This window comes from Schistocerca cancellata, chromosome 1, assembly GCF_023864275.1.
Source record: "Schistocerca cancellata isolate TAMUIC-IGC-003103 chromosome 1, iqSchCanc2.1, whole genome shotgun sequence".
Lineage (NCBI taxonomy): Eukaryota > Metazoa > Arthropoda > Insecta > Orthoptera > Acrididae > Schistocerca > Schistocerca cancellata.
The window spans coordinates 294,987,773-295,131,951 of record NC_064626.1 but is presented as its reverse complement, the minus strand read 5'-3'; positions in this window follow the sequence as shown (position 1 = coordinate 295,131,951).

The following is a 144,179-nucleotide window of genomic DNA, read 5'->3' as shown; positions in this document are numbered from 1 at the left end:
TCGCCCACTTCTCTTCGGCTTAAAACCCTTCTAAATCTTGCCATTTGCTCCTAAATTACTTCTTCAATCATTTGGAATTCTGTGATATTCGACTCCTCTAAAACTTTCCTAACGTCTTTAATACAAGTTGTACTTTGTTTTCCTCACTTACAGAGGGAGTAGAATATCTGCTTGGTTGATCTATTATCGTTCAGTCGGTATAGGTGTCCAACAACCGTCAATTCCACACTCCAAGTTATTTCAGAAAATCTGTTCTTGTTCTGTAGTTTGTATCCGTCTCCAGTCCGAACTGCGCTCTCTTAAAACTCTTCTTTCCAGAATCTCTAGCTTCTCCACGCTGTAGTTCATCGTGAGGCACCCACTGGTGTAGTGACATTCTGTTTTGACGACAATGTTGCAGTGCCTTATTTTGGCATTCCAGGACATGCTCTTCTTTCTGCACGTTGTTTTTATTATTATGCTCTTTCCAATTTTAGGATTCTAGGTCAATAGTTGCTTTTTCTAATCCGTTCTCTTGTACATTCTCGCCAATGTGCACCGACGTCATGAACTTTTCAATCCGTCCTATCTCTTTTCAGGGGACTTTGTCCCTGTTTGTCGTTTATGACAAAGTCAGTCTTTTCAACTGAGATCTCAAGTCCCGTTTGGCTGGTGATCATTTTGAAAAGGTTGAATTGTATGACTGCTTCTTCTCAGCTTCCTGATAGCTTCTGAAAGTCGGCTGCAAACCCGAAGCAGCTGACTTTCATTGCTCCTGACTCTTTTCCTAGACACGTGGGGTTTATTTCCAGACTCTCAATTTATTCTGGCGTAAAAGAGGAAGATAAAGTACGTTAACGACATTACTGATTTATGGAGGATATTTTGTAGTACTGAAACTGTGTTTTTGCGGTGTCTAATTCATACTTTATGCGCACATAGGTACGGAGTCTTACCGTCGCGAGATTGTCTTTCTTGCATAGACAGACTAACTTATTTTCACTTGTACCGGAATACTCTTTAAGCTTAAGCTCAAATTACTTCCAATATACACTCCTGGAAATGGAAAAAAGAACACAATGACACCGGTGTGTCAGACCCACCATACTTGCTCCGGACACTGGGAGAGGGCTGTACAAGCAATGATCACACGCACGGCACAGCGGACACACCAGGAACCGCGGTGTTGGCCGTCGAATGGCGCTAGCTGCGCAGCATTTGTGCACCGCCGCCGTCAGTGTCAGCCAGTTTGCCGTGGCATACGGTGCTCCATCGCAATCTTTAACACTGGTAGCATGCCGCGACAGCGTGGACGTGAACCGTATGTGCAGTTGACGGACTTTGAGCGAGGGCGTATAGTGGGCATGCGGGAGGCCGGGTGGACGTACCACCGAATTGCTCAACACGTGGGACGTGAGGTCTCCACAGTACATCGATGTTGTCGCCAGTGGTCGGCGGAAGGTGCACGTGCCCGTCGACCTGGGACCGGACCGCAGCGACGCACGGATGCACGCCAAGACCGTAGGATCCTACGCAGTGCCGTAGGGGACCGCACCGCCACTTCCCAGCAAATTAGGGACACTGTTGCTCCTGGGGTATCGGCGAGGACCATTCGCAACCGTCTCCATGAAGCTGGGCTACGGTCCCGCACACCGTTAGGCCGTCTTCCGCTCACGCCCCAACATCGTGCAGCCCGCCTCCAGTGGTGTCGCGACAGGCGTGAATGGAGGGACGAATGGAGACGTGTCGTCTTCAGCGATGAGAGTTGCTTCTGCCTTGGTGCCAATGATGGTCGTATGCGTGTTTGGCGCCGTGCAGGTGAGCGCCACAATCAGGACTGCATACGACCGAGGCACACAGGGCCAACACCCGGCATCATGGTGTGGGGAGCGATCTCCTACACTGGCCGTACACCACTGGTGATCGTCGAGGGGACACTGAATAGTGCACGGTACATCCAAACCGTCATCGAACCCATCGTTCTACCATTCCTAGACCGGCAAGGGAACTTGCTGTTCCAACAGGACAATGCACGTCCGCATGTATCCCGTGCCACCCAACGTGCTCTAGAAGGTGTAAGTCAACTACCCTGGCCAGCAAGATCTCCGGATCTGTCCCCCATTGAGCATGTTTGGGACTGGATGAAGCGTCGTCTCACACGGTCTGCACGTCCAGCACGAACGCTGGTCCAACTGAGGCGCCAGGTGGAAATGGCATGGCAAGCCGTTCCACAGGACTACATCCAGCATCTCTACGATGGTCTCCATGGGAGAATAGCAGCCTGCATGGCTGCGAAAGGTGGATAAACACTGTACTAGTGCCGACATTGTGCATGCTCTGTTGCCTGTGTCTATGTGCCTGTGGTTCTGTCAGTGTGATCATGTGATGTATCTGACCCCAGGAATGTGTCAATAAAGTTTCCCCTTCCTGGGACAATGAATTCACGGTGTTCTTATTTCAATTTCCAGGAGTGTATAAAGTGCTTAGTACAAAAGTGGGTAAATATTATTTCTGTGGCCTACGCGTAATGCAAAAGTGTACCATCAAGAACTCACGCAATTAATTTCACGTTTATACACGGACTATTAAACTTCCTGATCTTTAAGAATGTACAACCTGTACACATTTATGATACACACCACTCGCGAAAACATTTTGCGTCCATAACAATAATAATTTCTCCTTCCAAAAGACTAAATAAGTAACAAAAAATACTAATAGTTTCTACTAACACACTATACAGTATGGACCTGTTCGAGCAATCACGTGCTACTTGACTCGGGCGACGCAAGTGCCACGAGATAATGAGCAACTAAGAACTACACTACTGGCCATTAAAATTGCTACAGCACGAAGATGACGTGCTACAGACGCGAAATTTAACCGACAAGAAGAAGATGCTGTGATATGCAGATGATTAGCTTTTCTGAGCATTCACACAAGGTTCTACATCTACATCTACATCCATACTTCGCAAGCCACCTGACGGTGTGTGGCGGAGGGTACCTTGAGTACTTCTATCGGTTCTCCCTTTTATTCCAGTCTCGTATTGTTCGTGGAAAGAAGGATTGTCGGTATGCCTCTGTGTGGGCTCTAATCTCTCTGATTTTATCCTCATGGTCTCTTCGCGAGATATACGTAGGAGGGAGCAATATACTGCTTGACTCTTCGGTGAAGAAACTTTGACAAAAGCCCGTAGCGAGCTACTGAGCGTCTCTCCTGCAGAGTCTTCCACTGGAGTTTATCTATCATCTCCGTAACGCTTTCGCGATTACTAAATGATCCTGTAACAAAGCGCGCTGCTCTCCGTTGGATCTTCTCTATATCTTCTATCAACCCTATCTGGTACGGATCCCACACTACTGAGCAGTATTCAAGCAGTGGGCGAAGAAGCGTACTGTAACCTACTTCCTTTGTTTTCGGATTGCATTTCCTTAGGATTCTTCCAATGAATCTCAGTCTGGCATCTGCTTTACCGACGATCAACATTATATGATCATTCTATTTTAAATCACTCCTAATGCGTACTCCCAGATAATTTATATTATTAACTGCTTCCAGTTGCTGACCTGCTATTTTGTAGCTAAACGATAAAGGCTCTATCTTTCTGTGTATTCGCAGCACATTACACTTGTCTACATTGAGATTCAATTGCCATTCCCTGCACCATGCGTCAATTCGCTGCAGATCCTCCTGCATTTCAATACAATTTTCCGTTGTTACAACCTCTCGATACACCACAGCATCATCTGCAAAAAGCCCCAGTGAACTTCCAATGTCATCCACCAGGTCATTTATGTATATTGTGAATAGCAACGGTCCTATGACACTCCCCTGCGGCACACCTGAAATCACTCTTACTTCGGAGGACTTCTCTCCATTGAGAATGACATGCTGCGTCCTGTTATCTAGGAACTCCTCAATCCAATCACACAATTGGTCTGATAGTCCATATGCTCTTACTTTGTTCATTAAACGACTGTGGGGAACTGTATCGAACGCCTTGCGGAAGTCAAGAAACACGGCATCTACCTGTGAACCCGTGTCTATGGCCCTCTGAGTCTCGTGGACGAATAGCGTGAGCTGGGTTTCACATGACCGTCTTTTTCGAAACCCATGCTGATTCCTACAGAGTAGATTTCTAGTCTCCAGAAAAGTCATTATAATCGAACACAACACAGGTTGGCGCCGGTGGCGACACCTACAACGTGCTGACATGAGGAAAGTTTCCAACCGATTTCTCACACAAAAACAGCCGTTGACCAGCGTTACCTGGTGAAACGTTGTTGTGATGCCTCGTGTAAGGAGGAGAAATGCGTACCATCACGCTTCTGACTTTTATAAAGGTCGGATTGTAGCCTATCGCGATTGCGGTTTATCGTATCGCGACATTGCTGCTCGCGTTGGTCGAGATCCAATGACTGTTAGCAGAATATGGAATCGGTGGGTTCAGGATGGTAATACGGAACGCCGTGCTGGTTCCCAACGGCCTCGTATCACTAGCAGTCGAGATGACTGGCATCTTATCCGCATGGCTGTAACGGATCGTGCAGCCACGTCTCGATCGCTGAGTCAACAGATTGGGACGTTTGCAAGACAAAAACCATCTGCACGAACAGTTCGACGATGTTTGCAGCAGCATGGACTATCACCTCGGAGACCAACTCTGCGGTTACCCTTGTCGCTGCATCACAGACAGGAGCACCTGCGATGGTGTACTGAACGACGAACCTGGGTGCATTAATGGCAAAACGTCATTTTTTCGGATGAATCCAGGTTCTGTTTACAGCATCATGATGGTCGCATCCGTGTTTGGCGACATCGCGGTGAACGCACATTGAAAGCGTGTATTCGTCACCGCCGTACTGGCACATCACGCGGCGTGATGGTATGGGGTGCCACTGGTTACACGTCTCAGTCACCTCTTGTTCGCATTGACGGCACTTTGAACAGTGGACGTTACATTTCAGATGTGTTACGACCCGTGGCTCTACCCTTCATTCGATCCCTGCGAAACCCTGCGTTTCAGTAGGAAAATGCACGACCGCATGTTGCAGGTCCTGTACGGGCCTTTCTGGATACAGAAAATGTTCGACTGCTACCCTGGCCAGCACATTCTGCAGATCTTTCACCAATTGAAAACGTCTGGTTATTGGTGGCCGAGCAACTGGCTCGTCACAATACGCCAGTCACTACTCTTGATGAACTGTGGTATCGTGTTGAAGCTGCAGGGGGAGCTGTATCTGTACACGCCATCCAAGCTCTGTTTGACTCAATGCCTAGGCGTATCAAGGCCGTTATTACAGTCAGAGGTGGTTGTTCAGGGTACTGATTTCTCAGGATCTATGCACCCAAATTGCGTGAAAATGTATTCACATGTCAGTTCTAGTATAGTATATTTGTCCAATGAATACCAGTTTATCATCTGCATTTCTTCTTGGTGTAGCAATTTCAATGGTGTAGCTACAACAAGCTATAGCTCAACTAAAAATTTGACAATTCCATGAAATACAAGAGGAAATAACATTCAATCCTAGTATCATACAAGCACTTACAGTATTTAAAACAGTTTGTTATTACAGCTCTCATATTGTACCACTATGTATGAATATACACTAACTGCAAAAAATAAAATAAAAATGTAAGAAAAATTAAGCACCCAGAAGGGAAGGAGGAAAAGAACTGAAACTTTTGGGGGGTTGAGAGAGTACGCGATCTTATTTCAGTGGTTAAAAATTCGATTCGACATTACAAAGAACTTGGCAGTACAAATTCAGTTATCAGTATGATGTTTCATCCTCTCTCGGCTGGATGACTGGGCTGATTCTGTTGAGGAGGATGTCATAAGCCCTTGTATCATCTCCTGAGGCATGCTGGCCCACAGCTGGTCCTTGATCTCCTCGATACTGCCACTGGCACGGTCATCCAAAGTAGTTCATCCTACTGGTGACAGGTCTGGGGATCTAGTTGTTCATGAGAATACCTCAGTATCACACTAACTAGAGTCTTCCGTCTGTGGACGAGCATTGTCCTGTTGGGTAACGGCATCACGATACTGTCGCACCATAGCCACTATAGGATGACTCCGGATTTCCGTGAGTTACTGTTGTACTGTCAGAGCTCCCTCAATCATTATCAGCCGTGACCTGAAGCCGTATTCGACGGCTCCCCACACCATGAGGGCGGGAGTAACACCACTATGCCTCTCCAAATATCGAAAGAATAGAACCTCCTCAGGTAGCCAGCACACTTTCTGATGATGCGCACCTGGGGTAATGCTGAACCGTGTAATGGTCGCCTGGTCGTAGATATAGCTAATTGCTATAATCGCACTATTTCACTCCCATTTACGGAGCTTGTTAGCACTTGATGTTAGGTTGGCGCCATTAAAATGCATTCTGTTGTGGTAATCGCTGCTACTTGCTGGATCGCTGCTGTCTCTCGATGCTGATGCTGGCTCTACATCTGGTTGTCTAGGGTTAAAACATGAGGTCCCGTGTTTTTTATGTGCTTTTGATGATAAAGAACGAGCGAAACCAACAAATATGTAAACTTCAAATATTTATTACTCTGGTGGCCATCTTAATTCCACTGTCCACCAAAGACCATGACTCAACACAAAGTAGTACTTCCGTTACATGTTCTTTGCAGTGTTTATCCACCTCAAACAATAACACACAAACACACTTTACCAAAGTGACATTCCGACTGCCTCTCGACCGTTCTTGCTGCTTGTATTTATAACATTGTCAAAGAACTACTAAAAAGAGATATAGTTTACAACTCACATGTACATCTGTTATCATAATTTGTGCAGAAAAGTTATTAATTTGCATCGAGTGACATAATTTAACATGTTATTAAAATGACAGACAGATTTGTTGACTTGACACAATAATTCTTTGTTACAAAAAGGCCGTTTTTTAGAAGTTTGTCAATTGACTTCTCTAATTTGCATAAATAAGTAAATAACATGAATTATTAAGAATTACATTGGTTTTCGTCTAAAATAGGATTGCTTACGTGAATACTGAGTGAAAACGCTCCTAGTGAACAAATAGGTTTCACTGGGTGATTTTTATTTAAGGAGATCCAAAATACCTAAGTTGGCCACTATTTTTCGTACTTCATATTAATTATTTAAGATGAACTTAGTGTTTTTACATGATGACATTTGCTGTATCAGTGATCAAGTGATATAAACTTTTGTGTGGGTCAGTTACTCAGTATAATTTAATGGGTTGACTGTTTATGCAGACATGTTATACAATCATTGTTAACATACACAATAACTTTTCTATAATCATAGAAACTCGTTAAACTAGTTGAATTTGGAGGGTATCGCATACTTCGGTACAGTAAAGCCTTTAATATGTTCCGTTACAACCGCGATTCATCGATGAACGCAATGCGACGCCATCCATCAGCTGTCCATACTTCCCAATCATGGCACCAATCGAAACGCAGCCGTTGGAGTCAATGATAGCCTATGCATAGGAGGGTAATTCACTACTCTGACTGCTGCTATTCTCCGACCAATGGTGCGGTGTTCTTTCCTTTGTGGTGGCCAGACGTGGTGGCCAAAAGTGGTCGATCGGAAACTTGACAACTAGTATGCTTGCCTTCACGTTCGAATGCCGTCCAACATCTGGAAAATGTATATCCGAATTCCGCTCGAATCTGGACACCACGCGGTTCGACCAAGTGGCCAAACTGAGCACAATAGGACACCTTTCAAAGTTTGTCAGGTACCTATAACGCACAAGAATGCATCACCTCCGTCTCTTTTACAGTGATGACTCAGAATCTGACGCTGTTCTTGTTCCTTGTATTTCCTACCAGGTCTGGCAAGAATACTAACCCACACCTGTCGCCGTTTTACGTGTTACAGAGAAACTACGTCTACATCTACCAATCTGCAATTCACAATTAAGTGCGTTGCACCTGGTTCATCGAACCACCTTGAAGCTATTTCTCTACGGCTCCGTTCTCTCACAGGAGGGAGTTCATGACTGAAATTTCACGAGAAGATTCTATCGCAACGAAAAACGCCTTTGCTTTAATGACTGATACCCCAATTCACGCATCACGTCCGTTCCACTCTCTCCCCTATTTCGCTATAAGAAAAAACGAGCTGCCTTTCTTTAACTTTTTCGATGTCCTCCGCCAATTCCATCTGATGCGGATCCCACACCGCATAGCAATATTCCGGAAGGGGGCATTTTCCGAAAGGTGTACCAATAAATCGCAGTCTTTGGTTTGCTATCGTTCAAATTGATGTTATTTGTAATTGTAATCCTTAAGTAGTTAGTTAAATTTTACAGCCTTTAGGCTTGTCTGGTTTATCGTATAATCGAAATTTAGCGGATTTCTTTTAGTACTCACGTGGATAACTTCACACTTTTCGTTATTTAGAATCAATTGCTACTTTAGCACCGTACATATACCTTGTCTAAAACGTTTTGCAGTTGGTTTCGAGCATCTGATGACTTTACAAGACGGTAAATGACAGCATTATCAGCAAACAATCTAATAGGGCTGCTCAGGTTGTGTCCTATGTCGTTTATGTAGATCAGGAACAACAGAGGGCCTATAAAACTTTCTTCGGGAACGCGAGATGTTATTTCTGTTTTACTCGACGGCTTTCCGTCAGTTACTACTAACTGACCTAGTTCACGAATTCAGTCGTACAACTGAGACGATACTCCATAGGCACGCAATTTGATCAGAAAACGCTTGTGACGAACGGTGTCAAAGTCATGAAGGAAATCTAAAAATACGGAATCAATTTGACAACCCCTGTCGATAACCTTCATTACTTCGTGAGAATAGAGAGCTAGTTCTGTTTTACAAGAACGATTTTTCATGATTCCGTCTCACTATTAGTCAAGAAATAGCAAAGTGTACAAAGTTACACCGACATGAAACTATGTATTTTGAGTGATTCACTTTGTTTGCTAGGCACTAAATATATATTTATGATAATGTTAATTAAAACTGAGAGACAAATGTGAAAATGTTGTCCTTCAAAAAATATTATTTGACTGTGAAGTGTAAGGTATTCTTTCCCTCCAGTGTGGATTTCTGTTCACATGACTATAGGGTAAGTTCAACAGCAGCAGAAAGTGGTATGAGGGGAGTAGGATGAATGGAAGGTAGGTCAGAGAGTGTGTTACTGTGAACATTTCAATGATAGAGTTGTCCTCATCAGAAACGACAGCATACCAACACCGACAGCGATAGTTCAGATATATGTGACGACGTCACAAGCTGAAGGTGAACAGATAGCGAAAGAATATGAGGATATTGAACGGGTAATTCAGTACGTAAAGGTCAATATAATAGTCACGGGGGACTGGAATGTGGTTGTAGGGAAAGAGTAGAAGAAAGGCTTACGGGAACATTTGGGCTTGGTAGTAGGAATGAGAGAGTAGAAAGGCTAATTGAGTTCTGCAATAAATTTCAGCTAGTAATAGCGAATAATCTGTTCAATAATCACAACAGGAGGCGTTATACTTAGAAAACGCTGGGATATACTGGAAGATTTCGGTTAGATTACATCACAATCAGGGAGAGGTTTCGAAGTCAGATACCTGATTGTAGGGCGTACCCAGGAGAAGATATAGACTCAGATCACAATGTAGTAGTGATAAAGAGTAGGCTCAAGTTTAAGAAATTACTCAGGTAGAATCAATACGCAACGTATTGGGATACACAAAAGTGCTAACGAGAGAAGAGATATGCTTGAAGTTCTCTAAGGCTATAATTACTGCGATAAGGAATAGCCAAGTAGGCAGTTCAGTTAAAGGGGAATATAAATCTGTAAAAAGGACAATCACAGAAGTTAGAAAGAGAAACGTACATATAAAGAATGGAACTGCGTAGAAACCATGGTTAACAGAAGAAATACTTCAGTTGATCGGTGAAAGAAGGAAGTAGAAAAATGTTCAGGGAAATATAGGATGCAGAAATAAAAGCCGCGTAAGAATGAAATAAACAGGAAATGCAGGGAAGTTAAAGCGAAATGGCTCCATGAAAAATGTGAGGACATCGAAAAAGAAATGGTTGTCGGATGGACTGACTCAGCATATAGAAAAGTCAAAACAACCTTCCGCTCAATTAATAGCAAGTGGGATAACATTAAGAGTGCAATGGGAATTCCACTGCTAAATGCAGAGCAGAGAGTTGGTGGGTGGAAAGGGTACACTTAAGGCCTCTATGAGGGTGAAGACTTGTCCAGTGACGTAATATAAGAAGAAACAGGAGTCGATGTAGAAGATACAGGGTATCCAATGTTAGAATCAGAATTTAAAAGGGCTTTAGAAGACTTAAGATCAAATAAGGCAGAAGAGACATAACATTCCATCAGACTTCTAAAATCATCGGGGAATTGGCAACCAAACGACTATTCATGTTGGTATGTCGAATGTATGACGCTGGCAATACACCATCTGACTTTCGGAAAAGTATCATCTACACAATTCCACAAATTACAAGAGTTGGCAAGTACAAGAATTATCGCACAGTCAGCTTAACAACTCATGCATCCAAGTTGTTGACAAGAATAATATACAGAAAAATGGAAGAGGTAATTGAGGATGTGTTAGATGACGATCGTTTTAGCTTTAGGTAAGATTAAGGCACCAGAGAGACAGTCCTGACGTTGCGCTTGATAATGGAGGCAGACTACAGAAAAAGCAAGACATGTTCATAGGTTTTATCGACCTGGAAAAAATGTTTTATAATGTGAAATGGTGGAAGATGTTCGAAAGTCTGAGAAAAACAGGAGTAAACTATAAGGAGAGACGTGTAATTTGCAACATATACAACAGCCAAAAGGAAATAGTAAGATCGAAGTGTGTAAGAAAGAGGTGTAGTCTTTCGCCCCTGCTGTTCAACCTATAGCTCAAAGAAGCAATGACGGAAGTTACGGAAAGGTGCAAGAGTAGAATCAAAATCCAAGGTAAAAGTATATCAATCATAAGAGTCATTGATGAATTGCTATCCTTGAGTGAAAGTGAAGAAGAATTACATGATCTGCTGAATGGAATGAACAATCTAATGACTATAAAGTATGTATTGAGAATAAATCGAAGACAGCCGAAAGTAATGAGAAGCAGTAGGAATGAAAACATCGAGGAGCTTAAAGTCATGATTGGTGATGACGAAGCAGATGAAGTTAAGGAATTCTGCTACCAGGCCGTAAAATAACCTATGAGGGACGGAGCAAAAAGGACATCAAAAACAGACCAGCAATGGCAAAAATGGCATTCTTGGCCAAGAGAAGTCTACTAGTGTCAAACATAGACCTTAATTTAAGAAAGAAATTTCTGAGAATGTACGCTTTTAGCACAGAATTGTATGCTAGTTCTCATGGACTGTGGAAAAACCGGAACGGAAGAGAATCGAAGCATTTGAGGTGTGCTACAGGCGAATTTTGAAAATCATGTGGACAGATAAGGTAAGGATTGTGGAGGATCTGCATAGATTAGGAAAGGAATATACATTAAACACTGAGAAGAAAAAAATACAGCATGGCAGGGCATTTGTTGAGACATCAGGGGGTAAAGTCGGGGATACTAGAGGGAGCTGTGGAGGGTAAAAACTGTAGAGGAAGACAGGAACTGGAATGCATCCAGTAAATAATTGAAGACGCAGGTTGCAAGCGCTACTCTGATATGAAGAGGTTGACATAGGAGAGAAATCCGTGGCAGGTCGCATCAAACCATTGAGAATACTGATGACTCAATTTTTAAAAAAATATCGAAGAAAGGACACGACGTAGTGCCAGTTAGATAAGGAAACATAAAGAACATAGGTTAAGGAAAGGAAAACCTACGTTTATAGCATTTGTAGACATTAGAGAAAGCTTTTGAGAATGCTGACTGGAGTAAACTCTTTCAAATTCTAAAGGTGGCAGGGGTAAAATACAGGGAGCGAAAGGCTATTTACCATTTGTACAGAAACCAGCCGCAGTTATAGGAGTCGTGGGTCTCTAAAGGCAGGCAGTGGTTGAGATGGGAGTGGGACAGGGCTGTAGCCTATCCCCGATGTTGAAGCAGTAAAGGAAACAAAACAAAAATTTGGAGCAGGAATTAAAGTACAGGAAGAAGAAATAAAAGCTTTGAGGTTTGCCGATAACGTTGTAATTCTGTCGGAGACAGGAAAGGACTGGGAAGAGTTGTTGAATAGAATCGACGGTGTCTTGTAAGGAGGATATAAGACGAACATCAACAAAAGCAAAACAAGGATAATGGAATGCAGTCGAACTAAATCAGGTGAAGTTCAGGGAAATAGATTAGGAAATGAGACACTTAACGTAGTAAACGAGTTTTGCTATTTGGGCAGCAAAATAACTGATTATGGCCGAAACAGGGACGGTATAAAATGTAGACGTAATGGGAAGAAAAGCGTTTCTGAAGAAGAGAAATTTGTTAACATCGAGTATAGACTTAAGTTTCAGGAAGTCCTTTCTGAAAGTATTTGTATGGAGTGTAACCATGTATGGAAGTGCAATATGGAAGATAATAGTTTAGACAAGAAGAGAATAGAAGCTTTTTAAATATGGTGCTACAGAAAAATGCTGAAGATTAGATGGGTAGATCATGTAACTAATGAGGAGGTAGTGATTTCAATTGGGGGGAAGAGAAGTTTGTGGCACACCTTGACTAGAAGAAGGGGTCGGTTTGTAGGACATTTTCTGAGGCATCAAGGGATCACCAACTTGGTAGTGTAGGGGGTAAAAATCGTAGAGGGAGACCAAGAGATGAATGCAGTGAGCAGATTCAGAGGGATGTAGGTTGTAGTAGTGGTCACTCGGAGACGAAGAAGGTTGCACAGGACAGAGTAGCATGGAGAGCTGCATCAGACCAGTCTTTGGACTGAAGACCACAACAACAACAACTACATAGCTATAAAATATGGAAGAAGGTACTAGATCTTTCATTCTGTTGTTACAGCACAAAATGATTCTATAAGAGGTTATTTCTTTACTCATGTGAATTTGATTTCGTTCTTATAGGATAGTTAGGTGCAGGCCTGGATGTCGTCGTTGGAAAGCCGAGAGCGAGCTTGGTGTCGCAGGACCGTGTTAATTGTCAGTACAAAGAAATAGTTTGCATAATAATAATAATAATAACAGCTGAACGTCGTTAAAACCATAGACTGCTGGTTCGACTTACAAATAATGAAATGGGGGAAACTATAGCGCGCTTATGCAGCGCGGTATTGCGTCACGAACAGATTACTTCCAACTAATTTAGATCCAAGAATTAAACAAAGTAAATTTAATTAGTGCAGGAATGTAGGGTTTCGTACTGTGCTGTCAAAATATAAAGGATATAGTTCAAATAATAACATTATGTAACTCAAAATGCAAGTTACAGGAATAATATAACGTTGCCTTACCAAGACTCGAAGAATAAGACGGAATGATTCACAGTTTTATTATTTTAACAATAGAGGATGCCAAACGTCTCTTTCAGAGGCATTTAAGATACAAAGATGAACTTGATTTTTTACTTAAAATAAAATGTTTTGCTACAGAACCCGACACAATATTTTATTCCGTTACGAGATATTCTAAACAATCTCCCAAGTGAGTTGCAATGAACGTTTCGAACCCTGTTGACGTATCAGAATGACTGGTACATATATACAAAGTTTCAATCAGCTTGAAAGGAAACTGACAGCATCCAGATGAAACAGAGAAAAGGTTAGTCAAGAATTTAATGCCTAATAAACGAAATAGGTCGTATTAAAATGACTACAATTGCAATCGCGCTGGAGGATAAATTACTGTGGCAACCCCTTGTGAAGGCAGTACCTCCAGATGTCACGGGACGAGTGAAAGCTCGAGCTGTGACGTGAACTGCTCCAGCAGCTCGATTCGTGCTGAAGCACAGCTGCAGGATTTAAGGGCTCTTTACGACGATGTCGTTAGTGACACAGTTCCGTTTAGAATGGACAAGGAAGGATAGAATCAATCGCTCTTAACCATAACGAAGGAGTCGCGTCGAAATTCTCCTGGAGTTACTCAGAAAAACGACAGGTAACGATGATCATTTCCAATAGGAGCCAATATATTGAACACCATGCTGAATGCTGAGAATAGCTTTGGTGTACAATTAATGACTTCTTGACACCTGTGTAAAATAAGACACATTTTTGTGATGTGGTGGAGATATTGCCATTCATATCCCACAGCATCTATCATACAATTAACTTGAAATGCCACTAAAACCAAACTGTTAATGCCGCAAGTAGGAATCCTGCATCGAGTCGCAACTGGCATTATACATTAGTTGTCACTACTGGTTCACTGAAATGCCGATTCAGCGTATCTGACGGCTTGCCCTGATATAACTTCACGTCATTGTACCATCACTGATTTAATACCTATAGATCCGTGATTTCATTTCATTCGTCCTCTTGTTATTGCATCAATCATTAAACTTTACGTCTGGGCTGACGATGGAAACGTCGCCTCGAAACGCGTAGTTAAAAGTAAAGTTATTGTAATTGTGTGTTTTCCTTCATACAAGACCGCAAATTATCGTATGCTATTTATTTTGCTGTCGTAAAATTTAGCGTGATTCTATACGTTTCTCGCGTCATTTATTTTTTATACTTCCTTTAGGTCACCCTCTGGCTGCAAAATATTGGAAAATCCATGTTCACGTGCTGAAGGATGACACGTGCTGTTACAAAAGAGTGAGAGTACATGCAGTAGTCCGAACAATCCTAGCAGATTGTACTAATAAAACCAAAAACGGATACAGTGCAGAGTACCGCAGATGTCACAGTCGACCGCGGAATATTATTGTTGAAATAATAAATTAAACATAGGGAAACGATTTTTCAAATACTTGCTTGCAACTTAAAAACGGAGACTTAAGCCAACACCAAGATGAAAAAAAATCTGAAATGTTCAAATTACGATTTTCGTTGTACAGTAGACAAATTAAATATGTCCATAACCCGAAAACTGCTTTTAACGTCGCACTATTTTACTAGGCACGGGTCTACTGAAGGTAATATGCTCTAACAATCGCCAGATATTTGAACTGTCTTAGCCAATCAGTTGTTTTGTTAAAATATGAAATAAGGACTTCACACAATAGGAAAACCACAAATGATCAAAAGTTGTGAAATCTAGCAACACACCGGCCATTGATTTCGCACAGTTACCTTCACCTTGTAGCCGGTCTGCCGCTAACTGGGCTATATTTTCTAGTCCATAGGAAAGAAAGAATCGTTAGGAATCCTACTATGCACGGCACCAGTATGTTCCAAAAAAAACCGCGCGCGAAAATGTGATTTTTCAGAGTATCATACCTCGTTTTCTACTGATCGCAGAGATAAAGGGTGACGTGTTCTGAGTAACCCTTGACATAGTGACCATTTGTATACCTATCCGTAGAACGGGTATAGGCTGCTGGAAATATTTTACAGTCCACGCTCAAAATTGAGTAAATCGATTGGTTCGTTTGGATTAGGTGGGGTCTTGGGTGGACCTTAGGTGCCTCATAAAAGCACCATTTGTTCATGGACGGTTCCTGAGAAAACCCCGAAAAGCCGTGATTTTTGGAAGCGAAAACTACCAGTTATAATTTCTAGTCATGGCAGAGCTTCAAATTTTTTACCATTTGTTCTTAAGATGATGTTCTCGGGGTACTTTCAAATTTTTTTCGCTATCATTATCCGTTATCGAGATCCAGAGGCTCAAAATTGCAGTACTCATGAACGTAGCGTATGCATGTTGTAACCGGTCTGAGGCGTAAATGTATTTTAACTGAAGTAGTGAACACATGGCAAGTGTTCTAGGGTTTTCACAAGAATTCTGAGGTCATTAACTACATTTTCGGACAGCATTTTTTTCATCGATAGAACTTTATGGCGCGCTGGGCACTTCACGCCTTCTCAAATATGACCAAAGTGGTACTCCAGTGACAAAAAATGGCCTAGAAAGGGTCTTAAGAAGCCAGAAGAAACTTACAATGACTGTAAAAAGTTTGAAAAACTGGAAAGACTGATAATTCAGTAAAATGTTTCTCATAACATTTTTACTATTTTAGATACAAATCAAATTTTCGATGAATCGCGATCAATGAGGAAATTATCCAGATAAAACGTAAAGCAAATGATTTGTGTTAATCTTTTTGAAATGCGGTACGGATCTGGTTTTGAATGGTGGGATACCGGTCCAAAATTTTACTAATAAATTTAATAAAAATTAACAACTTTATTGTACAGCAAAGAGGTCTAACATTCTACCATCAGAATTTGGTTTATTAGTGACTTTTTTTTTAAAGCAAAGCAGCTGGTGGTAGATTTAAGAAAATCTATAAAACAACATTAAAAAAGGTGACTTTTTCTTTTGGAAGTAAGGCAATTGGTGGCAGAATTCATAAAACCTCTAAAACAGCATTTAAGAAAAAATTGTAAGAGAAGTATCTTAAGAAAATATTTCTGACATTTTGACGTTAGATCCAAGCTTTAACACAGATGTTTAATGAGATAAACAATGTGGATCAGTTTGGATTCCGTAGAAATGTTGGAACACGTGAGGCAATACTGACCTTACGACTTATCTTAGAAGAAAGATTAAGGAAAGACAAACCTATGTTTGTAGCATTTGTATACTTAGAGAAAGCTTTTGACAATGTTGACTGGAATACTCTCTTTCAAATTCTGAAGGTGGCAGGGGTAAAATACAGGGAGCGAAAGGCTATTTACAATTTGTACAGAAACCAGATGGCAGTTATAAGAGTCGAGGGACATGAAAGGAAAGCAGTGGTTGGGAAGGGAGTGAGACGGGGTTATAGCCTCTCCCCGATGTTATTCAATCTGTATATTGAGCAAACAGTAAAGGAAACAAAAGAAAAATTCGGAGCAGGTATTAAAATCCATGGAGACGAAATAAAAACTTTGAGGTTCGCCGATGACATTGTAATTCTGTCAGAGACAGCAAAGGACTTGGAACAGCAGTTGAACGGAATGTACAGTGTCTTGAAAGGAGGACATAAGATGAACATCAACAAAAGCAAAACGAGGATAATGGAATGTAGTCGAATTAAGTCGGGTGATGCTGAGGGAATTAGATTAGGAAATGATACACTTCAAGTAGTAAAGGAGTTTTGCTATTTGGGGAGCAAAATAACTGATGATGGTCGAAGTAGAGAAGATATAAAATGTAGACTGGCAATGGCAAGAAAAGCGTTTCTGAAGAAGAGAAATTTGTTAACATTGAGTATAGATTTAAGTGTCAGGAAGTCGTTTCTGAAAGTATCTGTATGGAGTGTAGCCATGTATGGAAGTGAAATATGGACGATAAATAGTTTGGACATGAAGAGAATAGAATAGAAGCTTTCGAAATGTGGTGCTACAGAAGAATGCTGAAGATTAGATGGGTAGATCACATAACTAATGGGGAGGTATTGAATAGAATTGGGGAGAAGAGGAGTTTGTGGCACAACTTGACAAGAAGAAGGGACCGGATGGTAGGACATGTTCTGAGGCATCAAGGGATCACAAATTTAGCATTGGAGGGCAGCGTGGAGGGTAAAAATCGTTGAGGGAGACCAATAGATGAATACACTAAGCAGATTCAGAAGGATGTATGTTGAAGTAAGTACTGGGAGATGAAGAAGCTTGCACAGGATAGAGTAGCATGGAGAGCTGCATCAAATCAGTCTCAGGACTGAAGACCACAACAACAACACATGCGGATTTTAACAATGAAGTCCAAATTTAAGCTCTAGAAAACTATACAAATAATTAACAGGGCAATAACATTCAGTATCCACTGGCAAGTAAAATAGATCGCACGCAATTACGAAAAACAAGCAATCCGTAACATACAATTAATTGGTCGTGCAGAAAAGGTGCCCGTGTGAGTCCAAGAGAACTTCTTTTTGCTTATTAACAACACTCAGCATGGGTGGCCAGGTGAAATTTTAGGCTCTCGCTTAAAAGAGAGAGCAACCACTTTAGGATCGACCGTTACTTTTACTCCAGACCCTTTTAGCGCAACTTACAATCTAAACCACATATGTGCTTAAGCTGTCCTGCCACACATAAATTGCTAGTCACTATTCTAGAAAAAAATTACAACTAAAGATACTAGAGAATGGAGAAAGCGAGCAGTAAGCAGAGACCATATTTTGTATTGCTTAATTCAGATAACGCCACTTCGTGTGCCCGGACCCAGGTAAAAGGCTTTCACACCGAAAATTTAATAGTAAAAAGAAGTGGGGATCCAACTGTGTCAATCCCCTTTACGCCTTTCTCATAAAAATTTTTGCCGTGTGAACATATTTGCCCTCTTGTCACGCAGAAGGCTCTGCATACCTTTATCGTGTCCCTCTTGGCAGTTAAGTCTTCGTACTCAGAATCTCCCTCTCACTGCCACTTACTATATATGTCTCTATCCTGTCTCTTTTTTCTGCCACTGATTTACAGTAGATCCCACTGCTACTTTTTCCTCTCTTAATTACACTGTGTCCTTATGCCTCCCTTTCTGCCACTGACTCCATCATACTTCAGAAGCTGAAAAATTCTTATTTTTCACTTGAAGCTTGCCATGGATACACAAGAGGCAACTATCATATGCTTCTTAGACTTCAGCAAAGCCCTTGACACCGTCAACTATGACAGCCTACTTTCCAAACTTGGCACCCTAAATTTCTCGTCAAGTGCAGTGCAGTGGTTTCGATGATACTTGACGACTCGCCAGCAAAGTGTCATGTCCGGCACCATAAAGTCACAATGATGGTAGATAGTATCAGGCATCTCCAAGGGATCGGTATTAGGTTCTATTTTCACTGTACGTAAATGGTGTGGCATCAGTTTTGTCTCTCTGTAAAGATCACAAGTACGTTGATGATCTCCAGTTGTATTTAAGTACAAAAGCTGTAAACCTGAAGGCATCTATTGAGAATTTCAATACCGCTCTGGGTGCACTGTCAACATGGGCTCAGTATGTCGGATTAAAGCTCAGTCCATCTAAACCCAAGCTGATTGGTCATTCTAGACTCATTAGCCCGAAATATCGGGAATCCCTACCATCTTTAACCCCTAATGAGACAAATATTAACTTCTCACCCCCAACGTAGAGTCTAGGAGTAATAATAGACGAAAATTTCAATTGGGACGAGTATGTAACTGTAATGTGCAAGAAGGCATCAACATCTCTCCATGTGCTACAAAAAATATAACAAGCTCTTCTCTCTTGAGCTGAAAAAGAAACATCTACAAGCAGTTTTACTGCCAATTATTGACTGCAGTACTGTTATCCTGCAAGGCCTTTCTCACGAAAGCTCACAGCGCCTAGAACTCGTTATGAATGCCTTTATACATGTTCGGCTCTTTGACCACATCATACGCCCAGCTATCTTGACTGTGAGCCGACAAGTACAGAGATTTCCATACTCTGTCTTCTCTACTGCCTTATCAATGAACATTGTCCCTCCTACCTCTAATTAATCTTAATACTATTTTCTGAACAACATGACAAAATTCTTTCTGGCACACTCCATCGTTTAGCCACCTTCTCTAAACCCTTCCAGTAGCAGGATCAGACTTAGGAATAACATCCTGCATTATATTAGAGCACTAAGTATCATTTCCAGCTTCAGAAGACAGATAATGACATATCTACTAAAGCAACAAAAAGGATTACCACTGTCCCTTTACGTACTCGTTAGCCCTGTACACCCTTCTGTCCAACCTCATCTTCCTCATTTTCCAAAACTCTTAGCCGATGCAGTTTCCTTAAATTTAATTTTCCAAGAACTGGTTGTATCAGAAAACATCTGTTCTTTACAACTAAAACTTCTTTTTATACCTGTCGCTATCACTATTGTTATTAATGTCAGAGTTATTGTCATTATTATTATAACCACTATTAGTGGAATCAGCTGCAGTAATACAACTCATGCCAGTATTAACATTGCTAGTTCATAGTCTGTATAATTTACTCACACTGTCACTTCTGACACTCAAATCATTTTAACACTAATTGTCGTATTAAAATTGTTACTTGTAAGGCAACTGTGATGTAATAGGTACTATATGTGGGAAATTCTGATCCAGCGTAAGAGAGGGCTTCATGGCCGTAATCAGACGGGTTTAAAAAAACAATAAGGAAATATATATATATATGCCCATAACACAAGAAATTTGCATTTCTTATCATTGGTTTCCTGTCACAATACAATCGGTTGTGGACTCACTATCACCAGTTTCAGTCGGTCCCAAAAGGTGTAACAAGTACCACTGCAGCAACAGAACGAGCCGAGCCGAAGTGAGCCAGGTGCACCTCGTATCTGTGTACAAGAAGTGACAAACAGCGCTGTGTTAGTGTACCTAGCAGAGAAATGGACTCTCATGGCGCTCCGCAGCAAAACAAACAGCATACGCACATTAACCGATGTACACCTCGCAGTATATACACTCCTGGAAATGGAAAAAAGAACACATTGACACCGGTGTGCCAGACCCACCATACTTGCTCCGGACACTGCGAGAGGGCTGTACAAGCAATGATCACACGCACGGCACAGCGGACACACCAGGAACCGCGGTGTTGGCCGTCGAATGGCGCTAGCTGCGCAGCATTTGTGCACCGCCGCCGTCAGTGTCAGCCAGTTTGCCATGGCATACGGAGCTCCATCGCAGTCTTTAACACTGGTAGCATGCCGCGACAGCGTGGACGTGAACCGTATGTGCAGCTGACGGACTTTGAGCGAGGGCGTATAGTGGGCATGCGGGAGGCCGGGTGGACGTACCGCCGAATTGCTCAACACGTGGGGCGTGAGGTCTCCACAGTACATCGAAGTTGTCGCCAGTGGTCGGCGGAAGGTGCACGTGCCCGTCGACCTGGGACCGGACCGCAGCGACGCACGGATGCACGCCAAGACCGTAGGATCCTACGCAGTGCCGTAGGGGACCGCACCGCCACTTCCCAGCAAATTAGGGACACTGTTGCTCCTGGGGTATCGGCGAGGACCATTCGCAACCGTCTCCATGAAGCTGGGCTACGGTCCCGCACACCGTTAGGCCGTCTTCCGCTCACGCCCCAACATCGTGCAGCCCGCCTCCAGTGGTGTCGCGACAGGCGTGAATGGAGGGACGAATGGAGACGTGTCGTCTTCAGCGATGAGAGTCGCTTCTGCCTTGGTGCCAATGATGGTCGTATGCGTGTTTGGCGCCGTGCAGGTGAGCGCCACAATCAGGACTGCATACGACCGAGGCACACAGGGCCAACACCCGGCATCATGGTGTGGGGAGCGATCTCCTACACTGGCCGTACACCACCGGTGATCGTCGAGGGGACACTGAATAGTGCACGGTACATCCAAACCGTCATCGAACCCATCGTTCTACCATTCCTAGACCGGCAAGGGAACTTGCTGTTCCAACAGGACAATGCACGTCCGCATGTATCCCGTGCCACCCAACGTGCTCTAGAAGGTGTAAGTCAACTACCCTGGCCAGCAAGATCTCCGGATCTGTCCCCCATTGAGCATGTTTGGGACTGGATGAAGCGTCGTCTCACGCGGTCTGCACGTCCAGCACGAACGCTGGTCCAACTGAGGCGCCAGGTGGAAATGGCATGGCAAGCCGTTCCACAGGACTACACCCAGCATCTCTACGATCGTCTCCATGGGAGAATAGCAGCCTGCATTGCTGCGAAAGGTGGATATACACTGTACTAGTGCCGACATTGTGCATGCTCTGTTGCCTGTGTTTATGTGCCTGTGGTTCTGTCAGTGTGATCATGTGATGTATCTGACCCCAGGAATGTGTCAATAAAGTTTCCCCTTCTTGGGACAATGAATTCACGGTGTTCTTATTTCAATTTCCAAGAGTGTAGATTTTCAAGGACCTACAACCTGCGACAGTACACAGATCGAGAGAGGAAATTGTAATGTTCCTAATACGAAAAAAAATTACTGTACGTACAGAACAGCAAGGGCAATACGCTAGTGCGTTAACGGGGCTTATAAAAACAACGCCATCACTATTAGTAAACATCGAGACGCTGCAAAATAAAGCAAGCTATCTACAGGATTTAAAATAAATATGTTACTGACGAGCATGAAAAAACTCTATGTGACCCAAGGCAGAATATATGAAAACGATCGATACATGAGTCAGTGAAAGAGAGAGAGAGAGAGAGAGACAGAGAGAGAGAGAGACACAGAGAGACAGACAGACAGAGAGAGAGAGAGAGAGATAGAAGAGAGGAGAAATGTTTTGTGAAACGGTTTTTTCTAAACGTAAGACATAAAATATCATAAAGAAACATTTGACGCACCTCTGAACGATGATCTAAATCGTGGACAGCATATCGTGTGGCGACTGAGAATGCGCACTGCCCTATCTGTTGTTTGAAGGATTCTCTACTGAAAACTACCAAAAAATCTTGGAATTTCTTACACCTACTGGCATAAATGATAGAAATATATCAAGGCCACACAACAGCAGAGTGCACGGTCTGCATAATCCCCAGCCAAATAGCCTCTAGCACACTTTAAAATTCCAAGTTAAACATGTCAATTCTTAATGCGCATCTTATTCGCTGTAATTTATTTGCGCGGATGCGGATATCCGCGGATATCCGCGGTATTTGTTACTTGGCGGATAAAATCACGACCGGCGCGGATATCCGCGTGTCATCTGCGGATAATGAGCAAGGTATCTGCCCAGTACGTATGTTGCAATGTTAGTTGAAACCTAAAAGGCTGTTGACATTCTTGGAATCTTGCAGGGCCCGGGTAGAGCGGATGTCTGTTGTCCTCAGCCCCTGGCTACGACCGACGTAGCTGTACCCAAGAGACCTGCGCCTAATCCGTTTCCGCGACCGTGTCTTTTGTGTGGCCTGTGAAGTGCTCTCTGCGTGGCAAACATGCCCACTGTCTACCAGACAGGCGCCCCTTGCAATTTTCCGCTGCCTTCAGTTAGCGCTTTGTAGCAAATACCAGTGAGAGTTCTTTCTTCAAATGAACACCATATCGATGAATAAAATTTCGTGAAAGGTGAAAAAAGGTGATTTTACATTAGTGAAGGAAAACAAATTGAAATCGCCAATTTGGAAAAAAATCGGATACGTATTTGATGGCAACGAAAAGATAAAATATATAGTGGCTTGTTTTGCATGTAAAAAAGTACACTCCTGGAAATTGAAATAAGATCACCGTGAATTCATTGTCCCAGGAAGGGGTACTTCATTGACACATTCCTGGGGTCAGATACATCACATGATCACACTGACAGAACCACAGGCACATAGACACAGGCAACAGAGCATGCACAATGTCGGCACTAGTACAGTGTATATCCACCTTTCGCAGCAATGCAGGCTGCTATTCTCCCATGGAGACGATCGTAGAGATGCTGGATGTAGTCCTGTGGAACGGCTTGCCATGCCATTTCCACCTGGCGCCTCAGTTGGACCAGCGTTCGTGCTGGACGTGCAGACCGCGTGAGACGACGCTTCATCCAGTCCCAAACATGCTCAATGGGGGACAGATCCGGAGATCTTGCTGGCCAGGGTAGTTGACTTACACCTTCTAGAGCACGTTGGGTGGCACGGGATACATGCGGACGTGCATTGTCCTGTTGGAACAGCAAGTTCCCTTGCCGGTCTAGGAATGGTAGAACGATGGGTTCGATGACGGTTTGGATGTACCGTGCACTATTCAGTGTCCCCTCGACGATCACCAGTGGTGTACGGCCAGTGTAGGAGATCGCTCCCCACACCATGATGCCGGGTGTTGGCCTTGTGTGCCTCGGTCGTATGCAGTCCTGATTGTGGCGCTCACCTGCACGGCGCCAAACACGCATACGACCATCATTGGCACCAAGGCAGAAGCGACTCTCATCGCTGAAGACGACACGTCTCCATTCGTCCCTCCATTCACGCCTGTCGCGACACCACTGGAGGCGGGCTGCACGATGTTGGGGCGTGAGCGGAAGACGGCCTAACGGTGTGCGGGACCGTAGCCCAGCTTCATGGAGACGGTTGCGAATGGTCCTCGCCGATACCCCAGGAGCAACAGTGTCCCTAATTTGCTGGGAAGTGGCGGTGCGGTCCCCTACGGCACTGCGTAGGATCCTACGGTCTTGGCGTGCATCCGTGCGTCGCTGCGGTCCGGTCCCAGGTCGACGGGCACGTGCACCTTCCGCCGACCACTGGCGACAACTTCGATGTACTGTGGAGACCTCACGCCCCACGTGTTGAGCAATTCGGCGGTACGTCCACCCGGCCTCCCGCATGCCCACTATACGCCCTCGCTCAAAGTCCGTCAGCTGCACATACGGTTCACGTCCACGCTGTCGCGGCATGCTACCAGTGTTAAAGACTGCGATGGAGCTCCGTATGCCATGGCAAACTGGCTGACACTGACGGCGGCGGTGCACAAATGCTGCGCAGCTAGCGCCATTCGACGGCCAACACCGCGGTTCCTGGTGTGTCCGCTGTGCCGTGCGTGTGATCATTGCTTGTACAGCCCTCTCGCAGTGTCCGGAGCAAGTATGGTGGGTCTGACACACCGGTGTCAATGTGTTCTTTTTTCCATTTCCAGGAGTGTATATTGCTACACTGGACACAAAAGTGGAACTTCAAATTTGCTAAAATATTCGTGTGAGGCTGGACAAAGTAGCATAATTACTTATTTAAATACCAAGAGAGACGTGAAAGTTCCTGAAATTTCGTCAAATTTGAAGACAGCCGCGACAGGAAAACTTAACAAACTTGTCAGCAAAGACATTTTACCATTCGAAGTTCGTGTGGATCTGGGTTTCTCGAGGCGGCACAGTTTCTTATTGATGTGGGGGCCAAGTACGGTGCAGTGAGTGCTAAGGAACTGCTACCTCATCCAGCCACCATATCCAGAAATTTGAAGGAAACGGCCGATCGTCTGCGTGAAACTGTCTTCGCAGAAGTGAAGAATATATTCAGAGATATAGGTGGAGCACTAACTGTCGATTTATGGACTGATTCGTAACGTAAAATAAACTATATGGGAGTGACTGCACATTATGTTTATTATGAAGAAGTGAAACTTGAGGATCGAGTGTTGTGCACCAGAAATTTTGAGAGCGAGATTAAAAAAACAGGAGAAAACATTAAACTTGAATTAATTAAGGTACTACGGTCGTTCGATTTATTCAGTGCTGTGAATAACATCGTGTTCGTTACGGATAGAGGTCCAAATATTGTGGCAGCACTTCGCCAATACAAGAGGCTCTCGTGCTCAGCACACATTCTTAATACTGTGCTGGAGCACACGACTCGAGGAGACGCGAATGATGGGAAGAGTTACGTGCAGTGACTAATAAATTCCTGTCGAGCTATCACAACTTTCTTTAAAAGATCTGGTCATCAGAATCGCCTTCAGAAGTCATTGAAAGGAGATATAGACACACGATGGAACAGTAAATTGGATATGTTTGAGTCTATTAATTCACAATGGTTTGAAGTTCTGTCAATTTTGTCAGAGAAAAATCAAGATAATTTGATTGATTCTATAAACAAGAGGATGTTGGAAGATATAATAACCTTTCTGACACCATTTAAAATAGCTTCTTGTTATCTCGAAGCCTCCAAAACCCCTACGCTTTATTTATGTGTGTTGTGGAAGTTAAAACTTCTCTCCTTCCTTGTAAAAAATGATGGCGACAGCCCATTTCTGATAGATTTAAAGAGTACAGCCAAATCTATTTTAATCGGCAAATGGGACATAAGAGTAACCCATAAACTTGCAACGTTTTTGAATCCCAAGTATAAAAACCTATTATTTCTTAGAAGTGCCGAAAAAGATGAAGTTGTAAAGGAATCGAAAAATTATGTTGCGAGAAACTGTCCACAGTTAAAAGATAAGGAGGAAACAACATCCGGAATTCCTGCAAAAAAACAGAAGTCTGACATACTTTTTCATGAATTTGAAGATTCCTCAGAAGATGAATCGACGAGAGGTCTTGACTTTGCGTCAGATGAAATTCTCAGATATACGAATGATAAAGTCCAATTTTCCGAAGGCATCGACCTGATAGCTTGGTGGCATGGACGTGAAAACGTCTATCCGCGTCTTTCCAAACTCGCATACTTCGTGCACTGCATTCCAGCGTCCAGCGCGCCGTCTGAGAGATGCTTCTCTACTGTGGGACAAATAATGCAGGACCGACGCACGTCTTTGAAGCCACAGACGATTGATGATATCATGTTCCTGCATAGTAATCTTCCAAAGTAAAAATGTACTTGTACAGCTTCTCTTACTTCACTGTACTTTTTGGGCTTATCTGAATTAGTTACAATTTTTTTCATCTGATTCTTTCTTTTGCAGAATTTGAATCAGAAGCAAGCAGAAGATGACAATATTTAATCTGAAGCCTGTGAGTTTTTATTGTAAATTTTATAGTAAAGAATTTCCTCGACATATTGTTAGTATTTTTACTATTCCCAACAAGAACATTTAAGTAGCATTAGGTAAAAGAAGGAAATATTTAACAAGCAATTTGTTTTGTTGTAATTTTTATATTAAAGAGCTCAATTTTAAGTTTTTACTCTTCGCAACAAGAACATTCAACAGCTAACTCGTCAATATTATTAAACTAGGTAATGATGATCTCATAAGTGCCTACCTAAATTTTAGCGTGCACTACAGTAACATTTGCAGCCGCCGAGCATTGTCGCTCTTTGTGAACAGTGAAACAGCCCGGCCGGAGCGGTGGCACGGCGGGCCTTGTAATTAATTACAAGTGGGACTTCAAACTACGGCTCACGACCACCAACAAGCTGTGACTGCGATAGCCCGTGAAAGATTATTCTGATCACATTGAAAACTTACAAAATATTCAAATCACTCAAAATAATAATGTGTCTTTTAATTTACCAGCCAATTAGTAAAGATAAGGGCTGAAATTCGTAACAAAATTGAACATTTTGACAGTAACTCGGTATTGCTTAACAGGGAACAGTGCCCAACATTTGAAGTTATGGGACAGTGGTTTTATATAGACATCTTGAAATCGTTTGCAGTTCCATTAAACTCTGAAAAAAAATTATTTTAACATTGAAAGTATTAACTTAGAAATCTACTGCAAATTTTGTCTTTGTAATTTAGACCAATGCTGAGGATGTTTTAAAGTGTGAAAAACTTTGTTTAGTTGAGAATGAAACAGACATTTCATTTATCGCTAGGTCTTAATTTGATAAATCAGCCAAAAGGTGAGGTTCGAGATTTCAGTCGTATTTTTAGCTAAAGCTAAATGGACTCCTAATTTCTTTAACCACTGATTTTGTTGTCACTCTTCGGAAGACGAGTTAATTCTTCCAGACAACGTCAATTATTGCTGGTAGCTTAACTTTTTCACAGGTGCGCCAGCGTTTTGCAGTGTGGGCCTAATACTGTAAATATTTTCACCTGGAAATGACGAGGACTGTACGCGTAAGCTATAATATAATCATCAGCTGACATGAATGGCTTCAAAACTCGACACATCCAAGCAGTGACTACAAAAAAAACTGTCGGTAAATCATGCAATGTGCTAGTAACAGTTTAAAACCATCGTCATTTTCAGCTGCTTTGGTACAAGAGCACAGAAATATAATTGTTTCTATATACGTATTTTCATCATTTAATACTATTACATTGAATTTTATTTTTTTGAATAGCGTTTCCAATCTCACAAGATCCGAGCCGCTACTGTGTGTGCTCCGGAACGCCAATGCTTTCCTATTTGGAATGGTCTGCTTTAGAGTAGGTATAGAGCATTTCCTGTGATTTAAGAAGTCAAAAGTAGTTAAGTTGTCGCAGAAATGGCACCCGAACAATAACTATGTCATTACATACCATAATTATAAGTACTACTGTCTATTACTATTAATTACTCATTCAAAACTTAAATATATGCGGATGCGGATTAGGACCTTGCGGATGCGGATTAATTGCTGCGGATGCGGATGAGGATTAGGACCTTGCGGAAGCGGCGCGGATGCGGATTGCACTTTTCTTATCCGCGCAGACCTGCCTATAAATGATTTCGAACATCATTCGAGTGGCGTGTGAAATGTTTTTCTAATCAGTTTTATTTCTTACTTTTTGACAAATACTTTCACAAAACATTCGACCATTTTTCAGTTTTCTTTTATTTTCAAGTTTCGTTCGGATAGCATAATCTTTTCCATAACTAATTCGCTTTCCTAGCCGTCATATGTTCTTGAAATGTCCTGAATTTAGTACTTGTCATGAAAGACTCGTTTTCAAACAGTTAAATATCACAGCAACGTAACGTTTGTGTGTGTGTAACAGCCACGTCATGATGAGATGTCCTTTTTGACACCTCATTTGCCTTCCTAGTTTTTTCTGTTCTCGAAATGTCCTAAAATTAGTAGTTTATTCGAAGGACGCCTTTTTGAGGGTTAAATGTCAAATTTTTACACGCAAAATAGCTAGGCATTGAAGAGGTAAACTTCGAATTTTCCTTAAAATCGCCGGCCGCGGTGGTCTAACGGTTCTGGCGCTGCAGTCCGGAACCGCGGGACTGCTACGGTCGCAGGTTCGAATCCTGCCTCGGGCATGGGTGTGTGTGATGTCCTTAGTTAGGTTTAAGTAGTTCTAAGTTCTAGGGGACTTATGACCTAAGATGTTGAGTCCCATAGTGCTCAGAGCCATTTGAACCATTTTTGAACCTTAAAATCACTAATTAAGTTTTCTTTAATTATCTGATTGCTTTCAAACAATTAAATATTTTTCAAAACTAGACCTCACACTGATCAATTAGGTGCCCCATTTGTTCTTTGTCGACTCTTCGTTTGTCTCTTACGAGTAAAATCCGGACAAAAAACCATAATGTAATTTATATGGAATTTTGTTTTCGCTCAGCTCAAATATATGACCCAAAATAAAATACATTACATCGATTTACATGAAAATATACTGTATAAAATTATGAAGTGTTTAAAAAAGCAACGAAAATTCAGACAAAAAAATTCCCTCAAATCGCTAATCAATTTTTTCTTAACAATCCTGATTACTTTTAAGTAAATAAACTTTTCTTTTTTTTTAATTAAACCTCAAGCTGGTCAGTTTGTTACCACATTATCCCATTTCCCATGTTCCGTTTGGCTATGAAAATTCGTACAAAAAGCCATAGTGTAATTTATAGGGAGTCTTTTTTTCATTCGGCTCAGAAGGTGTCCATTTGAATCCTCCCACATTTGGAACGCCCAGGAAAAAAGATCTACAGTACATATGGCATAATAGAGCTCCTCAAAGGATTTATATTTCCGCGACAAACGTGCCAACTGTTGTCACCTAAGTACAGCAAGAATGTCTGAAGCGAAAATGGTGACCCCACAGGAGTGTATGCAAGCAGTAGGATGATTTTCAGAAACAAAATCGCCGATTTCTGTACAAAGAAATTATTGTAGGTTGAATAGATGTGATTCAAATGATTTGAAAACAGTTAAGTAATTGTATCGTAAAATTTTGGCAACTGGAAGTGTTCTGGAACATAATGGCGGTACACGTCATAGTGTTTCAGAAGGGACAATGGAGGGCATGAGACAAGCGTTTCTCAGAAGCCCACGTAAGTCGATTCGGCAGGCATCTAGGCAACTTGGTACCCCGAGCAACATTACATCGTGTACCATACCAGCGTCTTCGTTTGTATTCTTACAAAGTGCAAATTCTCCAACGTCTGACTCCAAACGACAAAGCAAACCGACAACCATTTGCTGCGAATATGCTGCCGCGTATTGACATCAATATTTGTTCTCAAATGAGTAGGCACCATTTCTTGTATCAGGCACGGTTAATAGGCATGATGTTATGATTTGGGGCACACAACATCTGCACAGTATCACTGAACATCTTTGTTGTAGCGCAACTTTACGCTAGCACAGGAAAGGTTCAGTTAATGAAAGGACTAGGCCACAATTCTCAAACATGATTGACTTTATTACAATATTAGCAAGTTTCATTCCTTGGTACTTATTAAAAAAAACACATAGCGTAAAATTTTAAGACAAAGTTTGTCATAAAAACATTACTCTAATTAAATATAGAAATCTCAAAACAAAATTCAAGCTGACAAGTAAATGACTTTAGAGTTAGCTTCTGCAGTAGTTCAACACAGGATCATTAAACAACGTTAAACAAACTCGTGGTTTTAAAATTAAGCTACCACTCACGCAACTACAAATTCATCAAGAGATGGTTATAACTAGAGGCGTATACTTAAAGCAGGATTATGCAGCTTTCCTTTCATCACACATGAACTGCCGCTCTTGGTACGAGCCCTTTGACTCTCCAACAATCAACAGGCTCAGCTCGCCAGTCTCTTCAGGCAGGTCGTTGTACACACGGGAGAGAACACAAAGTAACAAGATAAGCTTCTAAAACACACAGACAAATGGTGTTAATTCAACAAGCCTCGAAAACTTGTTCATACGTTCAGGAAATACGAGCCAGACAATGACAATTTAAACTATGGCCTGAGAAACTTTAAGCAACCAATTAGTCCAGTAAATAAAATAAAAAAAGTTACCACACTTGATAGACCATCCAAACACGGGCATTTCACTACTAAGGAAATCTTTCAGTACTGGCAGTTGGCAGTACCCATAGCACAGATTGAAGTAGCTGACGAGAATTTCGAATGAGGTAACAAGAGGCAATAATACATTAAATCACGTTGTTACCACAGCTCATGGGCTAAAATGCTACTCACAAAAAAAAAAAAAAAGAAAAAAAAAAAAAAAACCGCTATCTATGATTCCAATGCCGTCGTGAGCAGAAACAAGGCTGTCCATTCACAGTCCCGTCATCCAATGAACGTCAGAATCACCAACGCCAGTACCAACAGTCTCAGTTCTACGCGTTGTCAGCTTATACTGCAGCCCAGCGTGCTTCCACACACAGTGCATGCGCGACTCACGCCTCCTAGTGGCTCCGTGTTCACTCTTCACCGGCCTCGCGTCAGGCGCGCGCTGTATAGGCAAACTTTACGCCATACGGGATCGATAACCGCCAGGTCGATGTGCACACATCATTTGTCATAGCCCTGAAATGAACGAATGGTGTGGGCTAATGCACGACTGTATTAGTGGATTGTTTTTCTTTGCAGGAAACACAGTGAATAGGTCAGTGTATCGGGACATGCTGGAGCAGTTTGTGTACCCTTACACGAAACACTTGCAAATCAGTATTATCTTTCAACAAGATGAGCGCCACTGCAATGGTTAACATCTGTTCTTTAGTGTGTGAAGTCTTATGGGACTTAACTGCTAGGGCCATCAGTCCCTAAGCTTACACACTACTTAACCTAAATTATCCTAAGGACAAATACACACACCCATGCCCGAGGGAGGACTTGAACCTCCGCCGGGACCAGCCGCACAGTCCATGACTGCAGCGCCCCTGACCGCTCGGCTAATAACGCCCGACAACATCTGTTCTCTTCTGGGCATCCAGCGGGGTAGCTTTGTAGTATCGTAGTGGCCAATCCAATTCGGACTCGTGAAGGACCGCCCTTGCACGAGCAAAATGTATAATATTCCAATGTTACCACGTCGTATCGCTCATCCCATTGCACCTGTGACAGAGGATATATTACGAAGAACATGGCAAGAAACTGAATAAGGACTCAATTTCATTCGTGTTAAAGATGGTTCAAGTGTACAGGCATTCTGTTGATAACTACATAAGATGCTGTAGCATGTGGTGCAGTTATCATATCTTATATACTTTTCGCGGGATTTTGTGATGTATCTGAAAAGATAAGAAAAAAAAAAGACTTTGCCTGGTTCTACACGAAAATGTAATACTTCATACTACAAAGTGTACATAAAAGCAAATATTTACCAAAATACTAGTCAAAAAACTTCAACCACATACTTCTCACACTGTTTTCGTGTGTATCAAAGCAGTCGGCAAGACCATGCATGCTATGAATGTCGTAATATAACGATTTATTAAGAACTGTGCACCGATATCTATTTTTATAGTATAAGAATCTCTTACACAGAGGTGACAAAATTAATGGGATAGCGATAGGTACATGTGTAGATGGTAGCAGATCGTATACACAATATATAAAAGCGCAGCGCGTTGGCGGAGTTGTCTTTTGTACTCAGGTGATCCATGTGGAAAGCTTCCCGACGTGATTGTGGCCGTGCGACGGCAATTGACAGAATTTGAACGCGGAATGGCAGTTGGAGCTAGACGCATGGGACATTACATTTCGGAATTCAATATGCCGACGTTTTCCGTATCAAGAGTGTGCCGAGAGTACCAAATTTCAGGCATTGCCTCTCACCACAACGTCGTTGCCATCGCCCTTCACTTAGCGACCTAGAGCAGTGGCGTTTGTGTAGAGTTGTTAGTACTAAAACATAAGCTACACAGCGTGAAATAACCGCAGAAAGCAATGTGGGAGGTGGTTGTTGTTGTGGTCTTCAGTCCTGAGACTGGTTTGATGCAGCTCTCCATGCTACTCTATCCTGTGCAAGCTTCTTCATCTACCCGTACCTACTGCAACCTACATCCTTCTGAATCTGCTTAGTGTATTCATTTCTTGGTCTCCCCCTACGATTTTTACCCTCCACGCTGCCCTCCAATACTAAATTGGTGATCCCTTGATGCCTCAGAACAAGTCCTACCAACCGATCCCTTCTTCTGATGAAGTTGTGCCACAAACTTCTCTTCTCCCCAATCCTATTCAATACTTCATTAGTTATGTGATCTACCCATCTAATCTTCAGCATTCTTCTGTTATCACATTTCGAAAGCTTCTATTCTCTTCTTGTCCAAACTATTTACCGTCCATGTTTCACTTCCATACATGGCTACACTCCATACAAATACTTTCAGAAATGACTTCCTGACACTTAAATCTATACTCGATGTTAAATTCCTCTTCTTCAGAATCGCTTTCCTTGTCATTGCCAGTCTACATTTTATATCCTCTCTACTTCGACCATCATCAGTTATTTTGCTCCCCAAATAGCAAAACTCCTTTACTACTTTAAGTGTCTCATTTCCTAATCTAATACCCTCAACATCACCCGACTTAATTCGACTACATTCCATTATCCTCGTTTTGCTTTTGTTAATGTTCATCTTATATCCTCCCTTCAAGACACCATCCATTCCGTTCAACTGCTCTTCTAAGTCCTTTGCTGTCTCTGACAGAATTACAATGTCATCGGCGAACCTCAAAGTTTTTATTTCTTCTCCATGCATTTTAATACCTACTCCGAATTTTTCTTTGGTCTCCTTTACTGCTTGCTCAAAATACAGATTGAATAATGTGGGAGGTACGGCGAACGTATTCGTTAGAACAGTGCGTCGAAATTCAGCGTTAACGGGCTGTGGCAGCGGACGACCGACGCGAGTGCCTTTGCTAACACCTCGTCGCCGCCTGCAGCGCCTCGCCTTCGCTCGTGACCATATCGGTTGGACTGTAGGACCATAGCGCCTACAACCGCTCGGCCACCCCGGCCAGCGTGGCTGGTCAGATGAGTCCCGATTTCAGTTGGTAAGTTTTGTGTTAGCAGAAGAGCCAACGCCGTGTTACGAATGGAGGCTGAGATGCGCTTGTTTTAGCTCACGCAGGCTGGCGTGAGGAGGGAAGAACTATACTGACGTGAAGTCTGGAACAAGACAAGGAATGAGACTCCATTAATGACGAACGTCGCTCTTGACGGTACATGAGTCACAATATTATCTGTTCAGAATACGTTCTTGAAGTAATTATAGTAACTGAATATGGCGCCTTGCTAGGTCGTAACAAATGACGTAGCTGAAGGCTATACTAAACTGTCGTCTCTGCAATTGAGAGCGTCTGTAGACAGTGAACCATCGCTAGCAAAGTCGGCTGTACAACTGGGGCGAGTGCTAGGGAGTCTCTCTAGACTAGACCTGCCGTGTGGCGGCGCTCGGTCTGCAATCACTGATAGTGGCGACACGCGGGTCCGACGTATACTAACGGACCGTGGCCGATTTAAAGGCTATCACCTAGCAAGTGTGGTGTCTGGCGGTAAAATCACAGTAAGAACTGGTAGTACTGCTTGAGTGTGGCGCAGACAGCACTAAGCCGAGTACAAAGTTGTCAATAAGGCACTGTGCAAGCCGGTGCTGACTCCATAATGTTGTGAGCTGCAGGTAAATGGAATGGACTGAGTCCATTTGGTCCAACTGAACCAATAATTGACTTGAAATGGTTATTTTCGACTATTTGGAGACCATTTGCAGTCATTCATGGACTTCATGTTCCTAAACAACGAGAGAATTTTTATGGATGACAATGTGCCATGTGATGGGTTCTCAGTAGTTCCCGATAGGTTTGAAGAACATTACGGACAATTCGAGCGAATAATCTGGCCATCCAGATCTCCCGACATCATCTCGATCGAATATTTATGGGACATGATCGAGAGGTCAGATCCAGCACACAATACTGCATCGGCTCAGTACTCCTGCAGAGGTCTTCCAACGACGTGTTGAGTCCATGACACGTCGAGGTGCTCCATTACTAGGCGCTTCAGTCTGGAACCGCGTGACCGCTACGGTCTCAGGTTCGAATCCTGCCTCGGGCATGGATGTGTGTGATGTCCTTAGGTTAGTTAGGTTTAAGTAGTTCTAAGTTCTAGGGGACTGATGACCACAGACGTTAAGTCCCATAGTGCTCAGAGCCATTTGAACCATTTTTTGCTGCATTACTCCGGCGAAAAGAGGTCCGACAGCACATTAGGAAGGATCCCAGGAGTTTGGTCACCTCAGTCTATGTTATAACGCAGATCACAGGATGATGTTTAATGAACGTAACTAGTAGTGGTAATTAAAATACTTCGTAACTGTAGGTGAAATTCTGGTGTACGTATACCTCAAAGTGTTAACAGCTATGTCAGCATAATGCAAAAAAAAAATGAGTAAACTGTCTCAACGTTGATGCTAAGCAAGGTGCTGCAATGGTGGGTCACTGGAATCCCATTCAGAAGATGGCAAGTCTCATCCCTTGTAGCCATCCATATTTAAGTTTTTCACGTTGTACCTTAATCACTGGTTCGTTGAAAAAGACACAGCTTATTTCCTCTCACAATCAGATCTCTTGCTCCACCTCTAATAATCTATTCGCCTAAGGGACGATAAACCTTGACCTTCCTTCTTTCCTTTTATTTCCGAAGTTCAGCAACCGTCGAATCCGACTGGAGCGTCTCCCTCACAAGTCAACTGAACTGAATGTACCAGAATCCCAAGGAGACGCCCATAGTAGAGGCCACTCCTGTACAAAACGTTGATCGAACTTCTTCCTGATTTATTTTCACAGGCCGGCTTGTGGTTTTCTTTCCGCCAATCCAAACATCCGTCATAAAATGTCACTGCGTCAGGAGACTATCGATATGAACTACAAAAATATGTTTTCAGCGCCTCAGGAAACGTTTCATTCAGCGGAATTCTGTCTACTTTCATACGTTTTTCTTCTTGCACTTCCCACATTTCCGCTCGTTGATGAACTTTAAAGTTCACAAACTTGGCGATCACCCCTTTACAGAAAAGTTAGTTTCACCTGTCCGTCTACCGTCCGGAGTGGTTTTGAATCATCACGGGAAATTATCCTTCATTGTCTTTGTTTCCTGTTAAAAACTACTGGCCCGCGCCAGAGAGAAGTTTTTTCAAGTAAAACGGAAATCAACTGCGCTCTAACGTAGAAAATAATTGTGTGTCTTCTCCCAGACCTCCCTTAATGCGAAATCATTACACAGCTATTGTTACTGAAACGAGTGATGGAAGTTAAAAGAAGGTGCAGGGAAAGACTTGAAATGCACAATTTATTGGAATAGCTAGGATACCTTTTGATAAATAAAACTTCTCTTTGTATGCTTATTGTTCCACAAGTAATTTTGTTAAATAATTTTTGTGTATTTATCTTCACCACATATCAAGATTTTCCTCGTAGTAGCGGCGTTAAATCTTCCGAAGCAGTGTATTTTCGATTTATCATTCAAAATGTCGAAGGTACCTTTCCCTAGTTCACAATACTTCGAATTTTAGTTGCCACTATGCGACATACGAGAACTGTTATACCGTTTCAATTGTCTTTTTGTGGCTAACCGCACATTTTATGTTTCTGCTGTAAGCATGAATACTAAGTAACCTGTTATGTTGCAGATATCAAAATTTAATGTTATTATAGAATTAACATTAACGTTTTGATTATTATTCATTTATTCAGTTGCATACAGTGCTTTCGGGAAGTCGCTGTGCATCTGACTACGGACTACCGACGTGGGTTACACTGCAAGTACGAAACAATGTTGGCAGCGCACAGGAAGGCAGATATGTTTTTTTCACAGATGGGCGATTGTTTTTTAATTCTTTCTACTATTGCATAATATATAATTATTTTGTTCAGTTGATGAAAGCTACTGAATGCGTTGTGTAGTGTTGAAATGATCAGCTTGTTTTTAAATTATGATGCTTTCAACTGTGGAACGTATTTTTCTAGTTGAACATATGTTTCGGCAAGGCAGTAAATATGCAGGAGGCATATACTGGAAAATTCCCGGAAACGGCTGTATCTCATCGTTTAACGGTTCGTCAACTTACTGAAAAATATCAAGAGACAAGTTCAGTGTGGGATGCCGAACGAACTGGAAGACCGCCTAAACTAATCGAACAGAAATCGTTGAATATTTCTGACACTATGCAGAAAAGCCTAGAAAAATCGCTGCGCAAGTGGACAGAAGAAAAAAAAAACATCGGGCTTGCAAACGTGCATTAAGTGGCTACGCAGACATTGAGATTGTTCCCGTAGCGAGCGACAGCAGTGCAAGAATTAATAGGTGCGGATTATAAATATCGAATCCGTTACTGCAAATGGTTTACATCTTTTATTGCGAGGAATTCCACGGATATTCTTGAAGTCACCTTCTATTCGGATTACAGACAAGGCTTGGTTCCATCTCTGTGATCATGTTAATTCCCTAACTACATGACTATGGTCGACAGAGAAAAGTCCGCAGCTCGTGGTCGTGCGGTAGCGTTCTCGCTTCCCGCGCCCAGGTTCTCGGATTCGATTCCCGGCGAGGTCAGGGATTTTCTCTGCCTCGTGATGACTGGGTGTTGCGTGATGTCCTTAGGTTTGTTAGGTTTAAGTAGTTCTAAGTTCTAGGGGACTGATGACCATAGATGTTAAGTCCCATAGTGCTCAGAGCCATTTTTTTTTCGACAGAAAATCTTCGTGCTGTGTTTGAAACGCCATTTCTTAATCAGAAAGTTGGAGTCTGGGTAGCAATGCCAGACGGCGTGTCATTGGACGTATATTTTTTGAAGAAACTATGAACAGTGAATGTTATTGCTTAATGATCCACGACTTCATTGGCCAGCTAAGGAAATGAACTAGCCTACTCATGGTTTCAACAGGGTGGTGCTTCTGTGTACATAACTAACAACTCTATGGGTATTACGTCAAAATACCTATGGACCCCCCTCCCCCTTCCCCACTCACTTCACCTTGTGCCACCAGAATTTTTTCTTTGTGAATTAAAAGTTGAAATAACTGTGTAGGCGAGTTTTCCAATAAGATTAAGCGGGTTAAGGCTTCCATAACCGTCAGTGGACGCCATTTCCAACACGTGTTGTAACTACACAGCATCCTTCCGTGCATCCTGTAACTCAATGCCGAAGAACAAATGAACTTGTGAAATGTAAGAATGTAAGCGGTGGGCCAGATGTTTGGGTGCATGGGCTTCGATTCGATTGTAGAAAAACCCGCAGGGAAACAAGCTCTGTAGTTTAACAGTGGGATTAATTAGAGATGCAGTGTGTTACATCATTGTGTGACGAAATGGTTTTGTTTATAAGAAAACAAAAATATAATTTTTCTAGTTCGCGTAGAAATCATTATAATTCAGTAGGTTTCATATTAAACTTCAACTGCAAAGAACAGTTTGTTGTTTTCTTGCCTTTCAGAATTACACTGCATCGAAGAAACACGAAAATATGCCAGAATCGGCACTCAGCAGACCTGACAATTTAATTTGAGCACAATAGAACCGAGTGCGGGCGGCATCAATAGGAGAAGAATTATACAATGCAAGCTTTCACGGCCTGCAATTGCTTGGGCCTGACGGTTAATGCTAAATAAGCGCAAAGTCCTCCTCATTAGCAGCTACGTAACACACGTGGCCGGACTCCGCGATCTTTGGCGGTGGTCTGATGACGTAACGGGCAGACCGTTGCGTGGGTACGAGTAAGCAGTTCTGTTTGGAGATTTTGTCTGATTTCTGAGTCGTCATAGCCTCGGACGATCTCTGCACCTTTGGAAGATGGAAACGTTAGGCAGAGAAATATGCCTCAGACTACTGACTAATGTCAACAAAACAAAAATCATTCAGTGGAAGTATTGGACAGGAAATTTCCCATGTAGACCCAATGAAAGTTATACATCTTGAAGGCGTAACATAATTAACGTAAATTTGACACTGAATAACTACGATTACTGACTTAAAGAAATATACAAGCACAAATGAAAATAATACTTTTAAATTACAACGCAGATTCCCCAACGCACCATTCGTGATTAACTGCATCAGAATACGCATCCTACATTCATGAAGTTGGTTGTATCAATATAGGTTAACTAATCGTAGCCGTCCGAGGTGACCGAGCGGTTCTAGGCGCTACAGTCTGGCACCGTGCGAGTGCTGTGGTTGCAGGTTCGAATCCTGCCTCGGGCAGGTTAGTTAGGTTTAAGTAGTTCTAAGTTCTAGGGGACTGATGACCTCAGAAGTTAAGTCCCGTAGTGCTCGGAGCCATTTGAACCATTTTTTTGCAAGGCTGGATAGACAAACATAAACAAGATGCAATACAAACGGCTGAAGGCCCACAGTAAAATTTTCAAGATTTTAAAATAAATTACTATAACCTTCCAAAGACAGAAGGCCGCAATGTTTAAGCTTGAAAGATAAATTTAAGAATAAGGTTCCAAGGCTGAATGCTCACATTTAATTTTCCAAAATTAAAAAAAAATAACCAGACGCCTTAAATTTTAAGTAGCTGAAACCGGACTAAAATAAAAGACAACAACGGCAATAACCATTTAGCAAATATCCACTTGCCGGAATTCAAACTTACTTACATAAAAATGGTAAAACCAAGAATTTTTCTTTTATCATTGGCTATCTTAGATTATAAACAGAAATAAACACCGGTGAGAAAGGCAGTAAAGACATCACTTAGGTGAGGCAGGTGGTGAGTCCAACTACACTTGATCCGTCGGAACCCAACCGAGGGACAGCCACGGACCGACCGACAAAACGACTTGCTTGCCCCCAATTGGTACAAGAGAACTCAAGCACAAAATGTTACGGACGTAATTATCCACAATCAAATATGTATACGTATTAAGTTGTCAAAACTACACAATGTGTTGGACAGCGACAACAGGTGAGGAAAGGACACTGCCTGAAATTACGTTAGTGGCCAGGGCAGGTAACCGGAACATTAACGGCCTCAAGGCAGAAAATTCCGCTGGTGCACTTGAATTGTAGTCAACAAATACAGTTAATTCCACCGGATGGCGGCTAAACTCCAGCAATACAAACACTCAGTATTGCTCACAGGAAAACCTCCTCAACAGGGAACCACTGAAACGAGCCACACAACATGAATGGACGTTGCTTGGGTACTTAAAAATGGTTCAAATGGCTCTGAGCGCAATGGGACTTAACTTCTGAGGTCATCAGTCCCCTAGAACTTAGAACTACTTAAACCTAGCAAACCTAAGGACATCACACACATCCATGCCTGAGGCTGGATTCGAATCTGCGACCGTAGCAATCGCATGGTTCCAGACTGTAGCCTAGAACCGCTCGGCCACTCATGCCGGGGTACTTAAAACATCACCCAACTGTGACATCCTGGGTTGGTGAGCTACGAAGATCGTAGCGATCGGACAGCTCCACACACGCTCCGACACTGCGCAGGGACCGCCAGTGAACCAAGCCGACTGCACCGCACGGAGATCCTCCCTGGTCCGCACCAACCAACCGACTCCTCTCAGAATGCCGACAACCTCTAAAACAGTCGTCAGTGGAAATAACGACAACTATACGCACAACCTGACAAACACTTGCACGAAGACCTGAACGATGCCCGACAGTAACTAAGCACGCACGCACGAAGACAAATCGGGAGTCGATACACACACACACACACACACACACACACACACACACACACAGCCGACTCGTGAACGATCAGCGAGCCAAAACGCGTCGTCTGGTAGGACGACTGACCGACGATCCACCAAGACCGTGGCCCGGCTCAAGTGATGCGTGGCGGCCATGGTCGGGCGAGCCATGTCGACGCAGACCTCACTGCTGCTCCAACCCGACTGCACTAGTGCCGCATTGCAACTCCCCGACTGGCACGTCCGGACTGCGCTCCAGACGCATTCCAACTGACTGGCAGCCCGAACTCGCGACCCGAACCTACTTACGACAGACAACGACCGGGAAGTAACGACAGTCGAGCAAAGATAACCGAGAGGGGATATGTCGATACGCGCTGCTAGTGCTGGTCACGGTCGGGCAAAGCAGCAACTCAGTGACAGTAGTAATTTAAATTAACGTAGTGAGGTGGAATTACGTTAAAACAGGGCGTAAAATACATGATGGCGGGAACACGAGCCACGCACGTCTGAGAGACTGTATCTCCGATTATTGATGACTCCTGCGTAGGTCGAAGTGTGTGCCTTGCTGGTCCTTCTCCTATGATTCATCTTACCGATTAATACATAGCGATCACGTTTCATAATGGAGTAGTTGGATGTATATGTAAAGCACAAGTGCGCGATTATTTTAGGACAACAGAGACGTGATAATTGCAGAGACCATTTGAGAACCGTGTTGCATGAGTTGTAATGTAGAGTTTTAACGGACAATGGGAAATATTCTATTGTACAAAATTTGGGCACTATTATTTAGGTTCAATTCTCAGTGTGTCTATATCATAAAAACGGTGTGACAAACTCAATATTTTCAACTATAAATGGAAAAGTTTCCTTATAGTGTGTTACTTTCATACTCCATTGGCGTTCGTGGTAGTAATTTAGATCCTTTGGTAAATATGTTAATATATTTTTAATAGGATATGCAAATAAGTGGTCTCTTTTCCTGGCGGATTAAAACTGTGTGCTGGACCGAGACTTGAACTCGGGACTTTCGCCTTTCGCGGGAAATTGCTCTACTGAGCTACCCTAGCACGATTCAGCCCCGTCTTCACAGCTTCAGTTCTGCCAGTACCTCGTCTCCTACCTTCCATACTTCACAGAAGCTCTTATGCGCAGAAGAAGTTCGCAGAAGAGCTGCTGTGAAGTTTGCAAGGTAGGAGACGAGGTACTGGCAGAACTGAAGCTGTGAGGACGGGGCTGCATCGTACTAGGGTAGCTCAGTCGGTGCCGGCACGGTGTAAGCAGGCTGTTTAGGTTCTTATATTGGTAACGCCGCCGCCACGTAGCGCTCTCTGTATGAAAATCACTGGCTGTGCTGTGTGCAGTCTGTGGCTAGTTTGCATTGTTGTCTGCCATTGTAGTGTTGGGCAGCTGGACGTGAACAGCGCGTAGCGTTGCGCAGTTGGAGGTGAGCCGCCAGCAGTGGTGGATGTGGGGAGAGAGATGGCGGAGTTTTGAAATTTGTAATACTGGATATTATGAACTGCTATGTATATTATGATTTTTCAACACTATTAAGGTAAATACATTGTTTGTTCTCTATCAAAATCTTTCATTTGCTAACTATGCCTATCAGTAGTTAGTGCCTTCCGTAGTTTGAATCTTTTATTTAGCTGGCAGTAGTGGCGCTCGCTGTATTGCAGTAGTTCGAGTAACCAAGATTTTTGTGAGGTAAGCGATTTGTGAAACGCATAGGTTACTGTTAGTCAGGGCCATTCTTTTGTAGGGATTTCTGAAAGTCAGATTGCGTTGCACTAAAAATATTGTGTGTCAGTTTAAGCACAGTCATGTATAATTGTTCTATGGGGACGTTTCATATGTCGACCCTTAGCCGAGGATACCTCACTGGAATCTTCTGATTTTTTCTTGTAGTTTTTTGTAATTAGTGTAGATTTTGTTTATTGCTAGCGCGTAATTGTAGAGAGAATCTCCTTTGTAGTTGCAGCCTTTCATTGTTGTACAGTAAAACAGTTGTGGCATGCATGTAGATTTGCACCAAGTATTTCGCAGCTGCGCTTGCAGTTAACGAGATATTATTTTCAGTGCTATGTTAATGTGTTCTCTTATTTTTGCACTTCAAATTGTGCTTTTCTGTGTTATCGTGTGAAATATTGTGACAATAATGGCGTGTGAAAAACGTAACACTAGGCTCCAAAGTAAACTGGGAAATAATAGTGACGACGAGCGTAGCTTATCTGCACCACTGTGTAATGAATTAACAAATATTCAAAGTAGTAATTTGGTAATTGTACATAGGGAAATGGAGCGGGCTGCAAACAATGGTGTAGACAGTGAAACAATTAGTGAACAGGGAAGCATTATCGATCGATCGGTCGGCAACAGCTTGCCTCAGGAATCCGAAATGACAGGACACAATCCTGCAAATACTGTAGTTTCAGGTTTTGCGTCCTCACCCTTTTCTCAAATAAGTCAAGACACATTTTCTGCTTTTCAAATTGCGAATATTGCCGGTTCAAATGCATTGCCGAATAGCACTGAGGAACATGTTTCAGACACCAGTGCATTGTTATTACAATTAATGCAACAAATGGGCCAAAAGCTTCAAAAGTTAGACACAATGGAACAAAATCTTCAAAAGTTAGACACAATGGAACAAAATCTTCAAAAAGTTAGACACAATGGAACAAAATCAGAGACAAACACAGCAAAAGCTTCAAAAGTTAGACACCACGCTTGAACAAACACGTGAAGATTTAACTACTGAGTTACATAACATCGAATCGAAATGTCAAAAAGTCTGTAATGACGTAAAAACACAAATTTGTGAGTATTTCCAACCTATTTTTTCACATCATGAAAATGCAGTACAGAATCACGAAGCAGCCATAAAAGAATTGCAAACTATTGATCATGAAAATCGCGACACCTTGCAAGCTAAAATTGACTCAGTTGCATCTACCGATTTGGTTACGCAACTTGCAAAAACTCAAGAAAACTTAAAGGACACCGTAGATACGATTTCAACACAAATGGACACTCTGAAACTTGGTTCAGAAAAACACACTGAGGAAATAAGTACACTATCGGAGAAAGTAGCCGAACTTTCGGATCAGATCACTAATTTATCTACGAAGGTAGATGAGAATCTGAATGACACAAAACTGGTAGTCTTTAATGACACAGAAGAGTGCGAACAAATTAGGAAACTGAAACAAAATCTGAATCAAATTAGTACGCAACACCAAAGAGAAATCCGGGAAGTACAAGATCAGCTGACACAGGTAATACAAGAATTACGTATTTCAGAGGACATTCGCGCTCCAATACGGGAAGAGGGACATAGAAATACGAAACAGCCACAAAATAATAACACAGGGCACTTTGGAAATTATGAAAGAAATTGGCAAGGCACACCGAATTTTGAGATGGAACCGCCGAAACGACGTAACAATGACCGACATGTGACTCGCTGACAAGACGATTTTGACTATAAGCTGTTCATTACAACACGTAAATTCAAAACGTTTAAGAATTCTGCCAATGACATTCATCCACAACCGTGGCTCCATCAATTCTCTCATTGTTTGCCTCCCAACTGGTCATTGGAGCACAGGTTAGAATTTATGTGTGGCTACTTGGAGAATGAACCAGCTGTAAGAATGCGATCGGTCATTCATGATTGTCACAGTGAAGGAGAATTTTACCATGCGTTCCTCTCAGCATATTGGTCTCAAGCTACACAAGACCGAGTAAAACATAGCATCATAATGATGGAACATTTCGAACAATCTGAATTTTCCAGTCTTGTGAAATATTTTGAAGACATGTTGCACAAGAATCAATACCTGTCAAACCCATACAGCCCCTCAGAACTCATCCGCATTTGCTTAATCAAATTACCTGAACATTTACGGCATATTATTTTGGCAGGACGTTGCAAAGACGACATTGAAGCTTTTCAGGGGCTCTTACAAGAACTGGAAATTGACACTGACAATCGCGGAACGCAAAAACAGGAGCACAACAATACAGGTCACATCCGTCACAATTCCGCGATGACAGAAATAATAACTGGACGCGACAAGGCTATTCTCACAACACAAATCGTGACCAAAACAGACACCACCCGTATGACAAACGTTGGCAGAGTAATAATAATTACAGGGAAAGATCACCTCTCCGCAGTAATGACTATCACAGAGACAATCAGAGAAACAGACAATATGGGAATCAAAACAATTATTATTGCGGGAGACAGAATAACTTTAGACGCAATGGTCCAGCGCGCAGTTACCTCTCAGGGAGAAATTCTCCTCCACTTAACCGACAAGAAAGAAATTACAGGAACTACCGACATGACGACAGACGATGTGATCGTAACGACAGACCTGAATTGCATCAGAACTGGCAGGGATTTAAACAGGGCAGGGCCCTCTCGGCAAGGTGAATTTGTAGAAGTTAGGTCTCCAAATCCCAATAACGACGCACGCCAACAAAGAGACAATAGGCAATGACTCACACCGCTGGCAGCCACAAGACGTACTTATGAAACTGAGTGACACAGCTGCCGTAGCTAGTAATTATGTAAAAATGGAAGACATTAGGGACATCTTACTCCAGGAACACGACGTAAAACATAACAATATTGAATATCCTGTGATTCACATTACTGTAAATGACGTAAAATTTACGGCAGTACTTGATTCTGGCAGTCCCATTTCAGTAATTAGTGAAACAGCTTTTAGAAAATGCAACATATCGAACGATTGCCCCACACTTCTGTTACGTAAGATTAAATTACAAGGTGCAATCTTAGGAAAAAGTGTAGATGTACGCCAACAAACCAATTTAGAATTCTTTTGTCAAAGCCACAGCTTCTCTACGAACTTTCTTATTGTTCCATTATTGTCGACGGAAATTATATTGGGAGTAGACTTTTTGAATGAATACAAAGCAATCTTAAACTTTCACGATGCTGAAATAAGTTTAGAGAAAGAAGGTAAGTCAATAGGTTTGAAATTTGAAGATTGGCTCTCAAACCATGATGAGGAAATTAATCGGCTTTACCTTCTGTTAGACAACAGTTCGGAATTTTCTACGGAACTAGACACTAACAATCAATCTGCAAGTACTGACAGGGATGATATCGACGGCATATTTGAAATTAATGAGTTAATTCAGAATAAAATTCAAACAATTGAGAATTGTAATGACACTGATAGGCAGGACCTTTTTGAAATTTTACAAACACATTCCACAGTTTTTACTCACAAAACAGGAACAATCAAGGGATTTCAATACCAATTTCGTGTTCGTGAGCATACTAAATTTTGTGTTAGACCATACGTAATTCCAGCACATTATAGGGACCGTGTTAGAACATAAATACAATCTATGCTTGACGAGGGCATTATTGAGCCTGCAGTAAGCTCATACAACAATCCATTACATGTTGTTGAGAAGAAAAATGGGTCGATCAGACTTGTCTTAGATTCGAGACAAATCAATACTATCATCATTCCTGAAACAGACAGGCCGCAAACGATGGAAGAACTTCTTCAAAATTTTAATGGCGTAAAAGTGTTGTCTTCTATTGATCTCAGATCCTGCTTTTATCAGATCGAACTTCATCCAGAATGTAGAAAATGCACAGCTTTCCTTTGTTTCGGCGTTTGTTATCAGTTTCGGAAACTTCCTTTTGGTTTGAACATTTCTTCGGCAGCATTCATTCACGGGCTAAATTCCATATTACCTGAGTTCTTAAAACGTCACATCACCTTATATGTGGACGATATTCTGATAGCAGAAGCCTCATGGGAACAACACAATCGCATCCTCAACAGTTTGTTACGTATTTTTGCAGAATCTGGAATTACAGTTAACTTGGAAAAGTCTGAATTCGGTAGGTCAAAGGTGAGGTTTTTGGGACATATTATTACTTCTGAAGACATTCAGCCGGATCCTGAAAAGTTAGAAGCAATCAGAGCCATTCCAGTTCCATCCACAAAAAGACAAGTCCGCAGTTTTCTAGGTCTCGTAAATTTTTACCGTCGTTTTCTGAATATGCAAATTCTAGTTACACCAAAACTTTGTTCTCTCACTGGAAAAAATACTATTTGGAACTGGGACGAACAAGCACAGTTGGAATTCAATTCTTTGAAAGAAGCGTTACTTCACGCGCCAATACTAGCTCATCCAGATCTGTCACAAGATTTCTGCCTTAGCACGGATTCTTCTAAAGACGGTCTTGGTGCCCATTTATTTCAAGAAGCCATAGAAAATGACATAACTGTTCAGAAAACCATTGCTTTTGCTAGCCGAGTGCTAACAAAATCTGAAAAAAAATTATTCCGTTACTGAATTAGAAGCTTTAGCTATCGTTTGGGCATTTAACAAATTCCGTTTCTTTCTTTCTGGTAAGCACGTAAAAGTATACAGTGATCATCGTGCATTACAATTTCTTATGTCTTCAAAATTAAATCATGGCGGGTTAAAACGTTGGGCATTGTTTCTGCAAGAATTCCGCTTCACAATAGTCTACATTCCCGGCAAGGAGAACATTGTTGCGGACGCACTGTCACGCGCACCGGCTGGGCTTGAGAAAAGTAACACAGAAGGCAACATCGAGAAAAATTTCAGTATTCTTTACATTCAGAAAGTCGCCTTTGAAAACTTCATCACCACATCTTTAAAGGACATTGCTCATGAACAAGATAAAGATCCGATTTGGAAAGACATCAGAAGTAAATGGCATGAAAAGCCGCACACTCAGATTCGGCATTATTATCTGGTTAGAAACAACATACTGTTCAATCGCTGCACTGTTGATGACAAGCTATGGGTACTTTGCATTCCTGACGATTTTGTTAATAAGCTCATTTGGTACATTCATTTCAGCTATGCACATTTTGGTCCACGAAAATGTTATCATATTCTTCGAACGACTTGTTATTTTTACAATATGGAAAATAGAATTCGAAGAGTCTTGTCTATTTGTAAACTTTGTGAAAAGGCGAAACCATCTACTATCTCACATCGTGCTCCGTTGTTTCCTATTATTCCTTCTAAATTAAAAGAATTTGCTGCTGTTGATCTCTTGGGGCCCCTTGTCAGAACATCGAATGGATTTTCGTATGTTCTAGTCGCTTTTGAACTTACTTCAAAATTTGTTTCTTTCACTCCTTTACGTAAAGCCACTGGACGGTCTGTATCCAACGCCTTTGTTAAAAATTTCTTACGTGAAGTTGGACACGTTAGTAAAGTCATTTCAGATAACGGACCGCAATTCAGATCTGCTGTTTGGTCACGCATGCTTCGGAATCATAAAATCAAACCTGTTTTTATTTCATTGTACTCACCACATTGTAACCCATCTGAACAGATTATGAAAGAAATCAATAAGCTTTGCAGACTTTATTGTCACAGAAAGCATCAGCATTGGGACAGATATTTACACTTATTTCAAAATGTGCTGAATGAAATGCCTCATGATTCCACTGCTTTACCACCTACTATTGTACTAAAGAATGAAGAACCACCGAACAGAATCAGAGAGCTTGTACCTTTCCCGAATACACGTAAACTTCGACACAAAGACATAATTGATTTGGCTCTTAAAAATATAAAATCTGCAGCAAACAAAAGGAGAAAACTACACGGTAAAGCAAATGCAAAGAAATTATATATTGGTCAGAAAGTTCTCATTAAAGCTCATTCATTGTCACATAAGAAGAAACACTTGAGAGTCACAAATTCTTTCTTGTTTACAATGGACCTTACAGAATCCGACGTATACCACATGATAATTGCGTTGAAGTTGAAACTCTGCGTACTAGGAAGAGTAAAGGCTTACACCACATTTCACATGTAAAACCGTTTATTGAAAGATAATCTGCTTTTTAACTTTGTCTTTGCCATATAACTTTTCACTTTACATTACCAGTATGCTTTGTCAGACTTAGTATCTGTTAACATGCAACAGTGTTTGAAGTTAAATATCCAGTCAAGAACCAAGAGAACTTATTTAAACAGAAATTACGAATGCATTGTTATAGTGAACGGGCGACACAGTGTTGTTGTTTGTACATTCTTGCTTGTTAGTTGCACGATCGTGTAACGACTATGAGGCTCACATACTTAGAACATATACCGGCACTGCTAATGAGATTTTCATGCAACATTTTGGTTTGCTTGAGAGTGGATTCTGGATTTGAGGTGCTTTCTGTGAAATGCCAGATAACACAGTGGTTGGTTTGTGTGACAGCTACATGATTTTATCACGACGCTGCTAATGAGTGACAATTTACAATGTTGCTTTTGCGGTGTACCTGTTTTATATCTGCACAGTTTTTTCTGAATTCTTCTGTAAAGTGAGACATGTTTTAGTGGTGACTTTTGTGCTATGGCTACAAGGAGACAGCCTTTTCCATAGGACAACAATATGTTACAGCACAGTACTTTCCTCATCACGGCAATAAGTGTAATAACTAAGATATCTATACGCATAGCATTTCACTTTTGTGTATCATGAGGTAAGTACATTGGCTTCTGCAGAACTTAGCTTTCGGAGGACGATAACTACGACACTTCCACAGAGATTATCTTACAACAAGACTCACATTTAGCGTTACAGCACACATATTTGAGTTATTAATTTTGTACTTAAATCATTTATTTTTAAAGATATTTGAAGTACAATGATACAAAGGTTTTCCATAATACATTTCATTCCATTGTTGTAATCTGTAACACCTGAGGGTATAATCACATTGATCCTCAGGGGGGTACACGCTTACTTTGTGTACCATGTGTTGGCAAGCACAAGGAGCCCTAGCTAATATGGTATTTGCTTATACAACTTTACACATCGGTACCATATTTCTCTAACACATAAAATACACAGCTATCTGATCATTTAACTGAGAGACACAAACATTTTTTTACTACATCAGTGACACATGTTTACGCAATTACAGAGTTGGATTACGTCACACTTACGAAATTGTATTTGGTCTGTACTCTGTGAACTGTTCATATTTTTTCGGACCCATTGTGATATTATGAGAGCTTTGAATGATATATTTGGTATGGGATCACGATTTTTAAAGTATGTTTGAGGCAGATGACACTTTTGACATGAGCAGAGAATTTTTTTTAGGTATTGAAATTATTGGAGGAAGCTACGACGATTTTGAGAGTTGACTGAGGTGTTATGATGTTATTATTACGATGACTATGTGTATTATGCTGTTGCGGTATGTTTATGATCAATAAGCTGATGCTATATGGTTATTTGATTATGCTACATATGTGTTATGATGAAATATTGAAGAAGTGTCGACGAATAAGGTAAGGAATAATGAGTAGTGCTTAGGGACTCTGGTTTTTGAAAAAGGTTGTTGGAAACCAAGAATCGTGCTTTAAGAGTTATGAAATGTATGTAAATGCGTGAATGTATTACAATTCCGACGAAAATTATTTGGACAATGTTATATTCATAGGATTTTGTTTCTACACATTTGCAACGCAAATTCTTGACCTGTGAAATATTTTTATATGAGACTGTCACTGTAGCAGAAACTGCTGTCGTAAAAATTTCCGTAAGAAAGTTAAGTGACCACCTGCACGTAATGCGTCGTAGGCACCTAGCTGTGTCAGACGCCTGGAGAACAAGCCATTAGTGTGTGCCTTTTCAGAGGCACAGGTAGAAAAAAAAAAGGAGGCCATTATCCTCGCTATTGACATTCCTTTGTAGAAAGCATCGCAAATACGACACGCTCAAACTTGAAAACATATGATTATACTGTGGAGCTTTTAATTTATGATATTTACTAAAATGCCTAATGAAACGATGAGAAACATTTCACGGCTATTGTCTTGCTAGTTGAGAAAAATGCCATATGGCTTGCTTTATGTATTTATTTACTCATTTTGTTTAATATCAAGTTTCTAGCTGCAGCAGCATTGGTTAAAATAAAATTTAATAGGTGTACTAATATAAATATTTTATGCCTACAGATCCAGTAAATAATTTTATGATCTATTAAAAAAAACGAAGGAGCATAAAAAGACATTTCCCTTCACAGGAATTGCATACGGAATTTTCTTTTCAACTACGAGTACTTGGTAATTTCTTTTGTAGAATAATTTGTGGTGCACCACTTTAATTACATAGACATTAAGATGTGAATATACATTTCCCTTGTCTGCACTGTTGTCTTTAGTGTAATGTTTTTTTCTGCTTGAGCTATGTCTTGTTTAGATATAAGTTATTTCATTTGCTGCTGCTGTTTACCAGGCGTAGTGTTACTGAATTTGACTTTGTGTTACTCTTCTAAGCCAGTTTACTACTGATTTATTTTTCTTGTTTGCTGCACATTGCCTTATATTAGTTGTAATATTGCAATTGCTTTGCTAATTTCTATAATGCTGCTTGCTTCGCAAATTTGCATTTTTTTTCATTGCTGTTTGCGTTAATTGTTTTGTGCTGCTGCATTGCCTCATCCCTTAGTCTAGCATCTGAGCTCAGTAGATTTAAGTTAGCTTAAGAGAGATAGACTATATAAGAAACTGACTATGGAGAATAGGTAAAGAATGCATTGCGAAGTTATATTAAAAAGATTTGGGCCAAAATGAGTATTGTACAATGAGAAATAATTATTTTGAAAGAAATATGAATAGAATACAGAAAGGAGGTATAGATAGGACTTTTTGGGTATAATGATGAACGAAGGGAGATCTCCAAGAAGTAAAGAAAATTTTGTTTTGAAAAATACTGCACTAAAGCAAACCGTGTCCTTTCCTTTTGCATTAATCCGCTATATGTTTGTGTACCCTTGTGTATTTATGTTCTTCCTGTCTTTATATGTTTATCTGATAAGACTTATGTTGTAGAATTTTTCTAATACTCAGCTACATAAACTATGATGAGGAATACTGTTATCCTCAAATATAATTTGCACTAATAATATGTTATTTACCTTGTAAATATGCTTAGACATTATTTATTCTGTTTTGTTTTAATGCTTATGTGTAAAGTTGATGTTTTGAAAGTTATTCTGATCTTTTATGTATTTACTCATGTCATAATTCCTGTAACACTGATGTATATGTTATTTCTATTCTTTTGTAAAGCCTGTACTACTACAGAGTTATCTGTATTGTTATGTTCTTTAATGATGTATTTTATATCTTTGTAATTGTATTCTTATGTTATAAAATTGTAATTGACAGCAGTTCGTCAAATTAAGTAACTTGTAAGTTCTATTTCACTGCACACGTTTCTGTTGGTCATAGTATATGGACAATATGTGAGAAGTAGGGACTGTTAGTGTTTGCACGTGTGTTAATAATTCAGCAAGGGACTGGATAACAGCATTGCTGGTTCTAAGGACAATTCCAAAAACTTCGTGAGTGTACAAGTGGTGGTTTATGGACTTGCTATATTGTCTGCAAGACTTCTAAGGACAATTCCAAAAACTTTGTGCGTGCACAAGTTGTGGTTTAGGGACTTGCTATCTTCTCTGCAAGACTCTTCGATGGTAATTGTGCACCTGCACAGTCGCAGCAGATGGCTGCTGGCCATCTCTACCAGGACTACAGTGGGTCTACACCTTTGATGACCCACCAATACCATTATTTCTACAAGGACTACAGTGGGTCTACACCTTTGATGATGCACCAATACCATTATTTCTACAAGGACTGCAGTGGGTCTGCACCTCTGGTGGCCCACCAATACCACAATCTCTACCAGGACTACAGTGGGTCTACTCTGTGATGACCTACCTACCAATATTCATCAACTTCGACTGGCTCTGCGGTGGGTTTGCTCTGTTGTGGCCCATTACCTGTCTGCATGTCAAGAGTCAGCACTGTCTTTCCGTTGGAAGGACAACTGCATGGAAATCCGCTACTTCTGTGTGCAATTTCTTTTACTAATGAGACTTTGTGAAAAAAAAACTGTAATTACTATTATGATGAATGGTGATCAGGACTATCTTTATGGACTGTGAGAAAATTTTAGCTTTTGACCAACATTGTATCAATAAGTGTGTGCATTTGATTTGTTTGTTATTGTAATTACGATTATGAAAAATTTTAACAAATATGTATTGCCCAGTGCCCAAAACAATTTGTAAAATTTTTTGTGGGGAGCATGGGGGCTATGTAAGTAGGCTGTTTAGGTTCTTATATTGGTAACGCCGCCGCCACGTAGCGCTCTCTGTATGAAAATCACTGGATGTGCTGTGTGCAGTCTGTGGCTAATTTGCATTGTTGTCTGCCATTGTAGTGTTGGGCACCTGGACGTGAAAAGCGCGTAGCGTTGCGCAGTTGGAGGTTAGCCGCCAGCAGTGGTGGATGTGGGGAGAGAGATGGCGGAGTTTTGAAATTTGTGATACTGGATATTATGAACTGCTATGTATATTATGATTTTTCAACACTATTAAGGTAAATACATTGTTTGTTTTCTATCAAAATCTTTCATTTGCTAACTATGCCTATCAGTAGTTAGTGCCTTCCGTAGTTTGAATCTTTTATTTAGCTGGCAGTAGTGGCGCTCGCTGTATTGCAGTAGTTCGAGTAACCAAGATTTTTGTGAGGTAAGCGATTTGTGAAACGCATAGGTTAATGTTAGTTAGGGCCATTCTTTTGTAGGGATTTCTGAAAGTCAGATTGTGTTGCGCTAAAAGTATTGTGTGTCAGTTTAAGCACAGTCATGTATAAATTTTTCTAAGGGGACGTTTCAACGGTAGCTCAGCGTGTTCGGTCAGAGGGTTAACCGCTCTCTGTAATGAAAAACTGAGTTAATGTATCAACAATGAATCCGCCCCGAACAAATACAACGATGAGTTATGGACAAAATGAGATTAACAAAAAAAGTCGGTAGAGCACCTGCCCGCTAAAATCGAAGGTCCCGAGTTCGAGTCTCGGCCCGGCACACAGTTTTAATCTGTCAGAAAGTTTCATATCAGCATACACTCAGCTGCAGAGTGAAAATCTCATTCTGGTAATGTTCTCTTATCTCCTTTTTCATTAATTTTTCGTCAGAAGTTTGTGAATCATGTATTGACTCGCTCTGTGACAGAGAAGGTTTGGCTCACATGAGTCTACGGAACCTGAAAATACTGATAAAAATGCAGCAATAACTTTAATAATGATATGGTATTTATGTTGTAGCGCAGCCGAAACAGACGAAGAGAGCTTCTAACGTGACGAAAGAAGAGAAGAGACTGCATCGTAAAATGATGATCACACGATAAAACTTGCATGTTATTTTAAGGCTATTGAAATGCCGTGTATTACTTATTTCAGTGTTGTTTGTACTTTTTATGCACCTCAGTCGCATAATCTTCGATTTCTCATCCCTTAAGACGAACGGGAACGGGTGTCACATTTCAAACACTTGAATGTGGAGTGACACTTCTCCAAAAAATTCTTGGATATAATCTAAGTTCGTTTTTTCAGTAAGTTGGTTCGTCTTTGTGTTGCTTCCAGTCTTCCACATCTGTGGAGCCGAGCTATATGTAGTAAATCTTGACTTCTAGCCAATACTTCTGTGTGAACAACTTAGCGCAATACACGATTACGCTAACGCAGATCTTCAGTAAGGCGTAATTACCGGTACTTCACCTGAAAGGACTGATGCATCTTATATGTACTACCGTACCAATATTCTCCGTAATACATTTATCGTATTTCATCTTATATCAAGTCTATGTCGGTTTTCCTATTTTACCAAATTTTTCTGGTTTTTGGAAAGTTCATAGGATGTTGTCAACGGGCGGTTTGACGTACAAAGACGTAGGATTATGCGGTACGATGTGCAGTGCCCTAGAATTACGAGGTCCATGTCCCAATTCGGATTCCGGTCTGTAAATAATTACGTCTGACAGTAGCTCGGCTTATCGGAGAGGAAAGGCTCAGAGCGGTTCCCCTAAGGTGATTTACGTCGATAGCCCTACGGACAGCTATGGGCCGTAAATCTGTCCACGCTCCAGGATGGAAACGCAAACATGTTGTCCTTACAATGTACTTAATGTGGTTCTTTTAGGTAAAAACGAGAAGCAGCAGTTTATATCAGTTAGAAACTGCATCAATATAGGAAATGAAGGAGCTTCACGTGTACCTTGTTCAATTCAATAAGAAGTTTTTAGGTCCTATATGACAATGAGTCGATTGGGCATTGCTCTTACCTCAGGCTTTAGTTAGAAATAGGCAAATGAATGAAAGAAATAATGGAAAGCAATCAAATCAGAATTGCGATAAAGAGAATAGTAAGAAAGAAAAAAATTGAGAGTCCGGCAATGAAAAGCTCGCCAACTGTTAAAAAAGAGAAGAAAGAATTCAGGCAGTCTCATGCAGACCGTCACTACAATTGTTTTGGAATGCAAAGTTACAGTAGAGCATTTCGAATTGTGCGTACAGCACCTTGAGCTACCTCATAGTTTTAATAAAATAATTCCGACTTGGACAGCATACCTCAGCTCTTAGCGCATTTTATAGTGGACATTTTGATAGTGAATAATTAGTTTTATCACTCCACATGTAATGGAGTGCTGTATGGACGCCAGAATGTGTAACAAACTAATTTTGGCTGTACTCGCCCAAAAACGAAGATGCTTAAAGTTCCCACAGCGCTTCGTCTGTAGCCTAATGACCCTATTACAACAAAGAACATATGTAATGTATTCGTACCAAGGGATTGTCGATTCGTAGATGTCCAGTGTGGAGTTAGTACAAGGATCTGTTCTACCACCTTTGGTATTTTACATTTACACAATTGATATTCGAGGTATTTCACCAGAAGAAGCAAGAATACTACAATATGCAGATTACGGAGGGTGTCCCAAATATTTTTGGTCGAAATAATGCGCATGACGGACTGCGAACTTGGAGTGATTTGAGATTATAAATAAATTGTCAGAGATGACCATTTAGTTAATTGTTAACTCAAGTTACACCAATTAAAGCTCATAGTGACTGTTCAAAGTAACCAGTCTCAATGTACACACCACAGTGCCGCTTAAAATTTGCCACACCCTTCATATATCACTATTGTCTATCGTAGAACGAGAAAGGCCGCTGGGAACCTACCAACCACATTATGACGGGGGTTTCATGCACCAACGACTTCATGTAAGCCTTAGTAAAAAATTATGATGAGTAGATCATGTATGTTATGGAGCTATTGCTTTATGTAGACAGACAATTCTGGCCGGCCTCAGTACACAGAATGAATCAAAGTTTAATGTGAAAATATTCTGTGCCCACTTCACGTTGCAAAAGGAAGCACACGAGGCATGGATGCCATCGTGGCATTAAGTATCTACTGTCGGCTGCTGTGATTACTCCTAGAGGGTGAACAAGGTATGATTTTGGGAAGCCGCGCGGAATGGCTGCGCGGTTTGAGGCGACATGTCACGGATTGTGCGGACCTTCCCGCTAGAGGCTCGAGTCCTCTCTCGGGCGTGGGCGTGTGTGTCGTTCTTAGTATCAATTAGTTTAATTTAATTTAAGTAATGTGTAAGTCTAGGGATCGATGAGCTCAGCAGTTTGATATCTTAGGAATTCACATACATTTCAACATTTTTGGGAAGCTATGTATGTTTAAAAACATCATCCGCATAATTCCGAAGATAGCAAGAGCCAAAAACGCGAGAATTACCGCATAATCAGCTTAACAGCTCATGAATTCAAGTTGCTAACAAGAATAATATACAGCTTGGCTTTAGGAAAGATAAAGGCACGAGAGAGGCAGTTCTGACGTCGCAGTTGATAATGGAGGCAAGACTGGAGAGAAGTCAAGGCACGTTCAGACAATCTGACGACCTGGAAAAAGCGTTCAACTATCTCAAGTGATGCAAGATGTTCGAAGTTCTGAGAAAAATAGGGGTATGCTACAGGGATAGGCTGGTAGAAAACGGTATGCACAAGGACCAAGAGGGAATAACAAAGTGTAAGACAAAGAACGAAGTGCTCGGATTGAAAAGAGCGTAAAATAGGGATGCAGTCTTTCGCCCCGACTATTCAGTCTGTACATCGAAGAAACAACGACGAAAATAAAAGGAAGGTTCAAGAGTGGGATTAAAATTCAGGGTGAAAGGGTATCAATGACAAGATTCGCTGATGACATTGCTATCCTGGGTGAAAGTGAAGAAAACGTACAGGATGTGTTGAATGGAATGGGCAGTCTAATGAGTACAGAATTTGGATTAAGGGTAAATAGACGAAAGGCGAAAGTAATGAAAAGTAGCAGAAATGAGAATAGAGAGAAACTTAACACCAGAATTGGTATCACGAAGCAGAAGAAGTTAAGGAATTCTGCCACCTAGGCATTAAAGTAACCTGTGACGGACTGGACAAGGAGGGCATAAAAAGCAGACTAGTATTGAGAAAAGGGGAGGGACTGCGAGAGACGCCCGTTAACGAGCACTTTGGAAGTCGCCCCTCGGAGGAGGTGCATCACGACGTCTGTGAATTGCTGTGGGTACTGAATGCGCCGGAGAACGGACGTTAGGTACGCGTGATCCACTCGATCAAAAGCTTGGCTAAAATCTAGTGATGCCAGCGTTCCCGGGATGCGGCGTGCCCTGGCTAGGTCTATTAAGTCACGGTATCGACACAGTGTTGTGTGGATGTTGTTGATACCCCCTAGGGAAGTCTGATCTGGCGAGATGACGTAAGGTAGGGTCGGTCGTAGACGGTTTGCTAATAGTCTGGTGAATGTCTTCATGTCGCAGTTGACGAGTGTTAGCGGGCGGTAATCTTGTATTCGAGCCCCATCTTTAGTTTTGTGAACCGGTATAATTATTCCTTGTACGAAGGTCGCAGGGAGCGGCACCGCGGGGGACATAAGCTCCCGACAGATGTCTGTTAACTTGGGAGCCAGTAAATACTGGAAAGTTCTATAAAACTCCACAGGGAGCCCGTCGGGGCCAGGAGACTTATTCGCCGCTCCTTTACCGATGGCGTCGATAACTTCGTCTTCCGTAATGTCGTTCAATAATTCAGTTTGTAAATCCTGTGGGGCAATGCCATGAATCAGTTGTGAGACTCCTGTCACCATCGTCCGGTCGGAACATTGAGCAGAATAAAGTCGTGCGTAATGGTCGAAGAAGGCTGCTGCAATATCGAGTTGTGTGGTGTCATGACAGCCGTCCTCAGTGGTGATGGCATGTATCAGCGCCTGTCTTCGTAGTGTACGTTCTCGGATGACGTGATACATGGTGGGTCGTTCCGTTGCGAGTCTGTCTTGTGTTCGCGCTCGGATGATCGTCCCTTCGAGGTGTCGGCGCATATGGGCTACGATCTGTACTTTCGCACACTGAACTGTCAACTGTCGTTCCGGTGTGGGTGGCAAGGAGGCGCATTCGTGAAGGACAGTGAAATAAAAATCGTGGGTCTGCCGCCTCCAAGTGGCAGTCTCACGACCATACGTAATAAAGGTTCGCCGTAGGGCCGGCTTGGCGCAGGTTAACCACCAACTAATCGACGTGGGATACGTTGGGAGGTGGCGGACGCACAAACTCCACGTGTCTTCGATGGCGCGTCGACAATCCGGAGAAGCGAGATGAGCAAGGTTTAATTTCTAGAGATGTTGGCTGCGCCACACCCGTTGGCGACGAAGGGTGACAGCACATATATAGACCTCGTGATTAGAAAAGGCTACTGGCCACTGTAGTGGGACGCGAAATTGAAGCGTCACCAATCCACCAGTGTCAGCCCAGTTTGCAGGTGAATATAAGTTAATTAAGTGGTTTTTATGTATTTTTCTAATATTTGTAATAGTTGTGAATTGTTTAAAGTTTTGTATTTAATTTTTTATGTTTCATGTACGGAGAGGGCGGCGCAACGAACGGAGACAGCATCTTCACTGCCGGGACAAGAGAGAAAATTGCTGGCCACTATACGTCGCGGGTCGACAGCCGAAGAGCAACAGAAGATCCTAAAACCGAGTTGTTGCGTCGTGCTTCTAAAAACTGGAAAAATAAGAATTTGTAATGTTTCTACAACAATGATGTCATAGTAAGTTTAATCATGTTGTAAAATGGTCAGCCCTATCTCGTCAAGGCTCAGGATCACTTCTATATGTAGGTAGATAATAAACTAGTGGATGCTACAAAAGTTTAAATACGTGTTCCGAGAATTTATTTATGAAGAATTATGTTAATGAATTACTAATTTATTTGACAAGATTATTAATTGTGACAACGTTCATCGCGAGTTTGAATCTGGAAAGTTTATTCAATGTGGTTCTAATATTTGTTAAATGAGATAACTTGCATTAATATAATTTCTGAGAAGAAACAAAACTACACCTAAATTAAAAAAGTTTGCACAAACAAACTGGACTGAGTGACGTAATTCTGCGCATACGACTCAAATGATGATGTTTTACAGTTTCGTTCAAGAACCATTCAGAGACAATTTAAAAAGAATGTAAATAATTTTGAAGTGTGTTGTAACTGACGTAGGTGACGAAGTCTGAACATGGTCATATGTCAAAAGAAAATCATTTATACAAAACTTGCGTCGTTACACTACACCACACCTCCGCGTCACTCACCGTTGCCGCGAGAGAACGGGAGACGTAAATCCTATCGATGCGACTAGACGAGTGACTCGTGAAATGGGTGTATCCCGGTCTATTTCCTCGGACATGTTCCCATGAATCTATCAGCTGGAGATAGCCGATGAGTGTCCCAAGTTCGGGGCACGGTGAATGGCGTGGTAGCTGATCTGTAGGTGCTTGGGTGCAATTGAAATCGCCCCCTAATATCAACTCATCGTGCCTGCCCTGAAAAAGCGGTGCTATTCCTTCTGCGAAGAAGAGCGATCGGTCACGACGGCGATTCGTTCCGAAAGGGGCGTACACAGTGATAAACCGGACGCCTTGAACCGTTACGGCCATTCCTCTAGCGTCGGGGAGATATCGGACTTCGTCCGCCTCGAGGCCTTCTCTGAGGAGAATTGCGACTCCACTGTTAGTTGGCGAGGCGTGGGACACATGAACCGTATAATCATACGTACCCGGGAATACGGAGACGAAGACTTCTTGGAGAAAGACAATGTCAACGTCTGCTGAATTGAGCATGTCTTGGAGCGGCGACAACTTTGTACGTGTCCGAGTGGTGTTAATGTTGATGGTCGTTAAACGATAGGTCTGTAGATCGTCTCCTGCGGTGGGGGCCGCCGTCAGTGTCGCCGTAAAAGGTGGGGCCTGTGATCTGCTGGCCGCGTCCGCGCCGTCATCTGTTGCTACTCGGGAGGGGCCGAGGTGTGGGAGGAGAGACCCCTCTCCTCATCCACCACAGCGGCCGTAGAATCGTCTTCAATGTCATCTGCCCAAGGTCCGTAAGTTAACGGTGGCTGCGTTAGAACACTTGTGGGCTGAGTGACTAAGGGTGAATCCGCAGTTGTTTCCGGTTGTGTACCAACGGCGGGCGCTGTGCTGGCCATCCGTTTGCCCGAGAGAGCGGAATCGGGTTTGTCAAAATCAGACAAAGTGGGACAAAGTGATAGGTGAGGGCGATCTCGTGTCATCCATTTCCTCGTCGTTTCGTGCCCGTCCGGTCGTCAACTGGAGAAACGTCCGCTGGAGGCAATCGTCTGAGGGTGTGCGACGTCGCTTTTTATATTTTCTCGGTGACCTTTGTTTGCGGACGTGTGTTTCTGTGTCCGAAAGAGTTTGTGGTTCCCGTATAGCATCCCCCTCAGGTAGAAAGGCAGAGGTCGGTACAACCCTAGCGTCGAGTTCCATTCTCTCGTCCGAATCTTCATGTGGAGTCGATGGGCGGCGTTCTTCAACATCTGCAGACACCGTAATGGTGTTGGTCAATCCAGGGCCGGCGACAGGTGCGCATTCTAACGCTTCCTGTCTTCCGGGGGGATTGTCTGTCATGACGGTCGATCGTGTCACCTCTGCGTAATTGAGGGAGAGGGCCGTGAGTGTAGGAGGTGGTGTCGTGTCATGTAATGGAAGTTGTGTAACCCGACGTTGAATACACGCCGAGCGCACATGACCCTCCTGGCCGCAACCAGAATAAGTACGAGGTTATCCGTCGTACACTACTATTGCTCGATAGCCACCTATGACTAAGTAGGACCGCACATGTTTCTTTAATTCAATTTTCACTTGTCGGACGCCGTTGAGGACCTGGTACGTCTCGAAGGTGTTCCTTTTTTCGGCCAAGTGGCTAATTACCGTCCCATAAGGGCGGAAGGCTGAGGTAACGGCGTCCGGTGGTACTTCTAAAGGGAGTTCGAAGACTCTTAGTGTGCGTAATCCTAGTCCAGCATGGTCAACAGTAACCTCTCCGATGTGACCATCGGAGTGTTTGAACTTGAGAGTGTTCGCGCATCTGTTCACAACTGCGTGACATAACTCGTCATCGTCCATCTTGACGTAAACGACGCTACTCGTGGTGGATAGGTGGATACCGATGATGTGCTGTGTTGGTATTTGAACTTCGTCACCGATGAATAGTTCGACTTCAAAGGCTCGTAGTCGTGCGTAGTCGCGTTGCAAGCTGATCTTGATGGTAGCTTTTCTGTACGAATGAGCCATGGCGACTCAGTGTAAACGGACGCGAGTATTAGCTGCGGCGAGGAAGTAAACAAACTACGCGCGCTCGCGACTCGGTGGACGGGACGTAAACAAGACGTCCTCGCCGCTCACTGGCCGAAAGCAGACTATCCACCTGAGCCACCGAGGACACAGAGGATAGCGCGACTGCAGGGATTTATCTCTGGCACGCCTCCCGCGAAACCCACATTCTCAACGTATTGTCCCTCACTACATTCGTAGTGCCCCCGCCCTTTATACTCATTACTCGCGGCGCGTTGCCGATTCCCAGTTCGGCCTCTGTTAGTGCATTCGCACATGTCCGAAAGAACAGATACCATCTTAGTATATATATAGATTTTTTTCCGACGCACTGGTAAGCAATGTTCTCAGAACCTCTAAATATGAAACTTGATCAACCGTTTGAAATGGTGACAAGAAGTTTGAACGTGCTATTTTCCGCCCCCCCCCTCCCCTTCCCACCAAAGAGAAAATTAGAAGAACAATATCGTGATGTTTGACTTCTCTTCATGAACTTTTCGGGCGAGGCGAGATTGACATCTTCCGTTCGTTTGATTGATTCTTGTTGTTTCGTTTTCGAGAAGTAACTGTGCCAATGTGACTCATCGGTAGTAATGATCGTGGAAAAAAGTCTTTGTGAGCTTAGAGGCGTTCTTTCAAATGCTTACACTCGGCTCTCTCTCTCTGTTGGTCAGTCAGAACCTTTGTATGCATTCGCAGAACCGAGCTCTAAGACATTCAGTTAACTTCTTGGTCTTCAAGCATAAGTTCGCAAATTTTCATGTTTTCGTGTGATCAGGCAGTTGACGGATGTCTACGACGAGGTTCGTATTCAATCGACTTGTCACTATCTTTTGAAACGAGAAACCATGAGTCATCTTTGTAGGCAGCATATCTGTAGCTGCTTTCCGAGCAAGAGATAAATTTTTAGAGCCGCGTGTTTTTCACTTGCAACCGTTATCGGAAAAAAAACGAGGAGAGTGCGAGACTGTTGTGGCGTAAAAATCCACTGTTGGCGGACAAAACCTTCCCGGGAGACGCCAGAGGCAGTACTGAGCTCGCAAAGAGTTGCATTACACGCTCCTAGCGAGAGAAACTACACAAGCACTGCTCGTTGCAGTGGTACTCCGAGAACTTTTGGTTACATATTAGGACGAAGCTGGAGGCAACTGTCCCAGAAGCTCAACGGATTTCAACATAATCACCTAAATAAAAGGTTATGGCTATGCATCTGAGCTTTAGGTTCTACCCCCACAAAAGCAATAAATAAACTAAATTAATTTTGCGATCAGACCCAGAGGAACTTGCAGTACTGACCTGCAGCCGTAATCTTCTACCCACAGCGTAAATGGAAACTAAAGACATCAAAAAAAGTTTAGCATCACCCCGGTTCCCAGAATTCTTGAAGATGGACGTTTACTGTGGATATTGTATCACAGACACAGTCCGTTTGACTGTTCAGAGATGACTCTAAACCCGGCCAGAGATATAAATAACCATGCATGAACGGCACCTATTAGACGGAGGGGATCCGACAGCCGATCACAGTCATTCCACCAGAAAGGAGATAAATGGCTTGTCTTGGCTGTAGTTCAACCACGCCTAGACGATCAATACCGCGGTTCGATCACGTTCTCATTGTTACTTTGTGCCACGAAGGGCTCACGGCAAGGGGAGTGTCCAGGCGTCTCAGAATGAACCAAAGTGACGTTGTTTGGACATGGAGGAGATACAGAGAGACAGGAACTGTCGATGACATGCCTTGCTCAGGTCGCCCAAGGGCTATTGCTGCAGTGGATGACCGCTAACTACGGATTGTGGCTCGGAGGAACCGTGATAGCAACGCCACCATATTGAACAATGCTTTTCGTGCAGCCACAGGACGTCGTGTTAAGACTCAAACTGTGCGCAATAGGCTGCACGATGAGCAACTTCACTCCCGACGCCCATGGCGAGGTCCATCTTTGCAACCACGACACCATATAGCGCGGTACAGATGGGCCCAATAACATGCCGAATGGACCACTAAGTATTGGCATCACGTTCCCTTCGCCGACGAGTGTCGCATATGCCTTCAACCAGACAACCGTCAGAGATGTGTTTGGAGGCAATCCGGTCAGGCTGAACGCCTTAGAAACGCTGTCCAGCGAGTGCAGCAAGGTGGAGGTTCTCTGATGTTTTGGGGTGGCATTATGTGGGGCCGACGTACGTCGCTGGTGCTCATGGAAGGCACTGTAACGGCTGTGTGACACGTGAATGCCGTCCTCCGACCGATAGTGCAACCATATCGGCAGCATATTGGCGAGGCGTTCGTCTTCATGGACGACAATTGGCGCCCGATCGTGCACATCTTGTGAATGACCTCCTTCAGGATAACGACATCGCTCGACTAGAGTGGCCAGCATGTTCTCCAGACGTGAACCCTATCGCACATGCCTGGGATAGATTGAAAAGGGCTGTTTATGGACATTGTGACTCACCAACCACTCTGATGGATCTACGCCGAATCACCGTTGAGGAGTGGGACAATCTGGACCAACAGTGCCTTGATGAACTTGTGACTAGTATGCCACGACGAATACAGGCATGCATCAATGGAATAGGACATCCTAATGGGTATTAAACGTACCCGTTTGTACAGCAATCTGGACGACCACCTCGGGAGGTCAAGCTGTATGGTGGTACAACATGTAACGTGTAGTTTTCATGAGCAATAAAAAGGGCGGAAATTATGTTATGTTGATCTCTATTCCAATTTTCTGTACAGGTTCCAGAACTCTCGGAACCGGGTGATGCAAATCTTTTTTGACGTTTGTATATGGAGGAGCGCATACGCCTATCCACAACGTTCTCAGCTTTCCGTGCCTTGGAGCCGCTACTTCTTTTTATGTCAAAGTAAGGCATCCCTGTGCGCTAGGAGCGTAATGAGATGATGAACTAAGGAACTGCTAAAATCTGATTTCCCCTTCTGGAGTATTCTAGCAGTAGACCGTGTATACGATTCAAGGCGAAATTATTTTCTTTCATTTCCCGACAGCACCAGCTCCTCATTCATCAATCAAATTCATCCGTAATTAAATAATTACATTTTTCTTCTTTCCTTGTTGAAATTAAGTTCTTCCTACGGATACTTATTTTTATTCTAGACGAACTTGTAATGATTAACAACACGCCTTTCTTTCAAGAGGACAGGAATTTAACTTTCAACAGCTTTGTAAAAAAGTGTTCAAATGTGTGTGTATTCCTAAGGGACAAAACTGCTGAGGTTATCGGTCTGCAGACTTACACACTACTTAAACTGACTTATGGTAAGAACAACACACACACACAACCATGCCCGAGGGAGTACTCTTACCTCCGGCGGGAGGTGCCGCGCAATCCATGACATGGTGCCTCAAACCGCGCGGCCACTCCGCGTGGCTAACAGCTTTGAGTTTATACATTCAGTATGTAGAAGTATATTGTGTTAGACGTATTCCGACATCCCTATTTAACACTAGATGTCGGAGCTGCAAGTATAGAAGGAAGTGGATAGCATCGTGTCACCAATAGAGGAACAGTAACAGCAGAATGGGAGCTCGTTAACTTCGGACGTGGACTAGTTATGTCACCTGAGTAACAAATCCATTAGGGATATTCAACTCCTTTAAAGTTGCCCAAGTCGACTGTTGGTGACGTGACTGTGAAGCAGAAAATCGAGGGAACAACTACAGCTTAAGGGAGACCACACAGATCTCAAGTATTGACGTAAAAGGTTCATCGAACATTGCGGAAGGCGGTTGTAAAAAGTCGTGTGGAATCGGCAGAAGCAATCACTTGTGAGTTACAAAGTGTTACCAGGAGTTCAGCTAGCACAATGACTGTGCGTAGAGAGAGAAAAATGGTGGACTGGAATGACCGACCAGCTACTGATAAGCCACACAGTTTCGCCGTCAGTACTAAGCGACACTTGAGGTTGTGCAAAGAGCGGCACCACTGACAGTGGATGACTAGAAACGAGTGATTTGCAGTGACGAAACACTCTATACTCTGCTGCAATGCGGTGAAAGGATTCGGGTTTGGCGAAAGCCTGGTGAACGGTGCTTGGTATCATGCGAATTACCAACAATGAAGTATGGTGGAGGTGGTGTTATGAGGTATGGGGTGTTTTTCGTGGCTAGGATGCGATTCCCTCGTTGTGCTGAAGCAAACGCAAAATGCGGAAGGATATGAATGCATTTTGCAGCATTGTATACTGCGTACATTAGAGAAATAGTTGGGAGGCTTCTCTTTTTTGTAACAGCGAACTCTACACCCTATTATGAACAAGGATATGTGAGGCACTGGTCTGTGGACAATAACTTTCCTGAAGTAGACGGGCCTGGCGAGAGTGCCGACCTGAACCCAGTGGAACACCGTTGGATAAGCTGGAACGTCGACCTCGCTCCAGATGCCAATGTCCAACATTACTGACTTCCAGAATGAGATTTTCATTCTGCAGCGAAGTGTGCCCTTTTATGAAAGTAAAGCTGTGAGGACAGGGCGTGAGTCGTGCTTGGGTAGCTCAGTTGGCAGAGCACTTACTCGCAAAAGGCAAAGGTCCCGAGTTCGAGTCTCGGTCCGGCACACAGTTTTAATCTGCCAGGAAGTTTCATCACTGACTTCCGTGGTTTCGGCTCTGGAGGAAGAATGGACATCCATACATCCACAGATGTCTGACATTCAGACACCTCAGCAGATATCAAACCGTTATAAAGGCTCTTTGCACAACTTAGTCTCTTTAACTCGTTATTAAATTAGAAAATACAATTCCTTTTACACACACTTTCATATTTATAAGCGACCACTACACAGATATTTTCGCACATTTAATCAATGCGGGAAATTTTCCAAAATTTAATTCCTCTAAACTATTTGTTTGGTTGGAGAACAGACAGAAACTTAACCATCACGTCATTGGCCACAATTTGGCACTCTTTTTTTTGGGCGATTGTGTTTTGTGGCGCAGACTGTGAGCTGAGCAGGGTCCGGAGAGCAAGTTTTGAGTGGAATCTGAGAGAAGACACAAGGCAGCACACACGTTAAGAGCTAAATACTTGAGATTTCAGTCTTCTGTGACTGGATCCTACAACGAGTGAAACTTCTGCTCTGAAAGGCAGCCTTAGTTTTCTGTGACGGGTGGTAGTGGAGGCCATCTCCATTGTATGAAGCTCGCATTCCTACACATTGATTCTGGCGAGATTATCTGGCGGCATCGGCTGGTTCGGGAGGAGTGAAGTTTGGCGGTTTACGACACTTAATTGTATTCACGAGGACCCATCCATGACTTGGCGGGCACGAGTAGCTGCATCTTTTTTTTCCTTTCATCGTTCAGTACGACCTTGCAGTCACTGTGTTCCCACCAGAGGTCATGTTTCACGCGATAAAGTTGCTACGATGTTAATTACTTCGGGAATCCCCGCTTCCGTTTCCGAGAACTTTGCCGAGTTAATCAGTGCTTGTCGTTTCTCATTTATTTGTCCTAATTAAATGTTGCTTTTGTCGTGTTCTCAGCTAAGCTGCATGTCCATATTACTCTTCTTTTACTCGTGCGCGCTGAGAATGAATGTAAGAAACTCAGATTCACTTGGGCCAAAATTTTAATCGAGTAGTTATTCCCTTTTCCCCTGCAATATATCTTTAATGAGAATTGTCAAGTCTAACAACCAGGACTCATTTACTAGGGCCATACCTTTGATATTGTTAAATCCGTTGCACGAAGTTATTATCTCAATATGTGATTTCTTTGAGGGGTGGCCTGCCTCTCTGTAACCAACCTGAAGCAGACCCTTTTGGTAGACAGAATCTCGGTTGGTTCAAAACGGTTCAAATGCCTCTGAGCACTATGGGACTTAACATCTGAGGTCATCAGCCCCCTAGAACTTAGAACTACTTAAACCTAACTAACCCAAGGACATCACACACATCCATGCCCGAGGCACGATTCGAACCTGCGACCGTAGCGGTCACTCGGTTCCAGACTGTAGCGCCTAGAAACGCACGGTCACTCCGACCGAGTCCCATAGTGCTCAGAGACATTTGAACCATTTGAACCACTCCGGCCGGCTACTCGGGTGTCAGCGTAACATTGGCTTCAATGGCGAGAAACTGATCCAGAAGCCAAGCAGAGTATCTATTTCCTGCAGCAGACCAAAGTCTATCAGCATGTGAACAGTTTGTAGTGACCAATGGAGTCGCGGCTGCCGCAATCGGAACTATCTGCTGCATAGATACTATCGCCGCCTCTATCTGGTTCAGTTTCCATATCGCTGGTGTAGCAGGATGTCAGGCATTTCATTCAAATAGGTGCACAGGTGGCTACATGAGGGTGTAAGCTATTCGTTCCACATCTCGCAACATGCAAATAGCTCCAGCAGTACCAAGAATCGAAACTAGATTCTTTGTACGGCAGTTGGACACATTGACCACTTTTTTCTTCTTTTCTGTAAGCAATTGATAGTATTCAAACGCCAGTTGTCCTGCTGCGTCGACGTCATTTCAGCAGTAGCGACTTTCGGATCGGAGCTTGCACAACGATACAAGTAGGGTACATTGGCTGTTCTTTGTAAGACGCACATATGTCGTGTTGATGTCACGGCCAGCATTTGTTTAATGTGAGAGCACAGTAATTGGCCTAATAAATATACATCTCCCAAGGAGTTTGACCGCCTTTTGGAGACCTCCGTATTCCCCTCACAGTTATCTTTATTCTCGGCAGAAAGTCCTTCTTTGGTCCAAGCCTATCGTTGACAGAAATGTTTCTTCAAGGAAACAGTCACATTGAAAAAGAAAGTAAAGAAGACAAGGATATCCTGTAATATTCTTCACTGCTGCTAACGATACCTCGCGACGACGGACAGCGTTACACTAAGGAAACATAGTAACCCGTATAAAAACAATTCTGTACGACTTGACAACTAATAGGAAACAACTGACAGATGGAGAGAACAAGTCGGAGAGAGGAAGGGGGGGGGGATGATCTGGGGATGAGTTGCAACAATGCTTAAGGTGGGAATAAGAAAACACGGAGGAAATTATGTCTCTGTAATGTGTTCGCACTCGTTGAGGTATTTTCCTGTGTTGAATTGTCAAATAGTCCAAGATTCACTCATGACCGGATGTGTCATTTAGACTGTTGGTTAAACATGCGCACGTATGACGCTCAGCAGATGGAAAATAATTATAGTCTGCTTTAGGAGGAAGGAGAGTTGTCCGGCTTAGGAGATCCAGTTTTCTCCAGTTTCACTTCCAAACTGTCTACTGGTGCTTGAACACGCTTAGCTATTGTGGGGGATGTGGACCCGCTATTAGTCGAACCATTTTTTTTTTCTTAAGCATATCGCCAAGGAAATGATATTTTATCAAGATTATCATATTATTTTTCACTGAATCTACAAAATCTCTTGACTCCTAGTCGAGAAAGTTTCAGCACTAAACAAATATCGATGTCTAATCCATAATGTGACTGACAACTTGTTCTGATAAACAGTACGAGGATTTTGTTTTGGGGTCATCAGATTTCTCACTAGTTTGACACGGGTCGCCACAATTTCATCTCATGGCTCATACTTTTTGCATACGAGATGGAATAATGTTGTCGTGACTACTTTTCCGAAAGATATCGGTATTTTTCACGAAATGGCGTCTACGCCAGGGGTGTTCTTTCGACATAGGTCTTTCAGTGCTCTGTCAAATCCTCCTCGCAGTATCGTATCTCCAATCTCATCTTCATCTACGTTCTCTTCCGTTGTATTACCTTCAATTATATTTCCTTTGTACAGCCCCTCTCTACACTCCTTCCGCCTTACAGCTTTTCCTTCTTTGCTTAGTAATCGTTTTCCATGCGAGCTTTTGTTATTGATGCAGCTGCTTTTCTTTTCTCCAAAGTCTCTTTAAGTTTCCTGTAGGCAATATTTATCTTGTCCTTTGTTATATATGCTTATATATCCTTACATTTATACCCTAGTCATTCCTGGATAGCCATTTCGCATTTCCCATCAATCTCATTTTTAGACGTTTGTATTCCCTTTCGACGCCTCATTTTCTGCATTTTTATATTGTCTCTTTTCATCATTTAAAGCCAATATCTCTTGTGGTATCCAAGGATTTCCACTAGGCCTTGTCATTTTACCTGTCTGATCTTCTATTGCCTTCACTATTTCATTTCTCAAAGCTACTCATTGATCTTCTACTATATTCCTTTCTCCTGTTTCAGTCAATCGTTACGTAACGCTTCCTCCGAAACTAATAGTAGATGATTCCTTCAACTTATCCACGTCCCGTCGCGTAATTTCCTAGCATTTTGCAGTTTCTTCAGTTTTAATCTGCAGCCCATAATAAATAAATTGCGGTCAGAATCCAAATTTCCGCTGGGGATGTCATGCAGTTAACAGTATGGTTCCTTAATATGTCTTATCAAAATATAATCAATCTGAAATCTTCTGGTGAGGGGATTTACATCGAAAGAATATTTTGTTAAGCTGTATGAGAACTTTATTTTTACAGAAGTGGTGGGAATATGAACCCTGTTAAAACTGATCAGAGAACAGAGAGAGAACTTGCACAAGAGTCTAGATCCGCAGAAAGTACGATAAGACAAAGATCTAAGAGGAGGATACAGGATTCGTTCGAGGAGGAAACTGTAGAGGCATTAACGGGTATTTGTCCTAGTCTACTCCACACGTAACCGACGCGAATGAGATGTTCCCCATGTCGCAACTTCCTGCGATTAGGTAGCTTAAAATGGAGGATGAATGAAACAAACATTTTGAGGAGCGTCCTTTTGCCTGTACACCTGTCAGAACATATGGTGACATGAGCTGCCGCGAGTCTGTTTAATTGTAACGCAAATGTACTGAAGATGGGTATTTATAGCCGAAATCTAGATTTGCAAGAATAATAAAAACTAATAAAACTGATACTGAGTGCTGTGTGCCTCTACTTCCTTACAATCTACGGTCGCTGTGCACAATGGTTCCTGATGAAATCAAAGTTGGTTGTTCTACATGTTGTATTTTTGCTCCATTGTTAGCGCCTTTCTTATTCGTATACGTACCATCTGAACTGTTGTGTTCAGACTTCACAACAAAGTTGAATATATTACATAGAAAGGAATTTGGCTGCCTCGTTAAGGGGCTTGTTCACATGAAAACTACCTCCTCAGCGTTACAACAGGGAATATGAAATTTTATAAGTTGTTGTTTGAATTCTTGATAAACGTTGTGTCGGCGTAACCATGGTAGAGTAAAAACCAGATTAGGGGAGACAAAAAAGAATAATCTTCAACAAAAGAAATTTCGTCTACTCAAAGGTAGGGCAGAATTTTTGCGTCAGTTTCTGAAATAATGTGACTAGACTGTTTAAAAATATCAAAGTTAAGTGGGGCAGTAGAAAACAAAAAGACAGGACACTGGACGAGTTGTAGGGCGACGACGAAGAACCTTGTATGTCACGTAGACAAGTGAAGTACAAGATGATAAGTTATTTGGTGGAATAGGGGGGGAAGAATTTTACGAAACAAGAGCTAGAAGGATATTGGAGAATATAGCTGAATGGAAAGAACAATCTATGAAGTAGTGCATAACAGGAACAGAACAATTATCCAGGTAGAAACAAACTGGGTTAAATAGTAAGAATAGCTGCACAGGAACAGTTTGTTAGAAAGATATGTTACTGGAGGAAAAGAAAACAAGCTACGGATTATAAAGCAACTGAAACGTTTTATCATAAAAGGATCTTGTAATGAATGAGACAGACGTGCACCCAGCTATCTCCAGACGCAGGAGGAGTAGCCACCATGAGACAGAAAAGATGCCTCCCACAAGACACACGGAGCTAAGGTGTTTGGGGGGGGGGAGGAGAGGGGAGGGGAACTTGAGTCTGGAGCTTGGCCATGAGCCGCTAAAGAACGATTACAAGGTACCGTTATCCGATTAGATGCGATAGAGACATACACAGTTCGACTATAGGGACGCAGATAATTTTCAGAACAACGGCTCTTTCTCAAGACAGAGTTGACAGACATACCCGCTAGATACAGAATTTGTCGATATTAGAACAAAGGAATGCTTTCAGAGAAAATCTTCCATGTAAACACAGAGTACCGTCTGGCAAAAAATAGCTAGAAGGATAGGCGGAAACGAAATGAAACTTTACGGATTGAGAGAGTTTGCGGTGTTATTTCGATGATTAAAAATCCGAGTGAAATATGCGAAGGTCGTTCGATAAATAATGCCCCACATTTTTTCTCATAACATATTTATTGGTTAGTGTCAGAATTTGGTGACAATATACATCGACATTTCTTGTCCGTATCCTATTTTTCTACATAGTCTCCATCACGTTCTATGGCCGTGCGCCAACGTTGTGGAAGAGCATGTATTCCATACTGGTGAAAACTCTTGTCCTGTAGGCAGAGCCATGTTTTCACTGCATGACTGACATTATCGTCATCTTCAATCAAAGTGTGTACCCTGTAGAGCATCTATAAGTGGCTCAAAGAGATGGAAGTCCGAGGGTCCCAAATCTTGATTGCAGGGCGGATGAGGCAATGATGTCCAACCAAATTTGGCGACGTGTTCCCGGGTTGTCAGACTTGGGTGTGGGCGTGCGTTATCGTGTTAGAGCAAGATTCCTGCTGAATTCTTGTACGATCGAGCACGTCGGAAACGATTCCTGAGATTATTCAGAGTCTTCACGTATGCCTCTGAATTGATGGTTGACCCTCTTGGTATCACATCCACGAGAATGACGCTATCACAATCCCAGAAGACTGTCGCCATGACTTTTCCGGCAGAGGGGGGTTGTCTTGAATTTCTTCTTTTGTGGTGAAAGGGCATGATGCCACTCTTTGGATTGCTTTTTTGTTTCCGACGCAAAGTGGTGCACCCAGCTTTCGTCCGCTGCAACGATCCGTGACAGAAAAGCCTCTCCATCTATTTCAAAACGGTCCAACAATTCAGATGAAATAGCCTTTCTTTGAATCTTGTGGTTCGCTGTAAGCATTCATGGAACCCATCGTGAGCACCTCTTTGAATATCAGAGAGTTTCAAATATTTCACACGCACTTACAATGCTGCACCAACTGTAGAGCCGATCGTCAAGTTGTGATGCGCCGGTTGGCACGAATAATGGCATCCGCATGATTCAGCATGTCTGGAGCAGTGGCTGTGACAGGACGTCCCGAGCGTGGCTGACCACAGAGCTCTGTTTCTGCGTTTCCGGAGGCTGTAGCTTTCTTTACCCGTCGCCCATTTGTACTCCTATCAACTGGAGCAGCGCCATACACTGCACACAAACGTTGTGTTCCCGGGTTGTCATACTTCGGTGTGGGCGTGCATTATCGTGTTGTAGGAAGATTCCTGCTGGATTCTTGTCCGATCGAGCATGTCGGAAACGGTTTCTTCTTCTGCACACAAAAATTCAATAACAGCACGCTGCTTGTAGCGTTAGTCATACCCAGACGCCATTTTGAGGCTGGACTACGGCTCTCCCATCTCCCATAACTGTTCGAAACTTCACTGGCGCACAGAACAAATATCAAATGTGAAGCACCAACAAGACTTCGGCTATGTACATTAATGGCTGTTTAGAGCAAAAATGTGGTGCATTAGTTATTGAACGATCCTCGTTCAAAGAACTTGGAAGTATGAGCACACTTATCAGTGCGACGTGAAACTACTTTGTGTGAGTCTTAAACTGTTGAATGCAACTTAACCTACTGTCTCGTTACTCATTTTTATCGTTTCAACACTGACCTACCGAATTACCCCTGACGAAGACAACTCAAACTTAACCTATTCATTTATAACCCACAAATAGAAGGCAACGCAATCTGACTGCTCTAAAATGACAACATGACTTCAGATAATTAACACAAAGAATAGCCCTGGATTGGAAGAAATCCTAACGACAACCCATACTTTTTCATAAGTCACTTATATCGTAGAAAATCTTCATAACACGAACCACGGAAATCACAGCAAGCAGCAACTACAGCCAGCTAAATAAAAAGATTCTAACTACTGTAGGCTCTAACTACTAGGAGGCATATGGTTAGCAAAGAAAGACTTTGTTGAAGAGCAATCAATGTATTTAGCAGATTTTACCTTACTCATGTGGCATGCAGTTCCAAAAATTATAGTTGTCAATAATTCCACTACCCAAACATTACCAACTACATCCATCATCGTTTTACAATGCATGTCCTACCAATACTGAGTCTCCATGAAGGACACATGTCCAAGCAGTCCGATCGCTAATTGCTTACTGCTAGTTGCTAGTCCGTCCAACCACAGAATCTCTTACCCAGGGCACAGAGCGCTGTCAGCGATATTAATTACAGTGTATAGCGCTGCCAACATAGACGTATAAACAGGCTACTTACAGACATTCCAACCCAATTGGCCCGCGTACATGCACCGATTTCGTTGGACTGGGAGTCATAAAGCCTTTATATTCTCTCCTAAGGCAAGCTGACCCACAGCTGTTTCCTCAGTCACTAAGTGTTGTCATACGGATGTCTCGCCGCACACCACGGTGCCAGGGGTAACACCGCCGTGTCTCTCCAAAACAATGGAAAAGTGGAATGTCTCTACAAGTCGCCACCATACTCGCTGACTATGCATATACGACATAGTGAAATACGGCGTATTCTCGGCTGAACACAATTCGAAGCCATATATCGACAGTCCACGATTCCCGACTGCAGTACCTCCACCAGACACAGCCGTTTGTGTTCCGGCATTAACGGCAGCCTGTGCAGACTGTTTCAGAAGGTCCGTTACTTGCTCTCAGGTGGCAGTTAAAGCGGTTGCGATATGTTTGGTGCACAATACCGCCATCCTCCTTTGTGGAGTTCACTCGTGGTCGACTCCAATTGTTGACGGCGAGAATGCCTGCTTTCACGCTTCCACACATTCCAATAACGGGCCACTGGCACATCTAAATGTCCCACAGATCTGGTTTATTGCACGTTCCAATGAGCCGGTCAGATGGAGAAACGCAATGAGGCCGTTTTCAAACTCTGCCGGTCGCTGACAACTGTGGGTCACACGAGCAGGCGACGCTTACGTGCTCGTTGAAGTGGTCTTTTAAAATCCAACGTTTTTCACGCCACTTATATATCTTATCAGGTCTGGTAATAGCACTAAAAAGGAACCACACTAATGCGGCCTGGTCTCCGTTCTACCTGTCACAGAAAACAGCAACTCTGACCATTTACACACCCTCCGACGGCGTTTACGTGTACGAAGTCACATTGACATCTACAACGTCTTCTGGGTGTTTCAACTTTTTTTCAGGTTGTGTTGTTGTTGTTGTTGTTGTTGTTGTCTTCAGTCCAGAGACTGGTTTCATGCAGCTCTCCATGCTTCTCTATCCTGTGCAAACTTCTTCATCTCCCAGTACCTACTGCAACCTACATCCCTCTGAATCTGTTTAGTGTATTCATCTGTTGGTCTCCTTCTACGATTTTTACCTTCCACGCTGCCCTCCAATACTAAATTGGTGATACCTTGATGCCTCAGAACAAGTCCTACCAACCGATCCCTTCTTCTCGTCAAGTTGTGCCACAAACTCCTCTTCTCCCCAATTCTATTCAATACCTCCTCATTAGTTATGTGATCTACCCACCTAATCTTCAGCATTCTTCTGTAGCACCACATTTCGAGAGCTTCTATTCTCTTCTTGTCCAAACTATTTATCGTCCATGTTTCACTTCCATACATGGCTACACTCCATACAAATACTTTCAGGAACGTCTTCCTGACACTTAAATCTATACTCGATGTTAAGAAATTTCTCTTCTTTAGAAACGCTTTCCTTGCCATTGCCAGTCTACATTTTATATCCTCTCTACTTCGACCATCATCAGTTATTTTGCTACCCAAATAGCAATATTACTTTACTACTTTAAGTGTCTCATTTCCTAATCTGACTCCCGCAGCATCACCCGACTTAATTCGACTACATTCCATTATCCTCGTTTTGCTTTTGTTGATGTTCATCTTATATCCTCCATTCAAGACACTATCCATTCCGTTCAACTGCTCTTCCAAGTCCTTTGCTGTCTCTGACAGAATTACAATGTCATCGGTGAACCTCAAAGTTTTTATTTCATCTCCATGGATTTTAATTCCTACTTCAAACTTTTCTTTTGTTTCCTTTACTGCTTGCTCAATATACACAACGAATAACATCGGGGATAGGCTACAACCTTGTCTCACTCCCTTCCCAACCACTGCTTCCATTTCACACCCCTCGACCCTTATAACTGCCATCCGGTTTCTGTACAAACTGTAAATAGCCTTTCGCTCCCTGTATTTTACCCCTGCCACCTTCAGAATTTGAAAGAGAGTATTCCAGTCATCATTGTCAAAAGCTTTCTCTAAGTCTACAAATGCTAGAAACGTAGGTTTGCCTTTCCTTAATCTAGCTTCTAAGATAAGTCGTAGAGTCAGTATTGCCTCACGTGTTCCAATATCTCTACGGAATCCAAACTGATCTTCCCCGAGGTCGGCTTCTACTAGTTTTTCCATTCGTCTGTAAAGAATTCGCATTAGCATTTTTTCAGGTAGTGTGGGTGTTTTTTACAGTTAGAGAAAGTACAGTATTATTTGAGAGGTATCAAAATTGCAGTTAAATAACTCACTGCCGAAATAGATACATGCAAACAGCCCTAGACATTTTTTCAGAATGCTAAGGGTGAGGTACTCCTAGGATGAGACACTTCACTACACTCCTGGGATGAGATACTTCACTGTCAGAATTCCGAGTAATCTCTTTGATCACAGCCTTCTTGAGAGACATTTCGTCACATCCAAGAGGTTGCTCAGTACTTTGGTTTCGAGTGCAATGATCGTCAACAGTGTGATAATGTCCAAGGTTCGCTGGGCCACACCAGTCGATACCACAGACCTTAGCGACATCTCGTTGCAATCTGCAACGACGAATGGGAGAGGCTAAAGAACACGTGCGTCGTATCTGAGCACAGCAACGACCTTGCACAGAGGTCAATATAGAGCCTAGCGTTCTGCCCCAGTTCGAGACCTCATATGAAGCAGATAACACCATCGAGTAGGGTAAAAGTGTTAGTCAGGTCTCAGATGGACGTGTACTTTTGTAAATGTTGAACATTATACTTCAAGAGGAGGAGACTTTTTTAATTTGTGCATCCACCGATGCTCCAATAAGCAATGACAATTATAAATTATCAAACACTCCTGCAGCAAAGGATAGTATCAGGTTAAGTAAATCTTTATGATTTATGCAATAAATGAAGTAATATTTCAGGTCTTGTAGTGTAGAAGGGCCATCTCCCAGAGCACTCGAATAGCTCACTGTCGCAGTCAGACGACTGTAGTTTCGTCTCGTCATAACAAACAGGTCATATGCAGTATATATACCTGCATACGCCCAGGCCTGAAAACTGCCAAAAGACATACAGTGGCCACGTTCACTACTTTGTTCGGATATATTGTTGATTGACTTCTGTATGACGTCAGCCAATCCATCATCGAACCAGTCGCTGACTGATAAATGACATGCACTTAAGCACTCCACCTACAGTTCACAATCTCCAATGTCCTATTTGTCTCTTAGTAACTAGCTATGTAAAGATATTAATCATTCTATAAAAGGTAACAAATCAGTATGCTTTGATCTAAAATAGAACATCTGATGCAAAATAAAACAGTATATTGTTGTTGTTGTGGTCTTCAGTCCAGAGACTGGTTTGAGGCAGTTCTCCATGCTACTCTATCCTGTACCAACTTCTTCATCTCTAAGTAACTACTGCAACCTACACCCTTCCGGATCTGCGTAATATATTCATCTCTTGGTCTCCCTCTACGATTTTTATACTCCACGCTGCCCTCCAATACTAAATTGATGATCCCTTGATACCTCAGAACAAGTCTTACCAACCGATCATTTCTTAGAGTGAAGTTGTGCCACAGATTCCTCTTCTCCACAATTCTGTTCACTACCTCCTCATTAGTTACGTGATCTACCTATCTAATCTTCAGCATTCTTCTGTAGCACCACATTTCAAAACCTTCTATTCTCTTCTTGTCTAAACTATTTATCGTCCATGTTTCACTTCCATACATGGCTACAATCCATGCAAATACTTTCAGAAAAGACTTCCTGTCACTTAAATGTATACTTGATGTTAACAAATTTCTCTTCTTCAGAAACGCTTTCCTTGCCATTGCGAGTCTACATTTTATATCCTCTCAACTTCGACCGTCATCAGTTATTTTACTCCGCAAATAGCAAAACTTATCTCCTACTTTAAGTGTCTCATTTCCTAATCTAATTCCCTCAGCATTACCTAATTTAATTCGACTATATTCCATTATGCTCGCCCGGCTAGCCGTCTAACGCACTGCATCCCGAGCGGGAAGGCGTGCGGGTCCCTAGCACGAATCCGCCTGGCGGATTAGTGTCGAGGTCCGATGTGCCGGCCAGCGTGTGGATGGTTTTTCGGCGGTTCTCCATCTGCCTCGGCGAATGTGGGCTGCTTCCCCTTATTCCGCCTCAGTTACACTATGTCGGCGGTTGCTGCACGAACACTGTCTCTACCACGGACACATTTAGGGTACACTCGTCTGGTATGAGACATTACCAGGGGGGGGGGGGGGCATCAAATGGCAAAAAAGTCTCTCCGTCGTTTCTAGGTCCCCGGTTCAATACACACAATACTCACACATTCCATAACATCGGGGATAGTCCACAACCTTGTGTCACTTCCTTCTCAAACATTGCTTCCCTTTCATGCCCCTCGATTCTTATAACTGGCATCAGGTTTCTGTACAAATTGTAAATCGCCTTCCGCTCCCTGTATTTTACCCCTACCACCTTCAGAATTTGAAAGAGAGTATTCCAGTCAACATTGTCAAAATCCTTCTCTACGTCTACAAATGCTAGAAACATAGGTTTGCCTTTCCTTAATGTATCTTTTAAGATAAGTCGTAGAGTCAGCATTGCCTCACATGTTCCAGGTCAGCTTCTACCAGTTTTTCCAATATATTGTACTCTATTTAAATTTCAGCAGTTGGTGGTCCTAATTAGTTTACTTAGTACTGATCTGAAAATCACACACTCACGTAAATTAATCATGTTGTTTCTTAGATCACTCATGGATTAGTCCTTTAGGCCTGTGCCTACTGGTCGACTGCTGCCTATAAGACAGCACGAGGAGCGACCTGTGATCGTGGGACACGTGACCAGCATGTCGCCAATCCCTCCAGCCGTTACTGCCAGTACATAAATCCTGAGGACGCAGCTGTTTTATTTCTTTTCAAGCAGCTCCTCATCTGACCTCACTAGGCTGAGTGGACCGCGTTCCAGATCCTCCCACCTCAGAAAAATCAGAGAAGGTACCGGGAATCGAACCTGGGTCCTTACGCCTGAAGGCAGTGACAGTATCAATTCGACATTAATACATTTAACGCTATCGGTCGTCATGAGCATTTGCTCTGGTGTTTCGACAGGTATTTGCAATTTCTTTCTTTCAACGTGTGTCTGGAGTCAGCCCAAACAATTACTGATCATCACTAGTGCTTTGTTCGTTTTATCGATCTGCAATAACAGAGACTGTACAACACGAAGAATAATCACTGCGGCAGTAACGACTGAGCAGCCATTCTGTGCGGCAGTATCAGTCAGTGCAGGCCCGTGCGGTGCTGTCAACGGCAGGAGTACAGGTTCTTCTTCGTGTTTTACTGTCCCTGTTAATACAGATCGATAAAAGAAATATCGGCAGCAGACTAAATTGTGACCGCTATATCGAATGCTCACCTAAAATTCCAGTTTGAGAATGATTTTGGTTGTAACGGGATGCTGGGCGTCGCACGAAAGACGTGGTGAGCAGTATTTAGCTGGATCTGCAGCGTGGAGGGGTTTGTGAGGTATTCCGTGTCCAGGCTGCAAATTAGAATTCACCTACCTCAGAACGGCATCTGCTCGATGTCCCTCCACTCGGCAACGTTGATACAAGATGATGCAAAAGCAGCGTTGATAAAAAACGCCATATAATATCTACAATTACTGAGGCTGCGCAACTCTAGTAATGAAATAAATTTCTGTAGAAAAACTATCATTGAAAAATTTATTCGGCGCTAAGATAATGGATTGGCTTCTTGAAAATTATGTCCAAAATTTCCACAAAAAATGTTTATGTGTTCTTATAGCCAAAGAAACGGTACTAATCAGCGCACATTTAAACTATTGGTTATTTACGTCAAGTTTACAATTCATACACTCATTTCGCACGCACAGCAGCCAGAAATCTGTCCAAACCCGACCTGAGTTAAACAACGTTTCCACAGTCATTAATTCCGACACTAATTTGGGTTAATGCATTCGGTCCTTCTTATAGATTACTGAAAAAAGAAATCTGCTCGCCATAAATGCTCAGTGGTTGAATACTGAAACATGCCACGCAGATACTACGGAGGCCAAATTTTCACACGCGAATATCATTCCAACAATACAGTTCTAAAACTTCCAAACTTCACAAAACTGTCCGTAACTACATCAGTGTTAGTCACGACACGTATCGAACTTGAGGAACTCAATATTCCTTTATTTTACACATTATTTTGACTGGCTCTAGTAACATGACCGTCCGCGTTCAAAGCTAGCGAGAGACTGCTTTCTTGTGGCCTCACTCCCAGTATATCTATCAGGTAACGATCGGGAACCGTCTCAATTCTGATTGGCTAACCATACTCGCTGCCAATCAGAATGCTCGCTGATGAACTTACTCGCACCAAAACTGGCCTGCACCAATCCTTACATACAGACGCATCTACATCATTCTGATATACAGCCGGCCGGAGTGACCGAGCGGTTCTAGGCGCTACAGTCTGGAAACGCGCTGCTGCAACGTTCGCAGGTTCGAATCCTGCCTCGGGCATGGATGTGAGTGATGTCCTTAGGTCAGTTAGGTTTAAGTAGTTCTAAGTTCTGGGGGACTGATGACCACAGAAGTTAAGTCCCATAGTGCTCAGAGCCATTTTCTAATATACAAATATTAAACTAATGTTTAATAAACGAAAACGAAAAGGCAATAAATCTGGAAATATCCCTTAGATACAGATAATAGTCTAGCTGATTTTCTGGCTGCTCTGTTACAATAGTCATCTCACCTAGACATAAATCATCAGCAAAGTGGGTAAATTCCCTATGAACATTTCCCACGACAGGCTTGCGTAACTCTTGCAGGTTACTGAAGACGATATATAATGCACCATTAAAATTTGAAGAATGTCCACGTACACACTCTCATTCACTCACATATACTCCCACGACCGTATTAAACACCAATAATAATTTTGGTCTGATTTTTATATTACGAAAACGAAAAATAATTAAAGTTTTAATATGAAAATCTCAATTAATTAATTCTGCGCACTGGGAGTTCTATTTATGTTTTTAGATAATACCAAAAGATAAACTATTATATTCCCAAACTGAATTTAGTTTCCTAAGTGTTGGTTTTCGACTTTTTTAGCAATTTCTTCTATCTCTGAAAGTATGACAGTAATAAAGCTGAAATTTGGATACAATCTTCTCCTGAACAACAAAAGGTAGTGTACCGCTTTTGAAAATGATTGAATAATATTTAATATCATTTATTTAGGTTCTTATAGGTGGTGAATGTATGGTCGCTAAGAACTAACACAGGAGCCGTTCTCACGGTGCCGTAGTAGCAGGTGTACATGACTCATTGGCTAAGACACAAGTGGCGGTTTCTTTCACAGCCTCCGACTCCATTACTGCGGGCTGTATAGCAACGAAGGTTGTCGCGCATTAACTCGCGACGTTACACACCGAATCCATCTACAAGTTACAAAATTGCAAATATCTACCGAAACACCAGAGAAAATGCGCTTGACAACTGTTAGGAGAGGCACCCTATATATGTAACCAGTTTCGATCACAAAATAAATCAATTATAGTGTGATGCCATTAATGAAATGCATGACAAATCAAAACTATTAACTAGCATCATGCTATAAACCAACATGCCCAGTCTATCTATAATACTGTAGTACATACAGCACACAGCACACAGCACTTGGGGCAAAGCACATGGCAAGAGCAAGATTTTTCATGCATCTGAATAACTGTGTCGCATTATACTTGAGGATGGTCTGTTCCTGACCAGAACTGATTGTTTAAAAATTGACAACACAGCTGTGTGCAAACCAGCCTTCAATGAGACTCGATTATGCATATTTTATAATAACTTTCTAAATTTAATAAAGTTTCAAAGAATTTTGATGGCAATAAGTAACTTCTTGTGAATGCATTTCTTATGTTGTTGTAGGCACGTATGACGTATCTCAAAGTTCTAATTATGACAGTAATTGCGTTGAGCCGATGGAAAAGGAAATAATGTTCGACAACACGGACATGTCATCTGATTTTCCAGCAAACAATCTCAATATTTTGAAGAACGCCCTTAATTCAACTGGTATCTGTCCGATAGGAACCCAAACTTACGTCCGACGGTGGGTTTCACCAGTTTCGCCGTGTCCGTTTCTGCTGATTCGCACAATGCTGCAGTTATGAAAAATATCGTGAAAATCTGCGGAAATTCCAGTATTTGGCCCTGTCTAGAATCAACAGTTTTTCCATTGTGATATGTTAATTGCTTCAAAGTTAAGGAGGTTACGTAGATTCCCCCAGAAATTAAAAATGTAACGCGAATAAATGTTGAATAGCGATTGACGTTCGAAACCGACTGAAATCTGAGAGCCCTTCAGTTTCGTATTCCACCGGTGTATTTGTTGCTTAAATTCGCGTTCACTGGAAAAATGTTCGTACATTGACGTTGCCGTCAGCATTCCTCTTGAATGCTTGCAACAAAACACACTTTTATTTTCATTTTATTGAGGCCTTTTGTATTATCTAGCATCGTAAAGAATTTCTGACGGTACCTCTTCAGTGGCAGCAGTGCTAAAAAATAAAGCTCATGTGATAAGAGTGTGATGTACACAACGCCTGGTGGCGGGGGGGGGGGGGGGGGGGTGAGGTGGGAAGTGTTCACCCGTAACTGTGAAAGGGTGTGAGAGATAGCGAACGAAAGAGAAGAGCACTGCATCAGACAGTGTGGATAAAATGTCACAACCAGCTATATCTGGGTGAAATCTATGGTTATGAAGTATGAGAAGCACAGTAACGGAACTGCACAGTTGTCACGATATGTTACATTCTTGTTAGCTGGACGATTTCGTGCTGTTTTCCTTCACTTCTCTATTATTTTCACTGTGTCATTCTAGGAATCAAAGTTCGAAGGTTCAATATCTGTGTTGCCCACAAGTTATGGTATTACTGTGGTTGTGACAACAAGGAAATATTTATGTACGTGCTGTGTTGAAGTTCTTATGGAAATTTGGAAATTCTCTCTCTGCCACTACGCCTCTCTCGCTGTATGTCTATCTGTGTGATTGTGTATGTACGTCCACTGACGTCTTTATGTTCTAAGCAGTTTTTTATGGATTTATTCGCGATCTCCATCATGAACAATCTTTACGGATCGTGAGGTCAGGCGATTAAAAAAAAGGGCCTCACAAACGAAGAAAGAGTGGGTGGTTCACTAGACTTGTCTTGTCCACCTACCTTTACAAGATGAATGATGAAAATGAAGGCAAAATCAATAGAAATGATTTCTACGTGCTGGAATTAAGTAGGGAATAATTCAGAGAAATATGTGTAAAGCACATATACCGGAAATGGTTGAGGTAACACATGCAATTAGCTCAGTGGCAGTTAAAGTAGGATGTTGAGTTGTGGTACGACTGGTGTAGCGAATTGTAGGTCCCTAACGAGTGTGCTGGCTTCAGATATTAGCAACGAACTTTGGGCAAGTACCGATCCTAGATACATTCACGATGTTAATACTCGTTTGGGATAGCTTCTGCCTAAGTAAATGTTGGTTTTGTGGATCACGTAATGTGATACATACCGCGGCAGTAGCATTCTTTGGCCGATGTGAACATCACGTTCTACTTGAGAAAGACCTTAAAATGTCTATCTTACTACATGACTAACACGGATCACGGTCCGTGGCTCGTGGCCACCGTCGTAGTTGCAGGTTGCCTTGACAACACCATCTAGCGGCAGGCCAAAGTTTTATTTTCAGTATTTCATGTAATTATTGACCGATGATAAATGAAAAGGTTGTCATAAGTTACTCGGTAAGAGGCATAATATCATGTTCAATATTTAGACAGTAAGGCAAGTATTACAGTTAGAATCTGTGTATACGTCGTGAGACTAGCGGTGCGCAAATACCGCGTTTACGTACATCCAGGATTTGAGACTGAGAGTACTTAGTGACATCTAGCACACTAATTAGGAGCTTCTACGAAACATATTCTCACTGGCGTCCTCCACAAAATGATGAAAGGAAAGCAGTTTTTTGCTTACTACACTTTCAATATTCATTCAGTAGAAATGCCCTGAAGTTTTCAATTTATTATTTCTTTACTAGTAACACTCGTTGTAACACAATTTGCAGATTGTATCCACCTATAACAGTGAGCGCACCTACAAAAATTATATCATCGTACGACGCATAGTGCAGGAGACATAACGTCTTAAACAGTGAGATGCGTGACAAATTAGCTTTCGTTTACAACGGAGCGTCAATTACCCGTGCCGGCCGTGGTGGCCGAGCGGTTCTAGGCGCTTCAGTCCGGAACCGCGCGATTGCTACGGTCGCAGGTTCGAATCCTCCCTCGGGCATGGATGTGTGTTATGTCCTTAGGTTAGTTAGGTTTAAGTAGTTCTAAGTTCTAGGGGACTGATGACCTCCGATGTTAAGTCCCATAGAGCTCAGAGCCATTTTTTTGAACCAATTACCCGTACTATACGGATCCAGTGTTTGATAATGAGATAACTTCGCGATTTCCAAGAAACTTTAAACTTAAATTCAAGCTTTTTCTAAACTTCCTCTCGTTTATATGTTTAAGGTCAGATATGTAACACATAACTCGTTTATGAAGTGAGGTCTGGTTTTTTAATACGTAGGAGTTCGATTCTTCAAAGAATCATGGGTTTACTGGTTTTCTGCTGAAAGTGATCTAATGGAGGATTCTATAGCTAAGCTCCAAAACACCAACTAAGTCTATATCTTTTCTCTGCAAGTCACATTACAATGTGTAGCGGAGGGTATTTCTTGCGCCAGCACCATTTTCCTGTTCCATTAGAGAATGCGTGGGAGATACGGCTGACGATAAAACTCTGCATGAGCTCCAATTTTTCGCATTTTCTCTTCGCCACCATTTGATGAGACATGCGTGGGACTAAGTAATGTCTTCCATCTTTCCTTGGAACGGATGTTCTCGGAATTTCAGCAGTAAACCTCTTGCTGATACACAGCGCCACTCGTTGAGCATCCCCGTAAAACCTTAGCGCTCGATAGACAAAGGAGACAATTTTGTTTATTAAACGACAGCACACAGCTGCATCTAATGCGTTCCGTAAGTTACGGAACACGGCATCCACCTGGTCGTAATTGTCTATGGCGCCTTTGATCTTCTGCACGGGAAGAGCGAGCTGAGTTTCGCAAGATCTCTGTTAGCGGAAACCACATTCATGTTCACAGGAATGATTTTCGTTCGCCAGAAGAATCAATTTTTGAGCATAAAATATGGACTTAAATTCCACAAAAGTTCGGCGTGAACGATATAAACTTATAATTACGTGCAGCCTATAACACTCTTCCCCTAACAGAACCACTTAGTCCTTTCACGGGAAAAGCCACGTACGACATTACCGGATGCTATTAAAATAGTAACATACCGATAAGGTTACTCCTGTGAAGGGATTTTTAATTTTGTGACCGTGGCTGAGTGTAATGGGAAGGTGTCGGAGCAAATTTGTTTCCCTAAAGATTACTGTTGAAAGAAGGCAGCAGCAAGGTAAACGGGAATCGAACCATGGCTCTATTAGTAATCAAGTACACTGTAATTACGTAAAAAGAAATAGTCGCTAGCCTAAATAAACAAAGTTGTACCCCAGTACTAGCATCGTTCATAAAGAAAGTTAACTATGTGGGTTAGTTTTACTTGATACTAAATTTTTCTTTTTTTGGTAAGATACAAGACGTTAGTATTATCTAGCAAGTAATGTACCAGTGAATTGACTTGAACTACACAGGAGAAGTGTTAATGTGTTTAGGCGACAACTGGCTCTCAATAACACTTACTATCATTACATTACAGTATAGATATAATGATAATTATAGGTAAATGATTATGATGGTGGAGCGCTACTAACATGGACAAGAGGTTCTTTTGTCAGTTTAATTATTAGAAATTATTACTACTGAAATAGTTACGAAGAAATTGGATCTTTTGTACTAATTATTATTTGCACTCTCAAGGAATATTCACTACGTTACATTATGCAGCTCAAATGGTATATGTGGCACCTAGATCTAGCATACTTTGAATAAATGTAGCCAGTACTTATTGTTGCTTGTTGTTATTGTAATATGATATTTAAATTTGGTTCAACAATTCGAATGGGGATCGAGAAGGTAATTTATCGATAGATTCAGATCGTAGCTGAACACTTTAGTCAAACGCAACATGGGAAACACCGTTAGCTTCACAACGCATGGCATTGTAAACACTATTATTTCAATAAAAAGAATCTTTGAATTGAATACTTTAACTGTCCATTTACGAGAACTACGTGGAGTATTTCAAAATTTATGCTCACTAAATAATTACGTACTTTGCAACTCCTCGGAATTTGTTAACTTTTGTTAAGGAAAGTAATTACTTTTCAGTCCAGTAAATTAGGATACTCGGATTTACGGTAGCACTTGGGGTGGGACACTGTCTAGGTAAACGACTAAGGACGAAATACAATGGCTGAGCACAAGGTTTACGGAACAGAAAATTGTTATTGGAAACGAAACTACATAACTTGTGCATGCATTATACAGTAATCAACATAAACTGAGATGAAGGTGGTGGTAGCGTTGATCTCCCGTGCTGTTCAGAGGAGACGGCAAAACTATCCATGGCTCTTCCTGGACAACAAGCTCTGAGAATTCTCTTCTTGGCGTCAGATTTTCATAATACAGAGTTAACCAGAGTATGCCATGAATAAAAAACCTCTTTACTTCCGGATCCGAGGCTATATGATATAATCTTACCACTCTTCTCGTCTCATTCAGTTCGCAAGGTGTGACCCATTGCCTTGATTGACTCATATAACACATGAGCCTTGCAGTTCGATAGCCAGATCCATGTTTTCTATTCTCACTTAGCCAATTTCGTTGCGGAGTGACTTCCCTCCAAATCTTACATGATTACAAACCTACGTTCTCCATGCATGAACCGGTAAAATATAACATTTTCTTTCTTTCACAGCGCATTACTTTTGACATACACTCATAAAGTAAATACAACTATACAAATTGTCATAAATAATCAATGAAAGATTTACATGGATGTTACATCAAAGAGCATAGTTATACAGAATTTACATTAAGTAAAAACAGACGAAAAGTTAGATAAGACCATTATACTGTAGGTAATATCGATAATAGTATTTCAAAGCCTTCGTGGAAATAGGAATGATGTGCGCTTTTCTCCAGGCCCTTGCTCCAGTGACAGAACGGTACATTCTGTACGCACATACGTGCACACACACACACACACACACACACACACACACACAAACGCGCGCCTGTGTCCGCAGGCTCATGCAGATGTGAATACATTCAAACAGAGCTTAAACAGAAATCCTTGAAGAAACGAAATAACCGGCATATCTAGCAACAATGCAGCAGTCAAAATGCTAAAAACTAAATGTAGGAAACTCTGAAGACTTTATGAGTTCCAATATTTAAGCGGAAGCATTCAGGCTACTGGCCTAGAAAAGATTACTCATGAAATTCGTTGCTACAAAGTGGAAAAATCCTTCAGGATTACAGAAGATATTTACAAGATCTGGAAAAGATATCTACAACGAAAACTGCTGTGACAGAGTCATTAAGCAAAATTCTTCTTTATGGGGCTGAAACCCTCGTTTTAAACAGAAAGAGAGACATAGAAGAGATCCAAAACACAGAACAAAAAGTAAAATTTACGACAGTGTTTTACTGGACGAGGAACATATACACAATGAGCAAATAAGGTAATTGCGAAGCAGACCAAAATTTCTCGGATTGGAAAAAGATATGCAGGCTAAAACCCTACGCACATACTCGTATTACCCGAGAGGAACCAACCAGATTGACAACACAGACAGAAAACTAAAACTGAAACAATAAAATGCATCAGTGCAGTGAAACAAGATCGAATAGAATCAGGAATAACACAACTTACTTGATACACCCGACAGAAACTTCCAATGGCAGATAATTTTTTTTCACAGAAAATTCACTTCCATATAATTGGCCCGGCCGAAAAACCCAACAAGAAGAAAAAACATGTGATGAGATGAAGGGTCCGTCCAAAAAGTTCCGAGACTGTTTTTATTCCTGACTTATAAGCGACGCCAGCGCAGAAACTATGGTAACAGCTTGAACCAACAATTGTAAACTAAAAAAGTGCGTTCGAGCAGTCAGCTGTGAGCAGGCAGTGTTAAACAGTAGATGATGGGCGGTAGTGTGTCAAGTTACTTTGTGACAAATAGCAATGGAGAAACATTGTTCAGGACATTGTCCCACACATTTTGGCAACCGAACAAAACAACCAAACTGCCGCGGCTTCATCTAAATGCAAAGTGCAGACAATTGTTTTCTGGAAAAAACCATCACAGGTGATTAGGCTTGGTGTTCTCAGTATGGACCTACCAAAAAACTACGAAGCGGAGACGTCCACGATGAAACACTACATTTTTAAGTACTATCTAAACCACTCTGTGTGAGAAAATTATAAAGAAATCCAACGATTTAATTTCTCTCTTCATATTCAAAGTAAATATTTGTCAAACAATCCAAGGTTCTGGGATTTTGTAGAATTGCTTCTCTATATTGTTTACAACAAACGACTGTATAAGCTCATTTGTCTTGTAAATGACTGTGTGACTTTTCTTGGATGAGCTCGGAGATATCGAATGTATCATGTATTCCAGTTTGCTGGCAACAAGTGACGTGTTTGACATAGTCGTGTGTAATTATTTCACAATTTATTGCCATTTCCTTTGTCACGAACATAATTTTTATTGCATTTTTATAGCTATATATCGTTATATATGTAGTTGCTGACGGCGTGAAGGTGAAAGCAGTGGAAGCGATCGAACTATATTCGTCCTGTGGCGTTAACTCTCCGTTAATCAAAGACAAAACCCACCTGAGATTAAGTAAGAGATTCTTTTCTTTATCTTAAGAAATTTTCTATTTAAGATTTATTCTCAGCTGACCGGCCACACATCGTCGAACAGTGACATCACCCGACATAGTCAATGGCCTGAAGCGCTCCCACTTTTTTTCCCATCGCCAATGGAACGCGGTTTCTTGTTGCGGTAATTAATTTATGCGAAGTCTTATATCAATCGCAGTATTTTACTTATTGAGAAACTTTTCATTGAAATACCTCAGTGCCCATGAAAAGCAGGTTTCAATACGAAGAGTCAATACTCTGACGACATAACCGACATTCAAGCCAATGTGACGCGTGAACTGAACAATACTCTAAAGAAGCATTTTTCTGACGGTTCCACGTAGTTATGTGAACGTTCTGTGCATTTTGTTCAAGTGGTGTAGGGTGGGGTGGGGTAGGATGGGGTGTGGTGCGTGAGACTATGGGGCACATCTCAAGCTTTAAAACCACCATCTTAACTTTTTTCTATTTCTTTTTTAATCGATAGATTTTTAGTTCACAGGACACACACTGAAGAGCCATTGGTACAGCTGCCTAATATCCTGTAGGTCCTCCGCGAGCACGCAGAAGAACCGCAACACGACGTGGCATGGACTCGACAAATGTCTGAAGTAGTGCTCGATGGAACTGACACCATGAATCCTGCAGGGCTGTCCATAAATCCGTAAGAGTGCGCGGGGGGGAGGGGGGGGGAGAGTTGGAGATCTCTTCCGAACAGCACATTGCAAGGCGTCTCAGATATGCTTTATAATATTCATGTCTGGGGAGTTTGGTGGCCAACGGAAGTGTTTAAACTCAGAAGAGTGTTCCTGGAGACACCATGTAGCAATTCTGGACGTGCGGTGTCACACTGCCCCGCTGAAATTACCCAAGTCCGTCGGAATGCACAATGGACATGAATGAATGCAGGTGATCAGACATGATGCTTATGTACGTGTCACCTGTCAGAGTCGTATCTAGACATGTCAGGAGTCTCATATCACATCAGCTGCACAACTCCACGCCATTAAGAGCCTTCAACAGCTTGAACAGTCCGCTGACGACATGTAGGATCCATGGCGTCATGAGAGTGTCTTCGTGCCCGTACACTCCGCCCGCTCGATACAATTTGAAACGAGACTCGTCCGACCAGGCAACATGTTTCCTGTCATCAACAGTCTAATGTCGGTGTTGATGGGCCCAGGCGAGGCGTAAAGCCTTGTGTCATGCAGTAATCAAGTGTACACGAGTACGCTCTCGGCTCCAAAGCCCAAATCGTTGAATGGTTCGCACGCTGACACTTGTTGATGGCTCAGCATTGAAATCTGCAGAAATTTACGGAAGGGTTGCACTTCTGTCACGTTGAACGAATCTCTCCAGTCGTCGTTGGTCCCGCTCTCGCAGGATCTCTTTGCGGACGCAGCGATGTCGGAGATTTGATGTTTTACCGGATTCCTGATATTCACGGTACACTAGTGAAATGGGCGTGCGGAAAAATCCCCACTTCGTCGTTGATATTTCCGCGCCGGCAATGCCCTGAGATGCATTAATTGCCTGGGGTCGTAGCGCACTACTTGGTTATTGCCGGCTGCAGATCTTTCATCTTGTACGATGGCCAGCTCTGCACCTCTTCAGGTTGTGGGCGGGAAGGCTACCTTCTTTATGAATGTCTTCGACGTAGACTGATTCAGACGCCTATCGCTCTTCCTGCGTCGCCCACTGCGTCGCCCCCTCGACGATGGGATGGACGTTTTACGGGTCTCTCCTTAACTCCTGCCGGAGGCAATACAAATGAACGATCACCGTCCCGATTCCATGGTTGTTGATCATGGAGCTGTGCCGACCTGGTTTTTCTGCAATTTGGCCACATGTCGGGCGCGAGCCGCCTGCCATCCGACACGGAACAGCATGTACGGAAGCAATGGTCGCCGAGGAAACGGAAGAGACGACGCCGTACCCCTCCTGATGATTGCCTCTATCGGATGTGTGCGCAGGATGACGACCCTGCTACTGATGGTTCGCTGTCCTCTGACACTTGATGACGCGATGTCCTTAACTGCCTCCATCTCCAGTCAGCGTCCACCTCCGGACACCGACCTTCCCGAGCCTGCTCTGATAGAGTTGCCCCCCCTTCTGTGTTTCACACTACCTGTGGACGTAGCTCTTATAGTGTTCCACTGAACCATCCCAGTGAGACGTCTGTCTCCTGGGCGGACGACGTCTATGCCGACGATGGACATTCTGGAGGTGTAAAGAGCGATGGAATCCCCCTTGGTGTTGTCGACTCCCTCCCCACCACAGTGATGTGCCCTGTGCTTCCCATGTGTCTGAATCGCCCAGTCTCCAGCACCTTAGCCTTGTGGATTCTTGGGAGCTTGTTTATGGTGGTCGTCCCGGATTTACGCATTTCATTAGTCGTTCTTCCAGTCACCTCGATCGTGATTACATCTCCCGCGATATTGTCAGTGGGGTGCGGGATGCTGAAGTCTGGCTCGTTGCATTCTCTGACCATGATACACATATCTGCACCATCAATCTCTGCCGCCAAAGGGTGTGGTGAGGCTGTGGACAATGGAGACCGAATACCATTCACCTCAATTCATCAACCTGCCGGTAACTCATCGAGACCACAGGGACAGTCAGTCGTCGATGCCGTGATACTTAACAGTGCGCCCTGTCTTGTTGGGTGCTCTGTGCAAAACCTGCCCTCCACAAGGCCGTGATTGGTTACGGAAAGGAGGTTGCGGCGTGGCGACGAACTCAAGAATTTTATTTCACCATTCTCCGAGAATGTACTATGACGCCGTAATCCCCAGAGCGCCAGGAGATGGTGAATTGTGCCAAGGCACAGCTCACACCCCGCTCTCGCCGCTACCTTGAAGGAGCTGTGGTCAGGGTGCGTACACACAATGGGTTAGTGCAGGAGCGTGCATTTATGCATCATAGCATAAAGGAACGACGGCACCGTCGGAGGACTTTGATTAATGTTCTTGCGACAGATGACTGGTGGAGTTTTGATGCCGAGTGGGATATAGGGTCTGCCCTATTATGTTATGCTGTACTCTGAACAACGTCACCACCCTGACGACATTACGACAGTCTTCAGACCCTCCTTCGGCTTGGCGCGTGTGGATGCGGCGATGCATCTGCTTGCTAATGTCACAAAGGATGAAGTTCACGATGCTATTCAGTCGGGTTCTACGTACATGTCGCCTGGTTCTGACGGCCTCCCACTGGAGTTTTTTCACAAATTTCGTATCCTTCTGGTGCCAGAGTGGATGTAAATTTGTCAGGAATCTGCGTCACTTTTCGTACCGATTCCACGCGGTTTCCTAGATGATTTCCTCATTCCTATCCACAAGCCTTGGGGTACCTCACGGATATGCGATTACCGCTCCTTGACGTTACTCAACAGCGACACAAAGATCTTTGCCCGGCTGTTGGCTGCGCGGCTTAAACGGACAGCTCAGTACGTGGTTTCCCCTGATCAAACTTTTTTGGGAGGTGCCAACAACATCCGCACTGCCCTCTGTCGCTATCGGGACACAATCGCTCTTCCTCACGCTCGTCGTATGCCTGCGCTTTTGGCATCTCTTGACTTCAGCCAGGCGTTCGATAGGGTCGATTACGACCATCTGAAAGGGGTGCTCCGCAATATGGGATACCCCTATACCATCGTCGAAGTCGTAATGCGTCTCATTCGTGGAACTAAGTCTCGTGTACTCTACAATGGCCGTCTCACTCCTCCCATGTCGATCCGCCAATTCGTGCATCGAAGCTGCCCGCTCTCTGCACTGTTGTCTGCTTTAGCCTTGGAACCGTTGCCTGCAGCCTCCGTCAACGCCTCTAGAGAAAACTGACTGTTCTGTAGTAATATACAGAGCACGTACTACGGCAACGTAACTCGTCCTCGTGCTGGAGTTAACACTAAACAAATAAAAACACGATGACAGTGTACGGTGGTCATTAAGTGAACTGTCTTCAGTTGAAGGTTTGTGTGAGTAACATGTACACTAACGAAGAAAACGTGGTAATTCTACATGCACTTGTGTTGTACAGGGTGAATACAATTGAAGTTAAACGTTCAAACCGCTGTAGAAATAACACCACTGGTCAGAATGACGTCAAATTACAATGGAATATTATCGGAGACAGGGGGAAAACGTATGGCAGAATAAAAATAAATAGTTACAAAACGTAGCAATAGATGGCGCCGTAAGCATCATAATTTAGTAGTGGTCGACTACAAACGGCAAATGAATCATACAACAATGTTTAAGGTATCCGTTTGATGTTAAACAAACTGTACTACTCAGTGTGCATGAATGTACAGGTGTGATACTGTTAGTTACGTAAGCCCACCCACCACAGCAAGGTCATATCACATCGGATGGGTAACATCAGTTTTTAATTGTCCTTAGGTGACTGCATAAAAAGCACCAATCACGTCGGTTTTTAATTGTCCTTATGCCAAAAACCGCATAAAAAGCATCAGTCAAAATCCAATCGGATTATTAATTTCCGTGTGACTGGCGCAAAACATGTTCAATATGCTGTATACCGAGAAACAGCATGTTCCACTACTGAACGAAGTCTTTCCGGGGTCACGTGGTCACTTTCAAAATGTACTGCGCAATGCGTGCCATCAATGCAACTAAGTTTGCAATCGTAACACTGAACATAACATGTGTCACATAACCCCACAGCCTGAAGTCACACGGATCAAGATCAAGTGATGAGGACGGCTATGCTGTAGGGAAATGGCCGTTGATAATTCTAGCATTTCCAAAATGGCGTTTCAGCAGCTGCTTAACTGGATTTGCAATGTGCGGAGATGCGCCATCTTGCATATAAATGTTCCCATCCACACATCCACATCGTGGTTGCACAGAAGACACTCATAACACTTACCAGTGACGGTACAGGTAACAGGACCGGAAGCACTTCTCTCTTCGAAAAAGTGTGGCCCTATGATAAATCATGGCGTGAACCAGCACCACACAGCGACCTTTTTAGGATGAAGTAGTACTGGCTGATTTGCGTGTGGATTTTCCGTTGCCCATATTCGACTATTCTGTGTGTTGACATATCCTGTCAGATGGAAGTGGGCTTCGTCTGTCCACAAAATCTTCCACGGCCGGTCATTGTCCACCTTCTTGAGAACAAGAAACTCTAAAGCAAAGGTTTCTGTCTTGCTGGCAGGTCAACAGGAAGCAACTCGCGCACATTGGTAATTTTGAACGGATAGCAAAGAAGGAAGTTTCGTAGCATTTTACGCACCATGCTCACGGGTATGTCCAATGTTCGGGCAATTCTCCGTGCACTAATCGTTTGCACACCACCACTCGTCCCCTTCTGCATTGCTGTGGCCACTTCTTACACTGACGTGGAATGAAATCGTTTCCTCCCTCTACCAGGTTTTCACACCAAAAGAACCCGTCTTTTCGAATTTCCGAACCATTTTCTCCAGACCCACAGCAGTCATCGGACCAACGCTTGTTTTCAAACCGTTCAGGATCGGGAACTTCTGCAGAGCGATGTGTGTACAGTCATCATTCTTGTGATACAGCTTTACAAGCAGGGCGCGATGGTGCATTGAGACAGTCATGGTGAACGTCGCAGACCGAAAGGAGGAGAAACCGTGTACCCGGCATGTTTATAACAATCTCAATGGGTCGTGCGCATGACAAGTGTTTTCATTTACGTATTCTGACACATACAGCGCCATCTATTGACCAATTTTAACACTATTTTTTCTGCCATGCGTTTTTCCTGTCCTCCGATAATATTCCGTTGCAATTTGACGTCATTCTGACCAGTGGTGTTATTTCTACAGCGTTTTGCAAGTTAGACTTTAATTATAAGCAACCTGTATGCAAGAAAAAATAGCATTGGAATTATTGTTCTACTTTCGTTCTCGAGAATTAATAGCATTTCCACCTACTCTTCGTTGGTTTAAATTGTACTCACACAGATCTTCAACTAAAGATGATTGGCCGAATTATAGATGTGCTTTTTAACTGTATTTGTTTGTTATGAACTGCAACAAGTGAACGAAATACGTTACACCAAATATCTGCACAGTTAACGAGTACAGAACAATAAAAATGAATTTTATGTTATGTTTTTAAGATTGTCATGTTAACATGAATGGTATGTTGTGATATACTTTTGAACAAGTCCTGAGGAGAGGAAGTGGATTGCCAAGTTAAAAATATAGGGCCTTGTTTAAACGAAACGAACAAAACGTATGTTTTTGAGTGGGGTCAGCCTTTAGCAAAACACAATTTTGTTTTTTGTCCCATACATGTTTCACTGCAGTTGCATCATCATCAGTGGGTTTCTTTATTTTATGGCTTCTTGCTGTATTATGTTTTTATAGGGTCTGCTTTTTTTTAAGTTTGTCATATTTTCTTTTTTCCCTCTTCTTCGCTGTGAAGTTCTGTGTATTGAGTTTTCACTGTCAGTTTACCAGCTGTAAAAAACAAGATGACTAACGAAAAGAGTTAAGAGAATGGCATTAAAAGTTGATTAATGTCCCCTTGGTACCTAAGAAACATTTGCTTGATATATTTTTTTTTTTCGAACAATAAGTAATTTGGGATCCTGAAGATAAATGGGACACCATATATAGGGTGATTCAGCTGCCCCTACCGCTGTCGTTGTATGCAGTCCACAATGTTATGCTGACCTTCGCAAACCACGCACGAGATTTCCATATTGTACCGATCGTTAAGCGCAAACAGTTATTCCTACAAAATGAGCAGAACTTTTGTATAGGAAATTTAATGTAGTTAAATTGTGTACTGGGATACGTTCTTGCTGAAGGCCACAGTTTTCAAGTTATTCAAGAAGAACGTACAAAACTGTCCTTCAAATGCACCTACACCCTACAGTCACCCCTCACTAGTCAGATTTTATAGTATGTACAACTGTGCGCCGGCCGCGGTGGTAGAGCTGTTCTAGGCGCGTCAGTCCGGAACCGTGCTGCTGCTACGGTCGCAGGTTCGAATCCTGCCTCGGGCATGGATATGTGTGATGTCCTTAGATTAGGTAGGTTTAAGTAGTTCTAAGTTCTAGGGGACTGTTGACGTCAGATGTTTAGTCCCATAGTGCTCAGAGCCATTTGAACCCTTTTTTTACAACTGTGCAAGAATTTCCGACTATACGAACTGTTCCCGATATTCGATCCCTTTTGGTCTCTATTGATTGGGCTATTGCGCCACCAACGTAGTCAGTTCTTCGTTAACATTATCAGTTTACATGTGCCCATGAAAGTAAGGAACAAAAGAACACTCACAAGCACAGTAGTTTCGTAGACAGAAGTCCTGAGGAATATGACGGTGTAATTGTTTATTTTACACTCTTAAAATTCTCGAAATTGTTAAGCGAAATTTACACGAACGTCAGTTTTACGATCTGTAAGTGCTCGACTAAGCCACTGGTATATTAAGTCCAGTCGATGAAGACCAAAGGAGGTCGAATGTAGGAAATCATTCATGCAGTTGCAAATATTTGTACTGTGGTAGGAGGGAGTGCCATGAACAATATACTAGAAATTCTGATTGGTGGATACTGTGTGTAGGTTGGAGGTTCCTTTGAAGCTGAGTTTAGTACATTTTTCATGAATAGCTCGAAAGCCGTCGTGGCCTCCAGCGGAAACGTTCCCAAGTACAAAATTTAACTCCATTAAATAGTCTACAAAAACGTCTTACTTGTTTTTCTGATGAGCTGATAGTTTGTGAGTAGCGAGCGAGAGAATACGAAAATCTCAGGTACAGCATTGTGGGTTGCATAAAACGGCAGTGGAATGGGCACATCAATCGCCCTACGTATTGTATATCTTCTGCGAACGTAGAAAGTAGTGATTTGATAATCAGTGTGAAATAAACTGATGGTACACAAGTGTTAACGGTGATTTACACTTCAGGAACTGTTTTTGCAAAGACTGACAGACTAATGGCCGCAGATGTGCAACCGGTGTGCAATGCGGTGAGTGCTCTGTAAATACACTACTGGCCATGAAAATTGCTGCACCACGAAGATGACGTGCTAGAGACGCGAAATTTAACCGACAAGAAGAAGATGCTGTGATATGCAAATGATAAGCTTTTCACAAAGGTTTTCACAAAAGGTTGGCGCCGGTGGCGTCATCTACAACGTGCTGACATGAGGAAAGTTTCCAATCGATTTCTCATACACAAACAGCAGTTGACCGACGTTGCCTGGTGAAACGTTGTTGTGATGCCTCGTGTAAGGAGGAGAAATGCGTACCACCACGTTTCCGACTTTGATAAAGGTCGGATTTTAGCCTATCGCGATTGCGGTTTATCGTATCGCGACATTGCTGCTCGCGTTGGTCGAGATCCAATGACTGTTAGCAGAATATGGAATCGGTGGGTTCAGGATGGTAATACGGAACGCCGTGCTGGTTCCCAACGAGATGACTGGCATCTTATCCGCATGGCTGTAACGGATCGTGCAGCCACGTCTCGATCGCTGAGTCAACAGATTGGGACGTTTGCAAGACAACAACCATCTGCACGAACAGTTCGACGAAGTTTTCAGCAGCATGGACTATCACCTCGGAGACCAATTCTGCGGTTACCCTTGACGCTGCATCACAGACGGGAGCGCCTGCGATGGTGTACTCGACGACGAACCTGGGTGCACGAATGGCAAAACGTGATTTTTTTCGGATGAATCCAGGTTCTGTTTACAGCATCGTGATGGTCGCACCGTGTTTGGCGACATCACGGTTAACGCACATTGGAAGCCTGTATTCGTCATCGCCATACTGGCGTATTACCCAGCGTGATGGTATGGCGTGCCACTGGTTACACGTCTCTGTCACCTCTTGTTCGCATTGACGGCACTTTGAACAGTGGTCGTTACATTTCAGATGTGTTGTGACCCGTGGCTCTACCCTTCATTCGATCCCTGCGAAACCCTACATTTCAGCGGGATAATGCACGACCGCATGTTGCAGGTCCTGTACGGGCCTTTCTGGATACAGACAATGTTCGACTGCTGCCCTGGCCAGCACATTCTCCAGATCGCTCACCAACTGAAAACGTCTGGTCAATGGTGGCCGAGCAACTGGCTTGTCACAATATGCCTGTCACTACTCTGTGGTATCGTGTTGAAACTGCATGGGCAGCTGTATCTGTACACGCCATCCAAGCTCTGTTTGACTCAATGTCCAGGCGTATCAAGGCCGTTATTACGGCCAGAGGTGGTTTTTCTGGGTACTGATTTCTCAGGATCTAAGCACCCAAATGCGTGAAAATGTAATCACATGTCAGTTCTAGTATAATATATTTGTCCAATGAATACCCGTTTATCATCTGCATTTCTTCTTGGTGTAACAATTTTAATGGCCAGTAGTGTATGTTCAGTATTGTGACTAACAGCTTAGGATAACACACCAATCATTTATTGATGGAGATGACTGCGAGCGACAGTACGAAATTGCAGGGACTTTCGAGCGAGCAAGTACAAGCATTGTGAGTGAGAGAAGGTGACGGGAGTGAAACGACTATTGGCGTATCGGCGTGCATTGCGGACGATCACAGAGCTTCCCTTTATTGCGCAGTGAGCAGGCGCGCACGATAATGAAGCCAGGAACAAAAAATACGAGCTGAGCCGAGCAGAGCTAACAACAGGAGGTGGACACGGCGGCCCGCTGCTATTAGAGCCGGGGGCGGCAGCAGCCTGGGGGTCGCGTGTCAGCTGTGTGGGGGTGGGCGAGCGCGCCTCTGCGGTGTGGGTCAAGCGCTGCTCACAGCTTTCGCATTCTCTCCGCTGACATTCGCCTGCTGCAGCGCGTGTTCTCGCATAGGTCAGTCGTCTCCAGCGGTCCTCTGTGCCATGACAGCGGTCTGAAAAGTCATTTCAACACTGCGCAAAGCTGCAATCCTATCTGATGTACTATCAAGAGAAGTGGAACTTGATCAATGTAAGTTGACTTTTCTGTGCGCTTGGAAAAAAAATTGTATTCATTAAGTTTACTTAACACCTGTTTGTTTAACCTTTAAATCTGAAGGGGGTGGAAGGGCTGACCCAATAAAGTGAAAATTTCAATTCCAATGGGTTTATCAGCTACCCAAAACACTCACATGAAATTTGACAGGCGCAACTCGGGCAGGATTATTTAAGAGACTTACATTACATGAAATCATAAGCAAGTTAACAAATCATCTCTCATCAACCTTGAGAACCGCCAGTCAGGCTAAAATATTTAAGAAACTCTCATTACATAAAATCATAAACAAGTTAATAAATTATCTCCAACGATCTCCCATCAAAATTGACAGAACCCACTAAGGCTGAATTTAATGATAACTTTAACAAGCAACTCTAGTTAAGACACATTATTTAAGACCCTTTCAATTTCAACTTTAACACGAATACTTAAAACATATTTATTAAACGTAAGTTGGGCAGTTTCGCAGGGCGAACTCGAAATTATTCAAATGCCCATTGACTTGTACGATGGACGTTTAGGGCATAGCAAGGTAAGGCCGAAGTTGAACCACGAACGGTGGAAGCAACTGAGGGAAGTAATACTAAACTTCGAACCAAGACGTGACTCCGTTTGCCACCCCACGTCGAGTAGGCCATCAAAATGTGAACCAAGCAAACGCTACCGAAGAGGAACACACGAGATCGGGCGAAGTTCACCGCCCGTAAGCCAAACTTGCAATCTAAAGGGAAGCCCAGTGCTTCGGTTACCTACTGCCTCAGCTCACTGAAACACAGACTACACCCGACAACAGGAGGCAGAATAACTTTCCTTAACATTAACATTTAAGATCGACCAGTAAATTAACTCTATAAAATCAAGGCTAAACGACAACTAATTTCACTCGCAAGTACTTCTTTTAACCCTCTAACGGTAAGGTGAAGTTTCCTGACGTAAACGGTAAGGTGGGGTTGGATCAGACCCCACCCTCCAAATATCGATTTTTCGGGGTAAAATAAAAAATGAATAATGGGAAAAAGTTTTATTATCAATTAAAAACATATAATATTTGTTATAACAAGTTTTTTATTTTTATAGTCAATAAGTAAGAATATAAAGTACTTTGGAAAAAAATAGGAATTTGATTACAAAAAAGTACCTTAATAGAAATATTCTCAATAAAATTATTGAAAACATAGTAAAAATCAATAGATTCAGTCATCAACTAGGAACTTGAGTGCTTTAGAATTTCTAAAGATAGGAACTAAATGAGAAACATCTCTTACTACTTGTAGAAAATAATTATAGTGTCAGCCGTTTCGAAATATAAAGTTCTGAATACTAAATGTCTTTGTACACATAATGTAATAGGTGGTTTGTGAACAGTTTTCTGCATCTATATTGTCACCATCCTCTGACTCAGCCTCCTGTCGGAGAAAATCGTTGTACAGGGTGATTCAAAAAGAATACCACAACTTTAGGAATTTAAAACTCTGCAACGACAAAAGGCAGAGCTAAGCACTATCTGTCGGCGAATTAAGGGAGCTATAAAGTTTCATTTAGTTGTACATTTGTTCGCTTGAGGCGCTGTTGACTAGGCGTCAGTGTCAGTTGATGCTAAGATGGCGACCGCTCAACAGAAAGCTTTTTGTGTTATTGAGTACGGCAGAAGTGAATCGACGACAGTTGTTCAGCGTGCATTTCGAACGAAGTATGGTGTTAAACCTCCTGATAGGTGGTGTATTAAACGTTGGTATAAACAGTTTACAGAGAATGGGTGTTTGTGCAAAGGGAAAAGTTCTGGACGGCCGAGAACGAGTGATGAAAATGTAACACGCATCCAGCAAGCATTTGTTCGCAGCCCAGGAAAATCGACTCGCAGAGCTAGCAGAGAGCTGCAGATTCCACAATCAACTGTATGGAGAGTCCTACGAAAAAGGTTAGTTATGAAACCTGAACGTCAACTACCCGAGGCGATGGATCGGCCGCCGAGCAGCCCGTGACAGAGCACTTCATCACTGGCCTCCAAGAAGCCCTGATCTTACCCCCTGCGATTTTTTCTTATGGGGGTATGTTAAGGATATGGTGTTTCGGCCACCTCTCCCAGCCACCATTGATGATTTGAAACGAGAAATAACAGCAGCTATCCAAACTGTTATGCCTGATATGCTACAGAGAGTGTGGAACGAGTTGGAGTATCGGGCTGATATTGCTCGAGTGTCTGGAGGGGGCCATATTGAACATCTCTGAACTTGTTTTTGAGTGAAAAAAAACCTTTTTAAATACTCTTTGTAATGATGTATAATAGGAGGTTATATTATGTTTCTTTCATTAAATACACATTTTTAAAGTTTTGGTATTCTTTTTGAATCACCCTGTATATCTCGTCAGGAGTTCTAAGGAGTTGATGCGCCATTTTAGTAAGATACTAGAAGACGAAACAAAACGTAAATATAATATAAACATCAATATGGGGTTGAATCCTCCCCAAAAAAGAAACTAATAAGTGTGACGTAAACAGTAAGGTGGGGTAGGATCCAACCAGAGCGCGGGTAATGTAGGTTTCGGATAGAGAGGGTAGCTGCAGGTCACTCACCAGACTGACGTGGCCTCCTCGGCGTTCTCGGGACGACTGGCTGTTAGGGTAGGTGGAACCACAGCGCTCTCAGAAAAGGGAGTGGGGAGTTATAAACAAAACAGACTCGCTGGGGTCGGATCCAACCCCAACCTTTCCGTTAGAGGGTTAAGTAAAACTGTAACTGATAAACAAACAATAAGAGTGGGAAATGAACTGGCTCCCGAGAACCGACACTCACTAGTACTTAATGACACACAACTGCAGAAACATCAATATTATGCGGAAGCAGAGCACACCTAGTAAGAGGCCTCAAATGAAATCGGACAAACATAACGTCTTAGTACGAAGAGCGATCACAATCACAGTCAACTAAGCGCTCTTAGTAATTAGCGTACTTAACTGGGTGTCTTGATGCTGGGGCGATTTTGCGAAGATGTCAGACCATCACTTTGCGAGACCATTAAGAGCGTGTCCCTCCAAGGAAGCAGGCACATCGAACAGCCCACGAGGTTGCCGGAGAACGCACAGCGCCGGCCGACTCCCGCCGACTGCAGTACAACCACGTGACAACCGCCGCCCGGCCTCAGGAACGCCGCCTTTCTCATGTGTCCGCCAACCAATCGCAGACTCGAGTACTGCCGCGTTCCGTTCTCAAGCGTTGTGTCCTCTCACTCCTCGCGGTTGGCAGTCCCTTGTATCTCGAGCCGGCCCAAGCCCAAAGACAAACCTCTGCACTAGGAAATCTATCGTATTCATGTCAGAGATACTACTGGCGACCGTCCCGCCACGGCTCAAAGTTGATACCTATTTTCATATAGCACTCGGTACAAAAAAGCCTATATTTTGGCACAGTGCGTGTTCCATGTTAATATTACAGATTAATTTGTTAATGTTGTATTCCACTGTTACTGGAAGAAATTCAACCATCCGCTTTTTGTAGGGTAAGTTCAGATACTACGGATCGCGTCAGCACTTTCGAAATTAAGATTTTTCTAAGGGTTATACCGGAACATTTTTCACGTTAAACAGTACTATGATATGCTACATAATAAAAACAGCGGAAAAATGCATCTATCAAGCATAAACCAGGCGAATATGCTCCTGTTTAAAAGACTCTGAAAAGTGGGGAACCAGCTGCCCTCATTCTCGCTTTCTCAGCACCTTAAAAAATTTCGCAAAACTTTTTGCGTGTGAACATATTCGCGCTCTTTTTAACATGCAACTCACGTTCACTCCCACAACCCCCCCCCCCCCCTAACTGTAACTCACTGACACCCACAAGTCCATCGTTGTAAGTCGCTCATATCCATCCACTAGAACTTGCCCATTCTCCCTCACTCATGAGCCCAACTCCTTCTCAGTATCTCTTTGCGTCTCTCTGTCACTGTTTCGTACCTCACAGCCACAGTGTCCTTCGTTCTGTCCCACTACTACTGCCTCCTCTCACTGCCACTGTCTCAGTCTTGCTCTCTCTTACTGCTGTCATCTCATTCATTCTTACTCATTGCTACTATCTCTTCTCACTATGACTATCTCTCTCTTCCTTGTTGTCAGTGTCATAGGCTCTGTCTTTAATTATCACTGGCTCTCATCCACTTCCAGTTTCTCCTTCCCTTTATTGCTCTCACATTGGCACTCTCTCCTTCACTCTTTTCCTAATACTGTTCAGTCACCGTCGATATGTTTCACTGCCACTTCCCCCCCCCCCCCCCCCACACTCTTTCTCCCAAATTGCCATCGACTCCTCTCTTCCTATACCACAACCCCTGTCAGCTACCTTCCAATATTTATTAATTATTCCTCTCTTTTCCACTGCTACTTTCTCCTTCTCTCCTAGTATAAAAAAGGACAGATATCCGTGTAAGACAAAATTTTCAGAAAATTTTTAAAATTTCTAGGGAAGGTAGAATAAGGCAGCTGACAGCCCACTTTTCAATCACATTCTTTTAAAGGGGAGCATGTTCGCCTTTTTCGTGTTCCGATAGGGGGAGTTTTCCGCTGGTTCCATTCTTCTCTCTGATACAGCAGCGAAGGTCACTCACATGAAAAGAACTTCATGACTCAGTAAAACAGATAGTTTATTTATGTGAAATTGGAATAACGCAAAACTAACTTCGCACCTCATACCGGATTTTACATACATATTTTAAGTATGCAAGTGGGTAATTTTGAACCTCTGTATCTCGAAAACGGATAAAGACAACAACAAAAAGTCTTAAGGTTGTTCGAAAAAATGGTTCAAATGGCTCTGAGCACTGTGGGACTTAACATCTGTGGTCATCGGTCCCCTAGAACTTAGAACTACTTAAACCTAACTAACCTAAGGACATCACACACATCCATGCCCGAGGCAGGATTCGAACCTGCGACCGTAGCAGACGCGCGGTTCCGGATTGAGCGGACAGCAATTCAATTTGTAAACAATGTGCTGTAATGGAATAACTAACTGCCTACTGTGGTTAAAATGATTCCATCGTTTACACGATACATTGAGGCTTTGGAACCGTACATGAAGATATTATTGATTAAAGATATCAATAAAAGTTTCAAGGTTATCCGAGATAATGATCTTAGGAGTATATCGTAAAAATTTCAGCCGTTTGCTATGCATAGCCGCCTTGAATCCGTGGCTCGGTTTTGTACGAAAAAAATGGTAAAAAACGTTTTTAGGGTTTTCTAAGGAACCGGCCATAACCCCAATTCTCTGTATCTGGAAACGTGTAAATACGTAAATAAAATTTTCAAGCTTCCTCGGCCATGATCTTAGGAACACATAGTAGAAGTTTAAGCCATTTACTGTGGATAGCCCTCTTGGAATCTGCGGCTTGCTTTTGGTACCAATAAATAGTAAAGAAGTCCTTGTTTGGGGATTACAGGGAACCGCCCGTGAACTAATGGTGCCTTCATAAGCCCCTTAAGGTCCACTGTAGACCACTTCAAATGCAGAAAGAACCAAGCGATTTGTTCCATTTGTCTAACCAAAAGGAAGCGTGTCATTTTCATACTTTGACTCTTTACTGTAGGATAATGACACGAAGACGATCCTATTGTTGGGCAGGCAAATGGCCTTAGCTCTAAGGGCTGACCAAAACACCTGACCTGCATTTCTATCACCGAATAGAATCTAAGGTATGAGCTCCAACAGAATCCCGTTTTTATGCACGGCATTTTGGAACATATTAGGCAGCATATGCTGTCTTTACGTAGCGATTATAAAACTCAATGTTATAATAACATGACAATATAAAAATATTTTTCCAGCCTTTGAATTTTGTAAGTTTAATATTTTGGAGTGTTATATCGGAAATGTAATTTAAATACCTTAGAGGTCGTTTTTGATTAGAAGAACTTTTAAGTGGACCATATATGGTTTTAAACAAACTGCAAGAAGTGCATGTTTCACATCTTAGTACTAAATTTCCGCCCGCATCTCGTGGTCGTGCGGTAGCGTTCTCGCTTCCCACGCCCGGGTTCCCGGGTTCGATTCCCGGCGGGGTCAGGGATTTTCTCTGCCTCGTGATGGCTGGGTGTTGTGTGCTGTCCTTAGGTTAGTTAGGTTTAAGTATTTCTAAGTTCTAGGGGACTGATGTCTTCTCCTACCTGTTGATGATCCAGCTGCTTGGAAGGTCACGTAGGGCACTTCCTTAAAAAAATACTGTCCGTGTTTTGGGTTTCGTACTATCTTGCAATGAAGTTCTTGTAGGTAGTTCCAAAAGTCGATTACACCTTTATGTCCATCGTGAAATAAGTAGTGTACCGCATGCACACGGATCCACGTGACTGCGTTGGTTTTGGGGCGCGGGAAATACTGTTCATCCGGAAATAGTAGAAACCGAGGTGTAATGTGTTCCGGAGTCACTCGTAGAAAATACGACAAAATTTGTCGCACCAAGCGCCATACGTCTTCTGCCACGCCACCCGTGTCTGGCATTCCGCAGTCTACACATAGAGGCGATTCCACCGTATTTATCTTGTGGAGGCTTGATCGGGTGATCTGTTTACCTTTGACTGTGATGTTCCATGTGGATCGGACATCTGTATCCAGTGTAACTGTGTGTATCGTCCGCCACACCACCTTCCAATTAACCTGAGGGCTTTTGGTCTCCACGTTGTTTGGTGGGCGCCTCTGCTATAGGACATGATATATATCCCGCGCCGACGCCTGTTTCGTCGGTGGTACTGCGACACGGACATAGCTGTGTTCAATGTAAAAGTTCTCGAAGTAGTAGAAGGGTGGGGGTATGTCTTGCGTCGTCAGTTGTGGCATAAGGGAGGACGGAGTTAAGGACTCCAGCACCAAACCTGTCAAACTTTCCGGGTGGTGGCGCCACAGTTTGATGTGCGAGCTGACATACATGTCCACATCTCTGTCGTGGACATGGACTAGACCAAGACCTCCTCTTTCTGGGGGGAAGGGTCAGCGACTCATAACTGACTTTGAAGAGAATGCCTGTAGTGGCGCAGGCTTCGAATATCGCTAATAGACGTCGAGCCATTAGCAACGGTATTGTAAGGACACGTGTGGAAGGTGCGATGCGAGGTAAACATTGACAAAGTGTGTCCTTTGAAGAATGTCGAGGGTCCGCAGACGAAGGATGAAGATCTGGACCCAAATTTGTTGTAATAAGCGACGTTAGGGCTGCAGTGCGCCGTATGTCGTCGTGAAACTCTATTCCGAGACATTTGATAGTGCCACGAAGCTGTTGGGGTCGACAAACGCTGGGGTCAACCTGTCTCCTATGGCCATGGCGACCGATTTGGTGACGTTGAGACAGCTGCCGGAAGCCACACCGTACATGGTAATCCATTCTAGTGCGCTGATTACACCGTCGCGATTGCGGAACACGAGAACCTGGTCGTCTGCATATGCTCTACAGAGAAATGTGACGTCACGTAAGGTGAGACCGGTGAGGCGTTGACGGAGGCCACAGAGGAGGGGTTCCAGTGCCAGAGCATAGAGTAAGGTCGAGAAGGGGCGGCCTTGACGCACGGATCAGAAAATCGAGAGGGACTGCGAGAGACGCCCGTTAACGATTACTTTGGAAGTCGCCCCTCGGAGGAGGTGCATCACGACATCTGTGAACTGTTGTGTGTACTGCATGTGTTGGAGTAAGGACCTTAGGTACGTGTGATCCACTCGATCAAAAGCTTGGCTAAAATCTAGTGATGCCAGCGCTCCCGGGATGCGGCGTGCCCTGGAAAAGGCTAGTATGTCACGGTATCGACATAGTGCTGTGTGGATGTTCTTGATACCCGCTAGGTAAGTCTGATCTGGTGAGATGACGTAAGGGAGGGTCGGTCGTAGACGGTTTGCTAATATTTGATGAAAATCTTCATGTCGCAGTTGACGAGTGTTAGCGGGAGGTAATCTTGTATTCGAGCCCCACCTTTAAGTTTGTGAATCCGTATAATTATTCCTTTTACGAAGGTCGCGGGGAGCGGCACGGCGGGGGACATAAGCTCCCGACAGATGTCTGTCAACTTGGGAGCCACTAAATATTGGAAAGCTCTATAAAACACAGGGAGCCCGTCGGGGCTAGGAGACTTATTCGCCGCTCCTTTACCTATGGCGAGGATAACTTCGTCTTCCGTAATGTCGTTCAATAATTCAGTTTGTAAATCCTGTGGGACAATGCCATAAACCAGTTGTGAGACTCCTGTCACCGTCGTCCGGTCGGAACATTGAGCAGATTAAAGTCGTGCGTAATGGTCGAAGAAGGCTGCACCAGTTTGGCGTTGTGTGGTGTGATGACGGCCGTCCTCAGTGGTGATGGCATGTATCAGCGCCCATCTTCGCAGTGTACGTTTTCGAATGACGTGATACATGGTGGGTCGTTCCGTTGCGAGTCTGTCTTGTGTTCGCGCTCGGACGATCGTCCCTTCGAGGTGTCGGCACATATGGGCTACGATGTGTGCCTTCGCACCCAGTACTGTCAACTGTCGTTTCGGTGTGGGTGGCAAGGAGGCGCATTCGTGAAGGACGGTTGAATAAAAATCGAGGGTCTGCCGCCTCCAAGCAGCAGTCTCACGACCACAAGTAAGAAAGGTTCTCCGTAGGGCCGGCTTGGCGTAGGTTAACCACCAACTAATCGACGTGGGATACGTCGTGAGGCGGCGGACACACGAACTCCACGTGTCTTCGATGGCGCGTCGACAATCCGCAGAAGCGTGATGAGCAAGGTTTAATTTTCAGGGATGTCGGCTGCGCCACACCCGTTGGCGATGAAGGCTGGCGGCACATATATAGGCCTCGTGATCAGAAAAGGCTACTGGCCACACCTCCGCGTCTCTCACCGTTGCCGCGAGAGAACGGGAGATGTAAATCCTATCGATGCGACTAGACGAGTGACTCGTGAAATGGGTGTATCCCGGTCGATTTCCTCGGACATGTTCCCATGTATCTACCAGATGGAGATCACTGATGAGTGTCCCAAGTTCGGGGCACGGTGAATGGCGTGGCAGCTGATCTTTAGGTGCTTGGGTGCTATTTAAATGGCCCCCTCATATCAAATCTTCGTGCCTGCCTTGGAAAAGAGATGCTACTCCTTCTGCGAAGAAGAGCGATCGGTCGCGACGGCGATTCGTTCCGTAAGGGACGTACACATTGATAAACCGGACGCCTTGAACCGTTACGGCCATTCCTCTAGCGTCGGGGAGATATCGGACTTCGTCCGCCTCGAGGCCTTCTCTGAGGAGAATTGCGACTCCACAGTTAGTTGGCGATTCGTGGGACACATGAGCCGTATAACCATACCACACCCGGGAAATCGGCGGCGAAGACTTCTTGGAGAAAGACAGTGTCGATGTCTGCTGCATTGAGCTTGTCTTGGAGCAGCGACAACTTCGTACGTGTCCGAATGGTGTTAATGTTGATGGTCGTTAAGCGATAGGTCTGTAGATCGTCTCCCGGGGTGGGGGCCGCCGTCAGCGTCGCCGTACAATGTGGGGCCTGCAATCTGCAGGCTTCGTCCGCGCCGTCATCTGCTGCTACTTGGGAGGGGGCGAGGTGTGGGAGGAGAGACCCCTCTCCTCATCCATCACAGCGGGCGTAGAATCGCCCAGGGTCCGTAAGTTACCGGTCGCTGCGGTAGAACACTTGTGGGCTGACTGACTAAGGGTGAATCCGCAGTTGTTTCTGGTTGTGTACCAACGGCGGGCGCTGTGCTTATGATCTGTTTGCGGAGCGCGGAATCGGATTTGTCGAAATCAGACACAGACAGGTGAGGGCGATCAAATGGTTCAAATGGCCCTGAGCACTATGGGACTTAACTTCTAAGACCATCAGTCTCCTAGACTTAGAACTACTTAAACCTAACTAACCTAAGGACATCACACACATCCATGCCCGAGGCAGGATTCGAACCTGCGACCGTAGCGGTCACGCGGTTCCAGACTGTAGCGCCTAGAACAGCACGGCCACACCGGCCGGCCTGAGGGCGATCCTGTGTCATCCATTTTCCTCGTCTCGTCGGCCGTCCTGTCGTCAACTGGAGAAGACGCCCAATGGAGGCAATCGTCTGAGGGTGTGCGACGACGCTTTTTATGTTTTCTCGGTGACCTTTGTTTGCGGACGTGAGTTTCTGTGTCCGAAAGAGTTTGTGGTTCCCGTGTTGCATTCCCCTCAGGGAGAAAAGCAGAGGTCGGTACAACCCTAGCGTCGAGTTCCATTCCTTCGTCCGAATCTTCATGTGGAGTCGACGGGCGGCTTTCTTCAATCTCTGCGGACACCGTAATGTTGTTGGTAAATCCAGGACTGGCAACAGGTGTGCATTCTAACGGTTCCTGTCTTCCAAGTGGTTTTTCGTCTGTCATTTGACGGTCGATCGTGTCACCCCTGCGTAATTGAAGGGGAGGGCCGTGAGCGTAGGAAGTGGTGCTGTGTCATCTGTTGGAATGCGTGTAACCCAACGTTGAATACACGCCGAGCGTACATGACCGTCCTGGCCGCAACAAGAACAAGTACGAGGTTGTCCATCGTACATTACGATTGCTCGACAGCCACCTATGACTAAGTAGGATGGCACATGTTTATTTAATTCAATTTTGACTTGATGTACGCCGTTGTGGACCTGGCATGTCTCGAAGGTGTTCCATTTTTCGGCCACGTGGATAATTACCGTACCATAAGGGCGGAAAGCTGAGGTAACTACGTCCGGTGGCACTTCGAACGGGAGTTCGCAGACTCTTAGTGTGCGTAATCCTAGTCCAGCATGGTTAACGGTAACCTTCCCGATGTGACCATCTGAGTGTTTGAACTTGAGAGTGTTCGCACATCTGTTCACAACTGCGTAACATAACTCGTCATCGACCATCTTAACGTAAACGACGCTACTTGTGATGGATAGGTGGATGCCGATGATGTGCTGTGTTGGTATTTGAACTTCGTCACGGATGAATCGTTCGATTTCAAAAGCTCGTGGTCTTGCGTAGTCGGCTGGAAGCTGATACTGGTGGTAGCTTTTCTGTACGAATGAGCCATAGCGACTCAATGTCAACGGACGCGTGTACTAGCTGCGGCGAGGAAGTAAACAAACTACGCGCGTTCGCGACTCTGTGGACGGGACGTAAACAAGACGTCCTCGCCGCTCATCGGCCGAAAACAGACTGTCACTAAAGTACTTCTGGAAACTGAATAATTCTCACTCGCTTTCCTGGTTGTTATTTCTAAAACTATGATTTTTTTCTACAGTATCCGTAACATTATTTTTGTCCCATATACAGGGTGAAGCGAAATTCGCGCACTCGGGCTTCGCAACGCGAAGCCTCACATACCAGCGGTAAAAAAATGTCGCTCACAAAATTTCATCCGGTGTGTACATCCGGCAGATAAGGGATGTTAAAGAGTGACAATCTGGCAAACACTGTAACCACATGTGTGGCAACTACCTTTGTTAGCACCTATTAGTTGTGGTGTAGAGTTGCTGCATTGGATATAGTTTTGAGTAAGCATGCAAGGGGTCAAGGGTTCGATCGTGGGTTGGGACTCACTTGTTTTATTTGTTACTTTCATTCTGACATTTCATACTGTAATATACACCGTTTCTTAGGTAACATGTATCCTAAATTTACCTGTCGGCAGAGTGGAGTACACGTGCTCCTTCACGTGTCCCTATAAGAAGAAATCCAGGGGATTTGGCCGCATAACTAGGACAGAAGTGCCACAAAAGTATCTAAAATTGAATTTGCTTGTTCAACTGGATTTGCAAACGTTTTTGTAAACAGCAGAATTTAAAGAAAACGAAAATAATATTTTAGGCTAATTCCCCCCCCCCCCCACTCCCCTGGAAAAGAATTTCGTTTCAATAATTAATAGAACTTTTATGGCATGCATAGAAGTACACTCATCATATTTTAAGATGTCACGTAATAAAATAACTAAAAATAATGTTTAGTAAATTGGTAGTGAACATGATTCCATGTATTCGAAGTAGATGCAGATAAATAAAAAAAATCTTTAGTGTTCGAATACAGTATTGATGAGCTGCCTGATACACTCACATCAATTAAATATCTAGGCGTAACGTTGCAAAGTATTATGAAATGGAACGAGTATGTAAGTATGGCCTACTTCACCTTACTGGGAGAGTACTAGGAAAGTGTAGTTCATCTGTAAAGGAGGCCGGGCTTAGCACACTAGTGTCACCGGTGTTTCACTACTGCCAGAGTGTCTGGGTCCCAACCAGGTCGGATTAAAAGAAGAGCTTGAAGCAATTCAGAGTCATGCTGCTACATTTCTTACCGGTAGATGCGATCAAAGAGAGAGAATCACCGGAATTCTCTGTGAACTCAAATGAGAATCCCTGGAGGGATGAAGAGATTATTTTCGCGAAACACTGTTTAGAATGCTTAGAGAAGTGGTCCCTGTAGCAGACTGCGGAACGATTCTATTCCAACCAACGCGCGTCTGACGCAATGCCCGGGAAAACAAGACGAACGAGAGATCGGATGGAAGCTTGTGGATAGCCATTTTCCCCTCGCTCCATTTGCGAGCGGAACACGGAAGCGAGCGTGTAGCTGCAGTACAACGTATCTTAAGCGATACCCCTTCCAGTGGCTTGGGGAGTATGTATATTGATGTAAATGTACTGATATTTGGCAGTATCTTGAAAACACTTATAAATTCGGTGCTGTGAGGATACGATCGTTTCTAAGGACGTTTGCTTTGTACTTACAGTAGGCTTGTTAGCGAATTGTTTTCTTGGTAATTGCTTTCCGGCACCTAGTTTAACACACTATTCTGTGCCTCTCGAAATTTGAACTCCACTTCTCTTTTAAACACCTCCTTCATGAATGCACTGAAATTTCTTGACATGTTCCAAGACAGTTATCAATTTAACAGTGAACTGAACGTCAAGAGTAATGCAACAGCATTAAGTTGTACGCATCTGGCGCGGTGTGTGCGCGAGGTTTATAGAGCGTCTGTTGTGTATGGCCAGTGGAATATCTGCTGCTTCGTGGCACTTGGCAGTTAGTTGGTCCTAACAATAATGGGCCTTCGCATATCTGATGGTAATCTTTTCCACCAGAATTGGCTGCCACAGCCATTCGCATCTGCAATAACACGTAGGTATTTTATCCAAATAGCCTATATGTTATTATTCGCAATACTTTTCGCATAACCATAGCGTTGGAGACAAGAAGCAAAGAACTACGTGCTTGGAATTACAAACAGTGCTCTGTTCATTCACAAACAAAAAGGTAACCTAAATTTTAGCTAGAATGAAAAGCGGATTATTTCAGCCTTTTGTATACGCACAGCTTTCTCAACACGAATCGATTGGATGAAGTGCTCTGGATATTACGGATATGGTAATCTGCGGAAGAGGGATTTACGAATGCGCTTTTCATAAAATTTCATGTGGATTTGTAAAGCGTCAGATAATCTCTACGGTTGTTCATTCCATTTTCGGGTCACTGTTATATCTTAAACAGGTTTAGTTAAGAAAATTTTTCTGTGTAAAAGCTGCTATTGCTGCAGCTCAAAATTATACACGGCGTCGCAGGACGAATGGTCAATATTCAGGGATATGACGGGAGCGACAATTCTACGCAAAAGTGTCTACTGAACATGGGATCTAAAATGTATACTCTAAGATCTATGAGCACTCGTTCAGTAAAAGAGATGTATTTTACATTAGCGGAAATGAACAACACTTAATAGCTCTTCAGACACGCACCTTGCAGCCCATATTTATTGGCCTTTTTTCTTGGTTTTGTCCATGCTGTCACCTCTCAAAATGTGGGAAACAAAGAGCTTGCAGAAGAAGATATGTATTTCATAGTACCTAAGGCGAAGAATTGCTCTCAGCCCTCAAGGTATGCATTTTACTAGAATCTTTCGCTTGGAATGATCGTTCCTGCGATATTTCTGAATGCTGACAATCCCTCCTGGGACACCCAGTATGTGCGACTTATAAGCCTGTTTCTCCTTGACTCGCTGATTCATGTTAACTAACAGACATCTCTTTGCAAACATGTAATTATGAAAGCAAATTTATTAGCAGAGAAGCGTCGCTTTGAAATGATGGTGCCTGCTATTTTTACTAGTACGTATATGAGATACTTACTTACTATTTCTACTGCATTTTTGTTTGCATTCCACACATGTATTCAGGATTAGGAAAAAGGTCTAATATTGGGGTAGTAGGAGGCACTGGTACTATAGTAGATCTAGGAACGCACACCGTTAAATACACTATATACATAAATGATCTCCGAATTAACGAAGCTTCTGAACTATCGTACTGATTTTAAATCCTTTCTTAAGGATTCGCAATGTTCGCGCCAAGATGCCGTGGAAATCAAAATATCGTCCACTTAGACAAGTTTGCTCATTAATCGATCTCCCACTACGTGACCTTGCGCTCCCAGGAAAACCGGAACAGATATTGTTAATCCGAAGGTACCACTTTCAACCGGTAACTTCGCCCTTCGAATAGGAAAGCAGTGTATCGCCTACTGTCTTCAGCCAACGGACTCTGCCAAACGCCAGAGGTCAAATGGTCACTTGACATCTGCTTTATACTGCAAAAATTCTGTAAAGAGTTCTTCCATGTTGCCTAACTGATCTAATTCTCTTGCCATAACCTTATTCAGTTTGCGAGCGTCTAAAATAATTCTCACCGAGTTATCCTTCTTTTTAACAATTACAATCGGACTGCAGTAATCAACAATACATTGTTCTACAATATCCCATTCTAACATCTGCTTTAATCTAGCCCGCACAGCCTCCAGATCAGCAATAGCAGTCACTTATGGTTTTGGTTTGATAGCCTCGTGTGGCCTCACCTTAACTAAATTTTCAAACTCCACTCTCTTATCATGCTTACCTGAGAAAATATCCTCACATCGATTAAAAAATTATACAAATCATCCCCTTCCGCATTCTAAATCTCTTAAACCGTTTAAGTAGTTTCTTTTATTCAGTCGTACATAGAATTACAATTATTGTCCCAACCTTCACTAATTACTGTAAGAGTTGTTCTCCAGCTAACAGATTTTTTTATTCTTTTTCTTCTCTTACCCTCTAGTTCAAATTCAAGGCACTCCTCAACACAATTCAAAGATAGTTTTATATTTACACAGGAAATCCGTATCTAGTACGACATCTTTATCTAAACCATTCACTATAAAACATCTCATACTGCCACAGTAATCACTACACTTAAAATCTATCTGCATTTCATGTTATATGGATTTACTTAGTCCACCAATTGCAGCCTTAATCTTAACACTGCTGAGCGGAAAAACAACAAATTTATTATTATTATTTCTATTTATGCATTGCTCTGATAAGGCCGACACATTACTACCGGAATCTAAAAGTGCCATTTTTCTTCATTACCCACCTCGATTCCTAATATAGGTTGTACGTTGATGATTTCTTCCTTCTCTAAAAACTGCTCCATCGAGAGATCATTTTCAGGGTCTCTTTCTTTTTCTTCCATGTTTATCGTTCACATTACTATTTCAGAACAACATTCATTGTCATTATGCATTCCTAGATTCTTCTGATTTACCTCCAACTCATCTATAGAATTTAAATCACTCTCGAAATCCTTCGTTTCATCATTCTCGTAAGCGTCAAATATACTTTTCCCTTTCGCTGAAGTAACGATATCAATGGCTGCAACATTATCACAATTAATCACACAACTTAAAACTTCGTTTCTCTTAAACAGGTTCTCGCTTAATTCCGCCACGTCACACAATTTGCTGTTAACATCTGCCGATAACTCATAACATTCACTACTTAAAACATCCATTACATCCGTCATTACACTACCGAATTCACCACCAATAGCTCCGTCAACCTTCGCCGATACACCATATAAATTCCTGCTACCACAACGTTCCTCATTAGAATTCGCAGTACACATAAATTCCGCCAAACCCACATTTTTTCCCTATCAGATTCCTCAGATACGTTGGATTCTAATCAACCACATAACATTTTACTTTCACGTTCACCCTTCCACATCCATTCAGAATTCATGCTTTCATCATGAGCCATTGGTACACTTCCATCAACAGAAATAAAAGCACAAATTCTTTCCTCCGAGATATCAAAATCAGTAGCTCAATCTTCGCAACTTCAGCACGTAAAACATCACGTCTACCTCCCCTTAACAACGAATCACACACATTCGCCGATAGGTAATAAAAGTCATCTCCAGCTGACGAGACTACAGCTTCGCCGTCTTCACGGATAGCTTCATCTGCTTCCTGCGATACAAAAATCACCTACATCACTTTCGTCTATACTGCTATAAGTGTGCCGGCCGCACAATCATTATCGAATTTTGCAGCCTTCCTTGCTTCCTCTTTACGGCAGCACTGCTTAAAATTATTCCCCATTTTATTCTTACTTGTTATAACATCCATATCCAACATTTGAGGCTTCTTTGTCGAATTTTCGACATCAACAGATTTTTTAAAATAACGAGTCCTTCTCAACGCCGATTTATAATTTCCCGACCACGTATCCTAGCGCTGAATTCCGTGAATATCCTGTCCCTCAAATCTTCGTTCCCGATTTTGATTTTCGTTATGAATGTTTTCGTTTCCATTTCTCCTCTGAAAATTGTTGTTACGATTATACCTATTTTGGTGATTATTATTATTCCCGTTTTGATACCCATTTCCCTGTCTAATGTTCCAACTCTGTGACTTGAATTTCTAGGCCCGTTCAATTTCCTCCAAAAAAATCTAAAAACTCATTAATGGAATTTGTTGGACGGCGGACGAGATCCCATAACAAAAATTCCGGTAGTCGTCTCTAGAGCGTCGTAATCTCCGTCAACAGTCCGAAAGGACGATTTATGTGTGTCAGCTGGTTCATGCACACAAAAATCTCACATCTATCCACTCTATGTCTGAAATTTGGTCCGTTTGGAAACTTATTCTGAAGTCGCGTTTGCTTCGCTCCACTCTAGAATTTGTTCAAGAAACAATTCTCATATACTTCATAGGTATTAAATGAATCACTCAACAAATTTGCCTATGATCGTGCCTTGCCCTCGAAATGTCTTTTAGCGAACTTAATCTTTGCCTCTTCCGACATTCCTCACACAAAACCATCTTTGGACACAACAAGAAAGTCAACTGGATGATAATTTCCATCATTTTCACAAGACTTTGTCGTTCCTGAACTAAACAATGGAACCCCTATCGCAGTAGTAAGCTGATTCGCTGATAAATAACCTAATTCTACCCTCATGTCCTTAAACTGCTGTTCATACTGCAAAGCTTCTTTGTTTAATCTTGATTAAAATGTTCTCTAATTTGAAGCACCTCCGTTTAACGTTCAGACTACCTGACAGATCGTTAACAGAGTTGTTGGTCACGTCCTCAAGCGCATTTGGCCGCTGCATACAAACTTTCACCGCCGCCAGTTCCAACTTGTCTCTGAAATCTTTCTACACCGTGTCGGCTCTGGTGCTAACCACGCCAACCTTCTCAGAAATTTTGCTTAAATCTTCTCTTATACTAGGGTTGAATGAAAAGTAATGCCTCCACCTTCGTTAATTAGGTTTTGTATGGGATTATTCTAATAAATCAAACGCAGAAATAATCCTTAGAATGTGCTCTTTAATTATCAATATTCACTTTTCCACATAATCACCAGCCAATTGGATACATTTCTGCCAACGATGAACAAGTTTTCTGAAGCCGTCACGGAAGAAGTCGACTGTTTCCGCAACCACAGTCTCACAGCTCTCTCGACGTCTTCATCAGATGCATAATGATGTCCCTGCAGATCGTCTTTCATTATCGGGAACAGATGGAAGTCAGAAGGTGCTAAATCTAATTGTATGGAGGATGCCGTACGTTGGTGAGATTCAGTCTCTGAAGTTCTGCTGTGGTGGCACGTGAAGTGGGTGGGCAAGCAAAGCGATAATGTGACCCACAAGTTCTTGTGAAATGACTGTTGTTCTTGCAGTTTCTCTCTGAATGATACGCCGATCATTCTGAATTAATCTGTCAGCGTTTTGCTTGTGAAATTCGGTGGTTGCTGTCACAGGACGTCCAACTCTTTTTTGTCACGCAGGTCAGATGTTCCCGCCCCAACATCTTTAAACTTACTCGCCCAACGACGCACAGTACTCACATCAACACAGTCACCATAAACTGCTTTCATTCTCTGATGAATCTCCTTTCTTCAGTCCGGAGCCGCGCTACTGCTACGGTCGCAGGTTAGAATCCTGCCTCGGGCATGGATGTGTGTGATGTCTTTAGGTTAGTTAGGTGTAAGTAGTTCTAAGTAGTAGGGGACTGATGACCTCAGATGTTAAGTCCCATAGTGCTCAGAGCCATTTGAACCATTTTTGAATCTTCTTTGGGGTGACACTTTCTGCTGTCACGCTGCTTAAATCGCATTGACCGACCGTCTGCGCAGGGTTCCATACTTTACAATGTAAGAACACAACCGTTCAATGCTAGGGCTTCCCGCCAACTAGAGCTGTGGAGAAGAGGCTACGGAACAAGCCAATACCTGCCGCATGCCAATGCTGCCAACTGTTGAAGAGTTACGAAGGTGGAGGCATTACTTTTCAGTCAACCCTCGTAGCTTCTAATTCTGAATCAATCCTCCCTTCTATATCAGATTTTTCTTCACCTCAGCTTTTACCTTTCTGCTTCACCTGCTCTACTGAAGCTATGTCTTCATTGAACCTATCTCTATGCCAAATACCCCCACTTGGGAACTCATGTTTGTCAGAATTTCCCTTAACCACGCCATTGAATTACTCGCAGTTACATCTCCTTTCTTTGATTTCAGACTGTGCCCCACTAGTATCGTTTCATCAACATCACCACCTTGACATTTTGGAATAACTAGCCCACTGACTTTATATGACCCACATATTATGGATGACTGCTTAATCGTTGGTAGTTCCATCACTGACGATGACGCTGCAGGATCACACTTTTTAACGCTATCGGCGCAAATGCTCAGCTTGTCGGTCACGCTGACTGTTTCTGCTGTACTGCTGGTGCCCGAAGTGCCGATGCTAATGAACTCCCCTAAGTCGCCGCCGGTGGCCCGTTTTACCGTGGCCGCCGCTGCTGCTGTGCCGCCGCCGAGGTCTCTACTGCAGCTGCTTCATTCTGGAACCGCGCGATCGCTACGGTCGTAGGTTCGAATCCTGCCTCGGGCATGGATGTGTGTGATGTCCTTAAGGTTAGTTAGGTTTGAGTAGTTCTAAGTTCTAGGGGAAGTTAAGTCCCATAGTGCTCAGAGCCATTTGAACCATATTTCTACTGCTGCTGATCGCTGCGGACTTATCATCGCAGGCGCTCCATCAGTGGCTAAGCCCATCACCTTCTTTACACGAATATTTTCAGAGTTTATAAGATCTTTAACTGCTACAATATGTCCTACTTACAGTGCGTCTTATTAGTGGTATCATCTTTTTCAGCTCCTTTTCTGTTTCGTAAGTGTCAGAATCCATTTTGCATAAACCGCCAACTGAGGAGTAGCAACAAAATCAGTCGATTAGTCAAGTTGTAGGGAAAAATTGTTGCAGCGTTCAACGTTAAAGTTATGAAGTAACGTCAGAATTCATAACGTCAATCCTCCTCATTACTGGATTCACATTAAGCTGTACAAATTTTATAGCAGCCATCATCACGGTCTTATTTCTGAAACTATCAAACAATGGATCTGTAGCCTGTAAAAATGAAGCATCGATAAATACACTGTCTTCGTTTAATTTTTGAAATTCGCAATAACGCCTTAGTTTTTTTTTGTCTAATGGTTTACGAAAGTTGATTGTTGAGCATGAAGATTGGATTGTAGCGGGCTTATAAACCATCATTAGAACAAACGTAGTTCAGTATCAGTGCGTAAATCTAACTTTCCACATTAGCAAATGCCTGATATGCACATGAAAAATGAAGCGGTAGTGATATGCTGGGGAGTTGCAGGGTGCTGGGACCACAAAATAAATTATACTTGAACAGTAGTTTGTTATTAAAAACGATAAAACTCTATGAAAGAGTGAGAACATTTAAGACTAGGAAATAAAGCTTTTTATTAAAAATGAAACTCCTCCATCTGAACTTAGGATTTCATATTTATTTCGTTACTAGTTTCGACGTTGCGACAGTGCCATCTTCAGGCCCGTACACTTTGATGATATCAATTGTGTGTGGCTGTGGATCCACGTGGAGCACGTATTGGTCTTACCGCGGACTTCTAGTACTCAGCCACACAACTGACATCATCAAAGTGTACGAATCTGAAGATGGCGTTGACGCAACGTCGAAACTAGTACCCAAATAAATATGAAATCTTAAGTACAGCTAGAGGAGTTTCATTTTTAATAAAAATTACACCAGCTAATGTCCCACCTTCATCTAATTTAAATATGGATGTACGAAGCGGAATTAAATCAGTTAAAGGGAAAGATAACCGCATCAATAAATACAATACTTGAAATGCTTGGGAGTAAGATGATAACTGAAAACAAAAACAAAGAAAATCGTCACATATTTGACGGGCAAAATGAAAGTATCAGTAGATGTTAATTAGTAAGCTGTTGCAAAAAATTATTAATGGCCATAAGCGGTTGCTCGAAAAGTGAAAATTACAAATCAAGAACATCTATCGCTCAAGTAAATGATTCCACTTTGCAGCTGCACAAACGGTTTCCTTCCCAATGACGGAATCCTTTCACGGCGGAGCCAAATTAATTCATCGAGCGTAAATTCTGTATTCAAATTTAATCAAGGAACATTATGCCTCAGCCATAAAGACCACTTTACGGAAACACTGGTCATGCTTACGTGAACAGAATTTCACTGCACGGGACTTAAATAGCACTTAAGACAAGTACGGAATAACTGAATTAATGGCGGGCTGGCATGCAAACAGGCTTTACATTTGGTGAAGGTGCTTGCACAGAATTTGCTTAAAATACAAGAAACCCATTTGCAGATGCTTTGAAGGATCTCAAGCGTACGTCTGTCCGCAGCTCGTGGCCTAGTGTCTAGCCTTGCTATCTCTGGATCGCGGGGTCCCGGGTTCGATTCCCGAGCGGGTTGGGGATTTTTCTTTGCCCGGGGACTGGGTGTTTGTGTTTTCATTATCATGCTCATCATTTTTGACAGTGGCTAGAATGGACTGTGAAAAAAAATTGGAACTTTGTACGGGCGCTGATGACCGAGAAGTTGAGCGTCCAACCCAAACATAATCATCATCTTAAGCTTACGTCTAAACAGGTCTCCACCGGCAGGCAGGTCAGGATGGTTATAAACACGCCGAGCTTCAAGGCGCACAGGCCGACCAGAACATTGGACTGTGTTGCTCAGATATAATTTAGCGGAATTTAGAAGAAATCAGTTGCATTAAATATCAAGGGAAATTCATTTTAAATACAAAGATTGCTTTATCGGTACTATATACGGTTGATATATAGAACACCAAATCTAAGCAAACGCTCAATCTCAGGGTTACAGATAAGCAAACAACGACGGTGGAATCAACCAAGCCTGGCGGGCAGAAACGGTGAACAAACAAATCACAAGACAGTTACATCACAGGTGGCTGGTTCAAAAGACACATAATGACAAGTAATGCTGTTATACTAGAATCAGCTGGCCAGCTGTCTTACCAAAATACGTATCTCTTTCACCGATGTGCGACTTCACATTAAAAAACGATTCGGTGAATGCCACAAGACTAACCAAAGTATTAAATAGGGCCCCTTTCCGGACTTGCCCCTGGATTCGATAAATAAGGTATTACATGATGGCTAATCCATCCTGTAATAAGCGCATCTAAGCAGAATCAAACACTATTCTAATAAAAAAGCAAAACAAATGAATAGAACAAATTGACAAATATCGAAATCGTTAAACAGTATTCTAATAAAGTATGAGACACCTATTAAATAAGCCAGTCTGGCAAGCACTGAAAGCGTTAAGCACTGTTCTACTAAAATACCAAAACACCAGTGAATTAAAGATGGCTGGTGAGTACTGAATAAGTAATGCGCCAAACACGGAACTTACAGAAAGAAAGTGCTGGCTTGCTCTGGAGCCGAGCGACCGCTACGGTGGCAGGTTAGAATCCCGCCTCGGGCATGGATGTGTGTGATGTCCTTAGGTTAGTTAGGCTTAATTAGTTCTAAGATCTAGGCGACTGATGACCTCATAAGTTAAGTCGCATAGTGCTCAGAGCCATTTGAACCATTTTGCTGGCTTGCGTACGTGGCGAGCTGGCGACAAAATCAAATTGTAATCCACATTCGCCATAAATTTCGAATACGTATCCATAAAATTGGCTAAACACAAGCTGGCAGAAAAATACAAACGAGTGTCTTTGGCTGACGATAGTAAATCGGAGGAATGATCACAAATACCAGCCAGACGCTAAAGGTACCAGGATGCAGTGGGCCATACCTAAGTTAAGAATAAAATTACTACTCGTTACAAAAGACTTCACCCATTAGTCCACTGTACAGGCACACAAAGGTTCCCCGAGAAGGCTTGCTTCCTCCAACGGTAGAATAGCTAACAGTTAAATTCCAGCCGGCATGTTGGCGCCAATAACACTCCATATTCTAGGCCACTGCCCTCTAGCAGTCAGTCCATCAGACGACCATTGCTTTTGCGATTTCTTCGCAGTTTTCCTGCAACCATTTCGCCATGGATTCCCAACATTTTTATTTGTACTACTTTCTGTCGTTGATCAAATGGAAGCATTTTTTTTGTTATCTATAGTTGGCTGTCCAACTTCTAGACTGCCCATTTTACCTTTACGTATATTGTCCATGACCGTACAGTAAGTCATGTATGTATACAACACACTTAAAACTTGTGAATGGTGTAATTGATAACGAAGTTGAGTTCCTGCATTGGGTTACGAGTATTAATGATAATAATAATAAAGTAATAGTAAAACATGTAATTTACAGTAGTACAGAAAGATACCCTCCCATGAAACACAGACCTTGACGTTGGTGGGGACGCTAGCGTGACTCAGCGTTAGAGATAGCCGTACCATAGGTGCAATCACAATAGAGGGGGTATCTGATGAGAGCCCAGACAAATGTGTGATTTTTGAAGAAGCCAATAGAATTTTCAGTAGTTTCGGTGCGACAGTCTGGATGATTGATTGAATTGGCCTTGTAACATCAACCAAAACAGCATAGCTGTGTTGGTACTGCGAACGCCTGAAAGCAAGGGGAAACTACAGCTTTATTTTTTCCGAAGACGTGCAGCTTTACTGTATCGTTAAATGATTATGGCATTTCCATTACGTAAGGTATTCCGGAGGTAACATAGTCCCCTACTGGGATCTCCGAGCAGTGAATACTCAGGAAGACCTCGTTATCAGGAGAAACAAAAGTGGCGTTCTACGGATCGGAGCGTGGAATGTCAGATCCCTTAATTGGGCAGGTAGGTTAGAAAATTTAAAAAGGGAAATGGATAGGTTAAAGTTAGATATAGTGGGAATCAGTGAAGTGCACAAGACTTTTGGTCAGGTGACTACAGGGTTATAGATAGAAAATTAAATAGGGGTAATGCAGGAGTAAGTTTAATAATGAATAAAAAGTAGGAATGCGGATAGGCTAGTATGAACAGCACAGTGAACGCATTATTGTAGTACGAAGCCCACGCCTACCACAGTTGTTGTTGTTGTGGTCTTCAGTCCTGAGACTGGTTTGATGCAGCTCTCCATGCTACTCTATCCTGTGCAAGCTGCTTCATCTCCCAGTACCTACTGCAGCCTACATCCTTTTGAATCTGCTTAGTGTCTTCATCTCTTGGTCTCCCTCTACGATTTTTACCCTCCACGCTGCCCTCCAGTACTAAATTGGTGATCCCTTGATGCCTCAGAACATGTCTTACCAACCGATCCCTTCTTCTAGTCAAGTTGTGCCACAAACTCCTCTTCTCCCCAATTCTATTCAATACCTCCTCATTAGTTATGTGATCTACCCATCTAATCTTCAGCATTCTTCTGTAGCACCACATTTCGGAAGCTTCTATTCTCTTCTTGTCTAAAGTATTTATCGTCCATGTTTCACTTCCATACATGGCTACACTCCATACAAATACTTTCAGAAACGACTTCCTGACACTTAAATCTATACTCGATGTTAACAAATTTCTCTTCTTTCAAGACACTGTCCATTCCGTTCAACTGCTCTTCCAAGTCCTTTGCTGTCTCTGACAGAATTACAATGTCATCGGCGAACCTCAAAGTTTTTATTTCTTCTCCATGGATTTAAAACCTACTCCGAACTTTTCTTTTGTTTCCTTTATTGCTTGCTCAATATACAGATTGAATAACATCGGGGATAGGCTACAACCCTGTCTCACTCCCTTCCCAACGACTGCTTACCTTTCATGTCCCTCGACTCTTATAACTGCCATCTGGTTTCTGTACAAATTGTAAATAGCCTTTCGCTCCCTGTATTTTACCCCTGCCACCTTCAGAATTTGAAAGATAGTATTCCAGTCAACATTGTCAAAAGCTTTCTCTAAGTCTACAAATGCTAGAAACGTAGGTTTGCCTTTCCTTAATCTTTCTTCTAAGATAAGTCATAGGGGCAGTATTGCCTCACGTGTTCCAACATTTCTACGGAATCCAAATTGATCTTCCCCGAGGTCGGCTTCTACCAGTTTTTCCATTCGTCTGTAAAGAATTCGCGTTAGTATTTTGCAGCTGTGTCTTATTAAACTGATAGTTCGGTAAGTACAGTAGTACAAGTTTATATACTAACTAGCCCCGCAGATGATGAAAAGATTGAAGATAAAAGAAATTACTGTGATAGTTAAGGCAGACGAAAATGAAATCGTCATGGGGGACTAAAATTCGACTGCAGGAAAAGGAAGAGAAGGAAAAGTAGTAGGTGAATATGGACTCCGGGTAAGAAATGAAAGAGGAAGCCACCTGGTAGAATTTTGCACAGAGCATTACTTAATGATTGCTAACACTTGGCTTAAGAGTCACGAAAGGAAGTTGTATACTTAGAAGAGACCTCGAGACACAGGAAGGTTTCAGATTGATTATATAATGGTAAGACAGATTTTATAATGGTAAGAGAAATTTAGGAACCAGGTTTAAGTTGTAAGACTTTTCCAGGTGCAGATGTGGACCCTGACCACAATTTATTGGTTATGAACTGAAGAAACAGCAAAAAGGTAGGGATATAAGGAGATGGGACCTGGATAAACTGAGAGAACTTGAAGTTGTAGAGAGTTTCAGAGGGAGCAATAGGGTACGATTGACAAGAACAGGGAAAAGGAGTACAGTAGAAGAAGAATGGGCAGCTTTGAGAGATGAAATAGCGAAGGCAGCACAAGATCAAGTAGGTAAAAAGACGAGGGCTAATAGAAATTCTTGGGTTACAGAAAAGATATTGAATTTAATTGATGAAATAAGAAAGTATAAAAATGCAGTAAATGAAGCTGGCGAAAAGGAATACAAAAGCCTCAAAAATGATATCGACAGGATGTGCAAAATGGCTAAGGGGGAATGGCTAGAGGACAAATGTAAGGATGTAGAAGCATTAATCACTAGGCATAAGGTGGATGCCGCCTACAGGAAAATTAGAGAGAACCACCCGCATGAATATTAAGAGTTCAGATGGAAAACCAGTCTTACGCAAAGAAGGAAAAGCGGAAACGTGGAAGGAGTATATAGAAGGGATACACAAGGGCGATCTACTTGAGGATAATATTATGGAAATGGAAGAGGACTTAGATGAAGATGAAATGAGAGATACGATACTGCGTGAAGAATCTGACAGAGCACAGAAAGACCTAAGTCGGAACAAGGCCCCGGGAGTAGACAACATTCAGTTAGACTTCAAGAAGAATATAATACTTCCAATTACAAAGAAAACAGATGCTGACAGATGTGATAATTTCCGAACTATCAGTTTAATAAATCACGGCTGCAAAATACTAATACAAATTCTTTACAGACGAATCGGAAAACTGGTAGAAGTCGTCGTCGTGGGAGATCAGTTTGGCTGCCGTTAATGCCTGTAGCTGATAGAATTCTTAACCTTTGGACTCCACTAAAACTATTTTTGGACGCTGAAGACAGGCCACCTAAAATAATTTCAGATATTTTACAGTAGCCGGATCAATGAAATTTACTTCATGTTTCTGCAGTGAAACTTGGCTCTGTTTGATAAAAACATGAAAAGCGAGGAGAAAAATAAAGCCGCGACATCTGAAATAAGAAATCTATTAATCTAAACTCAAAGATGCCTGAATGAAAGGAAGAGTGGGAATTTTATTTGCTTGCAAACTAAGACGAATTTGAACAAATTAAAGAATGAGAACCCTAACCAGAGACAATTAATTTTGTTTCAGAATTTGAGACAGAGATAAAGACTTTCTATACCACAGAATTTGATTACTTAGAGAAATAGGCAGTTTGTTTTAATAAATATTTGGTTGGGTGACGCTATCTGAAGCCTCAGATTAGGTTATGATTGAAAACACTGTTATATACCTGACTGAAAATGGTGTGAAGTTTTCAGATGACAATTTCCTGAAGAGGTGTTTAGAAATTAAGCGTGACTCGAAAGAATAAAAGTCTAAACACTCTGCTAAAATTATGCGAGTATTTGTTTTCTATTCCCGTACACAACGTCTCTGTGCAAAGAGTATTTTCGCTGATGTCTGTCGAATGGACTGATGAAAGAAATCAACTGCTGCGAGGGACTTCGGAATCAATCTTACAGTACCAGATTAACTAGAAGCTAACTGGCATGGAGTTGTATAAATATGTAAAAGGGAAAAAAGACTTGCTGAACAAGGTGAAATGTTCCGGAAAATATGGTGTACCAACCACTTCTGCCGCAACAGGTTCCATATGACAGTGTTCCACATAAAAAATAATTATATTTAATAATTTTTCTATTTCATTTGTACACCCCCATCTCAGAGCGTAACCGACGAGGTCCCAAGTAGATACGAATACCCTAGGCACTCCCATGAGCAGCTGCCCGTTTCCTGTCCTAAAGTGTTCTGCAGTGTGCCGTGGTTTAAGTTGATTCTGCTCGTGCAATTTTTGTTAGTGTTATCCGTCAATTGACTTTGCATATTCTGTGATGTACTGAGGTACTCAGAAGTTACAGATAAGCGAAGTACATTGAAAGGATATGTGCACAATACACCGAAGAGATCTTATCGGAGTAAAGAGCGTTCGGTCGTCTCTAAGGTAATTACAGAATTATTAAACAGTTTAAACAAAACGAATTTTTGGCTGATGTTGCGAGTCCCATAGGAAGAGCTGCTATTTATACAAAAGTCAGCCTTGTCACAAAAGGGTGCGTTGGAAAGAGAAGCAAAAATAAACCACATGACTTACTCGAATCTTTAAGAAAGAGTGCTAAGAGTTTTGGAAGGAAACCCATCGTTATAAATAGCTATAAAAATCGGTGCATATTTATTTAGAATGTCTGTTTAACACCCTGGGCTTGAGAAGACAGTTCAGATGTTTTGTCCATTTGCGCGCTATGTGGTAAGCTAAGTTTGCACAATTATTCAAAATGGTTCAAATGGCTTTGAGTACTATGCGACTTAACTTCTAAGGTCATCAGTGCCCTAGAACTTAGAACTACTTAAACCTAACTAACCTAAGGACATCACACACATCCATACCCGAGGTAGGATTCGAACCTGCGACCGTAGCGGTCACGCAGTTCCAGACTGTAGTGCCTAGAACCGCTCGGCCACCACGGACGGCCACACTTATTAGTACACTCACTGTGCAGGCACTGAAAGTGCCGACGCTGACATGGTGACATGGTGCAAACGCTTTCAATGTGCAGTGGCCATACATTTGCTGTAGGCTGGAGGGTCCCTATCGCCCCCTACATCTTCAAAGTAATGAACACAGTGGCCTAAAAACCATAAAATGTTGTTTGACTTTGCTCTCGGAAGGTAGGATGAGTCTGGCCGTAATAGGACATCAGAAGGAAAGTCGGTCTCAACGGATAGAGTCAGAAATGCCAGTTGTCTTTTTAAGAAAGTACCATTTCGCTTCGTGGCCGTGACAGGTAATTCTGCTTTGAAACTTGTCTATGGTGGGACTGTGACTGCGCTGATACATGACATCAAGTCCAATACGATCTGTAGTCCCATTGGTGGATAACGAATTGTGTACCACTTGATATCGCGAGAACGCCACCGCCATTAGTGGAACTGGAAGGCTAAGATGAAACCAGACCGTCATCCAAGAAGTTTTCGGTGACACTAGTACAGTCAATCCCTCTCCGGCGCATTAAAAAAATGTGGTAGTGAGATGCTGCCTCTGCAGAATATCCGCTTCTTTTTGCTTGTAATACTATAGGAAATCATAAATAACAAATGAATTGCCTCTTCATATATCTTAGAGAATCTTATTGAGAGCTAGAGCTCCTCTTGTACAATTGAAATCTACCTGAATACCGGATTTTTCTTAACTCGTCTGAGATCTAAATCTACTTGGGAGCTAAAAGTCATCATCTGACCAGAAAATCGTGTTAAAATTATTGGTCTTCTTGAAAGATAACGCGCAGCCATTCCCTCATTCTGATGTTGGAGCTATGTGTAGGTAATTCTGGAATTTGTTTCTGTACTTGTCTCCCGTTTGTCGTTTCAACATCAAACGACACAAAGATGATAATCTACGTACTTTTTCATGGCTCGGTTGTTGTATAAAGGTGGAACACCAATGTAAAGGTGAGAAATATAGGCTGTCTGGATGCGGGCCGGGTTCTCTGTTGAAGCTGGTGAAGATATAACAACTGTTTATTAATTCATACAGTTGAGACACTCTTCTGATTGTGCTCCATTCTCTGGCGCGGTCCGGAGTCCCTTCGTAATATTCCGGCGTCGTAGCTGCAATCGTTGACGTGTGGCGGGCGGCGGGCGGCGGGCACCCTCTGCTAAGGGAACAGAGCGCTGCGCTGGCGTCTCCGGCATCCGAGGCGAGCTGAGGCGGTAGGATGCGGCCGTTCTGCGGTCATGGGCGGCCACCAGGTCTTCTCTAACGCCGAAGGTCGCGTCGTTCCAGTGGCACGGCGATGGCGTTGCATGGAGTCGAGGTCTGGACCGACGACGAGGAGCAGGGGCGCACGGATGGCGCGGTGTTGCCTGCCCGGGCTGGTTAGACAGCCAGAGGACCCTCCATTGCGGACCGGTGGCGGCAGAGTTCACAGCGAGGATTGCCGGCTAACTCTCAGCAGGCGTTGGGTGTGGCCCTACCGTGCCCGAACGTGACGTACTCGGTTGGGCCAGGGTTTCATTCTGGTTCCCGACGTTGAATTCGCGGAAGGGCTGCGTTTGTGAGCCGCGGCGAACCATCTGTAACAAGGCAAAGAACGGGGTCTGCAGTAATCCTCGACGAAGCGGAAATCAATCTAGCCGGAGTGGCTTTTCGAAGACTGATCCAGGGTACTGACAGCCGGGACGCTGTCACAGTAGTCTTGCTGCTTCTGAGGAGTGCTGATCAAGCAGCAGCGGCGGCCACCTGCCGCCGACGTCCGTGGTTTGTGGCCTGATTTTGGTTCTCGTGGTCCGACGACGCGAGAGCCGATCGCGCAGTTCACTGACCAGCATCTGCTACCTGGCTGCGGCCTCGTTGGAGTTCTGGGCTCTGACTTCTGCCACAAGTTCTGCTATACTTCTCTCTCGTTACAATTGTTCTGCAGAGTGTATTATGTGAAATATCCGGATAGCCAAATGTGAATATTGTTTTGCGCTGAGAAAGAACTGCTCACAACGATATTCGTAATTTCGATTACTTCAAGCGTCCATCTGGTGCTAGTTATTTTCTCGTCTAATTACAGATTGAAATGGGTTCCTTACGTACACTATCTGACCAAAAGTATCCGTACACCCCCAAAAAACGTACGTTTTTCATATTAGGTAGATTGTGCTGCCACATACTGCCAGGTACTCCATATAAGCGACCTTAGTAGTCATTAGACTTAGTGACAGAGCAGAATGAGTCGCTCCGCGGAACTTACGAACTTCGAACGTGGTCAGGTGATTGGGTGTTACTTGTGTCATACATCTGTAGCGAGATTTCCACACTCCTAAACATCCCTAGGTCCACTGATTTCGATGTGATAGTGAAGTGGAAACATGAAGTGACACGTACATCACAAAAGCGTACAGGCCGACCTCGTCTGTTGACTCACAGAGACCGCCGACAGTTGAAGTGGGTCGTAATGTGTAACAGGCAGAGATCTATCCAGACCGTCACACAGGAATTCCAAGCTACATCAGGATCGACTGCAAGTACTACGATAACTAGGCGGGAGGTGAGAAAACTTGGATTTCATGGTAAAGCGGCTGCTCATATGCCACAAATCAGGCCGGTAAGTGCCAACCATGTCTCGCTTGGAGTAAGGAGCGTAAACAATGGACGATTGAACAGTGGAAAAACGTTGTGTGGAGTGACGAATCACGGTACACAATGTCGCGATCCGATAGCAGGGTGTGGGTGTGGCGAATTCCCAGTGAACGTCATCTGCGAACAGCAAAATGTGTGGTCGTGTTTTTCATGGAGGGGGGCTTGCACCCCTTGTTGGTTTGCTTGGCACTATCACAGCACAAGCCTACGTTGATGTTTTAGGCACCTTCTTGCTTCCCACTGTTGAAGAGCAATTCGAGGATGGCGATTGCATGTTTCAACACGATCGAGCATCTGTTCAAAATGCAAGGCCTGTCGCGGTGTGGTTACACGACAATAACATTCCTGGACCGCACAGATGCCTAATCTGAATCCTACAGAACACCTCTGGGATGTTTTAGAACGCCGACCTCGTGTCAGGCCTCACCGATCGCCATCGATACCTCTCCTCAGAACAGCAATCCGTGAAGAATGGGCTGCCATACCCAAAGAAACCTTCCACCACCTGATTGAACGTATGCCAGCAAGAGTGGAAGCTGTCATCAAGGCTAAGGGTGGTCCAACACCATATTGAATTCGAGCATTATCGATGGAGGGCACCACGAACTTCTAAGTCAGTTTCAGCCAGCGTACTTTTTGTCACATAGTGTATGTCAACTTTCAGTAAACTATTGCTACTCTCTGTAGCTGTTGGATGAAATATCTTTTCAGTACCGTTTAAATGTTCTGCGATGATTTGATGTTGCACATATACTATAACACGTTTTGTATTATTTCGACAGTTGTGGAAACACAAGTTTGACAGCTAGTTTTTACTCAAAGATATTTATGATATCACACAGTGTATGTCCATTTGTAACGTCAGGTCGTGAGTACAACATCCGACGTAAAAAAATCTTTATAAATAATATATTCTGTAAAATATAAATAATTTAAATGTGATTGTTTGCAGATGTACTGATTAAGGCAATAAAGCTGAAATTAGCTTATATTCAAACATAAAATATGTGGCAGCATACTGTCTACTAATTGCCTGTACTCCCTTTTTAACTCTCTACGTTCAGTCATTGTGCTAGCTGGTCTATTGGCAGCCCTTTTTTTTTTATCTGAGGGGTGATTCCCTCTGCTGATTTGCAGTCAGCCTTTGTAGTGCTCGACGATCCCTGTCCGTCAGTATATGAGGTCTGCCTGGCCTTTGTTTGGCTGCGGTCGTTCCTTTTCGTTTCCATGGGATAGATTAAGAAGGGTATAAATACCCCAGATGGATTTGTTACTCAGATGAGATCCTATGCCTTGTCCACTTTCGAAGTCATTGAACTATCCTGTCCGACCCATTCTGCTGTTACTGCTTCTGTACCGACAACATAATCGTCCCCGCCTCCTTTTACACTGGCAGGCCGCTCTATGTAGCGACCAATTCCACATTATTGTGGTGTCCGCGTACGTATGATCAGATAGTGTATTTGAAACTATTTGCAGTGTTCATGTAAGAAAGGATGAAGAACACATTAATTTACATGATTGTGAAAGTATAAACCAAGAACTTTAGAAAAAGAAAGCTGATAGACTTAAGCATGTAACGCTATCTCCAGGTCCAGCAATTTCAGTGGTGCAGCATTTCCGCTGTTCGTAATAGCTGCAGTTTTCTAAGGAAACCAATAAGCATTATACTACTCGTTAGGTCTGCACAGTAAGTTACATACACATCTTAGCCGCAAAGTTACTACAACAGTGTGGTGTGTCTTCCAGTGACGTTATTGGATATTAGCGAGCCCCGAAACGGCGATAAAAACCAATCTGCGAATGTAAAGAGGATTTCGTGCAGAGCACGTCACGAGCGACGTCTGTGGGTTAATTGGATCACCGGTCTTTAACTGCGACGACAGCTGTCACACGAATAAACGGCGGCGTTTTTTACAGCTGCGAAAGGGATCAGCGGCGCCGACCAAATGTGACGTCAAACAGACGGCTACGTAGGTGATTACGGCCGCTGGGCGGTAACTAAAATTCGACTCTGCAGTGTACTCGCTTCCAAGCTATTTTCCAGCAGTAAATTTGACGTTTACAGACTTTGACAGCAGTGCACATTCTATCACAACAAGTAAGCAGGTGGAAGTCGCTATTTAATACTTAATCCCAACACGAAGCAAAATACTTCTTGAACTTGACGCACATTGTGCCGTGTTCGGCGCTATGGCCAAGGCTGGTAACACCCGAACTGCATTTTAGGTTTACCATAACTCCCTACTGACGCTGCTTCCGACTCCACTGACAGAAAGAAGAGTTTATCGGTCCGAGTGCAGCGCGGAAAGAAGGGAGCGACGGCGAGCTGGAATCAATACTGATGATGATGTTTGGGTGGGGTGCTCAACTGCGCGGTCATCAGCGCCCGTACAAAGTCCAACTTTTTACACAAGCCAATTTTTTTTACCCAATACAGTCTAGCCACTGTCACGAATGATGATGACGAAGTGATGAAGACAAGACAAACATCCAGTCCCCGGCCAGAGAAAATCCCGAACCCTGCCGGGAGTCGAACCCGGGACCCGTTATCCAGATGCAGCAATGCTAGCCCCTAGATCACGAGCTGCGGACGGAATCAGTTCTGCGAATAAGCTGGAAGTTGTCGCTGACTTCGAAGGAACGCCCGACAGGAATAGACGGTGTGTTTACTTGGCTATGCTTAGCAGAAGGGACCGTGGTCGGTCGCAAGAGGACTGTCATAGTGTATTCCCGGCAAGAATGCACTGTGCACTTACGGAAGGCGAATAACCCGGACGCATAGAAACTGTGTGTCAGGACTGTGTCGGACATTCAATTCCTTCAGGTATTGTGTACTGACGATTTTGTCGTCATTTCATGATTTTTCATCCTATGGCGAACTGTCGTTTGTTCACGAAACTGTTAGTAAATACTGTATTTCATTGCTACGTGAGCTACAAGTATTCAACACTCGCTTTTAAACACCTTGTTGTACAAACATTTGCCTTATTTATACTGTTTCGATGTATCCACCTTCTGTGTTTGGTAAGTAGACGTTTTATTAAGATGTGTACAGCGATTGCTTGCTTATTTCTTAGTCCATAACAGGCTTGTGCAGGGCGTATGCCTTAGTGAAACTTTGTAGCTCTTGTTTCCGACACTGGCGTGTTTCAGGTACACTGTGACATATTGTACTCCGTTTGTTGTACGAGGGAATGTTTATAGTATAAATACTGCATGTAACTGCGCAGCAGCTCGAACCTAAGCAAGCTACGCAAAAAGGGAAGTAACCGCTCGAAAGATTTCTTCCGCTTTGTGTTCACTAGTGGATGCTATACCAAGCCATTTCGAATGTTTATATACGAGTTAAGTGAAGTCTGAAGAGTTCAGTATAACTTACAGTAATCTTTGTGGTGTTTCAGCTGAGAGTACGATCTTGCGTTCTTATGCCCCTTAAAGTAATTTAAGTAAGTTTTAATTTCTACGTCTACATCTACATTTATACTCCGCAAGCCACCCAACGGTGTGTAGCGGAGGGCACTTTACGTGCCACTGTCGTTACCTTCCTTTCCTGTTCCAGTCGCATAGGGTTCGCGGGAAGAACGACTGTCGGAAAGCCTCCGTGCGCGTTCATATCTCTCTAATTTTACATTCGTGATCTCCTCGGGAGGTGTAAGTAGGGGGGAGCAATATATTCGATACCTCATCCAGAAACACACCCTCTCGAAACCTGGACAGCAAACTACACCACGATGCAGAGCGCCTCTCTTGCAGAGTCTGCCACTTGAGTTTGCTAAAGATTTCCTTAACGCTATCATACTTACAAAATAACCCTGTGACGAAACGCGCCGCTCTTCTTTGGATCTTCTCTATCTCCTCTGTCAACCCGACCTGGTACGAATCCCACACTGATGAGCAATACTAAAGTATAGTTCGAACGAGCGTTTTGTAAGTCACCTCCTTTGTTGATGGACTACATTTTCTAAGGACTCTCCCAATGAATCTCAACCTGGCAGCCGCCTTACAAACAATTAATTTTATATGATCATTACGCTTCAAATCGTACCGTACGCATACTCCCAGATATTTTTCAGAAGTAACTGCTAGCAGTGTTTGTTCCGATATCATATAATCATACAGTAAAAGATACTTCTTTCTATGTATTCGCAATACATTACATTTGTCTATGTTAAGGGTTAGTTGCCACTCCCTGCACCAACTGCCTATCCGCTGCAGATCTTCCTGCATATCGCTGCAATTTTCTAATGCTTCAACTTCTCTGTATACTACAGCATCATCTACTAGGTCATTTATATATATTGTGAAAAGCAATGGTCCCGTAACACTCCCCTGTGGCGTGCCACAGGTTACTTCAATCCAGCCAAACAATTGGTCTGATATTCCGTAGGCTCTTACTTTGTTTATCAGGCGACAGTGCGGAACTGTATCGAACGCCTTCCGGAAGTCAAGGAAAATGGCATCTACCTGGGAGCCTGTATCTAATATTTTCTGGGTCTCATGAACAAATAAAGCGAGTTGGGCCTCACACGATCGATGTTTCCGGAATCCATGTTGATTCCTACTGAGTACATTCTGGGTTTCCAGAAATGACATGATACGCGAGCACAAAACATGTTCTAAAATTCTACAACAGTTCGATGTCAGAGATATAGGCCTATAGTTTTGCGCATCTGATCGACGACCCTTCTTGAAAACTAGAACTACCTGTGCTCTTTTCCAATCATTTGGAACCTTCCGTTCCTCTAGAGACTTGCGGTACACGGCTGTTAGAAGGGGGGCTAGTTCTTCCGTGTACTCTGTGTAGAATCGAATTGGTATCCCGTCAGGTCCAGTGGACTTTCCTCTGTTGAGTGATTCCAGTTGCTTTTGTATTCCTTGGACACTTATTTCGATGTCAGCCATTTTTCCATTCGTTCGAGGATTTAGAGAAGGAACTGCAGTGCGGTCTTCTTCTGTGAAACAGCTTTGGAAAAAGGTGTTCGATATTTCAGCTTTACTCGTGTCATCCTCTGTTTCAGTGCCATTATCATCCCAGAGTGTCTGGATATGCTGCTTCGATCCACTTACTGATTTACCGAAAGACCAGAACTTCCTAGGACTTTCTGTCAAGTCGGTACTTAGAATCTTACTTTCGAATTCACTGAACGCTTCACGCATAGCCCTCCTTACGCTAACTTTGACATCGTTTAGCTTCTGTTTGTCTGAGAGGTTTTGGCTGCGTTTAAATTTGCAGTGAAGCTCTCTTTGATTTCGCAGTAGTTTCCTAACTTTGTTGTTGAACCACGGTCGGTTTTTCCCCGTCCCTCACAGTTTTACTCGGCACGTACGTGTCTAAAACGCATTTTACTATTTCTGTAAACCTGTTAGGTTCCAGAGTACGTAGTCGTCTGGTTTAGATTTTTGAGCTTCATGGAAAGTCTGGTTACTTCTAGATTCTCCTACTGAATAATTATAATGGCTCAGCTGTTTTAATTTGCCACTTGTTTTGCTTATGTGTGAGCTGTGAAATTTTTCAATAGAGCACAGTTTGTAAACTTGTTGAAATTCTGACAATTTTAATTAATGTGCGATGTGCTATTGTAGCTGGGAGTCAATCGATCGTTTCCATCCTTTCTTATCCTATGACCCTAGAAACTGTTACAACATGAGAACCTGAATATCAAATTCACCCACTTTCTAAAAGTAGTGTCGTATCTTTCGTTTCGAGTGCGACTACATGAGATCCTCTCAGCCTCCTTTTTCACAGCCTTGTCACTGGTCTAGTTAATTTATGTAACTGGAAAGAGACAAGCATGATAGTTTTCGCATCCAACGCCGTGAAAATGATCAAAACAGGCGCATCAGAAACAATCGAAATTTTGTTTACCTAAGACACAGTGATATAAAAGAAGATTATTGAATGTTGTGAGATGGCAATGTCGCAACCGGAATGGTTTCCAGTATGGAGTACTTTCCACAAGTTGAAATCTAAATGCTGGAAGGTGTTGTAGTCTTCTGTTGGAAAGTTTGGCGTCTGAGATAATTTACCGGAGTGAACACCTGCTTTGAATGTGCTGTCGAATTCCAGCAAGGGAAGTTGTCCGCGAATATTACCTCCGTGTCACTGAGCTCTGAGCGCCGAGTCCAGCTAGAAAGAGCCTTCAAGTTTTGCAAACCAGTGTATCTGGTTGCTCAGGCATGCTGACGGGGCAAACGGGCGGAAGAAAATCCCCACAAATGCATTTTGTGGACTTAAAAACAATACAGGCATAAAATGCCAAGTTACCAACAGTGAGATGGAAATTCAGTTCTGATACACTGAATAACATATGAAATCTAAATGTCATTACCTACAGTGCATCCCAAAGCCTTTACACAACAGCAGGATCTCTGCAGAATTATTGAGTAAACGCGTAGCAATTGCGCTATGTTGAGGAAATGGTTCATTTGAAATAAGTTATTAGTCGGATGACTAGTAATTACATCTATACTTTTGTGTTCGTTAATTTACTAGCTGTGAAAAGACTAACTTATCGATGTTGTAAACTATTTGTTTAACGTTCTGTAAGAAGCAAGTGAGTATTTCTATTGTATAGCATCAAATTAACGTGCGTTTCAGCATGCTTCATGGAAGACGTCGTTGGTGTAAACCGAGAAATATACTCAAAGACTGTAAATTTTACATTTACCTCACTAGTGCCGCCACGGCTGAAATCGAGGCAGTGAAAGCGACAGCCAGTTACAGGCTAAATACTGTGGTAGCGGGGGAACACACAGGATGGAAGGGTCGGAAGAGAATTTTTGTCTAGGGAGAAAAAGGGACACTTCGGTGATAGTGGAGTGAACACTTCCTGCTTGTAGAGGCTGGGGCGAGGACTTCACGTGGCGACACAATACACAGAAATTAATCTTATTATTTTCTGGGCAACAGAGGCGCAAAGTTGAAAGTAAGAAGTTTTGCGAGAGAAGTCAGTAAGAGACTTAAACGTTTTCACCAAGTATTTTGTGCTATTCACTATAAAGTTTCCGTCAAGTGTCCTGACGAAAGTGGAAATATGAAATGACAATGGAGCCGTCGTTTTTGCATTTAATTTATAATCAGTAACGGTGTTCCGTTATATCATCCTCAAGCCCCTTCAGCGACGTAAGTAGCGAGGAACCCAATCTCGTGTGCAGTCGTAGTAGGAGCCAGTATTGGATGACCGGTGTCCGTACATCTTTGGTTTACACGACACCGTAGGATGCTGAATGAAGGGATAGTGCCATGTGAACCAGGAATTTACAGACACCGTTTATTTAATACTAGCTGCAGTACCCGATTTCGCTCAGGAAGTTGATATGGGATTTGTGTGATAGTTGGAATAAAAGGCTAAACTTTAAAGTATAAGAGACAGAAAAATAATTGAAAACATATTCTAGCTATTTACAATACTTGTTAAAGCATAAACGGTATTTTGTATTGAAAAAATATTCTAATTATTTACAGTACTAGTTTAGAAACAACATTTTTCATTTTGTTATCCGGGGTATATATAAAGAAATTATTCGAATTTCCATCTCGAGAGCAAACTACGTGTAGATGACCGTGATACAAGCAGGAGTCGTTGAGGTTGATGGCGCAATATATAAAAGTTTATCCTTATTTTTTTCTAATCGCACTTCAGTATAGATCAGTGGTCTTCGGGATAAATAGCGTATGTCCATCGTACTTTCCAGTCATAAGTCCGGCTTCGATAATGTTATTCTATAGCTGTTTGACGGTCATACTTGTTTCATTACGTGGTTTTGGTGAATTGAGATTTCTGAGTAGTATGATCGGAGATCCAATTTTAAGTCGAAGGAATTGTAACTGCATCCCTCGTACTTGCAAAGAATTTAGAAACTCTGTAGGGAAGTTCACACTTTCTTAAACGTTTACCATCGTGTCGATCGATTTGTGGCATGTGCTCTCTTCACCTGGAATTTTGTTTTAAACATTAAAGTTAATATCGTGGACTGTTATTTTTAGTTGCCAAAATTGCCCTTTCAAATAGCCAGTGCGGATTTATATAGTTTTGAACAATGTTTGGATCAGTTTGGTCGATGAGTTTGTTTTCAGCAGTGGGTGTGTTGCAGAAATCACTGTTGAGTGATGCCGATCTTCCGGTCAGTAGGATATGTGCCTTCGCCTGTTTGTAAAAGGTGTTGAGCAAAATGTACTGCTGTTTCGTCTTTCGATAATTCAGATCTCATAGTTTTTGTAAGTCACAGTTTTTTTGTAGTTGTGGCCAGAGATGTGATTTTTTTAAGCATGCATTGATCTCGTCTGCTGGTGTTGACTTGGGGGTAACTGGAAGTGTTTGTCAAAAATCTCTTGAGAGTATGAGTAGAGCTACTCCCATCATTTCAGAGTTTCAGTGCAAGTCTTGGAACGTTCTGTCCGTGGTTTCGAGTGACTTTTTATGTGCCATGGTGTATTCGTTCCAGAAGATAATTTTAACTTGCCTTCGAAGTTCACCCCGTCCAGATGCTTACCAGATGATGACAGTGCACGTGTGATGTGTTGTTGAATACTGTTTCCGCCGGCAATTGATTTATTAGAAACGTTTACCCGGTGCCACCTGGTCCGTCCAAGTAAATAATTCCACCAGTGTTGTTGTCGATACGCTACATAATAACGTTGTAAATTTCCTTTTGATTGTCATTGAGGAGTGGTTTGTTGTCAGCAATGTATTGAAGTAGTTCGTTGATGTTGTAACTTTTTCTCTTTGTAATTTCGTAGTTCAGCATACAGATAGCCTCTTTTCGTGGTGCTTGCATCCCAAGTTGTACTAAGGTCTGGCTGTTTACTGCTAAAAATTTATGTTTTTGGGGAATGAGTTTCATTGAAGATGTCGTCGTTGAATCCGATGGTCAGTTCAGGATGAGCCTGACGGATTTAGTACTCTCTTTGAAGGAGTTCCATAGCTCTTTTGGATTCGATGGATTACATGTTATTAGAATTGCGGTGAATAAGTCTCTCATTTGTTCACCCGAGGCTGTGAGTGAGGCTTCTTGTACCGTTAATTCCCAGTGGTTGTCGTTTTCCAGTAGTCCTAAGTATTGGCACTCTTTTCTGTGCGTCTGGGACAGTTAACTGTCAATAGTCTTCAGATATGTGACACTTGCTGGTCCCCGTATTTCGTGTACCAACATCCTCAGATAGAAATATCCGGCGTTGCTCGGATTTGCGGTTTATACTCGGGTTAGTGCGACACTGTTTTCATAATTCCTGAATGATTTTCCTTGTTTTCGTCGTTGAAAGTTTTTGTTGTTATGTTCCAGATAGGGGCGTCGACATATAGTAATGTTTTTGCGAATGGATCGGTTTGCTACAGTTGCTAAAAAGCTGTTACTGTAGTGTTGTGAGGTGGTTCGCAAGCAGTTTTTCTGGCGGTGTCTTTTGTAAACTCCCTGTACATTCTCCAAATGAACTTCTGGATGTTGCACAGTTGATTCGCGTTCCTGTATGGGAAAACCGAAAATCCGCCACGCTGCTTCATTTCTATTGATGTATCTCCGAATTTGGTACATGAGAATCTCGTCGTTTCTGTCTTTTTGTTCGCTATCTTTGGTTATTTGAAATTCTGCCATGTCACTGTCTTTGTTCACATACTTACAGATATATTTGACGGATTTCACTGAACTGCAGTATTCTACGTTTATGTGCGCTTGGAACATTTTGGACTGTAGTGGGTTATATTGCACTACTCAGTGATTATATGTTTCCGTTTCGTCAGTGCCCCATATTCGTATATTTGCTGTGAAGCCACCGTTTTTGGGTGATGCCCTTCTATATTTTGGATAGCCATAAACTCGGGTTTTTATGTTGCCCAAGTATGGTTTTGTATTTTTTTTTGTACATTTTCCACCACTCATGTGTGGCGAATTGAGGTTTAATGGCCCACATGGTCCGTAAATCATGTTTTCCACAACTGTGTCGTACAGATCCTCATCTTCTTGTGGATTGAGAAATTCAGCTTGGGTGATTTTGTTCAGAACCTTGGGATGAATTCTGTCGTGTAGCCATATGAGATCGTGTAAATGAAGCAGTCCTCGTTTTTGCCATTCGATTGTGTACATGCAACATCTAACAGTTCCAAAGACGTGGTATTTTGTAATAAATCTCATTTGTATTTGACGGAAAACTCAGGCTGTTATGTCGTACCGACGCATGGTGGCTTGTCTGTATGACAGCTGTTCTTTAATTTCTGGGCACTATGAGTTGCATGTGAATGTTATGAAGAGGACCACAATGGGGATCGCCGTACTGTGCACCAGTCACACTGTAACACCTTTAAATCTCCGCCTGCCATCGAAGTAATCGACTGCCTGCAATAATCTTACCGTTGGTCAGAGACCGGCAGTAGATGGATTAAGGAATTACCATCAAATGCGCAGGCTGCCGTTAACACCACAAAAACAAACGGCAAACGGCAGCATCAGGAGTAGCGCCATGGACTGCTGATTAATGGCGTCGCAATGTGTTCAGTGATGAATCGTGGTTCTGACTGCCCCGGTGACTACTGTCGGGGTGTACGAGTATGGTGTTGATCTGGGTAGATGCACAATTCTTTCAGTGTTTGCAACAAACACAGTTGTGTTACTCCTGGCGTCATATCGTGGGAAGCCAGCAAGCAAGACTTCAGGTCACAGCGGGTATTGACTGAGGGAACTTTGAAGGCAGAATGGTATGTCACACTCATCCTGCGTCCTCATGTGTTATCTCCCATGCAACAGTATCCTCTGCCACTTTTCAACAGGACAATGCTTGTCCACACATAGCACATGTCTGTGAACCGTAATCGTCATTTTGAGACGTCACTCCCAAGGCCAACACGATTCCCAGATCTGTCCCAAACTTGTAGGGCCAGTTCTGACGTGAAATCTGTCCCATTGACAGTACCCAATAGGCTATATCAGGGACAAGTTACAACAGTCGTTTGGCTGCTTATCTCACGTTACAACGGCCTTATGACATCTCTCTCAACCGAATCAATGTGAGAATCCACGTCATACTTTATGCAAAGTTATACCGATAAGTAGGCACCTACTGGCAAATTCTTTGTAAATTTGACTATATACACATCAAAAAAGTTTTACATCACCTCGGTTCCGAGAGTTCCGGAATCTGTATAGAAAAGTGGAGTAGAGATTACCATAAACATCATTTCCGCCCTTTTTATTGTGAATGAAAACCACACATTGCATATTGTACCATTATACAGCGAGGCCTTGAGACGTGGTGGTCCAGATTGCTGTACACAGCGGTACCTTTAATACCCGATAGCACGTCCTCTCGCATTCATGCATGCCTGTATTCGTCGTGGCATACTATCCACATCAAGGCACTGTTGGTTCAGATTGTCCCTCTCCTCAACGGAGATTCGGCGTAGATCCATCAGAGTGGCTGGTGGATCACGTCGTCGATAAACAGCTTTTTTCAATACATCCCAGGCATGTTAGATAGATATCATGTCTGGAGAACATACTGGCCACTCTGGTCGAGCGATGTCGTCATCCTGAAGGAAGTCATTCACAAGATGTGCACGATGGGGGTGCGAATTGTTGTCCATGAAGACGAATGCATCGCCAATATGCTGCCGATATGGTTGCACCGTCGGTCGGAGGATGGCATTCACGTATGGTACAGCCGTTACGGCGCTTTTCATGACCACCAGCGGCGTACGTCGGCCCCTCATAATGCCACCCCAAAACAGCAGGGAACCTCCACCTTGCTTCACTCGCTGGACAGTGTGTCTAAGGTCTTGTTCCTGACCAGGTTACCCCAAACAGTTCTCCGACGATTGTCTGGCTGAAGGGATATGCGACACTCATCGGTGAAGAGAACGTGATGCCCATCCTGAGCCGTCCATTCGGCATGTTGTTGGGCTCATTTCTACCGCGCTGCATGGAGTCGTGTTTGCAAAGATGCACCTCCCCATGGACGTCGGGAGTGAAGTTCGGCATCATGCAGCCTATTGCGCACAAAATGAGTCGTAACACGACGTTTTGTGGCTGTACGAAAAGCCTTATTCAACACAGTGGCGTTGTTGTCAGGTTTCCTCCGAGCCATAATCCGTAGGTAGCCGTCATCCACTGAAGTAATAGCCCTTGACGGGAGTTCCTGTCTCTTTGTATCTCCTCCATGTCCGAACAACATCACTTTGGTTCACTCCAAGAGGCCTGTACGCTTCCTTGTTGAGAGCCCTTTCTGGCACACAAAGTAACAATGCGGACGCGATTGAACAGGGGCATTGACCGTCTAGGCATGGTTAAACTACAGGCAACAAAAGCCGTGTACCCCCTTCCTTGTGGAATGACTGGAACTGACGGCTATCTGATCCCCTCCGTTTAATAGAATCTGCTCATGCATGGTTGTTTACATCTTTGGACGGGTTTATTGACATCTTTGAACAGTCAAAGGGACTGCGTCTGTGATATAATATCTACAGTCGACGTCTGTCTTCAGAAGTTCTGGGAACCGGTGTGATGCAAAACTTTTTTTGATGTGTGTATTTTGTAATCAATGAAATGACATCACTTACCCTCTCAACCCCTGACGTTTCCTTTTGTTTCCAGCCCCCTTTCTAGAAGTTTCATAAAAGAAACACTGTAGTAGTAATTGCAACCGAATTATATAACAAAATAACCGTATTTAAGCTCTACTACACAGCAATTCACTGAAGGTAGCTTCCTCAGAGAGCTCTAACGGTGATAATCTTAAGCTTGATTCGACTAGAGACTGATTTCAATGAAGATTACTGCAGGTGTCAGAACAAAAACATTTGCAAGACGAGAATAAATTACAAACTCAGACACAAGTTAATATCAGTACCCTTGTGAGCGAACTACTGTTCCAGAAGATTGAATTACGAATGCGAGTACTATAAACCCAATTTCAGTGAAACTATGTTTTATATAAATAAATTCGTGATTCAATAAGGAAATTTGTAAAGCATATAATTTTGAAAAGAAATAAGAAATTATGTCAATATTTCGCACAAAATTCGCGCAACAGATTAAAGGGAGGCATTATGTCTACAACTGAACATTAACTTATTTCCTGAAACAAGAACAAACACAACAGGAAATCTGCCACAGCAATTTTGCATTCAGCAAACGATGGTGAAACTTACACAAGCATCTGTAAATTTGAGTGCAAAAACCTGCTGTCTACTACATTAATGTAGAAAAACTACGTGAAATCTGAACTCTTTCATAATCTGCACTGTTTACAATCACAGATAATAAAGAAGGAGGTGCTTTCTAACATGTGCACACAATATGACGTCAGAGAATAGCTGCACCATGAATGCACGTTATCTTCACAAAATGATTCAGGAAAGTGGTAATGTGTAACAGCAAACGCAATTACGTGATGTATAGTAACTTCAAAGTAAATAACCACTTGGCTTTAGAATACATATGGAATATAAAGTGCGAAAATTAGTGAGCACACAGATTGAAATCTGAGGCATAATCAGCATAATATAAAATGACCTAGCTTGTAGGAGAGAATGAAAAAACTGAATGCATAATGCTTCGGACTGAATTAAAAAAAATAAAATAAAATAAAATAAAAAATAAAAGAAACACGCTCTGCTAACGAACTTCAAACTCAAGAGAATCTCAGAGATCCTGAACTTCCGTAACGCCATGCGCCTAACCAACTGACCTTCTGTGAAAATCATCACAAGTGTAACAAGCAGAATAAATGAAAAATGACCGTCCAGTGCCACACGCTTAACTTGACAGCAGCCAGCCTTTGTGGCCGAGCGGTTCAAGGCGCTACAGTCTGGAACCGCGCGACCGCTACGGTCGCAGGTTCGAATCCTGCCTCGGGCGTGGATGTGTGTGATGTCCTTAGGTTAGTTGGGTTTAAGTTATTCCAAGTCTAAGGGAGTGATGACCTCAGATGTTAAGTCACGTAGTGCTTAGAGCCTTTTTTTGAACTTGACGTCAACATACTGCCTATTAGCATGCACTTTCAATAAATTGAACGATCTCACCACATCTGCTGACTTCTGCTGAAACTGAACTGAATGAGCTCATCTGAGAAATGCAACTCGAGAGTTCAATTGGTCATCGATCTTGGTGCAATACATAGCAACAGTGTGTCCTGCCCTCTCTTGGTTTGTTCAAATACTTCTTCATCAGTGGCTTACCTACCTTTCGTAGATACGAAAAATGTACCTATCTCAATATTTCTCAGTGCGTGGTTTTCCATTATCTAGTTCTGAGACCTCGTGTAGCTCTTACTTGAGCTTTCTCTTTGTGTTAGGTTAATTCAAGTTCTCGAGGGTTCTTGACTGACGAAGGCCTACGTAGTATAGTTCGGATGAAGATTTTGTAGTGACTTTCTTCTAGGATCAATAATATTACTGTAAGACTTTTCTGTAGATCTCAGACTGGCTTTCCCTACCTCACAACCACATTTATGTGTGTGATTTTAGTTTTTCCGACGGAGGACAATCTTGAATATTTCTCGGGATTCAACTGGATGGCTTTATCTGAAAGGCGTGATATTTCGGCAAGCCGACATCTTGTCATCCTCAGACTTGTCAAAATATTACGCCTCTTATACGACGCCACCTACCTTAATTCCTAAGAACTATTGTAGTTTTTTGAGATCAGAATTAGCATTCCAGTCTAGCGGAGTCTTTTGTTATGTGACAAATCATCAAAGATTCGAAACCGGCACTCTTGAGTTTAGACTTACCAGCATATAAATTCCAGTAAGACACAATCTTTCAGAAAGTTTCATATTTATATGGTCACTCCACCTTAAAGTGCTTCGGATTAATAGCACAAAATCTACATCTGGACATATGCTCCCGCTGTAGAGTGCAGCGATTTTTTAACATATGAGATTCATGCACTGTGTGAAGGATTATCGTTTCTACTTTATTGCCATCGTCCCTTTGCGAGAAAAAAAAGTTTTTCATGAATTTTCGCATATTTTCACTCTAATACTCGCTCTTTGCATATACTCAACAATGTTTCAGGAAGACAATGTCGCCTTTCTTCCAAAGATTCCATTGTAAGTTTTCCGAATGTCTCTGTAGCGCTTGCTCATAAGCTATAAAGATACTTTACGATCCTCGTAGAACGGCTCTGAATTCGTTTCTTGAACTGATAGCAGTAACATTACGTACGTAGCTGCCCTTAAAGATGCGCCACACGTTCTGAGAATCCTTCCAGCAACTCTAAGTCATCACTTGCCTTTCATAAAATTGACTACTCCTTAGGATCAGACCTTGTTTATTAGTCGACAAAGAGGTACAGTGTAGGAAATCTAAGGAAGACTCAGTTTTCTTATTCACCTGCGTCTGCCATATTTGGTAAAACGTATGTGATGAAGCATGCTGTATTTCGCACGAGTGGTTTTCCAAGAATCCATGAGGATTCACTGACAAAAGATTGTAGTCCTCTTGGTATTACATATCAATTGAACTTAAAATATGTTCTATGATACTGCAACAAACGGAGGTTGGCGATATTGTTCTGTAAATCTGTGCTTCCTTCCCTCTTTGACACTTCAGTAATCTGCGATCCGTCCCGCTGATGCAGGACCCTTAGCTGTATGAAAAATTATCAATAAATATGAGCTAGGACTTGGCCCGTGA